This window comes from Convolutriloba macropyga, chromosome 3 (assembly GCF_964194025.1).
Source record: "Convolutriloba macropyga chromosome 3, txConMacr16.3, whole genome shotgun sequence".
Taxonomy (NCBI): domain Eukaryota; kingdom Metazoa; phylum Xenacoelomorpha; order Acoela; family Convolutidae; genus Convolutriloba; species Convolutriloba macropyga.
In genome coordinates this window covers 58,368,363-58,512,541 of record NC_134470.1, presented here as the reverse complement: position 1 = coordinate 58,512,541, position 144,179 = coordinate 58,368,363, and the positions used below count along the sequence as shown (strand labels likewise).

The 144,179-nt window shown below is 35.4% G+C and overlaps 3 protein-coding genes across 4 annotated transcripts in view; 2 read left to right on the top strand and 1 right to left on the bottom strand.

Annotated features, from left to right (window-relative positions):
- The window catches only part of LOC142336317 (uncharacterized), a 22,162-nt gene extending 3,377 nt beyond the window's left edge, over positions 1-18,785 (top strand). The window contains exons 3-7 of the mRNA XM_075385061.1: positions 2,175-2,369; positions 12,735-12,866; positions 15,015-15,234; positions 17,748-18,154; positions 18,390-18,785. Of these exons, the coding sequence (XP_075241176.1) occupies positions 2,175-2,369; positions 12,735-12,866; positions 15,015-15,234; positions 17,748-18,154; positions 18,390-18,699 (1,264 nt within the window). The 3' untranslated portion in view covers positions 18,700-18,785. The remainder of the gene's footprint in view (positions 1-2,174; positions 2,370-12,734; positions 12,867-15,014; positions 15,235-17,747; positions 18,155-18,389) is intronic.
- A 19,721-nt stretch (positions 18,786-38,506) lies between these two features.
- Positions 38,507-139,163, bottom strand: LOC142336315 (folate-biopterin transporter-like). 2 transcript variants are annotated; one of them, XM_075385060.1, is made up of 10 exons: positions 139,021-139,163; positions 103,338-103,794; positions 100,376-100,587; positions 58,244-58,443; positions 54,096-54,226; positions 53,651-53,727; positions 41,640-41,807; positions 40,549-40,784; positions 39,423-39,801; positions 38,507-39,015 (listed from the first exon to the last, which is right to left on the bottom strand). In XM_075385060.1, coding segments are annotated over exons 1-10 (2,211 nt in total). In that variant the 5' UTR covers positions 139,022-139,163; the 3' UTR covers positions 38,507-38,665. The 2 variants fall into 2 exon arrangements, with proteins under 2 accessions (XP_075241175.1, XP_075241174.1); XM_075385059.1 differs by lacking the exon at positions 139,021-139,163 and adding an exon at positions 125,576-126,001.
- On the top strand, positions 61,616-77,236 carry LOC142335816 (cellulase/esterase CelE-like). The gene is made up of 3 exons (XM_075384145.1): positions 61,616-62,475; positions 63,153-63,429; positions 77,093-77,236. Exons 1-3 carry the CDS (start codon positions 62,054-62,056, stop codon positions 77,234-77,236), a joined length of 843 nt encoding a protein of 280 aa, XP_075240260.1. The 5' UTR covers positions 61,616-62,053.
- Positions 139,164-144,179: the final 5,016 nt, after the last annotated feature.

Here is a 144,179-nt window from a genome sequence, read left to right as displayed (position 1 = left end):
TTTAAAAAGGGGATGTAAAAGTCAATGCCGCTTGTGAAAAATGAGTGTTTAATTCAAACGGCTGAACGAAGTGAAGAGAAGAAAGTGGTTAATCTGTTCATGTCATTTTTGCGAGAGAGCGAGAAAAGTATGAAATTTATTTTTCTGATAGAAGTTTTTTGATTGTGCGGTTTTTAGAGCAGTTTTAACTCCCAAATATTCACTCAAAAGTTTTTCTCTCAATTATGGAAAATAGGAAGAGTGTTTTTTGATTTTTTTGAATGAAATAACACTTTAGATCCATTTTCAGCTTTTTGTACATTTTTGCCATGGTTTAAGCTCTTTAGAGAAGGTTTTGTATTCTTGTTCATTTTTATAGCTTTGGGGAGTTTTAATGGTGATCTGTCAGTTTTAGTGGGGACTGAATTGAATTGATTGTTATTTTAACCTGTTTTTATTAAAGAAGAATGTGTAAATTTGAACAAGTTTCTGCCGAATTCTGTCCTTTGTTTACTTCTTTTTTATATTTCTGATTTTATGCTTCTCAATAATTTTTGGTCAATTCTCAATTAAGAACTGTTCTATAGGTATTGCTACTATGAGTGACACCTGTTTTTATTAAAGAAGAATGTTTAAATTTGAACAAGTTTCTGCCGAATTCTGTCCTTTGTTTAGTTCTTTTTTATATTTCTGATTTTATGCTTCTCAATAATTTTTGGTCAATTCTCAATTAAGAACTGTTCTATAGGTATTGCTACTATGAGTGACACTTGAAGGCTCATAACAGATGGAATTGAAAGTTTTTCATCGATAATGGTTAGAAAGTTGCGTTTTGGCATTTTGTAAGAGACGAAAATTTTCGATTTTATCCTTGGCATTTCCTTTCCCTTTCATGAGTTTTCACTTGAATCATTTTGGTAGATTGTATGTCAAATGGTGATTTTTGGTGGGAAACCATTTGTGTTACAAGGTCTTAGCTGTTTTTGTCAACAATTTTTTGGAGTTACAGCTAAAAGTAAATATTGTCTGATGCTGTTTGTTTTTGTCAGTTTGTTTGCTCATGTTATTCTCCTGTTATTGTTTAAAAATTTTGTTTTATTAAAATTCAGGATGTTAATTAGTAGGCCAGAGAGAATGTTCTATTTTCTACTGCGAATCGTTTTCGGAATTTTCCTGGCTATATTTTAAGAACTGTTCACACATTTTCATGATTTTAGAGAAGTGAGTTTGGTCACGCGAAACCGGAAGTGGAGCGAAAAAGCGAGTGATTTGCGGCGTGATTTTTTTACTCCAATCTCAAAGTAAGGTGAGAAATTGGTGTTTGAACACAAATTCGCCTTCTCGATTATGATTTTTTGTTCACATGATTCAATTTGACTTTGATTACTGCTATTTTCATTTTTTTGATCAGATTTTTTTCCTAAGTGGTTTTCCTAATCCCTTTACTGTCCATTATAGGCCTAGTCTTTTTTCAGTCTGTAACAATTCTTTGATTTGTGTCAGGACGTCCTATGCTTTTTTATTTTGTCAAGATTTTGTTACGACCATATGATGTCACTATTTCAAATCTGCTTTTTGGTTCATTCTTTCATGCAATTTCAGCTAAATTGCGTGCGGGACGTCATTTTTTAAATCTTAATGGAGTGATTTTTTTTCGTTCAATCGCTTGATTAAGTTTTGGTCACACGTGATTTCCTCACTCTTAAATTGACTTTCCTGTACTTTTAAATATAAGGTCAAGTGAGTGTGTGTCGTTCTAATTGAATGTTATTTGAAAGCGCCTATAGTAGCAGGAATAGTTTAATCAAAATATAACATCTCAGCATTCAATAAGAAGTTTCTTTTACTATAATTTTGAGAATGGAGATCTACGTCTCTATTGCGGCTATTTTCTGGCAATCTGGCAGATGAGTTATGAACATTTTCTGTGAAAAGAAATGATTCGTGTCGCAATCAGCTTTGAAATCTAATAATTGGAGCTCGAGAAAGTATTCAGCTCAAGTTATTATTTGATGGTATTCTGCGGTACTGGCGTCCATTCATTCGTGCATAAAACGCATTCTTAGAAATGTCCCCTCCTCGCGTGAAAAAAAAAATACGTTTCCATTACTATGAGTGAGCAAAGTTTCTACCACAAATTTTCATGTCATGTCCTACCGGGTTGGAGAAGGGATTAATTCTCTATTGTTTTCTAGAACGGAATGTATGCTCAACCTGTTCTTCAAACACCCTCATCTTGTGAATTTGGCCAGCATTGTTGTGGCTCTCCATCCTCTACTAACTAGGGAATCTCTCTCAACTTTTCACAGCAGAATTATCTCGAGAATTATGTCTCAAAGCCATGTGGGCTTTGATCATCTGAATGCTATTATGGATAAACTATTGAACAGGTCCCCGAATGTGTTGATTAGCATTGAAGACTAAATTGCTGTTGAATTATAGCTCATCTCCAGATTTGACAAGGGACTTCTGAGTCTGTTACCGAAATCGACAAAAATGTTCAGATTTCTTTTTAATCATATAATCTTGAGATTAGTTGAGTTTTTAGGGTCCTAAAATGTTCTCTCATTCACTAATTTAAGCAACTGAGCTTAATCGGCGGTATTTTACGAGTCAAAATCAATTGAAAAGTGCGCCAAATGCCGGAATTGGTTTCGTGCAATTCTGTCCTTGGTTGAGTGGCTTTGAAATACGAATGAAAACTTTTGTCTCAACTAATGCTTTCGCATATTCATTGTAAGGGTCTCTGGTCTCATTCTACCGAATAAGAAGGATGTAAGCTTAAAGACTTTCGCTTTCGTAAACACGAATAATAAAAGCGTACGAAAAAGTATACTTTTTTACTCTAGATATCTTTCGCTTTTTTCATTACCAAAAATCCCAGTTTCATATTTTTTTATTCTAGATACCGTCTCCTTAATTACTGGTAAAAGTTGATCAGAAGAAAATTTTTGTTTGAGAACTGTGTAGAGATGTTTAATGCTTTTGAAGGTAAAACTAGACTGGACAACACAAAGCTGTACAAATTTTCAACCTCTATTTTCAATTTTCTCAATTTTAAACTCAATGGCGCAATAATTTGGAATGTCAAGATGCTAGTGGCGGGGCCTTGCCAAGAGCTGCTGGGGATAATTTTGATAGATTAAAGATACTAAATAGAAACAAGGAGGCTCGGTAATGTGCATTCGCGCATAAAGTTCCGACCCCGCTCATCTACATTTGTCACTTAATTTTCTACCAAATGAGGAAGAGATAAAAAAAGTAACATATCAACATATCGTCCATCAAAATACTAAATGAGCGCAACAACCTACCTTAGAGGGCCGATGAGACCTGCGGCTACCATAATATAACTACCGGAAAAGACGGTGATAAAAATCAATTAATTTGAAATAATCATTACGACCAAAACTCGTCCATTTTTTGAAAAGGATTAATAACCAAATCAAAATGCCATCAGATAAAACTTATACTAAAAAAGGTTATCCTCAACTTCATTAGAGGAAAAAATAAGACTTTTCCTCAATGAGACTTGGTAACAAGTCCACAAAAAATGAACAAAAGGGCTAGGTTTTAAAAAGACGTTCTTTTTTTTAAAAAAAAGAATTAATGTGATTAGAAATATTATGCATCCAATGAAATCATTGAGCGATTCTTTTATACCTCCATAGGGAGCGATTGAGATCCTTCTTTATCCAGGATATGACTACAAAAAGAACGGTAAATACAGGAAAAAAATTTGCACAAAAAAATTGCACAAAAGTTCTGTCCCGGCCAACTAAACATTGAGCTCTTCACTATAAAGATTAAAAATATTTGATTGCGTTTTTGTCAAATGACCAGAGGAGCTCCCATTAGTGATACTGTGAAAAGAAAATATAAACCTTCAAAATTGGTCGACTATGCGAAAATCACGAATGTTTTACGAAAACTGGTTGTACCGAGAACGAAGACCATTTCAGGAGAATTAAACTGCTATAAAGAGCAAAACGTAGGTGATTAGATAAAGGATTTGACTTGTCTAAAGAGTTACTAAGCTACAAGTTAACAGAAATAAGATTGGCAAATCTCAGAAATCCTTTGTCTTCTTTTAAAAAACAAAAATTTTCACAATTCATAGCCAACATAAGCTTTCAACTAAAAGAGTAGAAAGTTTATTTTCCAACTTTTGTGAAAACTATTTGCAGCTGTTATTAGTGAGACTAAGTCTTTAGATTGTAAAATAGCATTAACTACAACCTGAAATAAAAATTTTCAAACAACTTTACGAAACCAGTGTTGAACCCATTAAAATTATAAAATAGTAACCGTGAGAAAATTAGATCTTCCTTTGCGTCTCATTTGAACATACTAAAGTCTTTTTGCAAAACGGCTGTTTCAAAATGAAACCGGGTGCAAAAACCACAAAAATTGAAAAGTATCTTAATTTCACAAAATTCTTCTGAAACAAATTGTTTAAGCCTTGAAGATCTTTAAACAACAGAAAAATCATTGTTTTGTTTCAGCAAAGTATTGAAGACATATCTCAATATTGTGGCTAATCAACGAAAATGATATGACATTATAAAATGCGAAAAAACGCAAACCAGAACAAAAAGGCATATTTGAATATTTTTTTTGAAAAAATTTGATTTGGAAGTCACTTAAACCATTCGCTATATATCGATATCAGTTTTTAAGTTAGTTTACGTATCAATAGTTGGCCACTGGGTACTTTAATTAACCAGAATTTAGCATACGACAACAAAAATTAACTACAAATTCATAGCAAAAATAAAAAAAACTACCAAGATCTGCAAGAGAACGTTGTCGCAGCCCTTAAAATCATATGTTAAGAAAACAATAAAAATGTTTTATTACCATTTTTGTGAAAATTGTTTTTAGATAGATTACTAAGTAATGTTGATGTGACAATTTGCCAAAGAAACAAAAACAATAGCAAAAATGGACGATTATGCAAAAAATCACAAACTTTTGTTTGAAAACTCTGAATATCCAAGCCAAGATACCGTTCTTTTAAAACAATCCGCCACGAAATTAGTTTGTATTCTATAGGAAAGAATGTTTGACCTGTGTTTCCTGAAAATGAGGCAAAAGTTGATAGAAATAATTTTAAAAAATTGACAAGTTCAAAAAATCATCGAAATTTCCTTAAAACAAATTTATTCAATGACATAAGAGGCATTAGGTAATAGCCGAATTCATGGTAAAGGTTCACCTACACACCTTGCAGAAACCTTTTGGACTTTTGAATTGTTAGTCTTGGTAATCAAGATGCAAAAAGAATATGAATTGAAGAAAAAACACAATTCAGTTAAAGTTTACTAAAGATCTTCTTAAGTTTAATAAATTTCTGAATGTAAGAATCCATGATGATATCAAACGTATCCCTAATTTTGCAATGCGCCCAAGGATTTGCCCAAGTGTACCAATGGATTCGGATTTAGAACAATTGTTCAGGAAATACTTCAAATATTTAAAAAATTGATGCAATTTTTATAATTATAGAGTTAAATTTGGAAAAAAACGGCAAAATTTTAATTCCAGAAGACTTTTACAGGGCGTCGAGATTCAAATAGCTCTCTTTTGGAGTTTTGAGAGATTATGTCAGCGGTTTCTAGGTCTCCACTTTCGGCAAATTTAAACAAACTGGACCAAAAATGCATATTTTGTCCAATTTTTGATAAAAAATGTCTGAATTTTGAAAATTGTTAGCAAAGTTTTTAGCCCAAGAAACTCAAATCAAACAATTCATCAACGCTCTTTTGTCTCTAACAGTAACAATAAAACTCTACTTTGAAGTATTTCAACGTATTCTAAAAAAATATTAGCAAAATTGTGCCAAATTTTAGCAAAAATTACTGAAAATGTGAATAAAAACTGTTGAATATTCAAAAACCTTTAAATCTCGATAACTCCCTGTAAAAAACAAAATTAAAAAAAAAATGTTTTTAATTTCATATTCTGGGGTGTACAAGCTTTTTAACGATATTACTCACAACTCTCTACAATGAATAAATCGATCGGCCAAAATTGTCTGAACAAAAAAAACCCATTTGGGTATATAGTTCCTCCCTCCTCACTAAAGTGGGGGTCGGAACAGTTAGCTAGTTGTTGACAACAGTCGATACCGTTTTTTTGTGAAGTTGCACATTTGCACATTTTTCTTTCGTGGAATTTATCAGCTTGGCAATCAGAACTTTCTGTAGCAGATGATTGAGTATATTTGTGTTTTTTCTGTTTAGCCCCTGCCTTACTTAACAGGAATAATATCGTAGTTTCGATTAAAATTCATGTCCAGCAGCGATTGGTTTATCAAATTTGTCAGCACCTTTTTTAATCATACCCTCTATCTAAGGGTTAATGTAATTGTTATAGCAGTTCTATTAGTTGATTTTCGTATTAATTTTGAACCCATATTAAAATTGTTTAGATTATTCAGTGGCGGTTGATGTTCATACGACTCTAAAGTGGCGTATTCTAGACGACTAAATGTTTTTTTTTATCTAGTTTCGGTGCCATGTCAATTTGGTTCTTTTTCTTATGACTGGCAAACTTTCTGATACACTTCAAGATCTTTACAAGCCTGTAAATGAACTCTGAACTGATATCGATATTGCAGTTGTAGAGTTACAGTAATTGGTCTACTGAATTTGAAACTAAGCTTCAAATTTCAAAAATCTGTTAAGTAATTAAAAATTTCATACCAATTTAGTTTTTTAATAGCTTTTGTTTGTGCCTCTTTTATTTCTCCATTGCGTTGCAAATGGTAAATTTGATTGAGTGACGTTACTCAAAAATAACAGTGTTACTCCACCATGAGTTGTAAGTGTGTGTGGTCAACAGACACTAAGCAAAATAAGTTCACAATTGCTTCAAAATTGGAGATATCCGTCACATTTGTCCACGAGAAAGCGTGGTCAACAGTAGCGTGAGTTTGTAGCTCTTATCCACGCTCACCGTCACACGTTCACATCATCATATTTGTCGATAATTACAGTATCTAATTTTGTCGCTAGTTAACGACGTATGAATTTGACAGAAATGAAAGAAGGTGTAATTGGTGATGAATTTCTGAATGTAAAAATCCATGATGATATCAAACCTATCCCTAATTTTGCAATGCGCCCAAGGATTTGCCCAAGTGTACCAATGGATTCGGATTTAGAACAATTGTTCAGGAAATACTTCAAATATTTAAAAAATTGATGCAATTTTTATAATTATAGAGTTAAATTTGGAAAAAAAACGGCAAAATTTTAATTCCAGAAGACTTTTACAGGGCGTCGAGATTCAAATAGCTCTCTTTTGGAGTTTTGAGAGATTATGTCAGCGGTTTCTAGGTCTCCACTTTCGGCAAATTTAAACAAACTGGACCAAAAATGCATATTTTGTCCAATTTTTGATAAAAAATTTCTGAATTTTGAAAATTGTTAGCAAAGTTTTTAGCCCAAGAAACTCAAATCAAACAATTCATCAACGCTCTTTTGTCTCTAACAGTAACAATAAAACTCTACTTCGAAGTATTTCAACGTATTCTAAAAAAATATTAGCAAAATTGTGCCAAATTTTAGCAAAAATTACTGAAAATGTGAATAAAAACTGTTGAATATTCAAAAACCTTTAAATCTCGATAACTCCCTGTAAAAAACAAAATTAAAAAAAAATGTTTTTAATTTCATATTCTGGGGTGTACAAGCTTTTTAACGATATTACTCACAACTCTCTACAATGAATAAATCGATCGGCCAAAATTGTCTGAACAAAAAAAACCCATTTGAGTATATAGTTCCTCCCTCCTCACTAAAGTGGGGGTCGGAACAGTTAGCTAGTTGTTGACAACAGTCGATACCGTTTTTTTGTGAAGTTGCACATTTGCACATTTTTCTTTCGTGGAATTTATCAGCTTGGCAATCAGAACTTTCTGTAGCAGATGATTGAGTATATTTGTGTTTTTTCTGTTTAGCCCCTGCCTTAACAGGAATAATATCGTAGTTTCGATTAAAATTCATGTCCAGCAGCGATTGGTTTATCAAATTTGTCAGCACCTTTTTTAATCATACCCTCTATCTAAGGGTTAATGTAATTGTTATAGCAGTTCTATTAGTTGATTTTCGTATTAATTTTGAACCCATATTAAAATTGTTTAGATTATTCAGTGGCGGTTGATGTTCATACGACTCTAAAGTGGCGTATTCTAGACGACTAAATGTTTTTTTTTATCTAGTTTCGGTGCCATGTCAATTTGGTTCTTTTTCTTATGACTGGCAAACTTTCTGATACACTTCAAGATCTTTACAAGCCTGTAAATGAACTCTGAACTGATATCGATATTGCAGTTGTAGAGTTACAGTAATTGGTCTACTGAATTTGAAACTAAGCTTCAAAATTCAAAAATCAGTTAAGTAATTAAAAATTTCATACCAATTTAGTTTTTTAATAGCTTTTGTTTGTGCCTCTTTTATTTCTCCATTGCGTTGCAAATGGTACATTTGATTGATTGACGTTACTCAAAAATAACAGTGTTACTCCACCATGAGTTGTAAGTGTGTGTGGACAACAGACACTAAGCAAAATAAGTTCACAATTGCTTCAAAATTGGAGATATCCGTCACATTTGTCCACGAGAAAGCGTGGTCAACAGTAGCGTGAGTTTGTAGCTCTTATCCACGCTCACCGTCACACGTTCACATCATCATATTTGTCGATAATTACAGTATCTAATTTTGTCGCTAGTTAACGACGTATGAATTTGACAGAAATGAAAGAAGGTGTAATTGGTGATGAATTTCTGAATGTAAAAATCCATGATGATATCAAACCTATCCCTAATTTTGCAATGCGCCCAAGGATTTGCCCAAGTGTACCAATGGATTCGGATTTAGAACAATTGTTCAGGAAATACTTCAAATATTTAAAAAATTGATGCAATTTGTAAAAAAAAACGGCAAAATTTTAATTCCAGAAGACTTTTACAGGGCGTCGAGATTCAAATAGCTCTTTTGGAGTTTAGAGAGATTATGTCAGCGGTTTCTAGGTCTCCACTTTCGGCAAATTTAAACAAATTGGACCAAAAATGCATATTTTGTCCAATTTTCGATAAAAAATGTCTGAATTTTGAAAATTTTTAGCAAAGTTTTTAGCCCAATAAACTCAAATCAAACAATTCAGCAACGCTCTTTTGTCTCTAACAGTAACAATAAAACTCTACTTTGAAGTACTTCAACGTATTCTAAAAAATATTAGCAAAATTGTGCCACATTTCAGCAAAAATTACTGAAAATGTGAACAAAAACTGTTGAATATTCAAAAAACTTTAAATCTCGATAACTCCCTGTAAAAAACAAAATTCAAAAAAAAATGTTTTTAATTTCATATTCTGGGGTGTACAAGCTTTTTAACGATATTACTCACAACTCTCTACAATGAATAAATCGATCGGCCAAAATTGTCTGAACAAAAAAACCCATTTGAGTATATAGTTCCTCCCTCCTCACTAAAGTGGGGGTCGGAACAGTTAGCTAGTTGTTGACAACAGTCGATACCGTTTTTTTGTGAAGTAGCACATTTGCACATTTTTCTTTCGTGGAATTTATCAGCTTGGCAATCAGAACTTTCTGTAGCAGATGATTGAGTATATTTGCGTTTTTTCTGTTTAGCCCCTGCCTTAACAGGAATAATACCGCAGTTTCGATTAAAATTCATGTCCAGCAGCGATTGGTTTGTCAAATTTGTCATCACCTTTTTTAATCATACCCTCTATCTAAGGGTTAATGTAATTGTTATAGCAGTTCTATTAGTTGATTTTTGTATTAATTTTGAACCCATATTAAAATTGTTTAGATTATTCAGTTGCGGTTGATGTTCATACGACTCTAAAGTGGCGTATTCTAGACGACTAAATATATTTTTTGATCTAGTTTCGGTGCCATGTCAATTTGGTTCTTTTTCTTATGACTGGCAAACTTTCTGATACACTTCAAGATCTTTACAAGCCTGTAAATGAACTCTGAACTGATATCGATATTGCAGTTGTAGAGTTACAGTAATTGGTCTACTGAATTTGAAACTAAGCTTCAAAATTCAAAAATCAGTTAAGTAATTAAAAATTTCATACCAATTTAGTTTTTTAATAGCTTTTGTTTGTGCCTCTTTTATTTCTCCATTGCGTTGCAAATGGTACATTTGATTGAGTGACGTTACTCAAAAATAACAGTGTTACTCCACCATGAGTTGTAAGTGTGTGTGGACAACAGACACTAAGCAAAATAAGTTCACAATTGCTTCAAAATTGGAGATATCCGTCACATTTGTCCACGAGAAAGCGTGGTCAACAGTAGCGTGAGTTTGTAGCTCTTATCCACGCTCACCGTCACACGTTCACATCATCATATTTGTCGATAATTACAGTATCTAATTTTGTCGCTAGTTAACGACATATGAATTTGACAGAAATGAAAGAAGGTGTAATTGGTGATGAATTTCTGAATGTAAAAATCCATGATGATATCAAACCTATACCTAATTTTGCAATGCGCCCAAGGATTTGCCCAAGTGTACCAATGGATTCGGATTTAGAACAATTGTTCAGGAAATACTTCAAATATTTAAAAAATTGATGCAATTTTTATAATTATAGAGTTAAATTTGGAAAAAAAACGGCAAAATTTTAATTCCAGAAGACTTTTACAGGGCGTCGAGATTCAAATAGCTCTCTTTTGGAGTTTAGAGAGATTATGTCAGCGTTTTCTAGGTCTCCACTTTCGGCAAATTTAAACAAATTGGACCAAAAATGCATATTTTGTCCAATTTTTGATAAAAAATGTCTGAATTTTGAAAATTTTTAGCAAAGTTTTTAGCCCAAGAAACTCAAATCAAACAATTCAGCAACGCTCTTTTGTCTCTAACAGTAACAATAAAACTCTACTTTGAAGTATTTCAACGTATTCTAAAAAAATATTAGCAAAATTGTGCCAAATTTTAGCAAAAATTACTGAGAATGTGAATAAAAACTGTTGAATATTCAAAAAACTTTAAATCTCGATAACTCCCTGTAAAAAACAAAATTCAAAAAAAAATGTTTTTAATTTCATATTCTGGGGTGTACAAGCTTTTTAACGATATTACTCACAACTCTCTACAATGAATAAATCGATCGGCCAAAATTGTCTGAACAAAAAAAACCCATTTGAGTATATAGTTCCTCCCTCCTCACTAAAGTGGGGGTCGGAACAGTTAGCTAGTTGTTGACAACAGTCGATACCGTTTTTTTGTGAAGTTGCACATTTGCACATTTTTCTTTCGTGGAATTTAACAGCTTGGCAATCAGAACTTTCTGTAGCAGATGATTGAGTATATTTGCGTTTTTTCTGTTTAGCCCCTGCCTTAACAGGAATAATACCGCAGTTTCGATTAAAATTCATGTCCAGCAGCGATTGGTTTATCAAATTTGTCATCACCTTTTTTAATCATACCCTCTATCTAAGGGTTAATGTAATTGTTATAGCAGTTCTATTAGTTGATTTTCGTATTAATTTTGAACCCATATTAAAATTGTTTAGATTATTCAGTGGCGGTTGATGTTCATACGACTCTAAAGTGGCGTATTCTAGACGACTAAATATATTTTTTGATCTAGTTTCGGTGCCATGTCAATTTGGTTCTTTTTCTTATGACTGGCAAACTTTATGATACACTTCAAGATCTTTACAAGCCTGTAAATGAACTCTGAACTGATATCGATATTGCAGTTGTAGAGTTACAGTAATTGGTCTACTGAATTTGAAACTAAGCTTCAAATTTCAAAAATCTGTTAAGTAATTAAAAATTTCATACCAATTTAGTTTTTTAATAGCTTTTGTTTGTGCCTCTTTTATTTCTCCATTGCGTTGCAAATGGTACATTTGATTGAGTGACGTTACTCAAAAATAACAGTGTTACTCCACCATGAGTTGTAAGTGTGTGTGGACAACAGACACTAAGCAAAATAAGTTCACAATTGCTTCAAAATTGGAGATATCCGTCACATTTGTCCACGAGAAAGCGTGGTCAACAGTAGCGTGAGTTTGTAGCTCTTATCCACGCTCACCGTCACACGTTCACATCATCATATTTGTCGATAATTACAGTATCTAATTTTGTCGCTAGTTAACGACGTATGAATTTGACAGAAATGAAAGAGGGTGTAATTGGTGATGAATTTCGGAGAAGTCCTTCATAACACTATTTGTGGGTTAAGAAAGCAACTAGCAGTTTTGCAACTGTCCACCTCACGGTTGTACGAAACAATGAAGTCTCAGAATTGGGTCTCATAATTACTGAATAACTTTGAGCAATAAAATTTTGGGTAATTGATCTGGTCAAAATCAATGCTTTTTTGTTACTTGTCCGCGGCTAACGTAACAATTTTTGATTGTGGACAAAAATCAAGTAAAGTGAAAATGACCCCAAAAGCCTCATAGTTAAAAATATACCATTTAGAACGTGCTGTCTATCCAAAATATGTCTATCGGTGATCGACTTAAGTAAAGAAAACGATTATTTCAGCATAAAGTTAAACACCCATAAAGTTATTTCAGCATAATGTGGTAGACTAAAATTGGGGATGATATAGTTTCATGCACTATAGCGGGATGCACTTTAGCTGAAAATAACTGGATTTGTCTATTGAAAAAAAAGCTACGAGCGCATTGTAGTTTTGTTTTTCGATTGAAGCAAGTAGTTGCTATAGTATTGCTAATCAACATTGCATGCAGTGTTGAAGCCCTCTTGACTCCAAAAGACGTACCTGTAGACAAATTCCTGCAAGCTCTGAGTGTTCTAAAGCTGAGAAAAAATATCCACCAAATTGTGGGACCCTTCTACAAGTACCCGACAGAGTCTATTGAGTAAGTTGCTGAAAATTTTAAAGTATTGACTTCTATTTCGTTATTTAGATTAATGTTGAATCAGGTTGGTTCGATCGCAGTTTCAAAACTTAAAAAGTTATAACATTTAACTGGGTGCTTTAGAAAAGAAAGAACTATGTAAACTTTTGGCACATATAATTGTTTTTCAATATAAACGAGAGCTAACGTGTCATTTTTTGAACAGATTAATTCAAATATTAAACTCTAAATATAAATTTTGTGTCACTTTTACCGCATTTTTAACGTCTAAGTATCTTTTTAGTAGCCGCACAGCGATATCTGGGGCTATTATTGGCCTTCTCTTGGTTTTTTTTACAATTCAAAGAATTTGAATTGTATTGGGGCGCTGTCTTTTACGATTTTTGTGATTTTTGAAGCTGGAAATGAAACGCGTGAAAAAAATTTGGAGTGATTTTGGGGCTGAACAAAAGTGAAGAGCGGAGTGAAAAGAGAGTGGTTTTTGTTCATACCGCTATTTTTGAGAGAAAGCAGTTTGTTGCAACTTTTATGGTTATGAAGTTTGATTCTGATACTGTATTAGTTTTAGGTTTGTTTTGATAGGAATTGAAGGTTTCAAGTAGTTAAGTTGAGTTTAATGCTAATTTGGAGGTTTTTGATCAGTTTTGCTGATTTTTAAACGAAATTTAATGATTTTTACCTGCTTTTTTGTTTTATTGCTTTAAGTGGGATTTGAATAGAAGCTTGTTAATTAATGAATATTTAGCTACCAATTGACTAAAGTTTTATTGGTATAAATAATCTTTTTCATAGGAAAATTGACAGAAAAATTGAGAAAATTTTAAGCATTTTTCTTATTTTTTTGCAATTCTTGTTTTTTAAATCTTAGAAAATTATCTTAGCCTCTTATGACTTGCCCATTGTTTTGCGAGCTTTTCATTGCTCTAATTGCAAAAAGGAATTTTAGCTGGCTTTAGGTTTCCTTGTACTATTAAAAAAAAACTCAAAAAAAAAGTTTTTTTCAATTTGTTTTTGAATGCCGTTTCTAGTCTTCCTTAAATTTTTTATGGCATTTGTGGAGGTTCAGTGTTCACATTAGTTGTTCTAGGTGTTGAGTCATAAGTATGGGTAATTTTTTTCCTTAGAGTCGTTTCCGGAATTCTTCCGGCTATGTTTTTTTTAAGATCTGTTCTCATTTTCATGATTTTTGAAGTAAATTGGAGTAGTGATTTTGGTCACACCGAAACAGGAAATGGAGCGAAAAAACGAGTGGTTTTAGCGGAGTGAATTTCTTTTGCTCTAATTCTAAAGTAGAGTGAGAAAACGGTGTTTGAACAAAAATTGGGTTTATCGGTAGTGGTTTTCCCATTCAATTCATAGTTCATTCTAGGCCTAGTTTTTTGTTTGAACCAAATTTTCATTTCTCGCTTGTGGCTTTTTGTTCACATATGGCATTTTGACATTGATTTTCTGTTTTTTTTTAATTTTTTTGGTCTGCTTTTTTAGAAATTGTTTTCCCAATTCACCCATAGTTCGTTCTAGGTCTAGTTTTATGTTTAGTCAAGGAAAATTCTTTGAATTGTACGTCAGGACTTGTCCTGCTATGTTTTTTATTTCGTCGTCGAGATTTTTACGACCATATGACGTCACACTCACTTCAAATCTGTTTTTTGTTCATTCGTTCATGCAATTTCAACTGAAGTGCGTGTGCGACGTCATTTTTCGCTCTCAGTGGAGCGAGGTTTTTTGTTCATTAGCGTGATTACATTTTTGGTCACACTTGACTTACCTCACTGTCAAAAATGACTTCCTCACTTTGAAATTGACTTTTGTTTACTTTAATTCAAAGAGATAAGGTCAAATTGGTGTGTGTCACTCTAAATGAAGGTTATTTGAGAGCAGCTAATAGAGGCAGCAAAAACTTTTAATCAAAATATAACATATCAGCCTTCAATGAAAAGACCAATTTTTTTGGTCTGTCTTTTACTGCTTTTTTTGAGATTGCAGATCTGCGAAGCTATTGCGGCTATTTTCTGGCAGTCTGCCAGCTATTTTATGGATATTGTAAATCGATTATATGATTTAAGTGGCCTTAGAGTTGATACTAACCATTACAATTAAACTATTTAGGGTTTTAAAAAATTCAAATGTAATGATGGCTCATTTCAGCGTGAGTCTCCAAAATGCGCATTTTGAATCAAGATCATTCAGTTTACATTCAACGGATGCCCACTGTCCTGTATGTACAACTGAGTTAACGAAGAGCACCGAATTCTCTTCTGACCAAATCCATCAATTACAATCAATATTCACGGCCTATTTGAGCAAGAAAGCGAGCGAATTTGGTAATTTGGCCATTTTGGAGGAACAAGTACATTTATTACACCAGGTACGATGTATTTAGGAAAATAATGGCAAATTGCGGCATGGTCAAAATCAGCACGATTGAAAATCAGTAATCTTAAATACTTCTAGACGGAATTTTAAAATTTTGGCCGAGCAGAAAGTGGAACATTTTAGGACGTTCAAATGCTCTCAAACGTAGTTTGAAATTATTCTGGTTTTGCTGGTTTTCTCATGCGATTTTTGTACTTTTGATTTTTCGTTTGACTTTTTTCCGTCTGACCAGCAAATTTCGACTTATTGTCTGACGAAACCCCGAGGGCATTATTAAGTTGCCCCTTGGTAAACCCCTAGGACACTAAGTTGCTGAGATTTTCTCCAGGAGTCTTACTATTCTCTATGTGCGATTCGTTAAAACTGGTGAATGTGTAAATTAGTTCTTGTTCTTCGGAGTTTTGTAGCAATTATTTTGGTGCTGTCGATATCGATTTTTTTTAGCTGGATCGATTTTTATCTTATCCCATATTGTACGCGTTTTTCTACTTCCTTATGCCCCATTCTCAGTTAAGCTGAAGGTTATGGAATGATTTTTACCTCGTGTCTTTAGTGATAAAATGCATTATTCATAAAATGCCTAGAGCCATAATAACGGATGGTTAGTTGTGTTAGTATGTTTTGAACATTTTTTGTTTATTCAAAAAATTGTATATGGATGAGTTTCCTTTGCCACATATGTTCGAGCAAATGTCGGGTACTTCAAGCAGTTTCGTAACCTGCAGACAATGAATTTGTAATTCAAAATAGTTCCTTCAAAATAGTTCCGCCCTTACATTTCTGTTCCGCCCTTATTTCTGAAGCAAACACCTTCGGGGTTGTCATTATTCGTTCATTATCGTCCAGGGTTTTGATTGGCTGCCGTAAGTGCTGTTAATATAAGAATTATTCAGACGACTTTCCAAGATGTGGTAAACCCTTTAAAGTATTTTTAACAGTTCTTTGAAGCATTTAGGTCATCAGCTCTTTGAGGCCGCTCACTGTTTTCATAGATTACACGTTCCAAACAGCATTTTGTGACCATAAAGATGTGCTGATCATATCTAAATAAATTGCAGATTTCGGAATTTTCTATGTTATCAATTTCAGAGGGAAAGGATGGAAAATATTTTTCCCGTGCTAACATGGAAAACACTGGAGAGAGGTCTTTCAGGACCTCGTCACACTCATAACGAATTTTCAAGTTCTTATGATCCTTTTTAACATCTCAGTAATTTCGTGAAAATGAAAAGCTGCATATTGATAGCTTCGAACACTCTCCTCTTGGATTTCATCCCTTAAGCTCCTAGCCTTGAGCAAATGGATCGACTCTTCGGACCTCCGCAGTTCTCGTTTGCGTCTCAATTTTTCATCCGCCTTCTAATTGTGACGTCACTTGATCTCAATTTGCACAAAACTGTTCTGAGCAGTGGATACGAATATATAATCTGTTTGGATCCCCAACGTTTTGGTTAAATAGAAAAGGCAATAACAATGTATCTTTGAAAGATTTGAGATTGAAACTTTTCCATATCTTGACTTGATTCCTCTTCGTTATACGAGTCAGATTTGTGATATTTCGGTTGCACTTAATGAGTTTGTGGTAAAAAAAGAACTGACAGTCTAGCCGAATGAGGTCGTCAGTTGTTAACTTTTCCTGGGCGCTAATTATTCAGATACAGGATGAGTCGGTATATTGATGCAGTTATACATTCTGGCTTTACATTGAGCTTAAGGGTTTCTTCTTTAGAGGAAGCATAAATTTCCGCAATACTCCACTCAATGCAGGCCCACCCAATACTCTACCTTAGCAAACCGCGATTCGGGTTGTATTTTTTCTTTTTTTTTTGTTGCGACTGCTTTGCTGCTATCGCTAAACAGTAGCTCTGATTGTCTAGCGATGTCCTTAATTTTGATCTCCGCCTCTCATCGGGTAAGTCAAAGTTTATTGAGTCATTGGGTAATGAGGACTGTTTGAGATCTTGTTAATTGTCCGGAGCAATTGTTTTAAATGTCTTTTTTTCCGATTGTGCCCCCCAGTACGTTATGCGCCCCCAGTGACAGAGCACGTGCCATTACATAGTAAATCATTATGTAAAAATATGGCACGTGCGTCTGAGGGAAGCAAATAATATGCGCCCACTAAGCTGGGGGGCACAAATGGAAAAAATCCCTTTTTTATACAAAATTTTTGCCTAACTTTAGAAGATTATCGATTTCACTTCGTGAGTGATTTTTCTCGCTTGACTTACTGATTTTTTGCGTAATTTGAAATGGGCGCTTTCAGAAATTAAGCGTGTTGCTAATCAAAAACGGATTACGAGAGATGATCGTAAATAACCAATGTAGCATAGTGGGTAATGTCCCCAACTCTCATCGGAGTGGTTGTGGGTTCGAAACGTTCCCTATTCAAAGGTTTTTGCGATATAAAATTTTCTCTAGCGTATGCCCCTTCTAAATTTTGCACGGCAGTCGTTCGAGAGCAATTTGTCCGACGACTTTAGTCGATTTATGTTTCTATTTTAGGTCTTCCGGAAGCTGGACAATTCCATTGACGTTGTAATAGATGGTCTCAATGCAGCGCATATGAATGTCACGACTAACCTGAAATTTGAACTATCTCAAGTAGTTCTCACAAAACTGCATCAACTTGTCGAGTTTCACAATCTTCGGAAAATTCTCATTTTGGTTCCCGATTCGGATTTTCTGTTGCGAAAACGCATGTATAGATTTGACGTCATGGAACGAGAGATTAAAAGTCTTTATGGTTCTGACGTCATTCTGCATAAAGTGAATCGGAAGTTTTTAGATGATATTTTTGTGATTTATGCGGCCTTGAAGAGCAATGCGTATATTCTGACAAATGATTACTATCGTGATCACCTAAATGACATCGCAAAATTGTACCCGCAAGAGTCTTCTCTCCTTCCAAGGTTCGGATACATTTTTACAGCTGAGTTGAAATGGATTATGATTGGTGGTAATATATTCGACTAAATCCGCTTAAAGTAGGCTATGAACATTTGAGTTATATTATAAAACTAAATGTTTAAATGCATTACACAAAATAGTTCGTTTTTGCAATTGGGAAACAAATTTAGTGAAGTCATACCAATTCTAATGTGTTTTGATGACAAAATATGGTTTATTTCGGTATATCTGTTATAGTTGGATCAGCAGTAGGCGGATAACAACAGCTGGTCGTGTTACAATGGCAAACTTGAGCAATAGATCCACTCTCCGACTCTTCAAACCTCCTCATTTCTTGTTTGCGTCTCAATTTAACATTCGGCATCTCAACGAGACGTCACTTGATCTCCATTTGCACGAACCTGTTCTGAGCAGTGGAGAAAAGAGGGCAAAAGGGTGGAATTTAGGTTCCTCCTTCAACTGGCTCTGTGCAAAAAGGAAATTTGATTTCAGTGAAACTGATATTTTAAAAATTCAGAAATGGATTCGCAATAATATTGAATGCTAATGTTCCCATTTTTTCTTGAGTGGTAGTTGACCGAAAAATATGACATCGCAGAGATTTCTGACCCACAATTTGCTATACTAGCATATTTTTGTTCAGTTTTTAGCTGATTGATGTAATTATTTCAAAAGTTGAATTGTATTAGTCAGTCAGCCCTTCAATCGCAGAATGTTTTTTGGAGTGTTCCCATAATTTCTTAAATTTGAGTTCGATTTTAAAAATTTGAAAATCTTAGTCGACCCGTTTAGCCATAACGTTGCGCACTTTTTGTCATTTTCATTTTAAAATTTCGCCGCACTATTACAAACGCCCCTACTTTTCACGATCTGTAATGGTTGTTAAACTTTTTTACATCCCCGCTTTTATCATACTTTCCTAATATTGCGGTAATTAAGCCTAAATCTAAATCAATTGACGCTAAATCCGCCAATTTTTACCACTTTTTTAACTACCCTCAGAAACTGCTGAAATTCAAGCTACATCGACCATCTCTTCAGAAGTTTTATCTTTACTTTTGATATTTTAATATCTGGCGAGTTATGCCCCATTTGTAGCTTTTCTTCTCTTTTTTTGTAAAACTTTCAGGATTGTAAAATATTCTGATTTTTTTTTCATCTGCCATGAGATATTCGTCACCTGTTGAAAAATTGCTTTGAATGAGATAAATAGACAACTATCTATAAGAAGATTGAAAAATGTAAAGCTTTGTATAAGCTTGGGCTATGTTCGCTTTAATACGGCCAATTTAATTTTGAGCATAATATGAAGTGAATTGTCGCCAACATTTACGCATGAATAGATGGATTATTAGGACAGTGTATGTTCTTCACAGTACCGGGGGCTCTCTCCAAAGTTTTTCATGTTTGCGTCGATTTTGTAAAACTTCATTTGAGAAGTGTTAGCACTAGTATTGCGATCAAATTTTGAAGCTCTGGGTTCTGAAGTCTATTTTCTGCCAATAAAATGGTTCAAAAGTAGTAAAAGCGTTCGCTGTCGCATTTTTGTGGGATTGTTTTGTGTTGCTTCTTTTTGATGACAATGATTGATTGCTCTCAAACGAAATTTGTAGCATATTAGTCCTGTCGGCCTTTTTATGCAATTTTTCGTTTGATCGATTTGTTGTCGGACGCTTTTGACTTTTCGTCCTCAAAAACGGAATAAACAGGTAGCGCCCAGCGGGCATTAAGTGCTCTTAGAGCCATTCAGCTGTTTCAGCTCAAACTCTTTTGGAGACTTATTTTTATGGTGTGAAGGGCGGTTCTTAGAGGTTGAAGACACCCCCACTGTTGACCCCCTGCCACTATTACTCCCCACGGCGCTGTTGCCCAGCCCCCCATTTATTTTTCAATTTTCACGTCTTTCCAGACGCAGGCGCAAGGAAATGTCCTTATGGGTTTGATAAAAATTACTGAAAAAATATTTGTTTGCCATGGAATAGCTTTCAATTTTTTAATATGACAAATTTTAGCAATTTTTTTGATAAAGCTTGCTTTTTCAAGTTTTTTTAAAACTTTTTGTCGGTTTTTAGGTTTCTTCAACCACAAGATCCAAGGAACCTCCTCTAGGGTATGATTATATGGGTTAATGCATATCTTCTAGATGTAATGTAATGGTTTTTAAGATTTTAATATCGGCAATTTTTTAAAAATACTTTGAATTTCGAGTTTTTTGAATCTGATTTTTTTAATCATTTTTCCGGCACCAGTGTCCTAGGAACCTCCGAGGTTTGTTGATAAGCTGTCGCATAGTTTCTAGAGTTAACGGAATGGTTATAAATATTTTAATGACTCCGGCTTAAGCAATTTTTTGATGAAATTTAATTTCAAATTATTATCTTGTTCAAAGTTTATGGATATTTGAGCCAAAGAATTTTTAAAGCTTGAAATAGGGATACTGGATAGTCTCTTGAAACAATGAAATGGTTTTGAAGATTTTATTATCTTGAATTTTAGCGAAGTTTTGTAAAAATTTGCGATTGTTTTCAAAATTTTTAATTATTTTTGTCCTCTTCTGGTTTTAACGATCATTACTGGCCAACGAAGCTTTTCAGGTCTTGCAGCTGTGTTACTTGACATAGCTGCAGAGCAAAAAATAGCTTTGAACATTTTCACTGCGAAATGTCAAAGTTTTTAATTTTGCAATATTTTGCAAATTTTAAAAATATCAGTTTTCTATTTGGTTTATTTACTAACAAAGCTAGAAAACTGAGTTGCATTGTTGAAACAAGCTAAAGCTAGTCTCACTAAAGCGTGGAGAAGCTACTGAAGAAGCCGACCGCTCGCCTGTTGTTTGTGGGCAATTCTCCCGATGTTAGTCGGTTGTTTCTTTGTTTGGTCGTAGTTGAAGCGACAATCTGGAAGAAAAACTGTTTCTAATCGCTGAAAACTTTTTTCATTTACGCAAAAAGAACGCCAGCTTTGTTGTGTATTTTCCGAAACAATTTTTAAGCAACAGTCATACAAAAAAATCTTCGGAAAGGTTTAAAAGCAGTCACACAAGTTTTAACTATCAGACCAAGATAATCCACAAAAATTTATGGACAAAATGCTCAGTTTGCCGTGGTTAGTTTGCTTGGAATGTTTCAAAAGCAGTCATGCACTTTTTTATACTCCAGTAAAATTTATGGACAAAGCGGTTTTGAAAAAATGCACACTGCGTTGTTATTACCATTAAATGGGTCTTTCGGGAATTTTTGTTTCGGTTCGCAATACTGTTACCAAAGATCTGTCAAACAAGTGGGTCAAAGATTTGAAACCTTCGCTACAAAAGTAGTTTTGATTGTGGAGGTGCTAAAATCCTTAATTGGTTTAAAATGCGAAGTTACAATTTAACAAGAAGGCCCGATCTGTTATGTGCATTCTCACAATGTTGCGACCAGGCACATTTTATTTGTCTACCAATTAAGGAAGTGATAGGAAACTCAAAATTTTTCATTGTGTTCGAAGTCAAGCATCTTAGTGATGAAATAATGCCGCATTATAGAAAATGAATCAGATAAAAACAAACTAACTAAACAATTAACTTGTACTTCTCTACAAAGCAGATGGGGTCTCTCCTTAATTATGTTAGGACGTACCATCTAGTCATCGAGTCATGAAAACCATCAACTGACAGATTAATGTTTGATATTTTAACATGTTTTTCTTTGAGAAGCCAAGGTGACCTGGCGTTAGTGCGGCTCCTAGAAGTACTAAGTAACAAATAAAGGCAAGACTCAAAAATTACAAATAGTTCACGATATCAGTGTAAAGCCCTTGAAATCAATAGCTATTCAGTGATAAGATATTTTGACTTGAGCTTCATTTGAACATCACTAGGGCTTGTTTTTTAAAAAAAGTTACGTGAAAAGACAGGGATCGTGTTTCTCAAAAACTCATTTTAAACTCAGGATCAAAAATTAAAAGCATTTTAAACTAAAATTAAAATTTAAAATTAAAAGAATTTTCATTTTAAACTAGAAGGATCAAAACAGAAAATATTAATTCCTGATGCACACGAAAGTGACTTGACATGTGAATAATGAGGGAATTTCAAGTTGACAACAGTAAAAGGGCTGAGCTCAAACTTCCATCGATATTTTTGAAAACAAATACTTTTGAAACCATTAGCTACCAACTGGAGAAGGTAAGTTGAGTTATACAATTTGAAGACGTTGAGACCTCTCCTTGTTCAGAATCGGTCATACGACTACAAAATAACATCAAATACTGGCAGAAAATGAAAAATCAAATAGAATCTAAGAGGAAAGTTTTAATACTTTTAAAAGCGTCAGATATTCACCTTTGAATCTACTAAAACTTTCATAGTTTCTATTGATCTTCCTTTCAAAACTGACGAGTCTTTTCGTTGATGTCAGAAAACTTTCATAGTTTTATATGGCCAACTTGTTTGAGCATGTTAAGAACCGAATTTTCGCTGTTATATGCGCATGAATAGATGGGTTATTGGGACAGTTTATGTGCATCGCAGTACCGGGCGTCCTCTCAGAAATTTTCGATGATTGCGTCGATTTTTCGAAGCTTTGTTTGAGAGGAAAGTTTTAATACCTTTAAAAGCGTCAGATATTCACCTCTGATTCTACTAAAACTTTCATAGTTTCTTTTGATCTTCCTTTCAAAACTGACGAGTCTTTTCGTTGATGTCATAATGCAATAAAACAAACTAGAAACAACCATGAAAACGGTTATTTTTCGAAATCAACAATTCTTGTAAAAACGTCCATTATGGAAGCCATAAAACCATTAGTAAAGACAAATAAAAACTCTAATCCGTTTTTTTACTTCACTCAAAAGGCGAAAGGACAAGTCATTCAGAAAATAAGCTTCAAGTTGTCAGAAAAAAGATTGAAAATGTTTTATAGTCGGTGATATATCACGTAGTTTTTTAGAACGGTTACATCCAAAGTAATCAAAATCAGGAGTTGTCAGCTGAAAGTTTGATGCCAACTGCAACACTGATTATGGAGACAAAGCTCCGAGATATCAAAAATGGAGACGAAATTGAAGGTTTCAATGAAATTTGACTTTGTCGGAGCCATGGAAACTTTGTCGGAGCAGCCGCTGTAACTGACCATTGACCGAAATATTAAAACATTTACTGAGATAATAGAAACAAAATTTTTTATTGTACTCCTTCTTGTAAAATTTTTACGATTGTAAGATTTGCTGTGATTTTTTAAATTGTGCCATGAGATTACGTCATCTGTTGAAAAATTACTGAGAATGAGATCGATAGAAAGCCATTCACAAGAAGATTGAAAATTTGAAAAGTTTTCTTTAAGCTTGTGCTATGTTTGCGATAATACGGGCAACTTGTTTGAGCATATTAAGCAGTGAATTGTCCCTGATATTTGCTTATGAAAAGATGGGTTATTGGGACAGTTTATGTGCTTCGCAGTACCGGGCGTCCTCTCAAAAATTTTTGATGATTGCGACGATTTTGAAAACTTCGTTTGAGAAGTTTTAGCTCTGGTTTTGCAATTGGCATTTTTTGGAGCTCCCGGCTTTTTCGAATTGGCGAAAACAACGGCGTCTATTTTCTGCAATTGAAATTGGTTCAAAAATAGTACAAAGCGTTCCTTATCTCTTTTTTTAGGAATGTTCTGTGTTTATTCTTTTTGATAGCAATGATTGTTCGTTTGGTCGTAGTTGAAGCGACAATCTGGAAGAAAAACTGTTTCTAACTGCTGATAACTTTTCACTTAAGGAAAAAGAACGTCTGCTTCGTTATGTTTTTTAACAATTCGTGAGCAACGGTCATACACATAGTCATTTCGTATTTTAAACTAAAAGAATTTTCGTTTTAAGAGGATCCAAACAGAAAATAATAATTCCTGGACACAAAAGTGACTTGACGTGTCATTAATGAGTGAATTTCAAGTTGACAACAGTAAAAGGGCTGAGCTCAAACTTCATCAATATTTTTGAAAACAAATACTTTTGAAACCATTAGCTACCAACTGAAGAAGGTAAGTTGAGTTATACCATTTGAAGAAATTGAGACCTCTCCTTGTTGAGAATATGTCATACGACTACAAGAATAACATTAAAAACTGACAGAAAATGAATAATCAAACAGAATTTAAGAGGAAAGTTTACATACTTTTAAAAGCGTCAGATATTCACCTTTGAATCTACTAAAACTTTCATAGTTTTATATGGCCAACTTGTTTGAGCATATTAAGAAGTGAATTCTTGCTGATATTTGCGCATGAATAGATGGGTTATTGGGACAGTTTATGTGCTTCGCAGTACCGGGCGTCCTCTCAGAAATTTTTGATGATTGCGTCGATTTTGGAAACTACGTTTGAGAAGTGTTAGCTCTGGTTTTGCAATCTTTTTTTGGAGCTCCGTGCATTTTCGAATTAACAAAAAACAACGGCGTCTTTTTTCTGCAAATGAAATTGGTTCAAAAATAGTACAAAGCGTTCCTTGTCTCTTTTTTTAGGAATGCTCTGTGTTTCTTCTTTCTGATAGCAATGATTGTTTGTATGGTCGTAGTTGAACCGACAATCTGGAAGAAAAGCTGTTTCTAACTGCTGATAACTTTTCACTGAAGGAAAAAGAACGTCAGCTTCGTTATGTTTTTTTAACACTTCTCGAGCAACGGTCATACACATAGTCATTTTCGGATTTTAAACTAAAAGAATTTTCGTTTCAAGAGGATCAAAACAGAAAATAATAATTCCTGCTGCACACGAAAATGACTTGACGTGTCAAAAATGAATGAATATCAAGTTGACAACAGTAAAAGGGCTGAGCTCAAACATCATCAATATTTTTGAAAACAAATATTTTTGAAACCATTAGCTACCGACTGAAGAAGGTAAGTTGAGTTATACCAATTGAAGAAATTGAGACCTCTCCTTGTTGAGAATATGTTATACGACTACAAGAATAACAATAAATACTGGCAGAAAATGAAAGATCAAACAGAATTTAAGAGGAAAGTTTTAATACTTTTAAAAGCGTCAGATATTCATCTTTGAATCTACTAAAACTTTCATAGTTTTATATGGCCAACTTGTTTGAGCATATTAAGAAGTGAATTCTCTCTGATATTTGCACATGAATAGATGGGTTATTGGGACAGTTTATGTGTTTCGCAGTACCGGGCGTCCTCTCAGAAATTTTTGATGATTGCGTCGATTTTGGAAACTTCGTTTGAGAAGTGTTAGCTCTGGTTTGCAATTCGCATTTTTTGGAGCTCCGGGCATTTTCGAATTGGCAAAAACAACGGCGTCTATTTTCTGCGATTTAAATTGGTTCAAAATTAGTACAAAGCGTTCACTGTCTCTTTTTTTAGGAAAGTTCAGTGTTTCTTCTTTTTGATATGATTGTTTGTTTGGTCGTAGTTGAAGTGACAATCTGGAAAAAAACTGTTTCTTATTGCTGATAACTTTTCGTTAAAGGCAAGAGAACGTCAGCTTCGTTATGTTTTTTTAACAATTCTCGAGCAACGGTCATACACATAGTCTTTTTCGGATTTTAAACTAAAAGAATTTTCGTTTTAAGAGGATCAAAACAGAAAATAATAATTCCTGCTGCACACGAAAGTGACTTGACGTGTCATTAATGAGTGAATTTCAAGTTGACAACAGTAAAAGGGCTGAGCTCAAACATCATCAATATTTTTGAAAACAAATACTTTTGAAACCATTAGCTACCAACTGAAGAAGGTAAGTTGAGTTATACCAATTGAAGAAATTGAGACCTCTCCTTGTTGAGAATATGTTATACGACTACAAGAATAACAATAAATACTGGCAGAAAATGAAAGATCAAACAGAATTTAAGAGGAAAGTTTTAATACTTTTAAAAGCGTCAGATATTCATCTTTGAATCTACTAAAACTTTCATAGTTTTATATGGCCAACTTGTTTGAGCATATTAAGAAGTGAATTCTCTCTGATATTTGCACATGAATAGATGGGTTATTGGGACAGTTTATGTGTTTCGCAGTACCGGGCGTCCTCTCAGAAATTTTTGATGATTGCGTCGATTTTGGAAACTTCGTTTGAGAAGTGTTAGCTCTGGTTTGCAATTCGCATTTTTTGGAGCTCCGGGCATTTTCGAATTGGCAAAAACAACGGCGTCTATTTTCTGCAATTTAAATTGGTTCAAAATTAGTACAAAGCGTTCACTGTCTCTTTTTTAGGAATGTTCTGTGTTTCTTCTTTTTGATATAATTGTTTGTTTTTTCGTAGTTGAAGTGACAATCTGGAAGAAAAACTGTTTCTTATTGCTGATAACTTTTCATTAAAGGCAAGAGAACGTCAGCTTCGTTATGTTTTTTTAACAATTCTTGAACAACGGTCATACAAATAGTCATAAACTTCTCAAACTTCATCAATATTTTTAAAAACAAATACTTTTGAAACCATTAGCTACCAACTGAAGAAGGTAAGTTGAGTTATACAATTTGAAGAATTTGAGACCTCTCCTTGTTGAGAATATGTCATACGACTACAAGAATAACATTAAATACTGGCAGAAAATGAAAAATCAAACAGAATCTAAGAGGAAAGTTTTAATACTTTTAAAAGCGTCAGATATTCACCTTTGAATCTACTAAAACTTTCTTAGTTTTATATGGCCAACTTGTTTTAGCGTATTAAGAAGTGAATTCTCGCTGATATTTGCGCATGAATAGATGGATTATTGGGACAGTTTATGTGCTTCGCATTACTGGGCGTGCCCTCAGAAATTTTTGATTGCGTCGATTTTGGAAAGTTCGTTTGAGAAGTGTTAGCTCTGGTTTTGCAATCATTTTTTGGAGCTCCGTGCATTTTCGAATTCGCAAAAACAACGGCGTCTTTTTTCTGCAAATGAAATTGGTTCAAAAATAGTACAAAGCGTTGCTTGTCTCTTTTTTTAGGAATGTTCTGTGTTTCTTCTTTCTGATAGCAATGATTGTTTGTATGGTCGTAGTTGAACCGACAATCTGGAAGAAAAACTGTTTCTAACTGCTGATAACTTTTCATTGAAAGAAAAAGAACGGCTGCTTCGTTATGTTTTTTAACAATTCGTGAGCAACGGTCATACACATAGTCATTTCGGATTTTAAACTAAAAGAATTTTCGTTTTAAGAGGATCAAAACAGAAAATAATAATTCCTGCTGCACACGAATGTGACTTGACGTGTCAATAATGAGTGAATATCAAGTTGACTACAGTAAAAGGGCTGAGCTCAAACATCATCAATATTTTTGAAAACAAATACTTTTGAAACCATTAGCTACCAACTGAAGAAGGTAAGTTGAGTTATACCAATTGAAGAAATTGAGACCTCTCCTTGTTGAGAATATGTTATACGACTACAAAAATGACATTAAAATACTGGCAGAAAATGAAAAATCAAACAGAATTTAAGAGGAAAATTTTCATACTTTTAAAAGCGTCAGATATTCACTTTTGAATCTACTAGAACTTTCATAGTTTTATATGGCCAACATGTTTGAGCATATTAAGAAGTGAATTCTCTCTGATATTTGCACATGAATAGATGGGTTATTGGGACAGTTTATGTGCTTCGCAGTACCGGGCGTCCTCCCAGAAATTTTTGATGATTGCGTCGATTTTGGAAACTTCGTTTGAGAAGTGTTAGCTCTGGTTTGCAATTGGCATTTTTTGGAGCTACGGGCATTTTCGAATTGGCAAAAACAGCGGCGTCTATTTTCTGCAATTTAAATTGGTTCAAAATTAGTACAAAGCGTTCACGGTCTCTTTTTTTAGGAATGTTCTGTGTTTCTTCTTTTTGATATGATTGTTTGTTTGGTCGTAGTTGAAGTGACAATCTGGAAGAAAAATTGTTTCTTATTGCTGATAACTTTTCATTAAAGGCAAGAGAACGTCAGCTTCGTTATGATTGTTTAACAATTCTTGAGCAACGGTCATACACATAGTCATTTTCGGATTTTAAACTAAAAGAATTTTCGTTTTAGGAGGATCAAAACAGAAAATAATAATTCCAGCTGCACACGAAAGTGACTTGAGGTGTCAATAATGAGTGAATATCAAGTTGACAACAGTAAAAGGGCTGAGCTCAAACATCATCAATATTTTTGAAAACATACTTTTGAAACCATTAGCTACCAACTGAAGAAGGTAAGTTGAGTTATGCCATTTAAAGAAATTGAGACCTCTCCTTGTTGAGAATATGTCATACGACTACAAGAATAACATCAAATACTGGCAGAAAATGAAAAATCAAACAGAATCTCAGAGGAAAGTTTTAATACTTTTAAAAGCGTCAGATATTCACCTTTGAATCTACTAAAACCTTCTTAGTTTTATATGGCCAACTTGTTTGAGCATATTAAGAAGTGAATTCTCGCTGATATTTGCGCATGAATAGATGGATTATTGGGACAGTTTATGGTCTTCGCATTACCGGGCGTGCTCTCAGAAATTTTTGATTGCGTCAATTTTGGAAACTTCGTTTGAGAAGTGTTAGCTCTGGTTTTGCAATCATTTTTTGGAGCTCCGTGCATTTTCGAATTGGCAAAAACAACGGCGTCTTTTTTTCTGCAATTGAAATTGGTTCAAAAATACTGCAAAGCGTTCCTTGTCTCTTTTTTTAGGAATGTTCTGTGTTTCTTCTTTTTGATATGATTGTTTGTTTTTTCGTAGTTGAAGTGACAATCTGGAAGAAAAACTGTTTCTTATTGCTGATAACTTTTCATTAAAGGCAAGAGAACGTCAGCTTCGTTATGTTTTTTTAACAATTCTTGAGCAACGGTCATACAAATAGTCATAAACTTCTCAAACTTCATCAATATTTTTGAAAACAAATACTTTTGAAACCATTAGCTACCAACTGAAGAAGGTAAGTTGAGTTATACAATTTGAAGAATTTGAGACCTCTCCTTGTTGAGAATATGTCATACGACTACAAGAATAACATTAAATACTGGCAGAAAATGAAAAATCAAACAGAATCTAAGAGGAAAGTTTTAATACTTTTAAAAGCGTCAGATATTCACCTTTGAATCTACTAAAACTTTCTTAGTTTTATATGGCCAACTTGTTTGAGCATTTTAAGAAGTGAATTCTCGCAGATATTTGCGCATGAATAGATGGGTTATTGGGACAGTTTATGTACTTCGCAGTACCGGGCGTCCTCTCCGAAATTTTTGATGATTGCATCGATTTTGGAAACTTCGTTTGAGAAGTGTTAGCTCTGGTTTTGCAATCATTTTTGGAGCTCCGTGCATTTTCGAATCGGCAAAAACAACGGCGTCTTTTTTCTGCAAATGAAATTGGTTCAAAAATAGTACAAAGCGTTCCTTGTCTCTTTTTTAGGACTATTCTGTGTTTCTTCTTTTTGATAGCAATGATTGTTTGTTTGGTCGTAGTTGAAGCGACACTCTGGAAGAAAAACTGTTTCTAACTGCTGATAACTTTTCACTGAAGGAAAAAGAACATCTGCTTCGTTATCTTTTTTTAACAATTCGTGAACAACGGTCATACACATAGTCATTTCGGATTTTAAACTAAAAGAATTTTCGTTTTAAGAGGATCAAAACCGAAAAAATTATCTCCTGCTGCACACGAAAGTGACTTGACGTGTCATTAATGAGTGAATTTCAAGTTGACAACAGTAAAAGGGCTGAGCTCAAACTTCATCAATATTTTTGAAAACAAATACTTTTGAAACCATTAGCTACCAACTGAAGAAGGTAAGTTGAGTTATACCATTTGAAGAAATTGAGAGCTCTCCTTGTTGAGAATATGTCATACGACTACAAGAATAACATTAAATACTAACAGAAAATGAAAAATCAAACAGAATATAAGAGGAAAGTTTTAATACTTTTAAAAGCGTCAGATATTCACCTTTGAATCTACTAAAATTTTCATAGTTTTATATGGCCAACTTGTTTGAGCATTTTAAGAAGTGAATTCTCGCAGATATTTGCGCATGAATAGATGGGTTATTGGGACAGTTTATGTACTTCGCAGTACCGGGCGTCCTCTCCGAAATTTTTGATGATTGCATCGATTTTGGAAACTTCGTTTGAGAAGTGTTAGCTCTGGTTTTGCAATCATTTTTGGAGCTCCGTGCATTTTCGAATCGGCAAAAACAACGGCGTCTTTTTTCTGCAAATGAAATTGGTTCAAAAATAGTACAAAGCGTTCCTTGTCTCTTTTTTAGGACTATTCTGTGTTTCTTCTTTTTGATAGCAATGATTGTTTGTTTGGTCGTAGTTGAAGCGACACTCTGGAAGAAAAACTGTTTCTAACTGCTGATAACTTTTCACTGAAGGAAAAAGAACATCTGCTTCGTTATCTTTTTTTAACAATTCGTGAACAACGGTCATACACATAGTCATTTCGGATTTTAAACTAAAAGAATTTTCGTTTTAAGAGGATCAAAACCGAAAAAATTATCTCCTGCTGCACACGAAAGTGACTTGACGTGTCATTAATGAGTGAATTTCAAGTTGACAACAGTAAAAGGGCTGAGCTCAAACTTCATCAATATTTTTGAAAACAAATACTTTTGAAACCATTAGCTACCAACTGAAGAAGGTAAGTTGAGTTATACCATTTGAAGAAATTGAGAGCTCTCCTTGTTGAGAATATGTCATACGACTACAAGAATAACATTAAATACTAACAGAAAATGAAAAATCAAACAGAATATAAGAGGAAAGTTTTAATACTTTTAAAAGCGTCAGATATTCACCTTTGAATCTACTAAAATTTTCATAGTTTTATATGGCCAACTTGTTTGAGCATTTTAAGAAGTGAATTCTCGCAGATATTTGCGCATGAATAGATGGGTTATTGGGACAGTTTATGTACTTCGCAGTACCGGGCGTCCTCTCCGGAATTTTTGATGATTGCATCGATTTTGGAAACTTCGTTTGAGAAGTGTTAGCTCTGGTTTTGCAATCATTTTTGGAGCTCCGTGCATTTTCGAATCGGCAAAAACAACGGCGTCTTTTTTCTGCAAATGAAATTGGTTCAAAAATAGTACAAAGCGTTCCTTGTCTCTTTTTTAGGACTATTCTGTGTTTCTTCTTTTTGATAGCAATGATTGTTTGTTTGGTCGTAGTTGAAGCGACACTCGGGAAGAAAAACTGTTTCTAACTGCTGATAAGTTTTCACTGAAGGAAAAAGAACGTCAGCTTTGTTATGTTATGTTTTTTTAACAATTCTTGAGCAACGGTCATACACGTAGTAATTTCGGATTTTAAACTAAAAGAATTTTCGTTTTAAGAGGATCAAAACAGAAAATAATAATTCTTGCTGCACACGAAAATGACTTGACGTGTCACTAGTGAGTGAATTTCAAGTTGACAACAGTAAAAGGGCTGAGCTCAAACATCATCAATATTTTTGAAAACAAATACTTTTGAAACCATTAGCTACCAACTGAAGAAATTGAGACCTCTCCTTGTTGAGAATATGTCATACGACTACAAAAATAACATTAAATACTGGCAGAAAATGAAAACTCAAACAGAATTTAAGAGGAAAGTTTTAATACTTTTAAAAGCGACAGATATTCACCTTTGAATCTACTAAAACTTTCATAGTTTTATATGGCCAACTTGTCTGAGCATATTAAGAAGTGAATTCTCGCTGATATTTGCGCATGAATAGATGGGTTATTGGGACAGTTTATGTGCTTCGCAGTACCGGGCGTCCTCTCAGAAATTTTTGATGATTGCGTCGATTTTGAAAACTTCGTTTGAGAAGTGTTAGCTCTGGTTTTGCAATCATTTTTGGAGCTCCGTGCATTTTCGAATCGGCTAAAACAACGGCGTCTTTTTTCTGCAAATGAAATTGGTTCAAAAATAGTACAAAGCGTTCCTTGTCTCTTTTTTAGGACTATTCTGTGTTTCTTCTTTTTGATAGCAATGATTGTTTGTTTGGTCGTAGTTGAAGCGACACTCTGGAAGAAAAACTGTTTCTAACTGCTAATAAATTTTCACTGAAGGAAAAAGAACGTCAGCTTTGTTATGTTATGTTTTTTTAACAATTCTTGAGCAACGGTCATACACGTAGTAATTTCGGATTTTAAACTAAAAGAATTTTCGTTTTAAGAGGATCAAAGCAGAAAATAATAATTCTTGCTGCACACGAAAATGACTTGACGTGTCATTAGTGAGTGAATTTCAAGTTGACAACAGTAAAAGGGCTGAGCTCAAACATCATCAATATTTTTGAAAACAAATACTTTTGAAACCATTAGCTACCAACTGAAGAAATTGAGACCTCTCCTTGTTGAGAATATGTCATACGACTACAAAAATAACATTAAATACTGGCAGAAAATGAAAAATCAAACAGAATTTAAGAGGAAAGTTTTAATACCTTTGAAAGCGACAGATATTCACCTTTGAATCTACTAAAACTTTCATAGTTTTATATGGCCAACTTGTCTGAGCATATTAAGAAGTGAAATCTCGCTGATATTTGCGCATGAATAGATGGGTTATTGGGACAGTTTATGTGCTTCGCAGTACCGGGCGTCCTCTCAGAAATTTTTGATGATTGCGTCGATTTTGAAAACTTCGTTTGAGAAGTGTTAGCTCTGGTTTTGCAATCATTTTTGGAGCTCCGTGCATTTTCGAATCGGCAAAAACAACGGCGTCTTTTTTCTGCAAATGAAATTGGTTCAAAAATAGTACAAAGCGTTCCTTGTCTCTTTTTTAGGACTATTCTGTGTTTCTTCTTTTTGATAGCAATGATTGTTTGTTTGGTCGTAGTTGAAGCGACACTCTGGAAGAAAAACTGTTTCTAACTGCTAATAAATTTTCACTGAAGGAAAAAGAACGTCAGCTTTGTTATGTTATGTTTTTTTAACAATTCTTGAGCAACGGTCATACACGTAGTAATTTCGGATTTTAAACTAAAAGAATTTTCGTTTTAAGAGGATCAAAACAGAAAATAATAATTCTTGCTGCACACGAAAATGACTTGACGTGTCATTAGTGAGTGAATTTCAAGTTGACAACAGTAAAAGGGCTGAGCTCAAACATCATCAATATTTTTGAAAACAAATACTTTTGAAACCATTAGCTACCAACTGAAGAAATTGAGACCTCTCCTTGTTGAGAATATGTCATACGACTACAAAAATAACATTAAATACTGGCAGAAAATGTAAAATCAAACAGAATTTAAGAGGAAAGTTTTAATACTTTTAAAAGCGACAGATATTCACCTTTGAATCTACTAAAACTTTCATAGTTTTATATGGCCAACTTGTCTGAGCATATTAAGAAGTGAATTCTCGCTGATATTTGCGCATGAATAGATGGGTTATTGGGACAGTTTATGTGCTTCGCAGTACCGGGCGTCCTCTCAGAAATTTTTGATGATTGCGTCGATTTTGAAAACTTCGTTTGAGAAGTGTTAGCTCTGGTTTTGCAATCATTTTTGGAGCTCCGTGCATTTTCGAATCGGCAAAAACAATAAGCAATTAGAATCGGCATTTTTCTGCAAATGAAATTGGTTCAAAAATAGTACAAAGCGTTCCTTGTCTCTTTTTTTTTGGAATGTTCTGTGTTTCTTCTTTTTGATAGCAATGATTGTTTGTTTGGTCGTATTTGAAGCGACAATGTAAAAGAAAAACTGTTTCTAACTGCTGATAACTTTTCACTGAAGGAAAAAGAACGTCAGCTTCGTTATGTTTTTTTAACAATTCTTGAGCAACGGTCATACACGTAGTCATTTTCGGAAGTTTCAAAAGCAGTCTTGCACTTTTTTGTTTTATCATGGCAAAATAATTCACAAAAATTGATGGACAAAACTTTTTTTGGCAAAATGCACACATTGCGTCGTTATTACCATTAAATGAAGGATCTTTAGGGAATTTTTGTTTCCGTTCGAAATAATGTAACAAAAGATCTGTGAAACAAGTTGGTCGAAGATGTGAACCTTTGCTAAAAATGAAGTATTGAGATTGTCCAGGTGCTAAAATCCTTAATTTGTTTAAACTGCGAAGTTACAATTTAACAACAGGGTGCGGTCGGTTATGTGCATTCTCACAATGTTGAGACCAGGCACATTTTATTTGTCTACCAATTAAGAAAGTGATAGGAAACTCAAAAATTCCCTTTGTGTTCGAAAACAAGTCAAGCAATTTAATGATTAAATAATGCCGCATTATAGAAAATGAATCAAATAAAACAAACTAAACAATTAAATTGTACTTTACAAAGCAGATGGGACTTATCCTTAATAAGGTTAGAACGTACCATCAAGAGTCATCAGAACCATCAACTGACAGCTTAGTATTTGATATTTTAACATATTTTTCCTTAGGAAGCCAAGGTGACCTGTCGTTAGTGCGACTCCTAGAAGTACTAAGTAACAAATAAAGCCAAGAGTCAGAAAGTACAAATACTTTACGAAAACGATGTGAAGCCGTTAAAATCACTAGCTATTCATTGAAAAGATTTTGACTTGAGCTTCATTTAAACATCACTAGGGCCTGTTACTTTTTTTTAAAAAATGCTACTAGAAAAGACTGGGATCACCACAGTGAACTAAACTTACTTCATGAAAACCCATTTTAGTCTCATAAATGGATTAAAACAGACAATTTTAATGCCTGCACGCGAAAGTGACGTGACATGTCATTAATGAGAGTGAGTTCAAGTTGAAAACAGAAAAAGGGGCTGAGCTCAAATTTCCATCGACAATTTTGACAACAAATGTAATGAAATCCTTAGCTACGAACTGGAGAAGGTAAGTTTAAATATACCAATTGAAATTATTGAGACTTTTCCTTGTTCAGAATATGTCATACGACTAGAAAAATAACATCAAATACTGGCAGAAATTGAAAAATCAAATGAAGTTTAAGAAGAAACTGTCCATAAATTTAAAAGCGTAAGGTAGTCACCGCAGTGTATTCTAAAACGCTCACACATTTTCATTTGTGCTTCCTTTCAAAGCTGAAGAGACTTTTCATTGATGTCATAAGTCAACAAAATACTAGAAACCACCATAAAAAAGGCCATTTTTCGAAATCATAATCTTTTGCGAAAACGTCTAGTATGGATGCCATAACGCCGCTGTAACTGACAACTGACCGAAATATTAAAACATTTTACTGAGACAAAAAAACAAATTTTTTTATTTTACTCTTTTTTGTAAAACTTTCAGGATTAAGATATTTTCGTCATCTTTGGAAAAACTGCTGAGAATGAGATCTATTGAAAACCATTTACAAGAAGATTGAAAATATCAAAACTTTTGTATAAGCTTTGGCTATGTTTGCTTTATTGTGACAAACTTATTTTTGAGCATAATTAGAAGTCAATTGTCCCTGATATTTACGCATGAACAGATGGGTTATGTGGTTGGACAGTTTATGTGCTTCACAGTACCGGGCATTCTTTCAGAAATTTTTGATGATTGCGTCGATTTTGTAAACTTCGTTTGAGAAGTGTTAGCTCTGGTTTTGCAATCATTTTTGGAGCTCCGTGCATTTTCGAATCTGCAAAAACAACGGCGTCTTTTTTCTGCAAATGAAATTGGTTCAAAAATAGTACAAAGCGTTCACGGTCTCTTTTTTTAAGAATGTTCTGTGTTTTTTCTGATAACAATGATTCGTTGTTTGGTTGTAGTTGACGCGACCATCTGGAAGAAGAACCTCTTCTAATTGATGAAAACTTTTCGTTGAAGGAAAAAGCACGTCAGCTTCTTTTTTTTTCAACAATTCTTAAGCAACGGTCATACAAAAAATCAATATGTGATAACGTCTAGTATGGATGCCATAAAACCATTAGTTAAGACCGCTAAACCAGTTTTTTCTATCACTACAAAAAAGACGGGACTTGTCACTCAAAAAATAAGCTTCAAGTTGCCAGAGAAATATTGAAAATGTTCTGTTTTTTGGTCAATGATATATCAGGTATTTTTTAAAAACGGATATATCTAAAGTAATCAGAACCCGGAGTTTTCAACTGAAACCATTATACTAACTGCAACACTGATTACGGAGACAAAGCCTCGAGAGCAAAAATGGAGACAAAACTGAAGAACTGAATAAAAGTTTGCTTATATGCTTTGCGAGCTGAAGCTATGAAATGGATATTTGCATTTCGCCACTGAATTAAGAATGGGTGCCATTTCGAGTCACCTTCTGAAAAAGTTTCTAGTACCCAATCACGCTTTTTTCTCAGAAATTAAATTATAGATCAAGCTTTTGCTGTGGTTTCGCGAATTTGAAAAATTAAAACATTACAAACTAACGTCAGGAGTATTGCTCTCAAACGAACAGCGAGCGGATGGCGGTGTCAGTAGCTAGCCACTGTTTAGGCTAGCTTTAGCATAATTGAAGGGGCGTGAGGTGAGATGAGTGCAGCAGGGGGACGGTGGGAGTGGGTCTTTGGCTGCACAGGGCCTTTACGGCTTGAACGATGTGCAGGGTGTGGATGTGCAGGGTGCAAGCTTGAACGATGGCAGGGTGAAGAACAGCCCTTCAAAACATAAGTATAAGTCTCCAAAACAGTTTCTGTGAATTAGATACTTGGAGACTAGTGAGCTGAAATGCCCTAAGAGAACTTAATGCCCGCAGGGTGCTACCTATTTATCCAGTTTTTGAGGACGAAAAATTAAATGGTCCAGACAAATCGGTCAAACGAAAAATGAAAAATTGCATAAAAGTGACCAATGGGACTCCTAGAATTTCGTTTGAGAGCAATTAGTAATTAAATCATTTCTAATTGCATAGCAAACATTTAGTATCCCTTGCCAAATAAATAATTTTATTATTCTACAGCTAGAGCATGAGGTCTCTGAAACGTAAACATTTTTAGAGTAGGAGACTTCCGGTGTGAGCGGATATTTCGAATTCGCATGTAACAACGAAGCGTAGCCGGCAGGATACGCGCTTGATCCACATTGGGGTTGAAACAGAAAAAAATGAGATAAATTGACCAAACTTTTGCGTATTTTTTAGTGTCAAAAAATGTTCTCAGTCGGCGTGCAGTTTTGGTGGGATTCCAAAACTATACTTAATTCAAATTTCATTCACTTAATCCAGGTTTCATCAGTTTATCCCGTCTCTTGATTTTTTCTCTTTTGACCTTGACTGTGTTCCTTATCTTGTAGTTTATTGAGTGAATGGATTTAATAGTCAGAATACATTATCAGATCGAAAAAAAAGAAAATCAATGTCGAAATGCCGCCTGTGAACAAAAAGCCACTAGCGTGAAATGGAATATTGTTTTAAACAAAAAACTAGACCTAGAATTAACTATGAATGGTTTGATAAATAGCTTTAGAAAAAAACCCGATCCAAAAAAAATCGAGAAAACAGTAAAAATCAAAGTGAAACTGCCGCATATAAACAAAAAATTTTTTTGTTCAGACACCGTTTTCTCAATCTGCTTTAAAATTAGATCAAAAATTTTTACGTCGCAAAACCACTCGCTTTGTCGCTCCCTTTCTTGTTTCGTCGTGACCAAAATCACTACTCCAATTTTACTTCAAAAATCATTAAAATGTGTGAACAAATCTAAACCAAAAACAGCGCCCCAATACAATTCATTTTTAGAATTGTAAAAAAAGGAGAGCGCCTAAATAGTAGCGTTTTGAGTTGCTGACGGCGGCTATCAGCAAAAACATAACCGACTAACGTCGGGTGAATTGCTCTCAGTGGAACGGCGAGCGGTTGGCTTTGTCAGTAGCTAGCTACGGTTTAGTAAGGCTAGCATTAGCTTAACTAGGGGCGTGATGTGTGAGCTGTGGGGGTGGGCAATGGTGGGAGGGCGGTTTTTTATGCACGGCGCCCTTATGACGTGAACGATGGCAGGCGTGGGACGGGGGGTCTGCAGTGAGGGGGTGGACTGATGTGGGGGTATTGTTGTTGGGGGGAGGGGGTTGGTGAGGGGTCAATTTCTAAGAACCGCCCTTCACATCATAACTGCCCTTCACAGTTTTTGTGAATCCCATACTTGGAGACTAGTTAGCTGAAAGGCTCTAAGAGAACTTCAACGCCCGCTGGGTGCTACCTGTTTAACCCAGTTTTCGAGGACGAAAAGTGAGTCAGACGAATAATCGGTCAAGCGATAAATCGCATCAAAAAACCAACGGGTAATTGCCAAAAACTTCGTTTGAGAGCAATTAATTAACTTAAAGTACTCCTGTTATTAAGTCGAGTTAATAACAGGAGTAGTATAAGCTAATTGTGTTTGTTGTTACATAAGAATTCAAAATATCCCCTCACAGCTTTCAGCTTTAATTTCAATTTTTTGCTCGAGAGATTTCTCGTAATACATTGAGCTATTCAGTTGAACTTGAACTTAATACTATTCTCGAGAATCCTGTATCCTGAAAGGTTTTTATGAATAATTAATTACAGAAATCTACAGAAAACCAACAAAATGTTCTTTCAAAATCTGATCTAAATTACGAGATATTGGCTCAAAATAATAGCTCATGATAGCTCAAATCACAATATTGGTGATAAATTCAACTGAGTGATGAATTTGATATGCTTATTCAAATAAACGGTAGAACACAAAACTGTAGAGCACTGAAAATGTCATGAAGAATGATACAGATACAATCAGTGCAATTCCACCTGGCTTGGATGCTTTGGCTTTCCCTTTGAGATCCTGCGTCTCCCTTTTTCCTCTCGGCAGCAAAGGGAGGAGGAAAAAGATTCCCATGTTGACAAGGTATATGATAGCGTAGTTTGCAGCCACTATGTTTTTGTCTCTTTTTGTGTCATTGATGTACTTCTCGTGTTCACTGACGTGGAAAAAATAGACGACAAAATTGCCCAGTAACACTCCGAGAGTCATGCTGGCGTTTGTGGTTGTCGTCATCAGAGCGTACGAGATACCTGAAAACGAAATATCTCTTGCGTTATACCTCAAATATACCTAAAACAGCCATTGAAACCAGGATTTTGTCCTCTCAGAAGCTTTGGTCAATTGCTCACTGGTAGACTAATACAGCTCTAAGAGAGCTGCTCAGCGACTTAATGTCCTCCGGACTTAACTGTTTATTCCGCTTTTGAGGACGAAAATCCAAAATCATCAGACGAAAAATAGATCAAGCAAAAATCGTATTAAAAAGACTCCAGGACTAATATGATTGATACAAACTTCATTTAGAGCAATCAAACAATTTTCGTTCGTATCAATGATTATATAGTTATGTTACAAACACTTAATTTGTCAAAATTGGTCAGAATTGAATTCTTCTGAATTTATCCTGAATTACCGTGATTATCAACCTCCTCCTTACCTTCTGTGTCAGATTCAGACAACTCAATAAACAACACCAGACCACAAATGTAGTTCACACCAACGAAGAACTCCTGCGTTAACTCATCAGACAGATAGAAGTACTGGTTACGAATGACGTCATAAATCACAATATACGTTAAGGAGGCATTCATCACCACCATAATCACGGCGGTTGCTCCATAAATCTTCTTCCAACTGAAGTCTATCAGGTATTTTGCGAAGATGGCGGATCCCAGGGAGAAAGTCAACTGGCCCAGGACTCCCACCAGGACGTTTTTGGTCAGGTTGTCCACTCCCACCCAGTGTAGTTGGATCATGGAATCGGCTGGAGACGAGACTGCCATCAGAATTGCAGTTCCCATTTGGAATACCAGCACCTACAGGAACAAAGTCAACAAGTTACTCGTAAATGAGAAAAAAAACATAAACCGACTAACGTCGGAAAAATTGCTCTCGAATGACAGGCGCCGCAATTTAATTCATAGGCTGTAGCCTAGATATATTTTTCAACGGAGGTGTTTTACCACTCGGCTATCAGGGCCTTGTTTTCGACTCTCTAACAATCGGTTTTGTTTGAACAACAAACTTTATTGCGGATTGAGAGCAATTGAAATCACTCAAAAATCAAGAAGATGTGCGTGAAAAAGTCACTTGAGAAGCCAAAGATTATTCTAGAAGAAAAACTCAAAACTGCCAAGCAAAAAATTTGCACAAAGACACGTTTACAATAATTGCTTCTCATTTGAGAGCAAATGAAAATTGAAAGTTTCTCTATTGACGAAAAATCGAAATTTTGAAAAATCGAAAAACCCTGAATACGTTTTTACGTGACTATAGCGACAAAATGTGGTCGCAATGTATGTTAAGTGAACTATCGCCAAGTAATTTAATTTTCTTCTTAATTTAATATTTATTTAATTCATTATGCAATGATTTAATGATCTACCAACATAATTTTCTGATATTAATTATTTTTATCAACTCTTTATTTTTTATTTTAAATTTAAGTTTTTTAAAAATTCATTTATTAGCTGAATCAAACAGAATTTTAAGTTTGTGTGACTATCTTATAGGCTAAATTAGGTAAATAGCGTCCCCGAAGCCAACAAAGAATGAACACTGACTTGTTGTACAGCTGTGTTTTGAAGCAGAACCCACATTTTCCCCACTACATGTTCAACACTCTTGGCTTCAGACACTTTGTCCTCTGTGGTCATGAAGAGACAAGCTGGGATGGCGAGACATGACGTCACAGTTAGCATGATGAATATGTCTGAGATATCTATGCCTCTGCACCATGGCCCACTGTACTCGTACCAGTTCAGACCAAAACCCTTCATAATAGCTCCACAAGCCATACCTACGTGCAATTAACATCAACGTTTACGTTTTAATTCGAGATCGTTTAGCTCGGCAACCATTTTCGGAGCTGAGCAATAATTTGAGAAAATGTTAAGAAAGAAATATTCAATTTTATTCAAATGTATTCTTTGCTGCATAGCATAATCCAGGTCCACGTTTTCCATCACTTTTTAACTTAAAGGATTAAATTAAGAAAGTTTGAAAATGACAAGTAATTTAAAAATCACATTTATTCAAGACCAAATTAAATCAAATCAGAAGCTAAACGGCTAGTGTTCCGAAAGAACATATCAAGTGGGACAGAAAACCCAGAGAAGCTGTTCGTGCTACTACATTTGTCTTGATATTTGCCTAGCTGCCGCGCCCTGTTGTTAATAAAACTGAGATCAATGGTGTCAAGCGCTGACTGAAATTATTATTTCCTCGGAGGTTGGAATTCGTTCACCGGTCAAAAGTTAACTTGTTTTAAGGTCTTACAAATGGTCCAAGATAATTTCATCTCAGGGTTTAGCAGATAGGAGGACGAAATTTACTCATCCATTTCTCTCAAATCAGAGTTGGTTTCATGGTTAGCGCAAATTTTCCTTTGTTCCTTATGATTTGACATAACCCACTTATGACTCAAACTTGTGGGCGCATGATTCGAGTTTGCGCGATTTATTATGACGTATCGGGACTATGTTTATCATACCGTCGTTCGATTCGAGAATGCGCCCCTATAATTCGAAATAGCTCGACAAAAGTAAGGTCCAGACTGTATAATTAACGTCTGCGAGGGTACCTCCCCCAGACATTTATTGTCGAATCGTATTTGTACCACCTCGCCGCGGGATCCCTATTTGATGAGACTAACCGATAGATCTGGTGACGTATATCATGGTCTGAGCTCTGCCTCTTCTCTTGAGAGATTCCTTCCTGGCATACTGGACCATGAGACCATCCATGGCCACATCAGTCAACACCAGGAACACATTGAACAGTGCCAACATCATCATGAATTTCAACGACTCCCTCTGGTACTCTACACATTCAAAGCAGCATATCCATACATTTTAATTGTTCCGACCCTCTTGAGGGGGAGGAACTATATACTCAAATGGGTTTTTTTTGTTCCGTGAATTTTCGCCGCTCGATATATTCATCGTAGAGAGTTGAGACTGGTATCATTAGAAAGCTCGTCCAGCGTAGAATATGGAATTAAAAAGATTTTTTAATCTTCGTTTTCTAGAGGGAGTTATCGAGGTTTAAGATTCTGAGAAAAGAAGAGTGAATTCACGTTGTTTTTATTCTCCGGAATTTTTGCCTAAATTTTCGTTAATTTTGCTAAAATTTGTTATAATTTTTAAGAATAGTGTCGTTGATTTTATTTTTGAAGACGAACAAGCATTGTTGATTGTTTTGAATTAATTTTTTTGGTCAAAAAATCTGGATAAACTTTTCAAAATTTAGCCTTTTTCATCAAAAACAGCACGAAAAAAGCTATTTTAGTCCACTTTGATTAAATTTGCCGACAGTACACACCCAAACAACACTCATACAATCTTTGTAGACTCAGAGGGGGGCTATTTCTACTTCAGAGTCCGCTGAGAGTGCACTGTATTTAAAAAATTTTGCCGTTTTTTGCTAACTTTGTTCGTTGATTATCAAAACTGCAGAATTTATTTAATTTATTTTGAGTTTTCAACTAACAAATTATCTATATCTATAACATTCGAAAAATCAATTGTACTTAACGGACAATAAGTATTATCAGGGCTAGTTTTGGGCCATTCTTGGACTGTTACAATCCAAAAAATATCGGGTCGTAATCAGCCGGTCTTTTTTTTTAAAAAAAAGGACTTTTTTTTAATAATAAAGAACATGACATATCAAATCAAAGCTCAGGAGTGATAGGTCCAACCAATTCGCTTGTTAAGCAGCTCCAAGCTAATGCATTTAGTTTTTTTTAATTGAAAGTTTATGGTCGTTTCTTTTTTTAAACGTTATATATCGAAAGCTTGCTTAACCATAGAAAGCTTATCTAAATACGAAGCAAACATGGTTCTGGAAAATTTGGTTTTATTTTAAGTAAACGCATCAAGAAAAAGCTGCCAAAACGAAACAACGGGCTTCATTAGAACTCAATATATATAATTCTCCCTTACACCAGCGGTTATGCATTTGTTGTTCCGACCCACTTGAGGGGGGAGGAACTATATACTCAAATGGGTTTTTTTGTTCCGTGAATTTTCGCCGCTCGATATATTCATCGTAGAGAGTTGAGACTGGTATCATTAGAAAGCTCGTCCAGCGTAGAATATGGAATTAAAAAGATTTTTCAAATTTTCGTTTTCTACAGGGAGTTATTTGGGTTTAAACTTCTGAGAAAAGAAGGGTGAATTCACGTTGTTTTTATTCACATTTTCCGGAATTTTTGCCTAAATTTTCGTCAATTTTGCTAAAATTTGTTACAATTTTTAAGAATAGTGTCGTTGATTTTATTTTTGAAGACGAACAAGCATTGTTGATTGTTTTGATTTAATTTTTTGGTCAAAAAATCTGGATAAACATTTCAAAATTTAGCCTTTTTCATCAAAAACAGCACGAAATAAGCTACTTTAGCCCACTTTGATTAAATTTGCCGACAGTACACCCCCAAACAACACCCATACAATCTTTGTAGACTCAGAGGGGAGCTTTTTCTACTTCAGAGTCCGCTGAGAGTGCACTGTAGTTAAAACAGTGCCGTTTTTTGCTAACTTTACTCGTTGATTATCAAAAATGCAGAATTTATTTTGAGTTTTCAACTAACAAATTACATATATATCTACAACATTCGAAAAATCAATTGTTCCTAATGGACAATAAGTATTAGCAGGGCTAGTTTTGGGCCATTCTTGGACTGTTACAATCCAAAAAAAATCGGTTTGTAATCTGTCGGTCTTTTTTTTTTTAAAAAAAAAGACTTTTTTTTAATAATAAAGAACAGAACATATCAAATCAAAGCTCAGGAGTGATAGGTCCAACCACTTCGCTTGCTAAGCAGCTCCAAGCTAATGCATTTAGTTTTTCAATTGAAAGTTTATGGTCGTTTCGATTTTTAAAAATAATTGACCTTTGAATAAATAATGGCTTAATTAAACCTTCCTCTTTTTTTTTTCTTAATTTGTTCAATTTCCAGCTCAGTATCAGCAAAGAAAGACTGCTTCTTCTTTCTACTGATTTAGCATTTTTTCTCGGTTGCAGTTTTAAGCCTGAAGTTATTGTTTTCTGGCTTTGATACTACAAGATTTCAGATTTTTTTTTTGTTTTGATATTTGCCAGTTTTTCACGTTTTCTAATTATGTCACATTATCACATTATTGAAAGTTCTCATGTCACCTTATTAGCATTCAGAATAAGGCACAATTGAACATAATAAAATCCTGAAAGATATACATCATCGTTTTAGCGGCCTCGACGCCTCTTTCTTGAAGAAATCAATTGAATTCTTTAATTTTGTCTCTAACTGTCATTTCCACTTTGTCGTTTCGATCGTATCAAATTTCCTGTATGGTGATAGCTTTCATTGGCTTTTCATGGAAGAATAGAAGAACCGATACTCTGAAATTAGTAGATAGCTGATGGCTTCCATGACTTTGAAAACAATCGTTTTCCAAAATTAAAAAAAAAAATTTTAACTTCGCAATTTTGTTCTTTTTATGTTTCTTTTTGTTACCTAATCTCGTTAGTTAATTACAGGTCAAATATGACATTATGGTTGTCAAGGGGTTAAAAGGGATTGGTGTCCCAAAATCTTTTTTTTAAAGAATTTTTTATGACCTTACTGGCTTCGACACCGGTTTTTCACAAAAAAAAAGTAAATTAATTTGATTTTTGTCATATTTGACGTTCTTTTTGTAGATGCAAAAAATATTCTGGATAATTACAGGTCTCGAGGGCTTCTTTTTTATGAATAAACGACCCTACCTAAATAGCTCTTTTTGTAATTAATGCCTTTCATGACATTGAATGTAATTTTGTTTCGAAAAAAAAAATTAAAAGTATTACATACTTTAGCACTTCGCTTCTTTGTCTACTTGTTACCTACTCTTACTAATGAATGGCCACGTACTACATTATAGCTGTTTGAAGAAGGCGCAATCAAATATACTTTGAGTACCAAAATTTGGCTTAACGGTTTTGACAGCGTTTTCTGGCAAGTTTCAATTGAAATTTTGTTTGTTCTTTGTTCTTTTTAGCCGCTTCAAAAAATGAATAAGGACAGGTCCTAATGCCCTTCTATAGAAGCAGGGGTAATCGTAAATTTGTGGTCCGTTTTCCGCAGGTTATCTGGTTTCATTTTTCCGTTTCCGTCCCTTTTTGTTTCCGTGTCACCTTGTTTCTTTCTATCTCCCGTTTATCTGTTGTATGATGTAGTATGTTGAATTTTGCTGTAGTAAAATTTCTTTCTGCTAGTATGCTGGTTTGTTGTTTAGTCTCGTTCCTTGCTAGGGTGTGACTTAAGTTCATTCTGGAGTTACGGCTGATTTGTTTCGTGACTTTCACCACACTTGTATGCTAGCAATTTGTTGTAGCTTTATTAATTTTTGTAGTATGCACTTTTGTTGTCTGGGTATGGTGGTTTGCTAGGGTGTGACTTAAGTTTGTTCTGGAGTTACGGGTAGTAAATTTCCTGACTTTTGCGACTTTTGGTTATACTACATCGTTGCCGTAAATTGTTTCCTGTTTGATGTTTTGATGCCGTTTATAAAGCCCCATAATGTTTTGTGCTAGTTTACCTGGCAGCGGCTCCTCTCCTTCTTTCTAGGGTGTGACTTAAGTTTATTGACTTGAGTTACGGCTAGCTTGTTTGGTTGAGTTTGTTGCTGTGGTCTGCTAACATTGATCTTCCCGCCTCCTCGCTTGTGGTTTATCGTCTCCCTCCCGTGCTATCCCGGCTTCCCGTCACGTCGCGCGCTACCCGCTCGACGTTCCCTTCTCCTCCGTACGGTTTTCCCGTTTCGTCGCGCGCCATCCGCCCGACGTTTCCGCCCCACCCATGCCGTTTTCCCGTTTCGTCGCGAGCCATCCGCCCGACGTTTCCGCCCCACCCGTGCCATTTTCCCGCTTCGTCGCGCGCTTTTCGCCCGACGCTCCCGTTTGTCCGTCCGGTTGCCCGTTGCGTCGTGCGTTACTCGTTCGGCGTCTCTTCCCGTCCGTCCCGTCTCCCGTTCTTCCACTTTTCCGGCTTCCTGTGCACCGTTCTTTTTTTCGCCGGGTACTATTGTACTCGACGAACATCTTTGCTCTTTGGCGGTTTGCTAGGCAAACCGTCACACTAGGGTTCGGTATAACCCATTTGTGTTGTGTTGTTGCATGTGTGTGTACATTATATTAGTACCAATTTAAACTTGTGGATCCCGTTTTTCTTAAGATCATGACAACTTTGCAGGACAAATTTAACAAACTTTATAGTGCGAGGACAAAATTAGAGGCTGAACTAAATAACATTTATGGTGAAATTAACAATGCTGTGGATAAGCAAGACAGGAAAGTTAAGAATGAACGTCTGATTGTGAATTGCAAAGATGCTTTTACTAGAGTAGTTGATAAAAATGAAGAGCTCTTTGATCTGGCACAAAAGACTGAAAATCCAGATGCTGCCTGTAAGAACCATGAAAAATGGTTAGAGACTGTAACAAAGAAAACTGATGATTTCATTGCTGCTGCTCGAGGGTATATCAATTCGGTCCATGACAAAGAGACAGCAGAGCTGTATACCTCTCACCATTCAAGATCAGGTTCACAAATGACTTCCTCAAAACGATCAAGTCACCGTCAACGAGACTTAGAACTATCAAGACTCAAAAGGGAGGAACTTGAAACAACATGAGGCAAAGCTTCGCATTGCTAGACAGCGTCTTGAAATTAAAAAAACAAACAAAATTGCGGGAATTGGAAATTGAGCAGCTTGAGGAGGATCATCGTAAGGAAGTAGCTGCTGCAGCCCTTGAAATTGAGTTGATGACAAAATCATCAGCAGACGGGTCTGGTACAGGCAAAATGAGTGGGCTCTTTACGGAAAGAAGTTCAGTCAAGAGCAAGAAACTTGTTCAAGATTGGGTTAATTCGTCACCGCCCGAGAACATGGCAGATGTTGCAAACGAACCGAGTTTGCACTTTTCTGGTTTCATCGCCCAATCTAACCAAGCAATTGTCCAACGACCTTCTTCAACTCTAACTTCCAAACTCACACTCCAATTTCAATACACATGGTCAAGTTGAGGCCAACATCAACCTCCCTCTCCATGAGCCGCAAGAACCAAGTAGTAGAACCAATGTAACCAATAATGCAAACAACATCATGCAAGAGCAGCAACAGCCTCAATATACGCCTCCATCACCCCCAGTAAACTTTGGTATCCAAATTCAACTAAACGCACCAAACACAGCCAGACAACTGTCTCAGGCAACAATGCACTTCGATGGTTTACAATTAGATCATCAATTCCCGCGCAGGTCGAGCATGCCGGGAAAGTTGAATTTAGTCCGCCCTCCGCGTTCACCACCTTTAAATACACTCGTTAATGCTCCGCTAGCACTTAATCCGCAACAAGCACACATAAATGTACCAGCCCCCCATCCCCCGTTCTAAACCCCGCACCACCGCATTTCCCGTTAATCCCACCAGCATTCCGCTTTCCTCCTTCGCCGCCACAAGCACTCACACTACACGGCACTAACCCCGTGGCGAATAATGTCAATCTGTTACCCCGTTCTCCGCCTGCACCAATCATTTCCTCCGCAAACGTTTTTGTACCTCAATTAATTCATCCACCACCCCGACAAAAGAGTTTTCAACCCAAAAATTTTGTCCCTATAACCCATGCACCTCCTGCTCCTCCGGATCCAAATGTCTGGCGTTTTCCGGCAGCAGTTCCATCTAATGCAGTACCACTTGTACGTACATCTGCAAACTTATACACCGCACAACCGGCCCCGTTAATCAACCCTCATATCACAACATCGCTCCACTCCTCTCATTTACAAGCAGCAGCAGGCGCTCAAAATTACGTAACATCAGACTTCATGCAAGCGAATCCACTTAGTTCTTCCACAGGTACCGCCCCCACCTTTGTCACTCCGATCAATCCGCCAACGTATGGAGCTACCGTTCCGAACCCGTTGTGTTGGGGTGGCCCGCCGCATCCCACACCTTCGGCTCCTTCTTTGGACTCTGCGGATTTGATAAAGCAGTTGGCGGAGGCAATTACTTGTAAGAAGAACGATACACTGCCCGAGTGGAAGTTGTCACAGTACAATGGTGATCCCCTGCAGTGGCACGAATGGTTCGGACAATTTAAAAGCGCCATAGACTCACAGTCCTTGACTGATGATGTCAAGTTAACAACTTAAAAACGCTTGTAACTGGAAAAGCTAAAACCGCCATCGCTGAGTTCGCATACTGTGGTAATGTATAAGGACGCACTTAAGACACTAGAACGTAAATTTGGCCAATCACAGGCAGTAGTCAGTGCACACTTAGACAAACGCAGCTCTTTTCCTCCACTTAAGATGCACAATAGTTATAACATCATAAACTATTCTGCAACAATTTCAAGTCTTGTTGTGGTCTTTAAATCACTTTCATATGACTCAGACCTCAAGAGCGCCTCACTTCTCAACACGGCTGTGAAAAAATTGCCTCCCAATCTGAAAGTCTTGGTCACTTTTCACAGTGAAGAAACATTGGGTAAAGCCAACACTCCTCGACCTCAACGATTGGTTGAAGGAGAAGGCCGAGGCAAATGATTTAATGAAACAAACTTCATCGAAGGCAAAAACTGAGGATAACACCAACTCAGTAGTGAAGACCAAAGTTGCCTCAAGAACTTTTGCTGCTAATACACAAACTAAGGGCACTCAGAGACCAGCCTCAACATCGGCAACGCCTGCAACCCCTCACTGCATTGTGTGTAAAGGTAACCATCGCATCTGGGAGTATTTAAAGAAAAGTCTCCCACTCAGCGAGCAAGGGTAGTGGCGGAAGCAAAACTGTGTTTCTCATGTTTGAGAGAAAAACATATGTTCAGGCAATTCCCAAATCCTAGGAAATGCAGAAAGGACGGTTGCAACAGCTCCCATAATACACTACTCCATGGAGCTGAGAGGGTTTATCCATAAAAATCCCCTTCAAACAACAACAACAGTAATTCTAATGCTGGCGCTAATCAAAGTAAACTTCCTTCTGTCCAATCATCGAGTAAGACCACCACTTTGTCATCTGTGAATAATGTGAAAGGCCTCCTTCAGGTGACTGAATTAGAGTTGAAGAGCTCTTCTGGTAAAGATACCACGGCTTTAGTTTTGTGCGATACCGCTTGCAGTAACTCTTGGGTGTCCAATGATTTTGCAAATAGACTTGGTTTGCACGGTACAGCACTGAAACTAACAGTCAAGGGTATAAATACCGAGGAGGTTGTAGACACTAAGTTAGTTGAACTAATTGTAACACCACGCGACAACCAAGCATTTGAACAAATTAAAGTCAGCCATTACGTAAAAGAAGATTTAAATGTAGGCGCCGATGTCATTAACATTAAAGCACTTCAGGAAACATACCCGCACCTAGCAGTTCTAGACCCAGTTACATATTGCTACGGAAACAACGAGATGATACTTGGACAGGATGTGTATCATGCCATCCGCCCGTTAGAGTACTTCGCTGCCGACGAGAAGTCCTCGCCCTTCGCTGTTCGCTTGCCCATAGGTTGGGTTCTAAGCGGCCCTCTATCGTCGTCTTCAGGTTTAGTCTCGACTTGTTTCAATGCTAATATGGAGCAAGATTTTGAACTCGCTAGTCAGGTAAAATTTTGGTACGACATGGAGTCGTACGGCATACTTAAGCAAGTAGACCCACGATCCTCCTCGGATGCATGTGCGCATGAAATTCTTGAAAACACCACCGTGCATAATGGAAAAAGGTACAATGTCGGAATGCTATTGGCTGAAGATAACATCGAACTGCCCAACAATTATTTCTCAGCGCTTGTTCAATTAAAACCGTTGGAAAAGCGGCTTGCGAAAGACCTGACTTTAAGGGAAAAGTACTCGAATACCATCAAAGAGGACTTAGGCAAAGGCTACGTAGTAAGGGTCAAAGATGCTCATAAGGTGGAAAGTCGCTCGGAAAGAGAGTGGTACCTACCACACCACCCGGTTGTTAACCCGAACAAGCCGGGCAAGGTCCGTAGGGTACTAAACGGAGCAGCTAAATTCCATGGCGCATCTCTTAATAAGTCATTACTCACCGGAACTGACTTACTGCAAAACCTAATCTATGTACTCCTACGGTTCAGACAACATCCATTTGCCGTATCCGCCGACATCGAGGGAATGTTCCTCCAGGTTGGAGTGTTACCATGTGATCAGCCATCATTGCGCTTTTTGTGGCGGGAGGACCCCACATCAAATGTTGTGGTACACCAGTATACGCGCCACATCTTTGGGGCAAAAGATTCGCCCACCTGTGCCAACTACGCACTTCAGCGCACGGCACGCGATAATGCTAAGGAGTACCCAGAAGCTGCGAAAGCCGTCCTTGAGAACTCCACATGGACGATTACTTGGACTCAGTGGAATCCCCCGAGAGGGCCCTCATTAGGTCGAAGGAATTGGTACATCTTCTCCATCTAGGTGGGTTCAAGCTTACTAAGTTTGTAAGCAATGTACCAGATCTGGCTGGCCGAATTGATGGGTCTGCTCAATCCACTGAACCGAAGGTCATCGTCTCATCAAAGGAGGAATCAATGCACGTGCTTGGGCTTAAGTGGGATCACAACAACGATACTCTGGTTGTGAGCAGGGGTACTAATAACACCATCACGAAAAGCTTAACACAGCGCTTGGTCCTAAGTCTTGTGTCAAAGGTCTACGACCCAATTGGTCTTGTTGCACCGTTCACTGTTGGTGCTCGGTTAATCTTGAAAGACATTTGGCGTGTCAATGGACAAAGTTGGGATGACGAGTTACCTAAAGACATAGTTGACAGATTCCTCGCCTGGGGTGTGTTGAGTTGCCGCGGTTAGCTGAGATCACTATACCGAGAAGTTACTTTTCAGGACCATCCCAACATCTTGAACTCCACATGTTTGGTGATAGCTCGCAAGACGTATTCAGTGCAGTAGGATTTCTTAGGGCTCAAGTAACTTGCACCTCCGGGGAGATTATAACAGAGCTGGCGTTTGTCTTGGGCAAGGCCCGTGTTGCACCTATGAAGGTAATGACAGTTCCTAAGTTGGAATTACAAGGCGCTCTCCTCGCTGCCCGTTTAAAAAGGGAAATCTGTCGAGCATTAACGGTTACTGTGTACAAAGTCTATGTGGACAGATAGTACAATCGTCTTGCAGTGGATAAACTCAACAAACAAACACCCCATCTTCATTGCAAATCGGGTTAGTGAAATCCTGGAGAACACCAACGTTGACCAATGGAACCACGTCGCCACTTGTGATAATCCGGCAGATGCTGGCACGCGTGGTATGTCCGCTGAAGTTTTGCAATCAAGTAGCTGGGTGAGGGGTCCTGACTTCTTGAGAACTAAGCAATTCCCTTTTGTACCAAATACTGACGTCGTTGATAACATCAAGCTCGGCGTTGTAACCAAGGAACAAGATGATGACTCCATCTCATCTTTAGCCGCATCTGTAATCAATTCCCCAAAGGAACAAAGCATTAATCTGATCACGTCTGATAAGTTCAGTTCTTATCAAAAATTACTTCGTATCACCGCATATGTGCTCCGTCTTTTACCATCTCATGAAAGTTATCGTACCGTAGACGGCAGCATAGCCGGCCCTGTTGAGCTTGAAGAACCCGAGCGTCATCTCCAGTACTTGGTTCAAGGAGAGTCCTTTAATACTGAAAGAAAGGATCTTCTTGACAACAAATCCGGTAATAAGAGCAGCCGCATTGCTCAGTTTACTCCGTTTATTGGACCTCATGGTCTTATCCGTTCCTCTGGTCGACTCCGACGGCTAGTGGAAATTGACTTTGACACAAAGCATCCTATCGTGCTGGATGCGCGTCATACTTTTGTTAAACTGTTTCTGCGGCACACTCATTTAAAGAACCATCATCAGGGCATCGATTACTTAAGGTCAAAGGTACAAGAACGTCATGCCATCCTAAAACTACGTTCCACACTGCGTTCCATCAAATCAAACTGCGTCTTGTGTAGAAAGTTCCGTGCAGCAACCATTCAACCTATCATGGCAGACCTCCCAGAGACTCGCATACCAGTCTCCTCCCTTAACCAACACCGGGGTTGATTACTTCGGCCCATTCTACGTCACAGTTCGTCGGACTACCGAGAAGAGGTGGGGATTTCTCTTCACTTGTCTCACTACTCGTGCTGTCCATGTTGAAGTTGTCCCGTCCATGGACACTAGTTCCTGTGTAATGGGAGTGGAGCGGTTCGTCTCCCGTCGGGGTACTCCTGCTATGATTTGGTCAGATAATGGTACGAACTTCGTTGGAGCGGAGAAAGAGTTCCGTGAATGTGTGGAAAATTGGAATACGCTCAACATTGCTGCCGAACTTGCACATAAGGGCATTAAGTGGAGGTTCAATCCACCCAGTGTGCCACTCCAAGGTGGCATCTGGGAGAGGTTAGTTCGAAGTTCTAAAGAGTACTGTACATTATCCTCGGTACGCGTCGCCTCACAGATGAGGTGTTGAACACTACTTTTTGTCTGGTCGAATACGCACTAAACTCACGTCCCTTAACGCCCGTAAGCGCCGACCCGTCCGACCTAGGCGCAATAACACCTAAAAATTTTCTACTTGGTAACCAAGCAACCAGAATTCCGTCTATCGTTGGCGTCGACGAATTTGATCATCGTAAGTGGTACGCCCGTGCACAGTCATACGCCAATGCAATTTGGGCACGTTGGCTCAAGGAGTATGTACCTGCGCTGAACCGTAGATCTAAGTGGCAGACGCCTGCCGAGCAGCACCTCAAGTTCGGTGATTTAGTTTGGATCGTTGAAGAAAGCAACCCTAGGGGTTACTATCCAACTGCTCGGATTGAAGAACTTCGGTACGGCTCCGACAGCGTCGCCCGCTCCGCCGTCTTACGCACGTCATCCGGATCGCTCGTCCGCCCACTCGTTTAGCTTGTACCAATCCTCTCAACATTTTCTTCCGGTCCGGAGGATGTTACCCAGTAAATTGAATTGAATAAATTATATCATTAGATAGAGAATGTTTGTGCGTATTATATCAAAACTTTCGCTTAGATTTTCCGTTCTAAATGCAACATACGTATTATTTCTGAGAAATACCAAAGCCGATTTCCCACTAAGAATAACTTCCAAAATGGCTCAAAACTTTTCGCTTAGCCTAACAAATTCGGTTTTTTGAACGGATTCGTTTAAATTGGTGACCTAGTCTAAGACCTGCTAAAAAAGATCAAGCTAGATTTGCCTCCAAGTAAACGATGCTTATTGCCTTAACACGTTGTTGAATACAGTTGACGATCACGATGAATTTAAAACTGACGAAAGACTGTTTTATCAGCTTTAGAATACCCAAAAGGGGGAAATAGATTCCATTATTTTGACATTTACACGAAGCCCATTTTTTGTGTAAAAAGATGTGTCTGATATCTATAATGGTGCTTTTCTAATATGCTTTTTGTGTTTATTGTTGGTGATCATACCACAAAACTTGATTGGAAACTTTGCGAGTATTTTTTGGAAATAAGCATGACAGATTGATTGGAAAATTGGATCTGTAAAAATGGCCAAAGGTTTTGCATGCTTTTCCGTTGGCCTTCGTTCAGATTGAATGGATGGAACTGACAGTGGGTGATGGAACAGAATTGTGGAGTGTTAAGCTCACCCTCCTCACTGTTGGGTTTGATCACTCCGTGTGCACTACAGTTGCCACTATCTATCGCCTCTTGGTCATGCACAAACCTACAACAACAAAACAAATAATCAAACCACCTATCGGATTATAGATCTCAAAATGGAGTCAACACATCAGTCCTGCTTTTGGTCATATAACGTACAGACACCCCTACCGTGAATATACCATGATGTGAGGCTGCAACTTCGTGCGAGAGTTGGGGAGGGGGGGGGCTATAATGAGAAAAATAAAACCCCTTTTTAAAATATAAAGCGTCTTTGAGTGTCTCTGCTAACTGGTCATTTAGAAAAATTGTCTTTTAAAAAAACCGGATCTGAAGATTCTTCATATTTAGGAGCTCGTTTTGAGCGTTTCGACGTTCGCAACAAAACAACTAATCGTCTCAATAATTGCTGCGTGTTATGTTGTGAATAACCTGCTTCCTGGCAGTGGTTGGACAGCTAGAGCCAGTCCCACAATGGCACATCCGATCCACCCTATCACCATGTATGGCTTCCTTCTGTATCCCTTCAGGGGAAGACAGTCGTTCACTGCCCCGTACACTATCTACACACAAAACACAAAGAACAACTTACGAGCATCTAACTGTGCCAAAGTTTTGAGCAAATATAAATTTTTGATGCTGGTTTGCCCCTTTTTTGGTTTGGTACATTTATTGTCAATTAGTGCTTTAGATTTGTCTTTTCGAGCTCTGGAATTGTAAACTCAATATATCGTGCTCTCGTTCCTCTTGCTCTCCTGAATCAGGGTAGCTGGGGGAATGGTCAGGTGGGATCGAGGGGTGAGGTGGGGGTTGAGGTCGTGGGGGAGGGAGGGGTGAGCGGGAGGGATATTGGGACTGAGGTTTCGATAGGGAGAAGGGACTGTTGTGCAAGAAAACTGCTTCTGTTAGAGTCCAATGTTCCGAAACAGAAATTAATCTTCTAAAACGGAAGTCAATATTCGGAAACAAAAGTCAAAAGTTCAAGTCATGAACAAACTTGCTTGTTTCTGCCAGAAAAATAGCCGGAATCGAATCGAAGTGGACATTCATTTAGGCCCTATCCAAATAATCACAAATAAAATGTGCCTCTACTCATTTATGATTTCTATTTTGAAACAATAACAGTAAAGATAACATGAGAAAAACCGTGAAAAAAATGCCACCCGGTGCATTATTTCTCATTTAAAAAACGACTACCAATGGAAATATGGAAATAACATTTTAAGCAACAAACTACTCAATTATAATGCACTGATAATAGATCGTTTAGACTGATAAGAAATTGATTTTTGAAGCCAACAACTGAGGGGTTTGCTTCCGTAGCAGGTAAAAACTCCGCCAAAGGTTTCGAATCACTGACCTCGAGGATGTCAGAACGAAATTTTAATCCCTAAGCTAGACTGGCTTTGATTTTTTCGCTCATAGTTGCTTGTATATTGTCAACAAACTATATTCTCATAAAAAATAAACTAACACTGAACAAGGAAAAAACAAAAAGCATGCTTTTTGTAAAGAAAAATCAAAAAAATGTTGTGTCAAGAACATTTATAAAAAACACTAAAATTGAAGAAAAACAAAGTTTCAAATACCTGGGCATCACGATAGATAATGATCTACGTTTCACAAAGCACTCAAAGCATGTGGTCACAAAATTTTTGTCGAATTGTTCTATCTTTTATAAACTAAGAAATGTTTTGAGAGAATCACAGATGATAAAAGCGTTTAAAACATACATACAGCCAATAGTACAATACGGAGTCCTGATATACGGGTCAACAACAATCACAACTATTAGGGAAATAGACAAAGTTATCAAACATATCGTGCGGCTAATTTTTCATCGAAAAAAGTTTGAAAGCACTTACGAAGAAAGAGTAAAACATAGGATCTATTTAGCCTCGGAGTTACATGCCTATGAGGTTCTTAAGCAGACACTAAAAAACATTAGGGGACAATGTAATATTTCACCTATTTCAAAGGGTTTCTCAATGCAAAATTGCCTTAAAAAAAGCAAGCGGTTGATTAAAAACAAAATAACTCAAGGTAAAAATCTATTTCACAGTTTTTCAATAATAGTTAGGATAAGGCGAGTCTTAAGAATGCTTCTAGGTTACGATGATGAAATAATAGAAAAGATTGAAAACATGTCTACTGCCGAAACAAAAAATTTCTGTCATCAATTTCTAGATAATTATATTTTGGGTAATGAGGACATAGTCAGACTGTTGTATGAGTTTTAATATCACAACTCAAAGGCGTTCCATAACCAGAATAATGTTTTCACTAGGTTTAATGCTACCTTCAAAAATAGTGCTTCCTCTTTTTTTTTCTTTCTTCATTTTGAATCACTTTCATCCAGATAAACTGAACGAGACACTTGAGAACGGGCCATTGGCCCAATAGTGCTCTCCCACAGTCAAATATGTGATTGTATTTGTACAAGTAATTGTGAAAAGCTACTTATTGACTGATGGAAACAATTTATTATTATTATTAAACGTCATTTAAAATTGCATCACTCAAACAAGAACTCAATCGTGAAAAAGTCAATCAAGAATGTTAAAGAATGTTCTAGAACAAAAATGGTCGAGCAGAAACCTTGCTCTAAAAAATGCACAAACGTTCACAATAATTGCTTCAAATAAAGTTCTTGAGCAAATAAACAACTAGCGTTGACCAATGAGAGACAACAAGTGTTAAAAAAACGGAAGAAGATTGCTGAAAATTAATCCAAAGGTGTATTATTCTCTCAGATTGTCAAAGTCAGTTCCAGGCTTCCAACTTTTAGCCAAGAGAAACACATATTCAGAGAAGCATTTTCGGCCAAAAGCTTAGGGATTTTTTAAAAAAAATATATCACCATTTCTCCTGTGCGAGTCATAAAAATCTGAGGAATACCAATACTCTTCGAGTCGTCAAAATTTAAAGAATACCAATACTCCTCTTTGAGTGGTTCAAAAATTAGGCGCACAATAACAACCGCCTGAGAAAATAGAACACAAATACAAAACAACTGAGAAGTTGACGTTGGTTATTGAAAAGCGATAATGAAGAACATGTTCTGTTAAAAAAATAAATGGCAAAAGTTTTGAGAAAGGAGCCATTTGTCTAAATCTCTTTCAAAAATCTGATCTTTGATAGCTGTGCAAGCTAAAGGGTAAGTAATAGATAGCTTTCTGACATCTAAACACATGCTTTTCGGGGGATGAGATGAGGGAGGTGTCTGTGGTTTGGATAGGGAGGAGTGTTGCGGAAAAAAAGTGCTCAAAATGAGTTTTCGACCTTGATTAATACCAGCAGTATATAATAAGGATGTATATGTAAATAGCTTAATTTTAAGTTATAATGTCGAAAGCAAAAGTCAACGTTCTAAAACAGCAGTCGAAGTTTGCTAACAAAACTAAAAAGGTCAGGTCTTAACAAATTGTTTCAGCCAAAAAAAATGTATACGGAAACATCCTAAACCGACTCAAAGTAGACATTCACTCAGGCCTGGCTAAGTGCTCACCAAATGAAATGTGCCTCTACTCGTTTATGTTTGTTTTTTCATACAATAACAGTTTAGAAAAGATGAGAAAAACAAGTCTGGTAAAACTTGAAAAAAATCAACAAAATCTCAGCGATCCTGAAACAACTATTGGCTGGAAAACTGGCAAAAACATTTCTCATTAAATAAATGACCACGATCTGAGAAAAACTACAGAAAACAAACTCATCAATGATGTTATACTGATAGCAATTCGTGTAGACTGAAAAGAAGTCGGTTTTGGTGGCGAAAACGGTTGAGGGGGTTTGTTTTGGTAGTAGGCAGCTTTGGCGAGGCCAGTCAACCGAACAGGGTTAGAGGTGAATTGAGGCGGTCTAGCCCGGTTCAAAAAGCCATTTGCACCTTAATTTTGTTCTCAACCGCTTTGGTGAATTGTGCACTTAGAGTAGTAAAGTATTACTCAGCAATTTAATACCCGTGTTGTACGTGTTCATCTGGTTTTTGAGGAGAAAAAGTCAAAAGTTCGGACAAAAGAAACTATCAGACGCAAATTTGGTACTACGAAACATCACAGAAGAATAGACCAACAGGACTAATATTGTTCTTACAAACTTTGATTGAGAGCAATGGATAAACATAACCGACTATGATCAGAAGAATTGCTCTCGAACGACTGGTGGGAGCTCAAATTTTTTGCAGCCTGTTTCAGTTAGGGGTGACTAAATTCACTTAGGGGTTTATAATGACGTCATCATTGGTTATTGTATTCCACTATAACCACTAATATGGCCTAAAGTAAAAAAAAATTACACTAATTTTGGCGCATTTTTCATTTGATTTTTAGTAGTGAACTGTCACCACATGAGTTCAGCTGCTGACACTTGTGAATGAGAGAGAAATTTAGATTACTTAAATCCAAAAATTCAAGTGCGTAGAAGTCACTCGAAAAGTCAAAATGGTCAAGCAAAAATTTTGCATAAAAATAGCAACACGTTTACAATAATTGCTTCAAACTTGATCGAGAGCAACTAATTATATTCTAGCGGGTACAGAAAACAGTACGAAAAGTTAGTCAGTTTAAGGCATTGAGTACCTTGAAGCTCCATGGAAGGGCGATGGCTGACTTGGCAACATTGAAGAAGTCTCCACTCTGTCCCATGTAAGATGTGAAGAATTCGTAGTTGACACTGATGGAGCAGCTGTAGCATATTCCCACGCAGAAGTACTGCAGAAACAGACCAATGTGGTGGAAGCTCAGGTAGTTGATCTGCTCGGCAACGTCTCCTGTCAGGGCTATAACAGAATGATTTCGATTATAACACGTAACTGACCAACTGCGATTCCTACCCCAATATACACGAGTAGATATAATTTCCCGGATGAAATTTTGTCCCTAAAAATATCTGTGGTTTTTGGGATACAGGTCAGAGCCTTGACAATTCATGGCCATTATGATTGCGTTTGATCGTCGCTTAAACGTGAGAAATGGTCGCTTTTGGTTAGCATTCTCCATTCTATAAAAAGCTACTCCTTGAGCGTTTTTAAGACTTAAAAAGCTCCTTTTTTGCATATAACAAATGTCTATATAACAAAACAGAGACTAAAGTTGCCGTCTAATAGTGCTTTTACAAAAAGGAACCTTAAGTTTTGTTCTTGTAGCAATTTACCAATTTTGGACAAAAAAAAACGAAACAGCAATAATCAAATTGGGGTAATCACACTAAAACAATTTCGATGTTCAGTATTTGACGGCATGAATGGCTGAGATTAAATTCCCAAATTCCTAGAATACTGACAAAACAGTTCCGCAACAGAATATACCTTACTTTAATTTAAAAAATGTTGTGGATTTTTACAATTATCCCTAAACGGAAGCTTTAAACTAACTACATTTGGAAGGAAAATTGAAGTATCGTAACTTGATGGGAGTAGGTGAAAGTACCAATATGCGAGAAGGTGTGCTAAAGATAGGTGGCTGGAGGACTGTATTTGTTTTGGCAGTTGGGGTTGAGACCGGGCGGGGGGTTAGCTGTCGGAGTACAAGGTTCGCTTTAGGTGCAGGGCTCGAATCGTGCAGTATAAGAATACAATTATGTAGAGCTGACAAAAATAAGCGTGAGGTAGTGTTTAGGAGTGGAGTACATGGATGTGGAGAGGGTCAGCCGGTACTGTTATGAGAATAAAATTTTTCAAACTTACCTCTTTATTAAATGAAAAATACTAGCAAAAACTGATTAATGTACACATGAAACAAAGCTAAGGGTTAAATAATTGTTAATTTCAACGCTCAAAAACACCGGAATTCGAAATTTGATGCCGAGAACAAATGTCATGCAATTGAGAAAATCTACATCAAGCCAGTACTTCTCTAAAGTATACAAAGTTTGCAACAAAATTGATCCATAAGATTGGGCAATTTAAAGCTACGATATTCCACAGTTTGTGATATTCAACTTCCACAAGCTACGTCCCCTTGAATCCACAATAAGCGCAAGTAATTAACACTCGGTAGCTACCAATCCGACTTCAAACTACATGAATATTCAAATTACATAGAGCATATAGAGCATAATAAACAAACTACATTGTGAACTAAATTTTGTACATTATACATTTGATTATACAAATATATTCATGTAATTTTTTTATAACAGCGACTGTTACAATTGTTTTTACGTTTCTTATAAATATACAGGAGAAATTCAAATTCAAATTCTTGGGGGCAATAAAAGGGAAATAATTTAAAATTCGATTGCTGCCAACAACTTAATTTGCTGTATCGTTCGTAAAATTTTAATGAGATCTATGGATGTTATGACGAAAAATGGCATAACCACGGATTCGAAATATTGATTCAATCTTTGTCTGAGAGCATTTATCAAAACCATGAGCACCCAATCTGTCTTAAATTAAAAGTATAAACAATTTCTCTTTTAACCTTCATAAATCTATCAATCTTTAAAAATCAGATTATAATGCTTTCCAAAATATAAAACTCTTTTTATTCTTTCATCAAAAGTTATCAGTTTTCCATTTTTTGACATTCCCTCTCGTTTTGGTCTCATAATATCCCCTACGTTTTGGTCTCATGCCCTTTGGTTACCGTTCTCGAGTCGAATGTGAGTGTTACCAACAAGATCGTGCCTTTAAAAACACCCACCGCAAAATTGAAAATGATGAAAATGGAAATAAACACACGTGATACCCAGGCCTAGGCCTCAACTTATGAAAAGACTTTAAAAGTCTAGTAGGGGGGGGCAATATTGACTATAGTTACACGGTCGAGCTTCCTAGTTAAAGTCGAGCTAATGTCTTTTCATGGGTCGAGCTTAAGTCTTTTCATAACGAAGAAAGTCCAGATAATGTTTTTTCATGGTTCCACCATTAGTCATTTTACAACCAACAAAGTTGAGTGAAGGTCTTTTCATGAGTCCACCATTAGTCTTTTCATGAGTCTGTTTTTTTTCAAAATCCGAATTTTTCATTTTTTTCTGCTTCTGTACATACAGAAGCAGAGCCTGAGCAAGACTAAATAGCTTTGCACCAGAGCAGTCCAACTTAAGAAACAGTTGTAAAACTGCCAAAAGAATTACGATTTTCGTCAAATCTTAAGATAAAGAGCTATGGCAGCTCCAGTATATTACCACACTACGTGGTTCAATGAAAACAGATAGCTTAAGTGTATTTGGTCCTAGTTTCATTAGCCATGACAAAATTTCGGCTCTATTCAGGTTGTTTTCCCTTCCAAAATTATGACTACCTTTTTTCAATATTGCACGAACAATTTTAATGGCAAAAAAGCAGACTTATGAAAAGACCACTGATGACTCGACTTTGTTTGCAAACATTGTGTTGAGCTTAAGTCAGCCAAAATATTGGGTCCAGCTAAAGTCTTTGTAAAATTTTGGGTCCAGCTAAAGTCTTTTGCGAATAATCTGAGTCGAGCTAAAGTTCAGAATGTTTTGAAGTCCAGCTAAAATCTTTTTATAGCTCAAATGAGTCGAGTATGGTCTTTTCATAGTACATTTGGGTCGAGCATTGTCTTTTCAGAAGTGTGTACCTAGACCTGGGATATTATCACGCTTTTGTTCAAGGTTCTTTCTACAGCAAAAAGCGATCTGCTAAATTGGCATTTTAAACATTAATCAAACCAATTAGTCATGAACTATTTGTAGAAAACCATTTCTGACATTACCAACATTGCAACGGAGCCAATTTTCAAGTCCTTTTTAAAAGTTTTCAATAAAAAACGAAAATGACTCGCCTTGTATTAGTTTAATTTCAGTAGACCGCCTTTTTTGATTAATTGAAACCTTTGTTCTTTTAACCTAAGTGATGATCCTAAATAAATTAGATGGTTAAGAGAACAGCTGACTGAAGCTACTAGATATCTAGAAAGTGTCTATATTTCAAAGTGACATAGCATGTGGCATTGTTACGACAATCCAACACAAGCCCCATTACAAAGAGCAATTTCGATTAAAACTGAATTACTTCAGGAAAAATAAGCTTTTGATCAACGATTGAAATTGTATATATAGAACGCATAAGTTAAATTTTCATTGTTTTGCTGAAATATATTGAGCGTAGCTTTATTTGCTCAACTATAAATATTCAATTTGTGGGAACCAATTGGCAAAACTCATCAAAATTAGCCAAATTAAATTTTCTCAATTCTGAGGTTTTGATCTTTTTAACAGCTCTACTCTAGTATTTGGCGATTCTCTTGATAACGAAGACTTTGGAGACTCTGAGGAGGATTCAACTTAACTAATTAAACATCATATTTAAGTGTGTTATTATTATTTTAAACTTTGCTGATAACAGTAGATAACTTTGTCAACCTTATGTGCCAGAAATTGAGCTCATACAATATAATTTCTAGCATAAAAAGTCACTGAAAATGCGAGAACCGATTGCAACCATTTTGATGCTCTTCCTGTTCTCAACTTTATGTTGGGCCAGAAAATACAGCAAACCAATCGCACCTGTTGACTATCAAAAGGTAATAGGAACCGGTTTCTCAACCAGCTATTTCAAAACCCTGGATTTCTCAAAGTACCATAAAAAGAACGTCATCGATGTCTACGATCGCGGGTTTCGCAACCTTCGACTGCGAAGTGGTGCGAACCTTGATGGTCTGAACATGACTGTTTATTTGACCAACTTGGAGACAGTGGTTGATGACTGTTTGTCTGTTGGAGTGACTCCTATCATTTCGTGGATAAATCATCAGGATGAGGCTAACGCAACAGAGGAAGCGAGGCAGAGATACTTGAAGTGGTGGGATCAAGTAGCTACAAGGTTGAAGAACAAAGATTACAGGTCTGTTCTACATCCTCGCCCTCCTTTTTCAATTTACGGCAAATATTGGCATTAATATGAGATTTGCCGCTGCTACAATCATTATAGTTCGATTTACAACTCTCTTGAATAATAAGTATTTTTTGGACAGAGACAATAACGACTGTAAACCAGACTGCCATATTGCTAAGTTTCAGGTCCAAAGAAGTTTAATTAAAACCCAGCTCATCTCAATCACCTGCTTGTGCTCTTGTTTATCTGGTAACCACTTATAAAATACCCATTGCAGAATACTAACTAGAATGCTCGAATCATAACAAAAACTGTTAAGGACCTTTCATATGATCAGTTTCAGACGTGAGGAAAGTTTGGCTTCTACATTCAGTTTTCTATAAAAGCTTCGCCATATCCGTTTTAAGAAATCGAAGATACCGAAGTTTTGCTATAACAAATAAACAATTAAACAAAAGTATCACATCAAAACTACGAATTTGGTATTCGTCATTTGTCTAAAAAAGTCAACGAATCTAAAGAACATGAAAACTTGCTTACGTTTAAAGCCAAAACTTCTCGACTTGTGCATTAATCGTTCAACACCTCACGGTGCATTTACCAGAAATAGTTAATTGGATTAGTAAATAGTTAACACATTCAACAGTGCAATCCTAACGAGAACAGATAGCATTTATTGTTTTCAGGCTTTCCTTCAATCTGTTTACGGAGCTAGGAGTTGACAAGTGTGGCAAGAACTGCGAGAACAGTTTGAGAGAGAACACTGCCAAGTACAACAACTGGACTGCATCTGTAGTCAAGGTCATACGACACTCTGGAGGCAACAACGACAAGAGAATCATCATACTCGGGTCTCCCAAGAAAACAGGCAAGGGTTTGAAGTACATCGACCCTTCGATCTACTCCAACGATGACTATATGCTTGCAGAGTGGCATATTTACGCTTCGGGAGCAAACAAAAAGGTCAGATTTGTTTAATTCAAATAGGATAAATCATTCAAAAATTGATAAATTGCACGTACGGACGATTTGAGCTCAAAGGACTGACTAGAAGTTGGCTTTGGTCGTAGCTGGATCAATATTATTGTAGGGAGGCAAGCCTCCATCGTTAAAGGGGAAATTTGAGGAGCTCCAAGCTGCCTCGAATGATGAAATTATCCCTCCTCAGTGGTTTCCATGAACTGAACCGAACAAAATCAATAAAAAATCAGCAGGACTAAAATAATAGTTAACAATTTTGTTCAAGAGCAATAAACAGCAATCGGAAGTTGACGGTTTAAAACATTTCTAGCTATTTAAGCAGAAACAATTGACGTTGCAATTAATAGCACTCAAGTAAGAAATACAGAACAAAGAAAACACGGCTGTATTTATGAAGAACGGGCCGCCGAAGTAAAATGTCTTCAACCTTCATGAATTAAAGAAAAAATTGTGATTTTTCTCAAAACTTACAAAAAATAGTTCCATTTATAAAGTTGCAATGTTTCCATTTTTAATACGGAAAAGGCGGATACTTATTTTGAAATAGTCAGCAAAATACCTTCAATAGTACCTAGAAGCCAAATGCTAATTTATTAAGAAGAATAGAATTAAGACAACTTAAAACATTTGTTGCTGCTGTTTTTAGCACTTTTATTAGTTTTCAGCACTTTTTGCAGTTAAAAGCACATCAGATCAGTAATTTATAAAGAAAACTGAAAGCTGTTTGTTTTAATTGACATCCGTGAAAATAGTTGCATTTTATAAATATTTATATTCTTTTTTTTTTTTGAAAAAAGAATAGTAAATATCAATACTTTTGGAAACTGATTTCTTTTTGTATGCTGTGTTAGCCTTGAGAAAATATTTGGCGTAATATTTAAGAATAATGGTTAAGATTTAAGCACTTTTACCAACCCAAGATCCAGGTGAGTCATACAATTGCTTAATTTCTTCCTTTTACTTTTTATGCTTCATTGCTTTTGGTAGTTAAAAGTTCGTTGGTCGTTCTTATTAGTTCAATGCCTTCATTCAAGTCAAAAAGTGAAAAACGTTTTAGCAACATATTGCGAAAATCTTTTGAGGCGGAAACTCTCAAACTGAACTGTACGTAAAATTAGTATCATTGTTCTGATTTCTGAGCTTTTTAAGCCCTCACTTTAAAAATCAATTATTCAAACCACGATCCTCTTCAACTTAAAAAAAAGTACGTTTGGCAGAACAACTTTGTCTTCATGATGCCAATCATTGGTTAAATTTTTAAATTGTTTGCTCATCTCTTTCCATACTGGTACGGTGACCCAACAATTTAGAGCGTATTCTTGAAATACTTTTCAGATGACAAAATAAATTAATTTCCCGAGTTTTTAAATATTCGAAGGAAATCTAACTGTAATCATATTGGTGGCATTTGAGATATGGAGGAGTTGGGTTACTTTTAGAACAGCCATTTTTTTCTATTCCACAAGTCCATAAACACAGTTTTTAAACACTTTTGAGAAAAAGGAAAAACAGCGTATAACAGGGAACCGAGTAAAGGAAGTTAGTTGCTACCATGGTTAGCTGATTATTTCTTTCAAAAAAGTGAGTCAAAGTAAGCGTTGGAATGGGGTTTTTAACTTGGAGTTTGCCTTCTAGAAGTGTTGGGCCCCTAGAGAAGTACAATGAATCCCTAATTTTTGAAATTCAAAAAAATGATTACGAGATAGCATTAATTAGGGAAAAATGAAACTTGCTTTCAAAATAATTTTTGCGAAGGAAAGTTCGGTCGGCAACCATTGGGTTTTAAAATTTTTGTATAAAGCCGACTGATTAGACGTGATACTGCAATAGAAGGTGTCTTAGTGGGCACGTAACGGGGTGGGGCATTTGGGTGTTACTGCTTTTGCAACGAGGGGTGGCACAAGCTTTTTTCGAGTTTTTTTATTTTGGCGTTTTGGCAAGCCACACTCCAGAAATCTACAAAATTCGCAAAAAAATCGTTGCCCTCGCGTTGCAAGTCCCGAAGCACCCAAATCTCCTCCCCCCTCCATAGCGTGTCCAGTAGGACACTTTTCTGACCTAATTTGTCAATTTTCTGACGTTTTTGGTGGGATTGGTTTGTTTTGGATATTAGTTGGGAAGTAGCACTGCTGTTTTAGTGGTTGTCATCTTGTCATCAACCCAGTTGATCCTCATCAATGGAAAAACTCAAAAATTTTAAAATATAAAATAAATAAATATTGCTTGAGTTAAAAATTGCATGAAAATCATTTTGCGCCGGGTTTCAGATCTCAAATAGGATATCTTGCTGATATCATCTCACCAGGTGGTCCTTATCATCGAAAAAACTTTAATTTCGGGAAAATTTAAAATTTTCGAAGTTTTTAAATTGTGAAATGCCTTTTTCAATGGGTTTCAGGTCTCAAAGATGATTTTTGTTAACCTCGTCTTACCTGGTGAGCCTCATATCATCCTCAAAAAACGGATAAATTTCGGTAAATTTAAAAAATTTTTGAAGTACTAAAATTGTGTGAAATGTTTTTTGTACCGGCTTTCTGGTCCGGAAAGTATCTTTTTATGGACCTCAGCTTACCCGATGAACCTCGTCATCGGAAAGAAAAACTTGGAAAAACTTTGGGAAAGTTCAAAGATTTAAGAGTAATCCAAACGTTAATATTGTGAATTCCTCAGTTTATAAAAATTATATCAATTCATATAATAAAACCTGGTCATCAATTACGGTTAACTAACTGGTTGAGAAAAAAATGTTGTTTGGTTCTTGCATTTGTTGTCTGTTGCCTTCAGTCAGTTGCTCAAATCTTCGTTTCACTATATAATTGATCAAGCACGAGAAGATATAGTAAAAATAAGGAGATGAGTGGTTGATGTTGTTGTTGTTGTTCAAACTATCTGAGCCATCAATCTATTTTTAGAATTAACTGTATACTATGACTAACTACTATAGTCATTGCCGAAAATCACTTCATACCAGTAATCAACGCATTCGATTGTGATTGGACGACCGATCAACCGACAATGTCAATGAATTATTTCTGAATAAGTTTACATGTTCAACTCTCTGCATTGGGTCGTGTTGCTATTATGGTTTAACACAGTACTTGTATAGCAATAGACCAGACACATTAGAAATTGTTTGAGATTCAGTTGAGTTTAATAGGTAAAGAACCTATGTCAGTAATTAACGATTGCTCCTCCTTCAATTTTTCTCAAAATTTGACCTGCACAGAAAAACGTCATGTAGTCGCTTGTGTAAAAACTTACGACCCTACTGGATCAAATCTAATTTTAATACTCTTCAAAAACTATAACTTCCGTGATCCAATCTAGGAATATAAAAACAATTGAAATAACGAAAAAAGTGGTTTCAATCAACCAGAGAGTAACACTATCTTTAGCTGAGTTTGAACATTTAACTCAAAGCTACAATTCACTCTGTGAAAAGCTGAAGACCGAACAATCTGAATAATTTGAGGAAAAAATTGAAAAAGCCAACGGGAAGAAAACAACGTTATCGTCTTGCTTTCTTGTCGAGTATGAATAGAATTACATCAACACAAGGTGTTGATCGTGTTGATGAAGAAAAGGAAGAGAAGGAAGAAAAGGAGGAAAAGGAAGAAACGATCTGAGAGCGACCCACAGTTTTATTATTGGTTGAGGCTATGTTTGGACGAACACCTGAAATTTTGGCAGTTTCAGGAGAAATTTTACTATTGTTTCCGCAGCACTGAGCCAATATTTGATACTAAAGAAATCAACAACATGTTTGCATACTGTTCGCATAAAAGTAACAACTTTTGTACAATAAAAGAACAACATTATCAAGTTATTGCAGCATTTGATCAGGTTAGAGAGACTTTCAAAAAAAGTTGTTTCAAAACACAAACACTGTTTAATTCTTTGCCTACACGCATACTCCAGACCTCTACTGCACAAATCACAATCTGTTAACGTCTCTACTCGGAAAATTTTTTGAGAAGTTGGAGCAAGCCGTCATTTATTATTACCAACCGATATAAGCTGGATTGATATAGCTCTCACCGAAAGCTTCCAAAGGTTTTGGAACTGGAGACTCTCAAAGGGAATATTTGTGTCTAAACTGATTTCCTACAAACTTGTACCTTTAACCAAGTTTTCAGAACATACTTATGTAGAACTTTCAAAAACTATTGATATTATTATTAGTAGATTTATCAGAACATACTTATGTAGAACTTTCAAAAACTATTGACAATATTATTAGTAGATATTGCTCCCTGAATGTTGATAATGCTGGTGTAAAATAAAATTTCGATTTGAATTAGAAAATTATTATAACTTTTCAGCCAAAAACCGAGCCATCTAGCTTCAAAGGAAAAAATTGCAACTAAATTATAAACTCAAATAATACCTAATTAGTTATTTTGTATTATATCATATGTTTAGCAAATTGGAATAAGTCATCATCATTCATGTAGTGTATGTATGGATAGCTGCAATTAAAAATAAAATGAGCAAAATAAATACAAAAATTTCCACAAAGTTTTGAGTTAGGATTCTGAATTGGCTGTTATCTGAGGAATTGTACAACTTCTTCTTCCAAGTAGAACATAACAGTTATGTAAACAAAAAGGTAGAAATGCAGTGTTTGCCCAAGTGGATCAGTAAAATATATTGTACCTCTATGATTAGAAATCAGTGGCCGATGATGTTGATATTGAGGCATTAACCACAGCAAAGCAATTGTCTGACAGTCTGGGAAAATAAACAGCTGCAAAAACTCCGCACAGCCTGTGCTTCAGATGAAAACATTTACATATCAGGTATCTTATCCCAAAACAATCCATCAACTGGATTTGCAATAACCGAGTCTTTTAACTTTTTCTTCAGAGTTGACGTAAAAAGTTGATCATCGTTCCCCTGGGAACAAAATTTTAACGTTGTCAAACCAAGGTGTTCCAAATGGGAGGTCATCTGATTTTGATCAATTTGTTACTTCAGGATAAATGAAGTCAAGTGAACCCTCTCTTGAAGTAAAGTCGAAGGCTAAAATAAAGTGTTTTTGATAATTGGTTAGGGGAAATGCCATGACCAATCAAGAAAAAGTGTGTTGAAAAAGACGCGTTGATCTGAGGTTGTTGAAATAGGTGCTCCAAAAACCGATAGTCTTTTTGGATAAATCATTATTTCATTCAAATTGAACTTTTGGCAAAGGAAAGGGTGGTCCGTTCTTTTAGTTCCTACCTATGATTTGATTTGTTGATATTGCTATAATCATTCTTCGAACAGGTTCTTTGAAGTTGATGTCTTCTTGACTTCAAATGCGAATGCCAGCAGTGGCAAGAAAATTTCTTGGCAACATCTCCATGTATCGATAGACAGCAGGTAATTTAGGCAAACTTTTCAATCGCAGACAACACATGATCAGCCACGGTCATTTTGCGCACGTAAAGTTTTGCTTCAACTAACTTACACTGTAGTGTTTATTATATTTGAATATTACAGTAAAATTGCCTGGAGACCTTCCGAAGGCGATGCGTAGGATACCACCACTGAGAAGATATTTGTCACAAGTCAACATATCACCGGCCGATTTTCCATAGAGAAAACATTCCAGTCAGCAACTGAAGCTTTTCGTGCAGTAACATCCATAGCTCTGTTGTCATATCCATCATCTTTAGCCGGTTCATTTTCATAAGAATAGCCTTGACATTTTAACCAAAACTCCCGGCTGTTCTTCCCGATAAAAACTCTGTTACAAAAATCCTTGTGTTTGTAGTTTCCGTGTGTATTTGACTATTTAAAACCATTTGCTGACACTGTACACCCTGAAAACAGACAATTCAGAGCGTTTTTGCTTAAATACGTCCAATCTGTGTTTGCTACGTCACTACCAGTTCACACATCAGCGTCATTATTTCTCGTTATGTTGCCATTTATTTAAAGTAGAAACGTTTGCAAATCAATAAAGTTGTTGCTGTCGCCAACAGCTTCGAATTCCAGCATTGGACCATCTGGTGAAACTGTTGGAACAACAATTTGTGAAAAATACATTGTCAAAGGTGACAAGGAGGGGCTGTTTTTCAAACAAGTTTAGAGTTGTGTGTGCCTTCTGCTGGCAGTAAATTAGTATTCTTTTCTCACTTTGGAAAAGAGTTCTGACCAACTTCTCAGTAACGGTTGATTTGACATGACTACTTTTTTCGTTTTTTATGATTGTTGCCACCACAAACACCTCTCATTCGGGCTCGTGGGCCACTGACTTGTTTCCTTACAATTTTTCGAAGAGTTGATTTGAGTGCTTTGTAGGACTCTTGTTTCTGGCGACAGAGTGAACAACCTCTCACGCTGCCTGTAAAAACATTTCTCTTCTAATGCTTTTGGAAACAGGCCACAAAAACCTTTAACAATCAATATGGCCACTCTACCAATTCCAGCTGCTAAAAACCCGAGCCCAGTACCTCGTTGACGACAGTGACTCGCATAGTATGGTGAACTTGAATGTTGTTGATAGTATGCTTCCACTTATTTAAACTTTAAAGGTTCAATTCAGAATAACTTTTCCGTTTCCCGTAAACGGGAATGGTTTGTGAGTTTCGATTCTCATTTGAACTTTTTCTATGGGTTGGTTCAATTTCACAAAGGCAACCGTTTATTAGGCGATGTTTTGTACCAAGGACGCAAATCAGCGGAGTTTGTCTACAATGTGCTGATACTCAATTAGGTTGCTGTTTACAAATATCAGATGTTTTCCTGCAAACGGATCAAAAAGGTAATCGGCGACAGAAGCTTTCGCTTCTCCGTAACGATTGCAAAACTGTAAAATGTGTTCCTGAGCCATCTTCGAGTCCACTAAAGCCCAAAAAGTTCGATATTTCTGTCAGGAAAAATAATTGCTTCCTTTTTGCCCAAAACCAAAAACAAGACCAAAACGCCTGTGACTTTATTAAACTGATGACTGAATTCAGTTAGACCAGTCGCTACTTTGATGGCTTTTATAGGGTGTTCCAAGTTCTCATAGTCAGCATTGATTAAAACTGCCTCTATTTTGTATCCTTTTGAGATAGCACCAGATGAAATACTCCTGTGATGGTTTTTGTTACCTTCAGAGGAAAATTTTATGATTCGAGTGCTATCAACCTGGTTGATTCCGGATGAGAACATAATCTCACTCGAAGCAACTCTCAAATCATCTATCAGGCTGATTTCTCCAACAAAATTTTTTTAAATTTGACCAAAATATTCTCTGGTAGAATGCTCATGCATGGAAGCTGTTGAAATTAAATGTATGGTGAACTCAACCATACTTATTGTCAGCCAGCAACTTTCACTAATTCCAACTGATAGACCTTACCACTGCTTGTATCCTGATTTGAAACAATTAGATTGCAGATTGGACCGTTTATCGTTGGAAGGTCTTAAACTTCAAACACTTCGATAGTAAGTGTCTGTTTAATAAGTATCCTGAACGGTAAATCAACTTCTGATATTCTAAAAAAATCACCAATTCAAAGTTTTGGTCGGCTAACTATTTTCTCGGACGCAATTGTTTTGAATGATAACAGATAGGGAACGTCTTTTTTGGTGAATTTGTTCGGAGCAAATTTGGTTACACGGTTGATGAGTTTATTGTTTGTACAAAATTTTTCAACAGATGTACAAATATGTCCATATTTCTTCCAGATACTTGTAAATAACGCTCTTAAAAGAGCCAGTGTTTCTTCCACCAAAAGCAGACTTTTTTTGCGGAATGTTCGATAAATTTCAATGTTTCTCTTCTGACCAAATAATCTCAATCGCTGATCCAGCACCCACTCCACATTTTTTTGGCTGTGTGTGCTTAATCAATTGTTTGATGGCTTCAGCTGTTGTCGTTGCATATATTGATTTGAGTGGTTCAAGACGTAGATATTGTGAAACACAGTCAAGAGCAATCAATAAGTAATTAACAACTGTTTCACTTGGCGAGGCTGCAAATTTGTGCTTTTTTGTAGATTCCGAACGCTTCCAAAAGCAGCTGGTCCTTTTGTGTACATCGACTGCAGCAATTTTTCTTCACTCATCGTAAGCTCCCCTTGTTTTTCCTGGGTGTACACTTTTTTCGTACGGAGTTTCGACACCTTCCTCTTTTTTCCGTAAGTTTAACTGCTGCTTCGGTCTTCAGTAAGTAGTGTACTGCTGAAATGTTGCTGCTTCTAGTAGTCGTGTTCTTGTGGCGTTTGGAACTTTGAACGCTTTTGTTTCTGTAATAGCTTGCTGATTTTTTCTTCTTTTTATTGCGCTTCTGTCGAATTTTTCCTGATCGCAGTTTTAGCATAGCTGTTTATTACTTCTTCCTTTTTTATTGGTAACACTTTCAACAACAAAATCATCGGGACTGTCTTATTTGTTGGTTGCTGCAAAATCATCGAGAATGTCTTATTTGTTGGTTGCTGTAAATTGTACAAGAAAGAAAATCCGTTTATGCCATTGGACTGTTGTCAATGAGTATCTTCTCGTCTTTAACAAGGATCACACGATTACATTTTTCGATTAGATGTACATTATGTTCATACTCTGAGTATTATGAATGAGGCAAAAGAGGTGATAATGTTTTTGGGAGTTGAACTGCCCGTTTGTTTGAATTTTCGACCCGATTTTGGTCAACAACATCAACGCCGATTTTCGTCAGCAACACCAGCATCGGAGTCCTGTTCCGACAGTTTATCATTGATCTGCGCTTCATTGTGCTTTTTGATTAAATTCTGTTTATAATGACAGCTGTGTCGATTTGTATTTGATGTCAAGATGTTGCGTTTGTTTTGGGTTATTTTGCATAGACTATTTGGAGGTTTGGTCTGGTTGAAGTTGAATTTTCATATAGAAATTTTTAGGAACTAAAATAAACTTCTCGGCTAGTTGACAATTTTTTCCTCTTCTATGATTGACTAAAATTTTGGTAGTAAAGTTGAATAAGGAGCCGAACCAAATGAAAACCTGTTTTTGTTAGTAAAATCACTTCTTTTTTATCAATCGAAACTATTTTTACAAAGAAAAGTCTAGAACGCATTCTCATATTGGTCCAAAAAATTGATCTGAACTCTCAGATGTCCTCTGATGACGATGTAAAGACTTTCACACAGTACTAAGTACCATTTACTTCATTGTTAAAATTTTTTTCTTTCATTTGATAAGAGTTTTTATCGGCTTGGTCTGAAGGTGTTTAGAACACTTAATGCCCAGGCTCTGTAATCCTTGGGCAAAATCGTAAATAGAAGTGTTTAGATCGAGATCAATCAATAAGTGTCTAAATGTTCTTCCGGTTGCTATTCCAAAACAATTTTTCAAAAAATGAGTAATGTTCAGTTGCTAACCCGGAAACTCGACTTGCTGAACGTCACATGATGATTTGAACCAATTCATATGAGTTGTGTTCACATCTGTTACTCGTGACCATTTTCTTTGCTTGTAAAGATAGTGTTTCACAATAACATTTATGTTCTTGTGTCGACCGGTGGTAGCTAGCTTGACAAACTTTTTGTCATTAAAAATTTCCTCGCAAGAATCTCAAAGGTAATCAAACAATTTTCAGTATTTTGCAAGAACTTGAATTTTGTGAATTTTTTGAAAACAATGTTTGAATGCTGGTCAACTTGTGAGTATATTGTTTGCATTTCGTGGAAGAGAAAATAGTTATTGCACTTTTGATAAAATGGTGTGCTGCTTTTATTCTGAGAATTAAGTTGGTTATACCACAAACCGATGGCCCCGCCACGGCAATGAAATTTCTGTCACCTGTACAGATAATTTTATTAATAATCAAGGGTTTGGTAAGATATAAACAACTAAACACGATAGAATTGAAATCCGAACTGACATTTTCTCACAAGTTAGTTTAAGCACAGTCCATTTAACAGAGCAAAGAAACATTAGCATCATAACGTTATCTGGTTACTGAATTTCCAAGTAGATTTGCCAGTATTTAATCTTTCGAAAAGATTTTCTTGCACAACTTGGAGGAATTGAAAACCGAACTGACATTTTCTCACAAGTTAGCTTAAGCACAGTCCATTTAACAAAGCAAAGAAACATTAGCATCATAACGTTATCTGGTTACTGAATTTCCAAGTAGATTTGCCAGTATTTAATCTTTCGAAAAAATTCTCTTGCACAACTTGGGGGAATTGAAATCCGAACTGACATTTTCTCACAAGTTAGATTAAGCACAGTCCATTTAACAGAGCAAAGAAACATTAGCGTCATAATGTTATCTGGTTACTGAATTTCCAAGTAGTTTTGCCAGTATTTAATCTTTCGAAAAGATTCTCTGGCACAACTTGATCAATTGTTGCTTGTTCCATTGCAGAGAAAAGGAGGATAAACTAATAATTCATTGAATTTTTTTCTTACATATATCCATAACAATTATAATCACTCAAAAATTCCTTCTTGTGCAACATGAAACACGCAGGTAATCTCGTATTTTTTTTTCAGAATTTTATAGTTTTTTTGACCTTGTTGGTGTTTACGTGTTCTCGAAGCTCTTCAGGCAGGATTCTATCATTTTTCACTACTTCTTTACCACTTGCATGGTTCGATATCAGTAGAAATTGCGGAGGCAAGGGCTGACGTTGACAATCCGACATTTAATTTTCTCCACTGAATAAAAGGTTCGATGTAGAAAACCAAATGTGTAACCGGACGAATTTCCTCTTCTGTCAATAACGCCCTAACTTATCTCGGACAAATTTGAGTAACATTTTCAGTCGTTTCTCCTTTGCAAATCGAAAACTTCAGTGTCCCTTGTTCAGTGTTTCCTCAATAGTCAACTTCGGTGAAAAGGGTGCTTCCACTTTCGTCAACTCCTCTCTTATTACTTCACCAGTCAAAAAAGAAAAAAAGTTTTCTCTCGCGCACAATGCTTTTTGAAGTTGCGAAGTTGTGTTGAGCTATGAATCACACAGTTTACTGTAAAAAAAACAAGGTGTTTTAGGACAATCAAGAGCAATCGAGTCGATAACTGGACAATCGACTAAGGTTGAGTCTTTTACAAACCTTAAGCTTAATAACCCGCTAAGGTGTTTCTCATGCGAATGATTTGGACCATTTGTGTCAGATAAATGTAAGGATAGTTTTTAGAGTTCCAGTCTAAGCCAAGAAAAATTTAAGATAACCAAATAATTGAACTTTTCTGCGGATTTCTCAAATCAGAATATAATGATGCTGGAGAAAACAAAACACGATTGTTGTTATAATCGGTGCATACACCCAACTATTATATAAAAAAGTTTTGTGATGGAAAACTTCAATGTCCAACAAAACTGTTTTGCTGCGTAACATTCTAACAAGTGATATATTTTTGAGTGAAAAATTTTAATATAAAAAAGTTTTTTATTGAAAGTCATACAAAAACAATTCCTGTCAGATGACCAGTGAACCACCTAATAAGCTTCCAGGGAAGCATTTATGGGTAGCCGGGTCCTTCAGTGCTAAGCTCCTGGATGAAACAAGCAGCGTCATGCAAAATTCCATGTAATTGTAGAAATTTTGACTTTAGGTAAGAATCTAAGTGATCTTTTCCAAAAGTCCTCCATAAAGTCGACGTTTCAAAGCATTATCACTAAAATCATTGGTTAAGTAATCGCTAAAAATAAAGCCTTTTCGTACAATTTATTCAAACAGTATCTACAAACTATAGGTTGATCAAGATCAATTCTGAGTTAGATTCAAGCAGACCAAAACTGAAAAAAATAGACAAAGTTATAAATTACTCTCTCTATGAAAAAATCAAAATAATCTAAATAATAGGTGATCAGATGACAAATTTTTTTGTCTGTGGAGTTGAAGGCATGCGTTTAAAGTAATTTTTAAGTTTTTCATGTTTATTCTAGATCAATCATAAAACGGTAGCAGATTTATACAACCTCTCATTCAATAGAAATTGAATCACACAAGGAATGAACTGATCTATTTTTCCGTTTCATTCCACCAGTGAGAACTAAAATTACTCAATGAACAAAAATAGCCAAATTCGAAGCTTCCTTTTTGATGCTATAAAATAGCTCTCCGGAAAGATAAGAGCTGGTGTTGATTACATTAATACTTTTAAATGTGTATTTTAGATATTGAAATAACATGTAGCATGAGAACTACAGACACTTAGGAACATTTCTCCTGGTCCAAATACTATGATCTTACATAAACTTTTCTAAGTATAGTAGCACAACCCCTACAAAAGAGTATACAATTTAACGCTCAAACCACATTTTTTTAAATCCTTATTATTTAAGTAAAATTTTTTTACTCTGTCTCATATATTAACAATAGTAATAAAATATTCTTGCGCTCTAATAATTTTTTTGAATCAGAACTGTTCAGATTACATTGACTGTAATATTCTCAAACATCTCTTACAATAATCTTTTTGTAATTTTTCTAACGATATCTTCAACTAAATATTCAAGTCAATTTTATATACTGTGGAAACTGAAGTAGTTGTACACTGTCTTCCTAAAGTGTTTCCGATTGCAATCATACTGAACGAAAAACCATCTACGAGTACTCAAACAATTGCATACGAGGTTTTGAAAAAAAAAGAATATTGTTATTGTCCAGCGATAGTACCACAAGGAAGCATAAAAAACTGAAACACTTGGCATTACCTGTTGTTACATTCGAACTTCCTCAATCTTTTAGATTTGAAAAAACTCCACTCAATGGAGCTCGATGTACTCTAGGTTTTGTAGCTGGTTATCCTCGTGAGTTTATATTTGACTCGAACGTTCTGGGAGATGGCATTAGAAAAATGCGTTATGATTACGATGTTCAAGGGATACCTATCTACGAAAATCACGAGTATTGGCAGGACTTGGAACTCATTGAAAACTTTTGGAAAGTTCCAGCTTTTATTGGAAGTCTAGATTCAGCAACCATCAACTTAGAGTCTTCAATACCCTCTGCAGCGAAAACATCAAGTGTAATCAAAACACCCGAAAGTATTAAGCATGTGGCCTGTCAGTTCTAGTTTTGTTCCAAAAAATTGTAAACTTTACATGAGTCTTTAAAAAAGCTCCAGCAGTTCTAATCCTGTGTATTGCATTAGCTCATCCTGAAAATACTTTTAATGTTGCAAAATGAAACATTTGAAAATTCATCTTGACTTTCCGTTGGTCTCTCTAGATTTCTATTTTTGATTAATGAAAGTATCCTCAGAGAACAAAATTTAACATTCACGGTGACAGAAGTTCATCATGTTCTTCTGGTAGTACTGAAGTTTTTATCCAAAAAATGTGTATCTGTTAGGTCAATCACAAGTCTTAAACAGATGATATATTGCCTTAATGTCTGAGTCCTTACTCTAGTAGAGTAGCAAATGTTTACACAGGCAAATACAAAATTTATGAATTTTCGCCAAAGTTTTCCAAGTTTTCTTTCCGATGACGAGGAGGTTCATCACGTCCACAAAACGTTTTCTGTCGGACGTGAAAGCTGGCACAAAATGCATTTCACACAATTTTAATACTTCAAAGTTTTTTTCAATGATGAGGCTCGCCTGGTAAGATGATGTCAACAAAAAATCGTCTTTAAGACCTGAGGACATAAGGTCTCGACCTCTCAACTCGTGTCGCACTTAACATTTTTTATACCAAGTGGGTTGCCGTGGTTGTTAATCCTATGTGTGTGCACACAGATAAAGGGGAACGGGAAGAAAGGTCAGAAGTACTGGTCAGGTGACGGGAGTGACGGAGGCAAGGCCAACGTGGACAAGGCTTTCTCCTACGCTCACGATTTCACAGCAAAGAGAGTGCAACTAATTGTTTCATTGCTTAATTAACAATTAATATAATAAGTCACACTTAAAAACGTTTCAAGCAGAATAATGAACAGAAACAATGATTAATTGCGCTCAACAATAAGGAATAATCACTGTTGCATGTCGAAAGCCGTATTGATTATGCCCAACAACAACACAACGTAACCGGTATGCTCGAGCCAACCAACCAAAAGTCCTCATTTTTCTTCTTCCGACTATTTTACTTTTGAATGGTTTGTTGGCATAATAAGACGAAGTTAGGAGAAAAAGCGCAAAAATTGCAAAAATATCAACAAAAGTACCTCAAAGAAACGATTCTACTCCTGGAACAGAACCAACCTGCACACCTACTTTGGCGCCTGGATGGCCAGTGGGTCTGGACTGAACCAATCAGAGGTTATATACTTCGCACAATACCTGGTGGAACAAATCAAACCCATCCCCTGGTCTCTGAATTCTCTGGACGACTACTACGTCACCAAAGACTGCCACTGGATAACTGGTGGCAAAAATCTCAACAAAACACTTATATTGTCAAAAATCATAGACGTAATGTAGAACAATGGTGAATTTACAAGAATACAAGTAAATTTGGTTGTGGTTCATAACATCCACCTCAATCGGGACTTGATCCACCCCCCAAAGATCAATGAATTCAGAATATGCCACGAATCGCACCAATTACTAGCCTGAATCCCAAGGCTTTGGAATCAACTTGCGACATAGTTTTGAAAGACAAAAATTGGCCATTTGTAGGTAGAATTCTAAAATATATTGACTGCTTTAAAAGATCTTAACGAAATATTTGATTTCCATGTCTGCTTGAGAAAAATTTCAAATTTTGTGCGAATCTTGGCTCTTTCTTGTCCAGATGTTTATCATAATTTCGATTGAACAACCATCATATATTTGAAAAATCAGTGAAATCAAAGTTCATCAATACAATTAGTTCTTAAACATGCTAATCTCACAAATTGTGTATTTATTGCATTCAAAAAGTTTTTTTATAGATTTTAAAGTGGTTACTCATTTTAGCGCTAAGAATATTGTCCAGTTGGCTCAACTCAGACAATAGTTGAGACCAAAAACCGCATTGTCCTAAATTTTTCCTCAGGAGCCATGATATTAACAATGCATCAATATAATTATCCACTAGTTTCCCTAAAAAGCCATACGCGTGATGAACATAAACTGACTAAATCTCTCAAACAAAAAGTGGGGCAATTGAATTCAGAGGGGGTTGTAGCCTAGAGAACCTTTTAGCTTTATTGGGGCAAAATACCCGACCATGGAGGAATTAAAACCAGCTACCACCTCTTAAAATCGCTTTGTTTTTAGATCACACAAAAGTCGAGAAATCAGTAGAAGTGAAATCGAAAGTATGTTCTAGAAGACAACGATTAAGTAAATATTTTCTTAATAAAGACACGTTCATGATAATTTATTTGAATTTTGTTAGACTGCAACAAAAATGCAAAAATAGTGTAGATTCAAGAGAAGATTCGAGTCTCAGCATTTTACTTTTTTTCAAGCAGTTAGCACAGGAAAAAAAAATTTTGACATAAATTGCTATTGAAAGCAATTGGCGAACATATGAAAAATGAAACTGATAAATTTTTGAAAACCAATTGTCAGCAATTTCTTAAAAAAGCGTATGTTACCTGAAAAATCGGAAAACAAAACTTACAAAAAGTTTTCCATTTCTTCTCTGCTATTTGGTTTTTCAAGCTTTTCTTTCGGCAGAAACTGAATATTGCGAGTAAAACGCTTGTAACTGGGCCTCCCTTTTTGATGGAAGTAAAGAACAACCTTATGATAAAAAACTTTTGAGTAACTCTTGTACAGACGGACATTGTTTATATTAAACTTTTGTATTGAAGGCAAATAGTTTCATCAATCAAGATAGGCAAAATAAAGAAATTAAGCGCAAAAACTGCGAAAAAGATCAGTAAAAGTACAGCAAAGAAACAATCATTCTCCTGGAACAGAACCAACCTGCAAACATACTTTGGAGCCTGGGCCATGGGGTCTCAACTGAACCAATCCGAGGTTATATACTTCGCACAATACCTTGTTGAACAAATCAAACCTATCCCTTGGTCTTTGAATTCTTTGGACCATTACTACGTCACCAAAGATTGTCACTGGATAACAGGTGGGAAAACTTTCAACAAGTCCCTTGTCTTGGAAAGAATTATGGACGTAATGTAGAACAATGGTGAAATTACGTTAATATAAGCTAAATTGGTTGTGGTTCATAACATCCCACTGAATTGAGACCTAATACAACCCTAAAATTTTAATGAATTCAAAATTACAAGATCGTATCATCTTTTAAACATGAATCGCAAGATTTGGTCGTATAAATAATCGTAACGAAAAAATTGTTTCCATTTCTGCTTGAGAAAAATGAACGGTTTCCTGCAAATCTTGGCACCTTGTCCAAATATTTCAAAATGTATCATGATTTTTAAAGAACAGCTATCATATATTTAAAAAATCAGATAAAATTTAATCAATGCAATTTTTTCTTAAAACTTCTGAAAAATATCAGAGTATTTTTTGCTTTTAAAAATTTTAATGGATTTTCAACTGGTTACCTATTTTAGCACCAGGAATATTGGCCAGTTGGCTAAATTCAGAGCATAGTTGTGACCGAAAGCAGCAATTGTCCTAAGTTTTTCGACTAGAGCCATGGAAACAGCAATGCATTAATATAACTATCCACTGTTTTCATTTAAAAATGTCAAACGCGTGATTATCATAAATCTATTAACTCTCTCCCTCAAAAAAGTGGGGCAATTCGATTCAGAAGATGTTACAACCCAGAGAACCTTTTCTTTAATAGGACAGAAAATCCGGCCTGGATTCGAAATCGCTAAAACCTCCTAAAACCGCTATTGTTTTCGGATCACGCAAAAATCGAGAAGTCAAGCGTGAAAATTTATTCGAGAAGTGAAATCAAAAGAGTTTTCTTGAAAACAATGATCCATCAAATATTTTCATAATATAGATACATGTTCAAAATAATTGCTTCAAACTTCGTTCGAGGGCAATTAAAAATGCAAATATAGTGTAGATTTAGGACTGGATAAGACTTGAATATAAGCATTTTACTTAGGAATAAAAATTTTTATACAAATTGTGAATGCGGGCGACTTGCAAACTTATGAATCATGAAACTGAGAAATTTTGGAAAAACCAATTGTTAATAATTTCTCCAAGAAAGCGTATGTTACCTGAAAAAAACTGGAAAAACAATGCTTACGAAAAATTTTATCATATAAAATTTTTTTAATTCTTCTCTGCTTGGTTATTTTTTTAAGCAGTCCTTTTGGGAGATTTTTTGCGGCTCAAGTGCTTTTATTGTGCCTCCTTCGTTGATGAAAGTAAAACTACAATTTTATGAGCAGAAACGTTTGAGTAATTCTTGCACAAACGGACATTGTTTATGGTTAATGTTTGTATTGAAGAGAAATACTACTCCATCAATCAAGATAGGCAATGCAAAGTCAAGGAAAAGATCACGCCTTTGGACAATAACGCCCTTAGACCCCTGGACAATAATCTTAATTTTTCCAAAATCACTATGTTCGGATTGCAAACAAACCATACAATTTAACGAATAAGAACAATTGAAACTTTTCAACCACATTAGATACAATTAATATCCGGATAGTTTTGAATAAACTCATTAGATCAAAAACATCAAACTGAAATTGCATTGAAAAAAAGTTGAGCAGTATTTCAATAATTAAAGCAATAAGCATATTTGACTAATACTATAAGCTTTAAAATTTGGAGACACGGTCACGCGAGGCTTAGTTTTATCTGGTTAGACTGAAATTCTTTTCTCAACTTGGTTTAGCTTTTGTAAGGACTTTTGTTTCGGGGGCAATGCGACGGCCAAAATTTTGGAATTCAACGTCTTTCTATTTAGAGGAAAATTAAAACAGTGAAATAATTTGAATGGAAAATATCAAATCTCCATCATGCTTCTTTTGATAAAATAAGGATACCTCACAGCTTTTGTCTAAAAATTCTTGCCTCTGCGATGAGAATCATTCGTAACAGATGCGTTTCATCAATTTTTCTTTCTTTTTTTCATTGACCATTCGGCTGAAAAAAGTTCGGGCATTGCTAACAATATACAAACTTTGTAAAAATCAGTTTTTATAAACGAAGCTGATAATCAATTTTACATAGCTTTTTTGGTTCAAAATTCTAGTGGTGTGTTCTGTGCTTGAAAATATTATCTGAGTAAACAATGTATGTTTGGACCACCATCAGTAGTGCTCTTAAATTGAGTTCAGCTAATTTGAAGCCGATTACTAAATTGATGCTCCGATTCAATTTTTTCAGCAATAATTGTTCATTTGATTGAACTGCGTTTACTTTAAAGTCTGCGTTTACAAACTTTTGAACACACACGCCAAAAATAAGAACCGAATAAAAACTTGAAGAAAATTGGGTTGTATATATTTTTTACTAAATCATGAATTGTTCAATATTCTCGTTGCTAATGTATAAATCAAATTACACTAGCTAAAATCTACGCTCGAAATTCGCAAATGTCATCACGCATGTTGTTTGAAATAACGTGCACAAAATTACCGCTTTGTGCTCAGATACATGATCAAAACATTGCCGGCGGATTGCTGGAAAATAGCCGCCGTTGACGCGCTTGATGCACAAAGATTGAAACAGAAAAAGAAAAAAAAGGAGATAAATTGACCAAATTTTTTTCTATTTTTTAATATCCAAAAGTGCTTTAATTCGACGTGCAGTTTCGGCGTGCAGTTAGTATTATGCTAATAAGCATAACACTGACGCCATCTATCAATTGCTCTAATGAACTTTGATAACCTAATGCATTATGACTTAATGACAGCGCCTTATGTTTATCCCGTTTCCTGTGATTTTGCTCTTTTGATTTTGACCTTATTCAATTAACTACGTAACTCAATGCGTGAAAGAAATTAGAATCCATTCAGTTGAAACAGTGAGAGAGGTAATTCAGAAGTCAAACGTGAAAGCCGTGACTTATGTAAAACGAAAACGTGATCAAAAGGTAAAGCGAATTAAAAACATAGCAGGACAAGGCCTGACGTACAATTCAAAGAAATTTCATTGACTAAACAGAAAATTAGACCTAAGAGGGACTATGAATGGATTGAGAACACTATTTTGAACACAAACCAATACAAAAAATAAAAAAGACAGTAAATATCAAACGAACTACATGTGAACAAAAAACCACAAGCAATAAAACATTTTTTGTTCAAACACCGTTTTCTCACTCTACTTCAAAATTAGAGTCAAGAATTTCACGCCACAAAATCACTCGCTTTTTCGCTCCACTTCCTGTTTCGGCGTGACCAAAATCACTCTCCAATTTGACTTCAAAAATCATGAAATTGTGTGAACAGATCTTAAAAAAAAGAAAGCGCCCCAATACAATTCAAGTTCTTTGAATTGTAAAAAAAAAGGAGAGCACCTAATAAACAGCCGTTCGAGAGGCTGACAGTGGCTATTAACAAATGACTCCAGGCAGACAACGAACTACATTATAGCCGGAGAATTCGCAGAACAACTTGACGCTTCGATACCTCACCATCAACAACACCATGTCACTTATGCGAATAGGACAAAACATCAAAAAATTGAGTGCTTACATCGCTAGATTTACAGACATTAAACCTTGAAAAAAATTGATAAATTTTGGTTAATTGCTCCCGGATAACTAGTTCGATACTGTTGTAGTTGTAGTCTTTTTAGTCCGGGATGTGGGAGGTGGGCAGGAGGGATGCGAAGTGGCAAATTGCGGTTGAGGGCCCAAAAAATAACTACGGGACTTTAAACCACTTTATTATAGGTCCCTATAGAACAAAAAACATACCCAAAAGATCACCGGAAAATAGCCACCATTCATTCTTTTACATCCCATTGGGACTGAAAGAACAGAAACAAAAGAAAAAAATGTACAAAAAATATTTTTTAAGCTCGAACTATTTTGATACGATTCCGTAGTTGTTCCGGTACTATTTTGATATATTCATCTTATAAAGTTGTGAGTTATATTATTAGAAAGCCCGTTCAGTGTAGAATGTAGAAGTAAAAAGATTTTCCTGAAATTTGTTTCTTCCACGGACTGGAAAAATTTTCGTTTTTTCACAAAATTTTATTGAACATTTGACTGACTTTCGTTGTTTTTGTTCACATTTTCCGTATTTTTCCGCATTGTTTTTTTGCCAAATTTGCTGAAAATTTGTTCAAATTGACAGCGATAGTGTTGTTTATTTAGCCTCTAAAGATAAAAAAGTGTTATTCAACTTCTTGATGCAACTCTTTTGCCCAAAATTTTGTGTCAATTTTTTCACAATTCAGTCTTTTTTCTTCAAAAATGGCACAAAATTAGCTTCTTTAAACCACCTTGTTGACAACTGCCAGACTAAAACCTTTAAAAATTGCTGGCAAAATTTTCGTTGACTCCAAAGAAGTCCAGTTCTTCTTGCGCTTCCTTAGTATTCTTGAATTCAGTATTTTGCTAATTTAACTCGGTATTTATCCAAAACGATCATTTATTTTTAATGTATTAACTTCTCTTGTCAAATTATCCATACTTGTAATATTTGGAAAGTTTTGAAAATTGCAAGGCTACTTTTTTTCTGATTGTTGTTTTTGCGGTACAAAAATAATTCGGATTGTAAACATTCGCCGTCTTTCATAAAAACATTTTTGCAATTTTTTTGCTTTGGTTCATGTTACTTACATAACAGCGCAATTCAAATGAAAACCAACTTGTGGCAGGTCCAATTGCCTTCCTTGGGAGTTTCACGGAAACATATCTAGTTTTTTAGTCGAACGCTTATGGTAGTTTTGATTTTCAAAATACTTTATTTCAAAATGAACAATTGATTATTGAGCCTTTTCTGTTTTTTGGTCAGATTTTAGCTTCAGGTTAGCAAAGACAGATTGCATCCTCTTTCAAATTGAATAAAAATGGACATATACTGAAGCTCAAGTTATATGTAATGGTTCTTCGACTATGATATTACGAGTTTCCATTTTTTTTTTAATTTTTGGACATATCCAACTCGAGGTTCTTTATCTTGTCTTGTTACATTTTTGCAGGTCAGATATCACAATTTTGACGTATAAAAAGACGGCGCAATTGAAAATCTCAATGTTTTTTTTGAATATATTATGCTTTTAACAGCTTCGACACCGTCTTCTAGCAGAATAGTATTTTTTAATTTTGTCTTTATTTGCCGTTCTTTTCGTAACAAGTCTTAGCGGCTTCCTATGGATGAACAAAGGAATCAATATACTAATTTAAGTTAATAGCTAAATTTTTTCAAGACTTTGAAATCATGTGCTCTTATAAAAAATAATATAGACGTATACTTTAGCTTTGCACTTGGCTGTTCTTTTTTATCTAGCTGCGACCTGGTCTCATTATTTACAGATTGCATATCACATAAGTGTTGATGAAATGCCCAATGAAATTTATCTAATGTTTTTAGTGCATTGATTTTTGTTTTAACGCAAAATTAATTGCAAAATTTTTGCAATAAACCAGTCAAGCGGTTTATTGCAAAAATTTTTATTCTTATTCTGTCTGTATTGGTCATTCATTTTGTAGACGCATGTTTTATTCTGAATAATGACAGATCACAATTCTTTTCTTTAGAAAAAAAATGGTTTGTTAAGTGATTTCAATTGATAGCTAAAGTATTGAAGACTGAAATTGATTGTTTTCGAAAAATAACAATAGAATTTTTCAACTTTTTCCTTTTGTTGATTTTGTTTACTCGTGACCCAGTCTCATTATTCAAAGCCCGCACATCAAATTGTTTATGTTCAATTTAAAAAAATCTTACTACATACTTTAAAATTTTATGTTTTTAGCGGCTTCGACAATATTTCCTCGCAAAATTCATTTTTTGTTTTTGTTTTTTGTTTTTGTTTTTGGTCTGTATGTGATCGTTTTTGTAGCTGTACATGTTCTGAATAATGATGGGTCGCAATGCATTCATATGGAGGTTCATGTGTAGCAACATTAATCCTAATTAAAAATTTTAGTTGATATCTAATGGTTTTTATTATTTGAAATTGTTTCAAAAAAAAGTTTTAACTTTGCTGTTTCTGTTCTTTTTTTATCTACCTGCTACTGGTTGTCATTAAAAACTCGCCCCATGTTTTTTTCCCAAAAATTCGTTATTTTTAGATATTTGACATTTATTGTCACCCTATTATTTGCCAATTTTTTAAAGTGGTTTGAGTTGGGAAGCAATTTTTTGTCCACCAACTTTTTTGAACTAAATTTGAAAATTTTTGATCTGTTCCTCAATTGGTAGAAAATAAAGCAAACTCTGGATGAGCGAGGTCGAAATATTATGTACAAACGCACAATACTGAGCCTTCTTGTTAGATTGTTAGACAAACTTTTGCTTCTTAATGAGGGATATAGGGGGTAAGTATCACTACCAATAAGCATTAGTGATGGTTAACTAAGAATTATAAGAACGAAGTTCACTTAGCAGAGTTCACTCATCTAAGATAAAGCTTTATGTGCTAATAACGTTTCTACTTTTGATTTAATTTTTCGATACACTGTTGATTCTGGTTCATTGTGCTGAGCAATTTGCTTAAAGGATCTTAAAGAATGAGAGAAAGTAGAAACTAGCCAAGAGGTCAAAAACACTTCCTGCGAACTTTTGAACACGCTGTTGGTTATGTCAAAGCTAAACGAATTTATATATTCGACGAAGTAGAGAAAACTTACAGGGACAATCCTTGAGTTACAATTTGAAGCATTTTCGTTTACAAAACAAAAAACTAGGCTTAGAATGACAAAAAACTGATTGGGAAAACGCACCAAAAATCAGATCAAACAATTGAAAAATTAAAAATGAGTCAAATGACAGCAAATAAACAAAAAATCACAATCGAGAAAATGAAAATTTGTTCAAACAATCTTTTCTCACTACTTTAAAATTAGAGTGATAAAAAAATCACGCTGCAAAATCACTCGCTTGTTCGCTCAACCTGTCTCGGCGTGACCAAAATCACTTTTCCAATTCATATCAAAATCATAAAAATGTGTGAACAGATCTCTCCCGTGTGAACAGAAAACAACGCGTCCCAATTCAATTCAATTTCTTTGAATTTTAAGAAAAGGCCCGCAATAATTGGCTGAGAAGGTGAGGGCGTCTATTGACAGAATTTATCACTTAAAGTTCGTTCGACAGTTTAAAAATACAAACAAATGTCTTTTTTTACAGCATCAATTTTATTTCTGTTTTACAGCACCAAACGATCGTACAAAATTGCTAGCCAAAATCTCAAAAAGACTTGCAAAGAATTTTAATTTCTGCAAAAGTAGCGGCAAAACTTTATAACGAACACAAACAACCCATTAAAGTCGGGCAAACCGCTGTCAAACAAACAGCGAATGGTTGGCTACGGTTGTAGCCAGCTGGTGCTTATGTATACTAGAAGTAGGGTGTGCTTGGAGGGGGTGAGCGGAGTGGGGCGTTTCGTGAATTCTTCTTTATTAAAAAACTTTCGTATGACGAAACAAGTTTCCATCTTTCTCCTTTTAAGCCTTGACGTTTTGGGTGAGTGACTTTTTCTTCACAAATTTTCAAGACAGCCTTTTTCATCAACAACAAATTTTGACAAAGAATTACGAAAAACAATGTTTTTTTTCGACCATAAACCCTCTTTGTCTTGGCACAATTTTGACCATTTACATTTTCAGTATCAAAATCTTTTCCGCCGCAGACCATTTTCTGAAGAATTTTTTAGTCACGGACCCTTTTCTGAAGAACTAATTGGCCAATGATTTTTTCGACACTATTAATTTTGTTTATTGAAAGACCGATTATTGTTTTTTCTTTAACAAAGAAATTTCGGCAACAAGCTTTTCGTAAAAAATTTTTCGGGGAATGAAACGACCTTTTAGCAACATTTTGAGTCAATGACCTTTTGGCAAAACTTTTGGTCTATGACTTTTTGTAACATTTTTTTGGTAAATGACCTCTTAGAAACATTAATCGGCCAATGATATTAAAGCACTTTTTTGATGAATAAACCCCATTAAGCAACCACTCAACAGTGCTTTTTGGCAGTACTCTATTTGTATATAGATGAAAAAGCAGCGATGAAAACCTTTAAGTTAAAATCTGAATTTTCCGCTTTTTAAATAACTGACGTCTGTAACATTCTGTCTGATACATTGCGATCAAGTCAAAGCATTGTCATTCAACGAGTTGTGATTATATAAATCACCCGCCCTAAAGGCCATCTTTAAAATTTGCTCTGTTATATAGCGAACAAATTGCAAGCAAGGCTCATTTGCAAAAGGAAGCGAACAGATTGTTGAAAAATAAAAGCCGTGAAACAGTCTGATCTAAGTTGTTATAGAGACAAGTTAAACCCAAAAAAGTCAATGAGAGTTCTAATTCAGTCTAAAATTTCAACAAATTAGATAAACATGCTGAACTTGGTGCTAGGACAATAGATCGAAAGACAACAGATCGAAAGCGAAAATTGGGACAATAGATCAAAAATTAAATTATTCAAGTTGCGTATTGGCCAATCACATTTAAGCTCTCATTTATTACACACCATATAACAAGTTCTGATGTGATATTTTGTTCGGCTTTAATAGATTCATATCAAGTCCCACGGACCGCTAAGTCATGGCCATGGCTCGCGAGGCATGGCCAAAATGTGGTAATTATATTGCAATTCGCAAATAATGCTTAATTTTAACCAATAAGAATGCAGATTAATTTTCGATCTATTGTCCCAATTTTGCTGTTTTTATCTGTTGTCCTTTTGCTCTATTGCCCAGTTACCGCTAAACTCAGCCTCGCAGGTAGAGGACGAAAAACCTACTGCTATAAACAGATTAACGCCGGACAAATTACTCTCGAACGACAAGCGGCACAACTTATTTCACAGGGGGCATTAAAATAGATAATTTTTTGTGGTTGTAAAACAAGTGCAATCAAGTAATTAGTTTTTGCGCAAAAAGCACTCTATATTGCACCACAAGTTTTCTATTGTACTAGAGATCTTACCTAAAATAAAGCAAAAAACAGTAAAATAAAGCTTAGACTTTATACCGGTCTGCTCAACTCAGAGCACGTCTGGAATCTAATCATAATTTTTGGTAGCAAAGGCCTCAAATGTCTTGAGTTGTCAAATTTTACGGTTATTGCAGGGTATCTATATAACCATCTAATGATTTCCTCAGTTTCCGCTGTTATTAGCAGTAGTATTAGTAGTAATAGTAATAATTTCACTTATATAGCACGATGATCTCCAGCTATAAGATGGTCCACTATAATTACTCAACAACATTGGTGGATCACTAGTGTTTCATTACCATTTTATAGTGCGCAATAGAGGACCACTAGTGGAATTATTCTGGGACACCAGTGTAACATTAGTGGGATACTATCGGGGACATTAGTGGGACACTAGTGGTGCATCTAAAGATTCATGAGTACTTTTAACACGAATTTTGCGTACTCGCATGTTCAAAGAAGAAACCAATTGCACCATGTTTTTAAATGATTATGAATGTTTTTGAAGCAAAATAAAAACACTTTGATGTATTCTAGTAGTCAAAAAATTTAATTTTTAGCATTATATAGCAAGTCTAAGTTGAGAAATTTGCTTTAAAAATCTTTTTGCATTTAGAAGCAAACAATTTTTATAAAGCCGTTTCTGTTACAGTATTACGTGCAAAAAATTCTAAAATCAAACGTCAGAAATGCTTCCTCTTACTTTTCCAGCAGATGAAGGCCAGACAAAAGATAGGCAAATTATTCACTTGTGAAAACATGTTCGAAAAAGATCCAAAAGTGCGGAAGAGTGAGAAAAACTGATTTGAAAAGTTTCAAAACGTGTTCTAAATTGAAGAACAGTTTCAATTACGCAATCATACAGAACGTTCAACTTCAAAGCTGATATTAGTTGAGTATAATATTGTTGAAAATTATCGATTGACAATTGAGCTAATGCCATTTAATAACCAAATTTATTGATCTCCCGCAATACTTTGGTGAACGGGGTTTAAAATTGCAAAAGGGCTCGAACATTTTTAAACTCCTTAATAAACAAAAAAATTCTTAGTTTCTTTTTTATTGAAGTTCCGAATTCGCGTAATTTAACGAATTCATATAAACTAGCGTTGTCATTGCAAGCCGCCTAAATGGTATGTAATGAACTTTAAGTGAAGATTAAAATCTGAAACTGAAAATGAAAATGAACCGACAAGACAACTCCAAAAGTGACCATTTCACTTTATAATTGTCTTCCCGGGAGATTAAGCGCACCTGCAACCTATATAACAACTGATGTCATCTTAGGGAGTCTATTGAAACCCAAAACCTTCAGGCGTTATCTTTTTATACTGTTTCAAAAGCTAAAAAACTCAAATCAAAGTTGTCGAAATGCGTGAATACTAATCAAAAAAGTGCACAACCATAAGAATCAAGAATCGACCCGAATGAAACTCATTTAATTTAGATACTTATTCAAGAAACTATTCATAATTCTCAATTGAATATTTCGGCACCAGGGAAACCCAAAAATATTGTTTCCAAAATGTATTTTTTCCACAGAATGAATATCACTTCCGAAAAATTTCTACGTTCTCGAACTGTCAAAAACAGGTAAAAAAAATCCACTGTCAACAAAAACAAGTAAAAATTTCTGTTACAAAATCCGATAATGCATCATATCGTAGCAAAAGGAAATGAAAACATAGCAAGCCCGCAAGTTAAGGCTATTTATTCGTTCACTTACACTAGCAACAGTGGTACTATTAGGAGTGAACAGAAAAACAACACTGATTTGACGTGATCGTGACATCATTTAGTACAAAAGAGAAAATCGTCAACAAGAAAGCAACCAATAGAAAGTCACAAATAGCACCCCTCAGCTATTAATAAACGTTAGACAAAAGGAAAAAAGAACGGTCAACGCCCTGTATCTACTATCAGCTGAAAACATTGCAACAGTTATAAATAACAGCTGGAAAATAGTCAGAAAATAGCGGCAACCGCGTAGATCTGCAGTCTTGAGAAGATAAAAAAATTTTCGTCTAGTTACGTATTGAATTTCTTGAATTTGGATTCAGATTCTGTACAACTTTTTGCTGGTTCTTTAGCTGCACTCAAAAAAAATTTAATAAGAGTGGCACACACTCAGTTGATCTTTGTCTTTAAATTAAGGTAAGAAAGTCCTTCTGAAAGCAAGGAAAGTTATTTTTGAGAGTGATTAAGTAACCTGTGAACAAAACCTGATCATGAAAATGAACAAAAAATGGCTCCACTAAGATCGAAAAATTACGTTACGCACGCAAATCAGTTGAAATTGCATAAAAGGATGATCAAAAAGCAGATTTGAAGTAATTATGAAGTCATACGGTCTTAACAACAATCTCGGCTGCGAAATAAAAAAAACGTAGCAGGACAAATCCTGACGTACAATTAAAAGAATTTTCATTGACTAAAAAATCAACTATACCTAGAACGGACTATGAGTGAATTGGGAAAACCATTTATAAAAATCAGATCAAAAAATGAAAGAAAAAAGAATATCAAAATGCCGCATGTGAACAAAAAACCACAAGCGAGAAATGAAAATTTGGTTCAAACAAAAAACTAGGCCTAGAATGAACTATGAATGCCTTGGGAAAACCATTTCAAAATATCCCATCCAAAAAAACGATGAAACCGTAAAAATCAAAGTGGAATTGCCGCATGTGGACTAAACCGCTAGCGAGAAAACGAATTTTTGTTCAAACACCGTTTTCTCACTCTACTTCAAAATTAGAGCGAAAATTTTCACGCCGCAAAGCCACTCGCTTTTTCGTTCCTCTTCCTGTTTCGGCGTGACCAAAATCACTTCTCCAATTTGACTTCAAAAATTATGAAAATGTGCGAACAGATCTTAAAAAAAAGACAGCGCCTCAATACATTTCAAAATCTTTGAACTGTCATAAAAATTTTTTGAATTTTAAAAAAGGAGAGCGCCTAATTATAGCCATTTGAGAGGCTGACGGCGGCTATTAAACAAAAAATGTTACCGCTTTTCAAGACTTCGGGAATAAAAGTGAAAGATAAAAAAGTGGAAACTGGTTGTAATTTTGTGAGCTTAAATTTTTTTTTATTACGGATTCTAAACAAAGTAAAAAGGCAAAGCTACTGAATGCATTCTTGCTTTCCATGATTGGGGATTCACACAATTAACGTATTCAAGTTATTAAACAAGAAAAGCTTAAACATTGCCAGAGATCAGCTGCGATAGTTTGAGACATTTAGTATTAACAAAATGCAAGCAACAGCCAAGAGTTCGCTACCACCTTTTAAACCGAATTACCAATTCAGTAGAAAGGCAATGCAAACATTTGATAAAGAACAAAATCAGAACGAACCAGATTAATAAGCATAAAAATGAACCCAAATAGCCTCAAGGCAAACAGTACTATCTCTTTTACTGTGACGGCCATTGTTAGGAACACGATTATTTTATATTGTAGAGTTGATTTTGGCAAAAGTTACCAGGAATTTTTTCACATAATGGTCACAGAGATTTCAATTATCTCCACCGCGATTCCACCTCTCTTCACACCGACTGATATAGCTCTACATAACTCCTATACATAATTTAATTCCGCAAGCATTAGCCCCCAAAAATCCTTTACGCAAACACTTTGCATCACTAATTTTGGACATTCTCGAACAACCCTAATTTCCGGGTTACCCAAAATAACTATCTTACCAGAAAAACTTACCCTAATTTTGGACATTAACCCAAACCCTACGTATCTCTAATTTGGAATAATGATCAATTTAAAAATCAAACAGCAACTATATAAAAAAGGACACTCGGTGCGACAACACGTAATTCTCCAATCCTTATCCTCATTTTAGACTTAATAGTCTACCAAATGGAGAAGAGATAAACTTTCAAAAATTCACATGTTCAAAACTAATTGCTCTATGGCTCACAATCTCAAAACACTGAATCAAATTGAAAAATGCTTTATTAGATGACCAATGAGACCTGTCATTACTTAAACTACACGACAAAAAAAGCAACAGAACCAAGGTAGGTGGCAGACTGCCAGAAAATAGCCGCAATAGCTTTGTAGATATGCAGACTCAAAAAGATAGTGCTGATATGCTATATTTTGATTAGGAATCTGTCAAACTTATTGCTGCTTCTATTAGCTGTTCTCAATTAACCAGAAATTAGTGACACACTCTCACTTGACAGTATCTCTTCGAATTGTCAAGAAAAGTCAAATTGAACGAGGAAGTTATTTTTAGGAATGAGGTAGGTCACGTGTGATCAAAAACTTAATCACACGAAAGAACAAAAACTCGCTCCACTAAGAGTGAGGAATGACTTCAGGCACACAATTCAGTTCAAATTTCATGAATGAACGAACAAAAGTAGATTTTAAGTGTTTGTGATTTCATATGGTCGTAACAAAAATTCTGACGACGACAAAACAAGACATGGCCAATTATAGCCCGAACTAACGCTGTGCAGTTAATAACCAAGTTTTCGATATCTATATCGAGTAATAACACTCAGTAATAAATTCAAATTAGCATCAGATAAAACTTCTACTAAATAAATTGACTTATCCTTCAGTAGAAAGCAGATGGAACTGTCCTAAAGGACGCTGGCTACCAACTCCACAAAAAACAGGCACAAAGTACAAAAATACAGTTTCTTGGAAAACAACTAAACACAAAGTGAATAAGATCATTAGCTATGAAATGAAAACATCGTTTTCTCACTCTAGTTCATAATCAGAGCAAAAAATTTTCACGCCGCAAAACCACTCGCTTTTTTGCTCCACTTCCTGTTTCGGCGTGACCAAAATCACAACTCTAATTTGACATTCTTACATCATGAAAATGTGTGAACAGATTTTAACAAAAGTCAGCGCCCAAATACAATTCAAATTCTTTGAATTGTAAAGAACATAGCAGGGCAATTTCTGAAAATCAATCAAACGGAAAGAATGAAAAACGTTAAAAAGTAAAATGAATAAAAATGTTGTACCTGACCAGCAGGGAAATTAATCAATGAAAGCCAAACAGAAAAAAATAGTTTTCAAATCTTAGAGAAAAAAAATTAAAAAGATATCAAGGTGCAAAAACTTCAATGATCATTGTGTCGAATAGCAGTGTCGTAGTTAAAAGATGTAAAAAAGATAATATAAAAGAGGCTATCAGAGACAGACAAAACAACAAATAGAACTAAAAAATTCAGTTTTCATTTTTAAGCATACACATAGTACTGTGCTTGTCGGAGATCTTTTGGTGACTTGAGCTCAGCAGAAAAATTTAAAATTACCCAAGAGGTTTCAAAAAACTTAAAATGACACAAAACTTTCATCACTAATTTGTCTAACTCTGCATACTTTTGTCCTTGAAGGTTGAAGGTTGAACAAAAGTATGCTCTCTGCATACTTTTGTTCAGGTTGAAGTCTACAAAACAGCTAAATTGCAGGTTATTAGAAATCAGGCCGCTCATTTAAACGACAAAGAGAAGCAAGACTAAAAAAATTTAAAATTTGGAAAAATTATCAAAATCTAAAAAGTTGCTCAAATGCTTGACGCTATTGTTCTCAAAACCCAATTTTTGCAAATTAAAACTGAGAACATGACCCTTGCATTATATTTCAAAAATGCTACATTGGCCTCTAGAGATCAAAAGCTTCGAAAATCGACGAAAAATTATGCAAATTTTATGAAAAAGTGGTTGAAGATTTTAATTTTAAAACCTTGATGACCATTTTGTTAAGGTTAAAACTAACCAGAAAGTTGTCGTCATAGCATTGGAAATTTCATCAGTCTCTAAAGATTGATTACTGCAACAAATGATCATAACTTTCAGGAAAAATTTTGAAAAAAATTGCTAAAAAAATCGGTCAACCTTGTCGAGATATTAATATTTTGAAATTCGTCTAATTAATAGATAACGAATGAAATTGCTTTAAAAGATAAAATAATTTAAACCGTAGAGGAGTTTGACTGTCCCCTGACGGTCTAGAAGCTCGGAAAAATACAAATAACTTTCAAAACTTTGAGAAAAAATTTTTTAATTTATTGAAAAACTCTGAGAGATGGTTATATTAATATGAACGAAACTACCACCTCTTCTCTAGCTAACAACCCATATTTTTGTCATCTACAGGTTTCATCTGCCCCTTAAGTTCAAAAAATCAATAAAAAACAAATTCTCAAAAGCTTGAAAAAAATTGTAAAAATCAGTTTCATGTTGCGTCTGAAAGTTTGCATTACCAATACACACAGCTTACCAATTGGACACAAGAAACTATGTGTCTCAAAAACCTTGATAATTTTGACAAACAACATTTTAAGACTAATTAAACAAAACTCAGAGAATGACAGACAAAAACGTGAAAAATATTAGGTCTCGAGAACAACAAAGAACGATCATTCTACATTTAGTTTGGGCATTCTCATTATATTCAGCAATTAAAGCCAGCTGAGCATTACTGGTTCATCTTGTTTCGAAAGATCAAAATGATGGAAAATGTGTCAAAATATCATACAAAAAACATAGCAGGAAGGTCAAGAGAGAACAATGCCCATGAACCCTATGTGCGCAAAAATGAACAAAAAATCTTAAAGCAATTAGAAAAGTTCCATAAAACTAAATAGGGTCATTATAAGACTTCAAAACTACATAACCTCCTTAACACAGCACATCGTGACATTTAAGAAGTCAAGTGCGACTTATATTTGAAATAATAGATAGATAGATGAAAGGGAGAGATTGAAATGCAGAACGGAAGAGTGAATATAGAATGAAAGGAAGATATAGAAAACGATTAAAATGAAAGAGATGAAGAACAGAAGAAAAAGATATCGTAATCCCAAACCTTTACCCCAGTACACTAAACATCCATTTCCGCCCCTACTCGGGCTTGATCCCATGCCCATCGATTCACAGTCATAATTCTAATCCCTTGCGCTACCGATGCCTGTTGCTTTTGTCTATTCAACTGACTACATACTCAACTTTTGGTCGTTGCCTTTTTGTCTCGCTTGTTTTTGTAAGCTGCATTCTTAATCAGCAAAAAAACTTGTTCAGATAGGAGTTTAAGCATGGTGGAGTAGGCAGCATGTTTAAGCATCGTTAAAGCATGTGAAGATAGGAGCGCTGTTAACCATTGCGCTCAAGTGCGACTTACATTTAAAATAATAGATGGATAGATGAGAAGGAGACAATTCAGAAAGAATGAGTGAATAAAGAACGAAGGGAAGGATATAGAAAACGATTAAAAGGAAAGAGATGAAGAACGAAAGAAAAAGATATCTAAATCCCGAATTTTTACCCCAGTAAACTATGCATCCGTTTTCGCCCCTACTTGGGCTTGAGCTCATGCCCATCGCTTCACAGTCATAAGTCTGATTTCTTGCGTTACCGACGCCTGTTGCTTTTGTCTATTGAACTGACTACATACGCTAATTTCGGGTCATTGGTTATCTTAATGAGCAAAAAAACATGTGCTGATCGGGAGCTTCAGCCATGGTGGAGTAGGCTGAATGTTTAAGAATCGTTAAAGCATGTGAAGATAGGAGCGCTGTTATCCATTGCGCTCAAGTGCGACTTACATTTAATATAATAGAGATGAGAGGGCGAGAATGAAATGCAGAAAGAATGAGGTAACAAAGAAAGAACAAAAGGAAGATAATAAAGTAATAAAAGGAAAGAAAAGAACGGACGAGAAAGACAACCAAATCCTAAATTTTTAACTAGGTACACTGTGAATTTTTTTCCGCCCCTACCTGGGTTTGAACCCATGGCCATCGCTTCACAGTCATTGGTCTAATCACTTGCGCTACCGACGCCTGTTGCCTTTGTCTATTGAACTGACTACCTACGCTAATTTTTGGTCATTGGCTATCTTAATGAGGAAAAAACATGTGCAGATCGGGAGCTTAAGCATGGTGAAGTAGGCTAAACGTTTAGGAATCGTTAAAGCATGTGAATATAGGAGCACTGTTAACTATTGCGCTCAAATGCGACTTATATTTAATATAATAGAGATTAGCTCAACTAGGAAAGAAAAATTACATCACCTACACAGCTCAATGCAGATTTCAGGAAGGAAAAAGAATTTGAAGCTAGCGTGTCGTTATACAGTCGTAACAAGAATCTTGACATAATAACAAAAAATAGCAGGACATGTCCTCACCGACGATTTTAAGATTCTTATTGACTAAATAAAAAATAGACCTATAAATTTCTAGGAATTGATTAGAGAATCATTTAGAAGTACAAAAAGTTAAATACACACAGTAAACCCATCTTTCTTGCTGCACTTACTTTTTGGCGTAACAAAATCAAGATACTGACTTCCAAGAATCATAAAAAATTGTAAACAGATGAATAAAAAGATAGAGCACCAACACAGTTTAATGATTTTGAATTTTAAAACCAAAGGACAGCTGTTGCTTCGCGGTCAAAAGAAAACATAGTTGAGAGACTTCCAGTATAAATCCACGATAGCTTCTTAGTCCTGAAGTTTCAAAAAGATAAGTAAAAACAGGCAAAAAAGAACATTTTTTCTTCCTAATATTGACTGTTGAGATGTTGTTTTGATTAACGATCTGTTTAATTTGTTTCTGTCTCTATTAACTGTTCTTCAATTAGTTTTGTGAACAAAAACCATTACACAGTTGACCTCTTTGCGTTTAAAAGTAAGAAAAGTCATTTTTCAGACTGATGTTTGCCTAAAAATTAATCACGCGATTGAATAAAAGTTCGCTCCACGGACACTTAAAAAATGACATTACGCACGCAAAAAATGACACCACGCACATTTGGAGAAGTTTTATTGACTAATTGAAAAACTAGATCTATAATTGGCTCAAGATCTGTATATCTTTTTGCCACAACAATTATTTCCTCACAAAACACTTTCGTATTATATGTTGACACTCGCATTATTGATCTTGTTTCCCTCAATTGAAGTAAAAAAAACTGAGTAATTTTTACTGATTGCGCAAAAACGGACAGCATTAGAATAGAAATTAAACAAATACATACCGTAAAAAACTGGAAACGAAAATTAAAATCAAATTAAAGTCAAATTGCCGCACGTAATCAAAACGTTAAATTCGAGAAACTGAATTTTTCTCCAAACAATCTTTTTCTCTACTTTCAAACACGAGTGAAAATTTCACGCTGCAAAACTATTTATTTTTTTGTTCCTCTTCGTATTGCGGTGTGACTAAAAATGATTTCATCAGTTTGACTTCGAGAATCAATAGTATATGCAAACAGATCTTAAAAAGAAAGCGCACCAGGATAAAGAAAATTATTGTAGAAACCAAGAAAATTCCAAAAAATTCTTTAGCTACCACTGGGCGGCATTTAAAATCAAAGCAAAAAAATCCTCGTAAAATAGATTATCCTCAACATAAACAAATCCAAATTCACAAAGAATTATCAAATCCCAATTCCTAACGGGAGTCATAAAGTTACCAATACATTGTCACAATTAAAATCCAAAAACAACCAGTGTGATGAAATAGGTAGACAAAGAGTAAAAAATCACTTAGCAGTGTTTCAAACAGCGTCACGGCGAAGGAGGCTCTAAACTGCTTTTTAAAGTCTGACAAATACATAAAAATGTCAAAAATCCTTGCAAACGCACAACTACTATTATTTGTTGCCATGTCTGAGAAAATCTTTTTGTTTGAGAAAAACAGACAGAAAAAGAGCATTTTCCCTTCTTCTCAGTAACTGCTGAGATGTTCAATTACTTTCGCAAAAAAAGGCCAATACTCAGTTCACCTCTATTCGTTTAATTGAAGGACAGAAGTCATTTTGTAAGAAAAAAGTAACATTTCAGAGCAATTTGTGCCCTAAAAATTAATCAAGCGAATGGTGAACAATTTGCTCAATGAAGAGTAAAAAACTGATATCAGACACGCATTTCAGTCCAAATTGCATGAATGTGGCACAAAAAAGCAAATTTGAAGTGATCATCAAGCGTTAATGTGGTCGTAACAAAAAACAACGACAAAAAAGATATCAGGACAATTCCTGAACTAAAAATCAACCAAAGATTTGTTTCAATTAAGTGATAAACTATGCCTACTATTGACTCTAATTGAATTTAGAGGACACGATGAAAAATCCTATCGAAATATTGAAAAGACAATAAAAATGAAAATCAATTTCCCGCACGAACAGAAAACCATTATTGCGAAATGAATTTTTAATCAAACGCCATTTTCCCCCTCTACTTTAAAAGTAGAGCAAAAATTTGCCGCAAAAGCACTCGCACTCGATACATTACAAATAGTGAAATTTTGAAAAACAATTGCTAAAAATTCTGAGCTTTTGTTTTGCGGCAATTTGAACATAGTTTGCAGACTTTGAGAAAAAAGCAGCAAAGTGTAGATGATTTGCAGTTTCAAAAAGTTACAGAAACATCTCAAAGGATTTTTCATTCTTTCTTTACAAGCTGAGATATTATATTTGGATTATTTATCTGTATACATTTTTATAACTTCAATTAGCTGCTCTCAAAAGATTTTTGTTTATGTTGACACTCGCTCCTTTGATCTTGCGTTCCTCAATTAAAGAAAAAACAGTCATTTTTTATTGGTTAAGCTAAAATTAGACCTATAACTGAATCGGATTGCATTAGAAAAGAATTTGAACAAAGTGCTCCCATCAAAAAACTGAAAAAAAAACAATAAAAAACAATAGTCAAATCGCTCCACATGAACCAAAGAGATCGTAAACTCTGCACAAATCGTAAACTTTTGCCCAAACGCTGCTTTTTTTTCCACTTTCAAAAAAGAGGGTAAACTTCACGCCGCAGAACCTATTCATTTTTTGCTCCTGTTCTTGTTTCGATGTGTATTAACAATCATTTCACCAATTTTATTTCAATATTCACAAAAAATGTGTAAACTGATCTTACAAAAAGAAAGCGCACAAAAATAAGAAAAATCGTTTGCAGAAACCAAGAGCAGTCCAATAATAACCTCATCTACCGCTTTTCGTCATTTGTTTTCAAAATGATTAAAATCTTAGTAAAATCAGCATAAACAAATCCAAATTCAATGGAATTATTGAATCCGATTTCCAAAAAGGTGTCATAAGTTACGAAAAAATTAGCAAAATTTTATTAAAATCCGAAAACATTCACTATGATGTAACAGGTAGACAAAAAGCAAAAACCGCATAGTAGCGTTTAAAACAGCATTACGGCAAAAGAGGCACTAAAGTCCTTTTTAATGTCTGACAATTATACGAAAGTGTCAAAAGTCCTTCCTTGCAAACGCACAACTACAATAATTTGTTGCCATGTCTGAGAAAAACACTTTGCTTGAGAAAAAACAGACAGAAATAGAGCATTTTTTTCTTCCTCTCTGTAACTGCTGAGAAATTGTTTTGATTGGCGATCTCTATAAATTGTTTCTGTCTCTATTAACTACTCTTCAATTACTTTAGTAAAAAAACCAATACTCAGTTCACCTCTATTCGTTTAATTAAAGAACAAAGAAAAGTCATATTTCAGAGTGATGTGTGCCCTAAAAACTAACGCGCGAATGATTAAAAATTCGCTCCACGAAGGGCGAAAAAATGATATTATACAACTAAGTAAAAAAATTACGACTATTGACTTCGATTGAATTTAGACGACACGTTGGGAACAAATCCGATCAAAAAATTTGAAAAATCTTTTTGCCGCACGAACAGAAACCCATAATCGAGAAAGTGAATTTTTAATTAAACACCCTTTACCCTCTCTGCTTTAAAATTTCGCTTTCGATTTTTGTCCGACAGAATGACCTAAGCTGTCCTATAACATGCGGCATCAATTTCTACATTTTGTTTCACTGATTCTCCCTAAAAAAGTAAAGATCAGATCGCCATTACTTGTCTCCAAAACAGACCACGATGAGACCAATAATAGCCTCGCTATCAAATACCGGCTATTAATAAAAACTGTCTTACCTGATAAACGGTGTCCGAAAATTTGGTGGAAACCAAGCTCAAGTTTTTTCTTAATTTAAACATTTTTTGTTATGGTAATCTATAAAAAGAAATTGTAACCCGCTTCGTCCGACATGGACATCTGTCTGTCGTCGGTCCCGTTCTTCTCGCCCTCTCCCAGTTTCATTCCCTCTAAACTGTTGTACATTCCTTTGTGACCTCCTCCACTCCCACCCACAGGCCCATTGGGAGGAGAAGGTGTTTCGATTGCCCCGGAGCCTCCTCTCTTCACTAGTGGTAATTTCTCTCTGTTGCCATCGCCGCTCAAGAATCTGAATAATTTTAACTCGGTATTTTAATTTAGTATTCAACTGTTCTTGTATTCACATAACAAAACTACTAAGCTGTCTCAAAAAAATTCAATTTCATCTCATTCTATGTTATTCTGCCTCTCCTTCTGTCGGATGGAGGGTGTGTAGAGAGAGGGCGGGAGGAGTGCCCAAAACTCCCACCCAAGAAAAATCACACACATTTTTGTTCTAATCGGCAGTTTGGGTGAATCGCGTACTTAAAAAGTAATAGCGTTTATTGACAATTTACAATCACACACAAAAACGCTGTCAACGCCCTTGACGTGTATCGGGACTGAAACAGCAGAAAAAAAGTACGAGGTGGAAATTGACAGAACTTGGTTTGGTGTGAACTTTAATTTAGGTTGCAAAACTAAAAAAAACTTAAAGACTTAAAGTTAAGGCTGTAAGTTGAAATTTTTTTGCCTGCTAGCAATTGCTCACAAACCGCCATCACCAATTGTAGTAAGACTTAATGAGCGGGCTCTATTGTTTAATCCCAGCTTTTGATTTTGATCTTATTGACCTTGACTTTATTCACTATATTAGCAACAATTTTTGATTACTTTGAAACACCATGCAGTACCGTCTCTACCCCTATGAATTGTATTAACGAGAAACGAAAGATAATCCTTTTTGTAAACGTTTGCAATTAAATATGAGGTTGAAAACGACGCAGAAGACGACGGTGAACATTTCCCTTCACTGGGACCATTTGATTTAGCCAGCTCCGATTAGCAATGCAACAATGAATCACTTTGCTGAAAATTGCGGGGGAAAAAGCCACCGTTCACCCACTTGAGGCATCAGGATTGAAATAGCAAGAGAAAATAGATAGATCTTGACGATTTTTTCTGCGATTTAAAATTACTTGTTTTAGCTGAAATCTATTAAGCTGAATACTAATACCAGCTACCAATCGGTCTACTGCACTCTGACCTAATGACCGGTCTTTATCGGTCTATCCGTATGTAAAAGCACATCAGGGAAAATTTGGAACTGAAATCCAACAAATTGAGTTAACGAAGGTTCCGACAGTCAATATTCTTCCAGCAACATGAAACTTCGACAATCAACATAACAAGGGATCTTTGCCTTTGTGCAGAAACAAGGAAATATTTAAAAACAATTGAAGTTTTTATCTCCAAAATGAGAATTTTAAAAAACTAATTAAAAAAGCTCATCATATTTTTTTAAAAAAAATGACACTAAGCGTTTTGTAGAATGAGCACACAAAACAGAATTCCAGAAACAATCAAAAATGAACCGCAAATTTGATTATGCTTTTTTAGAATACACGTATGACCTTTTGAATCACTTAGGAACAACATCAGGCGAATAACAGCTAAAATTAAGCTGAATTCGCCCCCACTTTAAAAAAACTTAAAAAATGAAAATTGATCAAACGTCATTTTTTCAAACATTTTAAAATTAACTTGGGAAAAAATTACCCTTAAAACTTTCGTGTTTTCTTTACCATTACTCCAGCTTAAAAAAATCGCAACTCTATTTTGTCTTCTCATTAACGTTAAATAATCGAAAAAAGAGTGAAAAGATTTTAAAAAAATGGTTCGCCAATTTAATCCAAATCCTTTTATGCAAGAAAAATCAAAAGAAGTCAATGAACATACCAAATTACCGCTTGCAGCCATTATTAGTACATAGCCGGCAGGTTGCTGCAAAAACAGCGAATGTTGACCGCTGACACACATTGGGATTGAACTGGAAAAAAAGGAGAAAATTAGAGAACAAGAGAACAAAAAAAGAAACAACATAATTTTCTTAAGTGTCAAAAAATGTTTTGATTTGGTGTGAATTTTCTGTTAGATTCTTAAATTATACTTAATTCAGCTTATAAACTGAATTATTTTAATCTTAATACGAATGTCAGCTGGCAACCGCTCCAATGAGCTTTGACAACGTTGTGCACTATGACCTGATGACCAAGCATTATCGTTTTTACCGTTTCTTTTCATTTTAATGCTTTTACTTTGACCCCTTTTAGCTAAGTTGCGTAATTTGATGAGTAAACGAATTTAAAGTACTTTCAGTTGAAACAGTACGTGGGAAGTCAAAAGTCAAACGTGAAAGTCGTGATTTATGTAAAACAGAAAACGCGTACGAAAGGTAGAGCCAATTAAAAAAAGGAGGGAACCTAAGTAATAGCCATAGAGAGGCTGACATTCGCATTAAGATTAAAAACATCAATATTGGCTTCAATCATCAAAACAATCCTAATATTTTTTATTGTAGTCTTAATATTTTTCAAACAAGGAACTTTTATTTGAATTATCAAAAAACTGACTGCTTGAAAAAGACTGCTTGAAAACGAAAAGTGCTGGATAAAGCACATGAAAAAAAGTTTTTGGTTGCTCAGAGAAAATTTGTCGCACCTCAAAAACTAATCTCTTCTCGCTAAACTCTTCCATTTTGTTTTTCACTATTCAAATCACAAATTTTTTTGCATGGGTTTCATTTCCTGGTTAAAATTCACTCCAGTAAAATTTATTAAAGAAGACACTTCTCCAATATTCCTCTTCCAGGCGGAAGATAATGCACCAGTACAATGGTAAAGAAAAGGAGAGTGCCTAAACTATGGCCGTTGAGAGGCTGTTGAGAACCTTGAGAGCGGCTGTCAACAAATGTGACAAACATAATTGCTACAAACTTTATTTGAGAGCACTTAAAAACATTTTGGTCATTTTTTTGGTCTCTTCAAGGAGGGGGTTGACCTGTTGTAGTCAGACGAATCTCCGGAATCCTCCGATGCCCCGTACGAAGCGTTGGCATTATCACTCGACCTCAAGCCCAAATTCAAAGGCATGTCAGCGGTACCCGCTGATGAAGACTGTTGCAAAGAGCTGCCGGATTTGTTCAATCTCTGACTTCCTGGCTTGTAACCTAATTCTGAATACAGATTTCTGGATCCTCGATTCTGGCCAGAGATTAGACCTCTTGGGGATTTTTGTTTGAGGAAGGGACGGTCTGAATCTTGTTCCGGATATTCTGTGTTTAATAATGGGGAGTTTTGTTCGGGGTCGCTGTCTGGGAGTAGCTCGAACTGAGCCTGGTTGTCAAATCCAGGCTTCGCTTGTTCGTTACCAATGGTGCCGTCAGCTCCTGCAGCTCTTCCGGGAAACCGGAATGTCACTTGCTGTCCGTATTTGAAAAAATCTACTCTGTCATCCACTGAAAAGAAAAAACTTTCAATTTGGTACAATTGACACACAATCAATCAAAACAAACCAAGCTTATATCGAATGATTTGAAAACAATAAAGAACTGCTGCATATATTTTAAACAATTAAATGGAAACTACGAAAAAAAATAACGGAATAAGTCGAGACCAGTGGAACTGCTCAGATTGATCGAAAATTTGAGGCCAGTTAAGACAACTGACCAAAATACTTCAAAGTAGTACTTTAAATTGTTCAAACTAGTCTAATGATTGCAATCAATTTTAGTATAAATCTAAAATTCGAAGAAGCAAATTTTTCATAGTTGATCATTTTTAAGTTACATATGATTTTGGCGGACATGATTGTCTCTTGAAAAACATTGGGTAGCACTCCAAAAAAGCCATTTAAAAATAAATAGAGAGAAGAGAAAATTCTTCAAAAATTCTAACAATTTTTAATTCGCAGAATCAGCGACGTTTATGAACTTGGAAGGCCGATCATTACTCTTCGTCATAATTCTTTTAAACTGTCTGCACAATTTTATCAAACAAAAATAAAAAAACATCTTTGACAAATTCTAACAATTTTTCCCATAAAAAGCCAGAAAATATTGTTGTTCTTTTCTTAAATAACAACCGCGGCTCAAAACGTAGTGCCCCACCATAATAGTATTCTTATAGTAATTGGCGGATCTATCAATTTTTGCACCACAAATGAATGAAAAGAGCCTGTCTCTTTGCACATGTTGACCTTTCAACCAATAGATGTACCAAAATATCAAATTTGCAACGAATCTGATAGGTTGAGAAATTTAAAACAATAACTTTATGCGTTCAATAAACCTAAACTTGACATAACCTAAATCTAGATAAAATATGCCTCGTGGGCCGTGGTCAGCCTTCCGTGGCCCGTGGGACTTTTTTTCTCCTTCGGTTTAAAACAAAATATGAACGATTCTACTTTAACACTCAAATTTTAAAGCTTGAAGGATTTGTTAATATCAGAAAATCAGAGAAAAAGTATTAAAATTTTCTGAAAAATGATTGGCCAGCATTACAATCTCTATATTTTTGCAGTTCTGTCATTTTCATTAGCGCACTTGCACATAGGTTTTCAAATAATCTGTTCTCCTTAAACAAACTTTTATCGAAAGTTGTTGTTTGTGTGCAGCGGGGCTTTAAAAAGCTATAAAGGGGTCAATAATTTGTTGAATGGAGTGTTCAAAAAATATTATTTGCTGCTCCCATCAAATCTTCAAAAAATCCAATACTTTTTTAGCACATCGGCTAATCATAATTGAAAGCATTTTTTTATGGCCATTTAACAAAAAAAATTACTCAAAAACAACATTATCTTCAAGTTGAGAATTAAACTTTTGTTTAATTTGAGTCTCAAAAACTGCTAGTTTAGAAAAAATTTATCTTCGAATTGGGACTTTCAATCTCAGATATCTCAATTGCTCTCGATTTTCTGTCAAATGCTGCTTTCCAAATAAAAGAAAAACGGTGATTAAATCAAATTAAAAACAAAACCACGACGTTTGGGCAAAAGGTCTCCGAGGACGGTGAGTGGTTGGCTTCAGTAGTACTAGTTGCAGCTCAGAGATGAAAACATTGTGTGGACAGGTGGCGTGGACGGGGAGGGAGGGCTGGACAAGAAGGGGTTCAAACCGTAAAGGGAGGGGGTGATGAAGAGGGCGGTGTTGAGTGGGTGGGAGGGGGAGAATGGGTGGGTGCGGATAGGGTCAGTTTTACAGACGCTGAAAGATTAAGAACCACCCTTCGCGACGTGAAATTGTCTCACCAAAATAGTTTTCGTGAATCGTATTCTTAGAAACTGATAAAATCGTACGGCTCTAAGAACCCTTATAGCCGTCCGTGCTTCTCTGTTTATTTAGTTTTTGACGGCAAAAACTCAAATGGCTCAGACAAAAAAAATCGGTCAAGGCGAAAAATCGCATAGAAAACATAGCCGGTAGAACAACCGAAATTACCGAAATTTTGATTTAAGTGTTTGAGTTGGTGATGGTGTCGGGGAGAGGGAATTGCTAGATGAAGGGGAACAACTAGGTAGTGAGGGCGTATGTATGTGTGGGGAAGGGTAGGTATTTTTGGTGGGATGTCGGTAGCTGTGGGGGCAGGAGGTTGGTGCTGAAGGGTACGTAATAAAGGTGTAATTATGTTTGCAGAGGGTAGGTATATGAGGGGGAGGGTACGTGTAGGTTGATGTTTGTTGTAATTTGGATAGGTGAAGAGACTGTTATGGAACAAAACTTCCGAAATTGACCTTTCGACAATGAACTTTATCAGCAGCGCCTAATTATTGTGTATTCGTAATCGAGCTACTCTTAAAGTCTAATGTTTGCAAACTTTACTGAACGTTCAAAAACAAAAGTCAAAGTTCAGGTCATGAACAAACTTGCTTCAGCTAAAACAAACAATAGAATACCAATAATCCTCTTTCAGTCGCAAAGAAACCACAGGACTATTATAACTGCTACAAACTTTGTTTGAAAGCTATTAAAAAAGATCAATCAAGTAGAACGTCTAAAGTTTTAGTCAAATTACTTTATCCCGACGTTTCTATTTTTGATTGTTTCTGGTGATTAAATCGAAAACACGCATTTTTATTAAATCGGACTACTCTATTTTTAGAGGTTTAAGATTTGCTCATGAGGTTTCGATATTTTCTGTCGTATGCTTTTTAAAAAATTCAGTTTAAACAAAACTAAACCTACGAAAAATAGAGTTAGTTCCAAAAGTTAAATTTGCCCTGACAACAGTCACATACGACAACAATAACGAACATTGAATAATTCACGCGGTTTTTTAAAAAGCATTTTTCCCTTTCATTCATTGATAGAATTCAACTTTTTCAGAAAATTGAAAATCTATTTTTTGGAGTTTCTGCTAGTTCCATCTCGACCTAGGCTTCAAATGAAATATTTGGTCTCTGGATTCTACCTTGTGTTTTGCCAAACCAGGAACACCTCGCTTCATTGTCTCAGATTTCGATACCAGTAGTTAATTTGATACTCTTCAAGCAAATGCTAACAGCGGAATCGGCGTATTGGGTCACATAACAATTTAAAAACTGGTTTCAGTTTAGCACATTTTTGGTTTTGTTTGAAGAAACCGGAATCTAGGACAGGAAAAAATTGTATGGCTTTCATCAATTTTGTTATTATGAAGAAACAACGAAATGCTTTAAAATTATTTCAGTTAAAGATTTATTGAAAACTCGATATATATCTCAGCTGGTTTATGATAGAATAACAACTTGATGCAGTTTTTCTCAAAACAACAAGATTGCTAGAGTGACACGAAAGCAAAGACACTTCAGGCAATTTTGTTACTTAGCCACCGAAAAACGTAACATCTAACAATTCTACAGCCAGGATGACTCGAGTGTTTTTGAACAAGCCATAGATTAGTGGAATAGAAGCAAAATGGCGGTCGGTGGCTAATGTCTACAAATATTTCTCAATTTTTCCCGCAAAACCGTTGGTTTATTTCAAAACATACGGTCTGAGGGCAAAAATCATAAAATCATGGATTTGATTGAAGTGTTTACCGAGGGTTATTTTCAAACTACTAATATGAAAAAATAACTTTTTATTTTAAAAAGATGTCTAAAAATTTAACAACCTGGTTTATCTGCTTTTAGCTTAGTTTTTTCCCTGGGTTCTCTTTACGTAATTTTATAGTACGGACACACTACAAACAAACATAACCGACTAAACGTCGGAAGAATTGCTCTCGAACGACTAGTGGGAGCTCTAATCAATTGCAGCCTGCTTCAATCGAGGGGGGGACGGGAGGGGAGGGGAGGGCGAGCCTAAATAGGACTAAGAAGTTCAATAGTGGGCTTCAAATAACGACATTAGAGGTTAATATATACCACTAAGATTTAAAGTAAAAAATTACCCCAGTTTCGGCGCTTTTACCATTTGACTTTTCGTATTAAATTGCCGCCAATTGAGTTCAGCTGCTTGAAATTGTGATTGAGAGAGAATTTTAGATCACGCAAAACGCAAAAAGTCAAGGGCGTAAAAGTCACTCGAGAAGTCAATATTGTCAAGCAAAAATTTTGCATAAAAACATTTATGCATGGGGTTAGGGGTAGGTGGGGGTAAGAGTTGGGGCGGGGGAGGCGGGGTAGGTAGGTAGGTGGTGGTGGTGGGGGGGGGGGGGTGGGGGGTAGTTAGGTGGGTAGATAGGTTGGGGAGTTGGGTAGTGCTGGGGTAGTTGGGGGGGGGGGGGGGGTGGGGGGTAGTTGGGGGAAGCTAGGTGAAGGGAGGGGCTAGGGGTACGTTGCGGGTAAGTTGGGGGGGTGGGGGTTTGCAGGAGCGGTGGGGGGAGGTAGGTGGTGGGGGGTTGCGGGGGCGGGGGGGGGGGTAGGTAGGTGTTGGGGGGGGGTAGATAGGTGGTGGTGGTGGGGGGGATTTGTGCGGTGTAGTTTAGATAATTAGGGGTGACTTATATAGGAACAAAAATCTCAAAATGACTTCTTCACCTTGAACATTACCAGCAGTTCCTAATTACTATACATTACAAACAAAACTACTGTCAAAGTCCAATGTTCGAAAACAGAAGTCAACAAACAAAACGGAGTTAAAATGCTCGAACAGAAAGAAGTCAAAAAGTAAATCATGAACAAACTTGCTTTCTGCTAAAAAAACCATCTAGAATCTCAATACTCCTCTTCGAATCGTAAAAAAAACCTGTAGAATCTCAATACTCCTCTTCGAGTCGTAAAAAGACACACGTTTACAATAATTTTATGAACTTCGTTCAAGAGCAATTAATAATTGTTGAATGCTAACCAAGTAACACAGTGAACACAATTTTAACAAATGTAGCATTATTATTTACTCAAATATGCTCAAAAATTGAGCGCAAAAACTAGCTCTAAATTGATCTTGATCGAAGCTGACTGTAGTCTGCGAATCCCGTAAATTTTAGTGAAAAAATCTTCTTTGCAAAAGTTTTTGTATCGAACATAACAGTTGAGTAGATGGTATAGTAGATTGCTTTAAAAATGCAATAGAATGCAGATCAAGTGTTTTATAGATTAGTTTCACAGTTGACATTTTCCGTGACTAAGAGTTCAAAAGTTTAAAATTGTGATGTTTTATAACCTGATATTTATTCAGTGAATTTTTTAGATGCATTAATAAGAACATTCATCAGTTTCCACTAATTTGCTCCAAAATGTTTCAAATAGTTGTGAATACGCTTATCCGAAATTATTTAAAAAAAACTACATCATAATATATTGCGAAAAACTCCTCCGAAGGTGGAACGGTAACTTTTTTTCTGTTTTTGCTTCAATTCCAGATTACTCATCCTTGAGCGAGAATTGTGGTATAATAGTACATTTTTAGTTTGGGGCTATTGTTTGTTGTAGCTAGTGTGGTACAATAGTACAATTTTAGTTTAAGTTAACTATTTGGTGTTGCTAATTTGGTTCATTTTCTGTTTAACTTAATTTAGTTCATTTATCTACATTTAGTTTGTTCATTCATTTAATTTAATTTTGAAGATCGAACCTTATGATTTCATATTTGTAAATTTGATTACATCCTGTGTATGATCTGTTGTCTGATCACGTTGTCTGATGATTGTAAGTTGCCGCATTTAGTAACGTTAACGTATGAACAAACTGTTAAGCAGTTTTTGTTAATTTGTCTAATTTCATTCTTCTCAATTTCGTAATTCAAAATAGTTGACTCTCTCTCTTAACTAGAATCTGATTCGCCAAAGTCTAAATTCAGACGCATCAAAATTTTGGTATCTTTCGCTGAGCGAAATACTCTACAAGTAATTGAACGCGATTTCGCTCCGCCGACTCGACTTAAATTCTGTAACACAAATAGTTAAATCTAAAGCAACAAATAAAAGTATTAAAATGCTCCGCCAATTCACCCCTAAATTGGCCACTGTAGAGAAAGCTAATTGGCACCACGAATCACTCATTCCTACAGATTGTAAATCTGTACGACATGGCGCAGTCAGCTCGAGAATCGAGAAAAACACCGTTGTCGATAGAGCCATTTTGGGAACGACCAAATTCAGACCCACCAATCAGATGGGAGAAATGGAGAATTAGTAAAACTAGCGATTCTCGCTCGCGAGAATATCACTATCGACACATTGCTACAACCCAAACCATCGACTGTTCGTTTGCCAGCGGAACCGAAGTACGAGATGCCAATTGACGACACAACCGAGGAAGCAGAGAGAGAGCGTAGAATAAGAAACAACCAGTTGAAATTGCAATGGGAACTAAAATGTCAAAAAATAACAGAAGCGGGAATACTATGCGGGGAGTATCTCTATTGTGTGTATCTCTATTGTACCTAAGTATTGGTACTGAAGGAAGACGATTACTAACACAAAAATTCCCGCACGACAATATTTACGATTTGACTACACTCAAACTCTGGGAAATGATGGAGATTGCCTTTATCCGCCCAAGAAACATCACAATTGATCGATATGTGTTCTTCTCTCGGAAGCAAAAGAAGGGCGAAACTGTAGAGCAATTCTACAGCATCTTGAAAGAATTGGCTGAAAATTGCGACTTTGAAAACCGAGAAGAAGCCATCATCAGGGACATTTTCATCACTAACATGTTGGATGATGACATTCAGCGAGAGCTTCTACGGGATACAGTTGAAGCAGAGAGAGCACTCAGCATTGCAGTCAACATGGAAATGGGAAATCAGAATCAGCAAAGAATTTCATCTAATAACGGAGCAACTGGAAGTACGGTAAATGCAATACAACAATACAATCGATTTCGCGGCGCGGTTGTACGTGTAACTCAACCAAGCAGAGCAGTCACCAACAGTGCATCCGTTGGACAATATCGTGGTTGTGGTCAAATCTGGTCACCTACACATCGTCAGGTTTGCCCCGCAATGGGTAAGAAATGTAACCACTGTGGTTTGCAAAACCATTTCGCTAAGGTATGTCGTCGAAGACTAAATAATACAAGAAACACTCAACAAACCAATCGTATTAACACTGTAGAGATGGCTGAAACATCTAATCAAAACTCTAGTCAGGAAAGTCAAAACGTCAATTATATCAATTATAATGAGCAAATCAACTCAGACTATGACTCTTCGGATGATAATTACGTTGCAACAGTTGAAAATATGAGTTCACCAAATTTAGCACTGAAAAATTTGTCATTAACAATCGGAAACACAAACTGTGATTTACTTCTCGACTCTGGTAGTGGCTGTGCCATTATTAATATGTCACTGGCAAGAGAAATAATGTTCAATTGTGCCCAATCACAATGGTCGGATAAAAGACCATTGGAATTGAAGTCATTTTCTAACGATATCGTTCATCCCCTTGGCACTTTGAAAACGCCGATAAAATGTAATGATTGGAGTATTCAGAAAGCAAAAATAACAGTTGTAGCCGATGGGTTTCGACCAATATTAGGACGAGACCTTTTTGATCAGTTAGGCATCACAATTTCTCAGAAGCCTTGTCCACAAACAGAAGTTAACAATATAGATCCACCTTGTGCAATTAAGAAATCACTGGCAAAAGAGTTTCCTGATTTGATATCCCGAATTGGAAAATCAAAAAATCACACGCTCAATTCAAAATTTCACAAAAATTATCGAGTAATACATCAAAAAGGACGAAAAGTGCCCATACACCTCCAACCGAAAGTGAAAATTGAATTAGAAAAACTGTTAAATGAAGGACATATCAAAAAGTTAAACAACTGTTCTGATCAATTTTTCATATCTCCGGTTGTTATTACGGTAAAAAAGGACAAATCAATCAAAATAGCACTCGATTCAAAAATCCTAAATAAAGCAATTCATAAAAACAAGTATCAAATGCCCAATATAGATTCGCTAATTCAAACAATTTCGCAAACACTGTCAACGGCACCGCAGGAGACGGCTTATTTCACAACCCTTGATTTTCAATACGCTTATAGTCAACTAAAGGTACACAGTGATACGGCCCGCCATTGTAACTTTAATATTGTTAGTGGAGATATGACCGGTACATATCGATTTAAAACTGGATTTTACGGTTTAACGGACATGCCAGCTGAATACCAAAAAGCTATTGATTGTACCCTTGCCGGTTTGGAAAATACATTCTGTTTCTTGGATGATATTTTGATCGTAAGCAGAGGTGGAATCGAAAAACATCTGGATTTGGTACGAAAATGCCTAATAAAACTGGATCAAGAAAACTTACGTATAAATCTTGCAAAATGTCATTTTGCGAAAGAAACGATTGAATGGCTCGGTCATAATATTACACAATCAGGTGTAACCCCACTTTCAAGTAAAACGGATGCAATTGGAAAATTATCGGCACCCACTAATCTTAAAAAACTTCGCTCTTTTATGGGTTCTGTGCACCATAAATAGGTAAATTTATCCCGAATTTGTCACAATTATGTTACCCTCTACGACCATTGCTTTAAAAAAATTCAAAATTTCTTCGGACGGAAGAGCACGATAAACAATTTTCTTTGATAAAAGAACAAATTACGGAAACCACAGAAAATAAACATTTAGACCCGGAATTAGAAACACGAATTAAATGCGACGCCTCGCGTAAAGGATTGGGATGTGCATTGGAACAACGAACACCTAATGGGTGGCATACAGTAGCATTCGCGTCACGATTTTTGAATTCTGTTGAAGACAGATATAGCATAAATGAGCTCGAACTTCTGGGTGTTGTTTGGTCCGTGGAACATTTTAAGTATTATTTATACGGCAAACATTTTACTGTGATAACTGATCACAGAGCACTTCTCTCAATTATGAGAGAAAATAGATCTAACAAATCATATAATAGTAGACTGACACGTTGGGTAGATCGTTTACTACCATTTGACTTCTCGATTGATCATCTTCCGGGCACAAAAATGGGATTAGTGGATTATATATCTCGCGACCCGTATCAACAAGCTGCTATATTCGCATATGACGAGCAATTTATTGTAGCTAAATTGGATGTAATTAAACGTAGTGCGAAACGCTTCTTATTGAATGCCGAAAATTAAGTCGATTTCGCAGCGCGAAATCAATCCACAAAATGCGTCGTAAATAATCCAAATTCCACTAATAACTTATGTAGTGAATTTGCACCGCGAAATCCAGAACATTCTACAAGCACGCAAATTGACGACTCAATTAGCGAATTAACAATCAATAATTTAAATTCCATCCCCAAAATCGAGACAACTAACATTCCTAACTCGCTTTTTGCCGTCAACCGACCCACCGAACAATCACTCTCTAATTTAAATCACTTTCAACGAATCGCAACGAAATTCAAGTACGTTTACATGATGTCACAATCAACTTCCGACGATGAAACGCTGATGACTGTTAAACAATCGACCCCATCGAGAGTACGTTTCGCAGAAGAGGGACCTTCTACGGTCCAAGCAGCACCCGTGACTCCAATAACATCAACAACTGATACAACAGCCACTTCGCCGTCAGTAGACGATTTGTACCTGGACTCATTCAACTTCGCGCTTTCCAAGATTTTCTCCAGCTCTCTAATGGCCAGCCTAACAACCAAGGACGCAATCTTGAAAGAGATTCGCGACTGCATTTTGACGGACAATGCAGATAGATGTAGACAAATATCACCTTACATTCATTCCTTCTGGAAAGACTTGCATGTGAAGAACGGGTGTGTCTGCATAGATGACAGAATTGCTCTTCCCCATGCAATCAAAGACGCTTATGTAGACGCAATCCACGCAACTCTTCCTGGCACATGGGGAATGACAGATATGGCAACACACGCGTGGTGGCCATATATACACAGGGACATATTAACCAAAACATCAAAGTGCAACCCCTGTGTCAAGATTGGTAAAAACTAAAAACCTATTATACCAGCAAATAAATGGGCACCATTAAAGTTATGTAAAGTTCCTAATGAAGAAATTCAAATTGATTTTGGAGGACCCATCTATAATGAAAAAAAATCAAGAGATTTATTTTCTTGCATGTATTGATCGACTTTCGAAATTTCCAACAGCAGAAGTATTTGATAGAGCTAATGCAGATAATATTTTAAAGTTTCTTCAAGAATGTGTTTTGCTACACGGTATACCCTGCGCAATTAGATTGGATCAAGCTAGATGTCAAACGGGGCAACAAATTAAAACATTTTGTAGTCAAAATAACATACAGCTAATCGAGGCGCCAATACACGACCACAGAGCAATTGGTTTGGTTGAAAGACTCATTCAAACAATCAAGAAACGCCTAGCCTGTATTAAAACGGCGGCGCAAAATCAATTTAATGTGAAAGCGTCAATAAATTCAATAATTTCTCAGTTAAGAATATGTCGTCAAAAGACTATTAACATATCACCATTTGAGGCACATTTTGGCAGAAAAGCGATTACACCATTAAGCAAAATAACGACTAAACCAGATCCAAAAAGTTTAACTTACAAAAACATTCTAAACAAATATTTAGATTTGGAGACTGTCAGATGGGACCAGCTTATCACAGATGAAAACTGGGACAATGATGAGCGAAGTGACATTGAAATAGAAGTGAACAAGGACAAACTGGGCAAAGAGGCGATGAAAAAACAAAAGGAGGACCCAAACAAGGAATCGAGATTAATTTCTCATCCAGATGTTGGCCAATCAATACCCAGAACAGAAACATCACTGGAGGTAAAATTGGCTAAAAAGAGACCACGAACAAAAAGATCAAAGAAAAGTCTCGACGGCTTATATGACATCCTAGCACCAGGATCGTCAGTAATTAAAACAAACGAACACACTTCAGTAATTAAAGAACCGGGCAAGAGAGAGGTAACAATCAGGAACCCTGATCTAGCAAAGTTTGGTACGAAGGCGAAACGAGACAGAGAACTGCAGGTATATGCTAACCGTCGACCAAAACTTCCCACGGGCAAAACAACTGAGGAACTCATAAACCACCATGCAAAGGAATCCAGAAAAAAGTTAGAAGGTGGAAAACGAATGAAACATAGAAAAGTGGCAGATGACGTCAGTACAGTGTCATCAATTCACTCCAATGTTACACGCGCCCTCCGAGTAAGAATGCCAACAAAGCCTAAGAAAAAACAGACAACGGCGCCACCAAATCAGCCAACAAATTCGAGTAACGATCTCGCGGTGCCAATGGGTTTACCAACTTCAAGTATTGTTATCGCGGAGCCACCAAGCAGACCAAAGAGGAAAGCAGTTACAAAAGCATCAGTAGCGTTACTTCCCTCAAAGAAAACGTTCTGCAATATCGATCACAGAATCGGACGAATTTGTGACTTCAATTCAAATGTGCCCTCCTACAACCCCAAGTACTGCAGCAATTGGAAAACAGAGACGAAGACAAAACATTAAGAAACAACTTGAAAATAAATCAATAATCTCGGCCATACAAACTGCTGCAGCACAGTCCAATCAAGAGGAGTCTAACTTTACAGTCGGCCCATGCTCTCCAACAACCTCATATCCAACTCAATTCTACGTCTCTCCAAATTACGAGGAACCAGAGCTGTCTATGACAGTTGGCGAAGCGGAGAGATATTATGAAAGTGAAAGTGATTAATGTAAATTTAAGTAAAAACTGTTGCATTCAAAACTCTGATTAAAACATTACAGTATTAAATATTTTAACAAGTAGATATGACTATTAATTTTCTGATAAATAACATGTTATTTATTTTCGCCAAGGGGGAAATGTGGTACAATAGTACATTTTTAGTTTAAGTTTAATATTTGGTGTTGCTAATTTGGTTCATTTTCTGTTTAATTTCATTTAGTTCATTTATCTACATTTAGTTTGTTCATTCATTTCATTTAATTTTGAAGATCGAACCTTATGATTTCATACTTGTAAATTTGTTTACATCCTGTGTATGATCTTTTGTCTGATCACGTTGTCTGATGATTGTAAGTTGCCGCATTTAGTAACGTTAACGTATGAACAAATTGTTAAGCAGTTTTTGTTAATTTGTCTAATTCCATTCCTCTCAATTTCGTAATTCAAAATAGTTGACTCTCTCTCTTAACTAGAATCTGATTCGCCAAAGTCTAAATTCAGACGCATCAAAATTTTGGTATCTTTCGCTGAGCGAAATACTCTACAAATAATTGAACGCGATTTCGCTCCGCCGATTCGACTTAAATTCTGTAACACAAATAGTTAAATCTAAAGCAACAAATAAAAGTATTAAAACGCTCCACCAATTCACCCCTAAATTGGCAACTGTAGAGAAAGCTAATTGGCACCACGAATCACTCATTCCTACAGATTGTAAATCTGTACGACAGCTACATTTGTCCATTTTATGTTTAAATTAATTTAGTTCATTTCATCTACCTTTATTTTGTTCATTCATTTAGTTCTAGTTTTGAAGATCGAATCTTATGTTTTCATAAATGTAAATTTGTTTACATCCTGTGCATGATCTTTTGTCTGTTCACATTGTCTCGTGATTGTAAGTTGCCGAATTTAGAAATGTAATCTTATGAACAAATTGTTAATCAGTTTGTTAATTTTGTCTAAATTCATTCTCTTCATCTTCGCAATTCAAATTAGTTGACTCTCTCTTTAACTAGAATCCGATCCGCCAAAGTCTTAATTTAGACGTGTCAAAATTTTAGTATCTTTCGCTAAGCGAAATACCCTATAAATAATTGAAAGCGATTTCACTACTCCAAATCGGCCTAAAATTTGTAACCAGAATATTCAATCCACAAGCAACAAATAATAGCGTTGAATCGCACCACAAAATCACCACTAAATAGCCGCTGTAGAATAAGCTAATCGGTGCCGCGAATCAACTCATTCCTACAGATTGTAAATCTGTACGACATGGCGCAGCCAGCTCGAGAATCGAGAAAAACACCGTTGTCGATAGAGCCATTTTGGGAACGACCAACTTCAGACCCACCAATCATATGGGAGAAATGGAGAATTCAAGTAAAACTAGCGATTCTCGCTCGAGAGAATATCACTATAGACACACCGCTACAAATGATGGAGATAGCATTTATCCGCCCAAGAAATATCACATTTGATCGATACGTGTTCTTCTCTCGGAAGCAGAAAAAAGGTGAAATCGTAGAACAATTCTACAGCATCTTGAAAGAATTGGCTGAAAATTGCGACTCTGAAAACCGTGAAGAAGCAAAAATCAGGGATATTTTCATCACGAACATGTTGGATGATGACATTCAGCGGGAGCTTCTACGTGATACAGTTGAACCAGAGAGGGCACTCAGCATTGCAGTCAACATGGAAATGGGTAATCAGAATCAGCAGAGAATTTCATCTAATAACGGTGCAACTGGCAGTACAGTGAACGCAATACAACAATTCAATCGATTTCGCGGCGAGGGTGTACGTGTAACTCAACCAAGCAGAGCAGTCACCAACCGTGCATCCGTTGGACAATGTCGTGGTTGTGGTCAAATCTGGTCACCTACACATCGTCAGGTTTGCCCCGCAATGGGTAAGAAATGTAACCACTGTGGTTTGCAAAACCATTTTGCTAAGGTATGTCGTCGAAGACTTAACAATTCAAGAACTACTCAACAAACCAATCGCATTAACACTGTAGAAACTGCTGAAACATCTAATCAAATTTCTTGTCAGGAAAACCAGAACGTCAATTATATCAATTATAATGAACAAATCAACTCAGACTATGATTCTTCGGATGATAATTACGTTGCAACAGTTGAAAATATGAGTTCACCAAATTTAGCACTGAAAAATTTGTCATTAACAATCGGAAACACAAACTGTGATTTACTTCTCGACTCTTGTAGTGGATGTACCATTATTAATATGTCACTTGCAAGAGAAATAATGCTCAATTGTGCGCAATCACAATGGTCTGAGAACAAACCATTGGAATTGAAGTCTTTTTCTAACGATATCGTTCAACCTCTCGGCACTTTAAAAACGCCGGTAAAATGTAATGATTACAACATTCAGAAAGCAAAAATAACAGTCGTAGCTGATGGGTTTCGACCAATATTAGGACGAGATCTTTTTGATCAGTTAGGCATCACAATTTCTCAGAAGCCTTGTCCGAAAACAGAGGTTAATAACATAGATCAACCTTGTGCAATAAAGAAATCACTTGCAAAGGAGTTTCCCGATTTGATATCCCGAATTGGAAAATCAAAAAATCATACGGTCAATTCAAAATTCCACAAAAATTATCGAGTAATACATCAGAAAGGAAGAAAAGTGCCAATACATCTTCAACCGAAAGTGAAAATTGAATTAGAAAAACTATTAAATGAGGGACATATCGAAAAATTAAACAACTGTTCTGATCAATTTTTCATATCTCCGATTGTCATTACTCTAAAAAAGGACAAATCAATCAAAATAGCACTTGATTCAAAAATTCTAAATAAAGCTATTGATAAAAACAAGTATCAAATGCCCAATAAAGATTCGCTAATTCAAACAGTTTCGCAAACACTGTCAACGGCGCCGCAGGAGACTGCTTATTTTACTACTCTTGATTTGCAATGCGCTTATAGTCAACTTAAGTTACACAGTGATACGGCCCGCCATTGTAACTTTAATATTGTTAGCGGAGATATGACTGGCACATATCGATTTAAAACAGGATTTTACGGTTTAACGGATATGCCAGCTGAATTCCAAAAAGCTATTGATTGTACCCTTGCCGGTTTGGAAAATACTTTCTGTTTCTTGGATGATATTTTGATCGTAAGCAGAGGTGGAATCGAAAAACATCTGGATTTGGTACAAAAATGCCTAATAAAACTAGATCAAGAAAATTTACGCATAAATCTTGCAAAATGTCATTTCGCAAAAGAAACTATTGAATGGCTTGGACATAATATTTCACAATCAGGTGTAACTCCGCTTTCAAGTAAAACGGATGCAATTGGAAAATTATCAGCACCTACTAATCTTAAAAAACTTCGATCGTTTATGGGTTCAGTACACCATCTAGGAAAATTTATCCCGAATTTGTCACAATTATGTTACCCTCTACGACCATTGCTTAAAAAAATTCAAAATTTCTTTGGACGATAAACAGTTTTCCCTAATAAAAGAACAAGTTACGGAAACCACTGAAAATAAACATTTCAAACCGGAATTAGAAACACGAATTAAATGCGATGCCTCACGTAAAGGATTGGGATGCGCATTGGAACAACGAACACCTAATGGATGGCATACAGTAGCATTTGCGTCACGACTTTTGAATTCTGTTGAAGACAGATAGAGTATAAATGAACTAGAACCTGTGGGTGTTGTTTGGTCCGTGGAACATTTCAAGTATTACTTATACGGCAAGCCTTTTACTGTGATAACTGATCATAGAGCTCTTCTCTCAATCATGAGAGAAAACAGGTCTAACAAATCATATAATAGTAGACTAACACGTTGGGTAGATCGTTTACTACCATTTGATTTCTCAATTGATCACCTTCCTGGCACAAAAATGGGATTAGTGGATTATATCTCTCGCGACCCGCACCAACAAGCTGTTAATATATCTGCATATGACGAGCAATTTATTGTAGCTAAATTGGATGTAATTAAACGCAGTGCGAAACGCTTGTTATTAAATGCCGAAAATTACGTCGATTTCGCAGCGCGAAATCCACCTACAAAAAGCGTAATAAATAATCCAAATTCCATTAATAACTTATGCAGTGAATTAGCACCGCGAAATCCAGAACATTCTACAAGTACGCAAATTGATAACCCAATTAGCGAATTAACAATAAATAATTTAAATTCCAACCCCAAAATCGAGACAACTAACATTCCTCACTCGCTTTTTGCCTTGAACCGACCCACTGAACAGTCGCTCTCTAATTTAAACAATTTCCAACGAATCGCCACAAAATTCAAAAACATACATGATGTCCCAATCAACTTCCGATGATGAAACGCTGATGACAGTCAAACAATCGACTCCATCGAGAGTACGATTTGCAGAAGAGGGACCTTCAACAGCTCAAGCAGCACCCGCAACTCCAATAACGCCCACAACCGATACAACAGCCACTTCGCCGTCAGTAGACGACCTCTACCGGGATTCTTTCAATTTCGCGCTCTCCACAATCTTCTCCAGCTCCCTAATGGCCAGCTTGACAAACAAGGACGCGATTTTGAAAGAGATTCGCGACTGCATTCTTACGGACAACGAAGATAGATGTAAACAAATATCTCCTTAAATCCATTCCTTCTGGAAAGACTTGCATGTAAAGAACGGGTGTGTCCGCATAGATGACAGGATTGCTCTTCCCCATGCGATCAAAGATGCCTATGTAGACGCCATCCATGCAACTCATCCTGGCACATGTGGGATGACCGATATGGCAACACACGCGTGGTGGCCATATATGCACAGGGACATAGCTACGAAAACTGCAAAGTGCAACCCCTTTGTCAAGATTGGTAAAAATTTAAAACCTATTATACCTGCAAAAAAATGGGCACCATTAAAGTTATGTAAAGTTTCAAATGAAGAAATTCAAATTGATTTTGGAGGACCCATCTATATTGAAAAAAATCAAGCGACTTATTTTCTTGCATGTATTGCTCGATTTTCGAAATTCCCAACAGCAGAATAATTTGATAGAGCTAATGCAGATAATATTTTAAAATTCCTTCAAAAGTATGTTTTGCTAAAAGGTATACCCCGTGCAATTAGATTGGATCAAGCTCGATGCCATACGGGGCAACAATTTAAAGCACTTTGTAGTCAAAGTAACATACAGCTAATCGAAGCGCCAATACACGATCACAGAGCAATACACCAGACCCAAAAAGTTTAACTTAAAACATTTTATACAAATATTTAGATTTGGAGACTGTCAGAAGGGACGAGCTCATTACAGACGATAACTGGAACAACGATGAGCGTAGCAACATTTAAATAGAGGTGAATAAGAACAAACTGGGCAAAGAGGCGATGAAACGGCAAAAGGAGGACCCGAATAAGGAATCAAGATTGATTTCTCATCCAGATGTCGGACAATCTATACCCAGAACGGAAGCATCACTGGAGGTAAAGCTGGCGAAAAAGAGACCTCGCACGAAAAGATCAAAGAAATGTCTCGATGGCTTATATGACGTCTTAGCACCAGGATCTTCAGTAATCAAAACAAATGAACATACTTCAGTCATTAAAGAATCTGGAAAGAGAGACGTGACAATCAGGAACTCGAATTTAGCAAAGTTTGGGACGAAGGCGGAACGTGACACAGAATTACAGGTGTACGCTAACCGACGCCCAAAATTACCAACGGGCAAAACAACTGAGGAGCTCATAAACCATCACACAAAAGAATCCAGAAAGAAGTTAGAAGGAGGAAAACGAATGAAGCATAGGAAAGTGGCAGATGACGTTAGTAGTGTCGTCAATTCATTCTAATGTTACACGCGCCCTCCGTGTAAGAATGCCAACAAAGCCCAAAAGACAACTGTCAACACGGCTGCCAAATCAACCTACCGAATCAAGTAACAATCTCGCGGTGCCAATGGAATTACCCACCACAAGCATTGTTATCGCGGAGCCACCTAGTAGGCCAAAGCGAAAAGCAGCTACAAAAGCATCTGTAGCATTAATTCCATCAAAACGAAAGCGCTCCATAGTATCGGTCACAGAATCGGATGAATCTGCGACTTCAGTTCAAACTTGCCCTCCTACAACTTCAAGTACTGGAGCAATTGGGAAATATAAAAGACGACAAAATATCAAGAAACAACAAATTGAGAATAAATCAATAATTTCTGCCATACAAACTGCTGCAGCACAGTCCAATCAAGAGGAGTCTAACTTTACAGTCGGCCCATGCTCTCCAACAACCTCATATCCAACTCAATTCTACGTCTCTCCAAATTACGAGGAACCAGAGCTGTCTATGACAGTTGGCGAAGCGGAGAGATATTATGAAAGTGAAAGTGATTAATGTAAATTTAAGTAAAAACTGTTGCATTCAAAACTCTGATTAAAACATTACAGTATTAAATATTTTAACAAGTACATATGATTATTAATTTTCTGATAAACAACTTTGTTATTTTTTTCGCCAAGGTGGAAATGTGGTATAATAGTACATTTTTAGTTTGGGGCTATTGTTTGGTGTAGCTAAATTGGTCCATTTTATGTTTAAATTAATTTAGTTCATTTCATCTACCTTTATTTTGTTCATTCATTTAGTTCTAGTTTTGAAGATCGAATCTTATGTTTTCATAATTGTAAATTTGTTTACATCCTGTGCATGATCTTTTGTCTGTTCACATTGTCTCGTGATTGTAAGTTGCCGCATTTAGAAATGTAATCTTATGAACAAATTGTTAATCAGTTTGTTAATTTTGTCTAAATTCATTCTCTTCATCTTCGCAATTCAAATTAGTTGACTCTCTCTTTAACTAGAATCCGATCCGCCAAAGTATTAATTTAGACGTGTCAAAAGTTTAGTATCTTTCGCTAAGCGAAATACCCTATAAATAATTGAAAGCGATTTCGCTACGCCAAATCGGCCTAAATTCTGTAACCAGAATATTCAATCCACAAGCAACAAATAATAGCGTTGAATCGCACCACAAAATCACCACTAAATAGCCGCTGTAGAATAAGCTAATCGGTGCCGCGAATCTACTCATTCCTACAGATTTGTTTTTCTCTGTTTTTGCTTCAATTCCAGATTACTCATCCTTGAGCGAGAATTATAAGCTCAGCGTAATGTATGTTTCAGTATGAATAGACCCTTTCACTGATAATTTATCAGTATTGAGCGCAGTTAATATAGTGACTTTCGCTCCCGATGGGCGAAGCAAAATTTGATAAAAACAGTGAGCGGATGAGTTTGGGCAAATAGCTTAAATATGTTTTCTGACCATCTGTTATTACGTCAAACGTTTCTGCGACACAAGCTATTTGATTAAATTACAACCCCTAAAACTTCATAATTTTGATGAGCAATTTCTACTTTTGTTGCTTTAAAGAAGCGTTCTAATAAATTGATTTAGTCATATTATTAAGGAGAGTATTTACCATATGTTTTGAACCCAAACTTCAGTGAATCCGTTACTTATTAGTTTTTAGTTCATAATCTTACGCATTTCCTTACAGAAGGCAAGTAATATGCTAGAACATGTGCATCTTGGAGAAGGATGTGCAAATGGACGTACTGTAGAAAAAATGAATCAATAGCGGCATGCACCAAGAATCACATGCACGCACCTTAATCTACTTCTTCGCCGATAAAAGATGTAAGAATTAAAAATTAAACAGGTGAAATTAAATGATAACGCCTGCAAATTACTAAGCTCACATACACACGTAAAGTCTCAAACTGCAAAATTGCACAGTAAATAGACAATTTAAAAGAGCTTTTTCACTAATATTCTGATTTCAGTTTTCCAATTTTAAAATGCGTCGATTAAAAGTCGTTAGCATTTTAAATGCTCTGAATTCTGAAAAAACACGAGAATAATTACTGAGAAAGTACATATTGGACGTTAAACTTTGCTAGTTTTCTGTTAGCGGTAAAAAGGTCGAGTTTTGTATAAAATCTGTTTAATCCACAAATAAAATTCTTGAATTCAAAATGCAATTGACTGCTCCCAATAGAGGCATGATCGAGTCAAAAAAGATTTTCTCTGATGCTCAAATTAGTGCAGATTACTGGATAACTAACATTACGATGCAGAGGTATACCCCAAAGTTTCCGCCTGAGTAAAATTGGCTCGAAAATTATTTACATACAATGAACGAAATTAGGTGACATCCTTTGTATCTTACTTTTCGCAAAAGGGGTTCCGCCAATTTTGCGAAATAAAAAAACAATCGGTGCGAAAATTAGGTACCAAATCTTGTAGCACGTTTCCGCTCAATTTAGGTATCTATTATTCGCGCGCATTTTGAGCATGCAATAAGCACTTTAATAAAGATTTAATTGAAGCCTTCAAAGCTTTAAAGTGCTTTAAATACATGCTACCACAAAAACTGATTTTTTTTCCGAAAAATCCCTCGCACATCAAAGATTTTGTATATCTATGTGGGATTGGCCAATTTTAATTAGTAATAAGTTCTAATAAGTAGAAATAAGTAGTAATAAAGTACTATAAGTCGTAATAAAGTAGTAATAAAGTACTACTAGTAGTAATAAGTTAGGCTTAATTAAATAAGTATTAATTAAGTTAGGCTTAATTGCAGATTATATGCGAAATCGAGCTACATTGCGTGCGAAAAATCAATACATAAATGGAGCGGATGCGTAATACAACTCGCGCGAAAAATAGGTTATTAAAGTTGTACTTGTATTCCGCGGCTAAATTTAGGACACTTTTGAGAACACGGGAGACGATATTCCCATCCATTTTGCCAGTTTCTGCTAAAGTAGCTATTTTCCGCAACATTGTACCACTTTCAATGTATTAACTTAGTAAAAACGAACACGAGATACACATATCGGGCATATCTGCCCGTGACGATTTGGGTATACCTCTGCACTGTAATGAAAATCTGCTGCTTAGATTATTTTGGTAAGTATTTGGCTCACTAAACGAAATAATAAACTCTTCTACAAGCCAATTAAAAGGCCAGGAAAACACTAATTTTATTGATTTTTGTGATTCTTTATTTCGTTAATACAGCACTACTACGAGAAAGATGGTCATTAACATTGAATTTTACATCTACAGTTGAATAATACTGCTCACTGTTTTGTCAACTGTCAAATGATATTGGCTTTTGCATAAAGTTATCCAACAATAGGTAGTATTATAAAACAGTTTTATCAGTAGTATTAAAATCTTTAGAATCAACGAACATTTATTTTTGTGGAAGAGCCACATTAGCTCATGCAAAAAACATGGGCACTTGTAAATTAAGCACGTTAGACTACTATATCGACCGTCAAAAGTAAGTTAGCACCCCTTTGTTTTAAAAAGTAAAAACTTAATTGTTGACGCAATATTTCTCTAGCTTCTGAGGGAATAATTTGAATTTATTTTGGACTATTAATCCCATTGGCTATTGGTCTTGCCTACTTACGAAGTTCAGATGATACGGAACGGTAGCTTACCAGACGCGCTCCATCCAAGTCTCACAAGAAAAACGAATGATCATTAAATCACACTATTTTCACTTTTTTTCTCTCTCAAATGTTTAACGCAAATGCAAACTCAATGATAGTTGAACAAACGTGAAAACATCTCACCGTTTGAAACGACTTTCTCTTAACAATGAAACTTGAATGGAGGTTGTCAGCTTTACATTGCAGTATCTGGTTACTTACTAATGCGTATTATCTGATTTTTATAGGTAAGTAAACCCACTAGCGTGTAGACTTACTGTCCAATAACAAATTAGAAATGAAATCGGGCACCAAAAAACGCGTACGTCTAGTAAGTCTCTTTATAAGGCATATTGCACAGTTTGAAACCATTAATCACTCTATACGTCGAAAACGGGTAGTCTCATATTGACTTAAGTTTATGTAAAAATGCTATTTGAACAAATATGGCTTCTATTATCAAAAGAAATACATCTTGAGGCGATGCATTTTCGTATCGTTACAACAAAGTTAAGGTAAAATTGCAACGAGAGTTGATTAATGAACATTGCCACGCTGCTGCTTTTGCCTTCTAGAGAGAACTCAACACCAAGCTCGATAATTTCTTGTTGATTATCATTCCGCGTGGTGTTGACCATTAAGGCAGGCACGGATATTCAATTACTCAAATAGAAACTTTACTAACTTTTAGGGTCTTTCAGTAGTGCAGAATAACAGCTAGATCACACGCCGTCTTGGTCTATTCTTAAGTTGTATAAGTAGTTAAGGAAAAATGATTGTTTTCGGATTGATAATTCGCCCTAGGGTTGTGTTACGTAAATTATTAATAAAGTGCAGACGAGAATTAAAAGACGTACAATAAACAAAGTGTTCGAAGTATAAAGCGTCTAATGTTTGTTAATACTGATACAATTTGATCAGTTGTAAGAATATTAAAGTGTTAATGGCTAACACATAGCGGTTTTTCTCAAACGAAAAAATAAAGTAATTAAAATTGAGTTTACATAATGCATTTTGTAATTAAAAAATCATTCTTTAAATCGGAGAACGTTTAGTGCCGCGCATTTTTAGCAGTAACATTTTCAGCACATTTCACGAAGATCTTTTTAAAGCTGATCAAAACCTGCAAGTCGTGAAATAACCTTCAAAACGTGCAATTTTTTTAACGGTGCACTAAAAAGAGCAAATACGGCCAATTTCAGTGTTCCAGTAGTTGATAGCCTCAATGGGAAAATAAATTCGAGCGCTTCCCTTTATATTTTGTGTAAATTTGAACTTAATTTTTGCCCATTTGAAATGTGAGCTAAATTGTTCACACCTAGTTCAATAATTTTCGCTTCATTTCCCTTTAAACATGACTGACCGTGGATATGAGGATAGGAAAATAAGGGCGGCTAAGTTCAGGGAAGGGAATTTGAGCAACCCGTTTGTCCAGAAACTTTGTAATAATTAGCTCATCATGTCATTTAGCCGATTAATTTGAACTGTTTCACAGTCCCACAAATCAACAAACTCATTTTGTAAACAAACTGCTTCTGTTAGAAAAATCAATGCTAATGAAGTCAGTTTTTTATTCAACTTTAAATTTCAATTTCATCTCAGGCACTTGCGATCAGATAATTGACTATAAGTTGAAAAATGAAATGTATGATCAAAAAAGAAAGCAGCAAAACGCTGAACAAGATCTGAATTGTGAATACAAAGACACTAATCGACGAATTATGTGTTTATTCCCTCCAATTCATTTTAGCACACTATGTTTAACATCATCTTTTCACCCTTATATCATTTCACCCCAAACATCTTTTCCCATAACTTACGAATATCCAGTCCTGATTGTTAATCCCTAAACTGTGAACCAAAACCCTACGTATCCCTGATTTTGAATACTAATTCTACCAATTATATTAGGGAATTAAAATCGGATTTAAATGATCGATGAGTGAACTAATCGAGTGTTAAATGATAGGGGTGTGAACTAATTGGGGTTAAATGATCAGGGTTAACTGACAGGGGTGGAAAAAGCGGGATATCAAATTCATGTTAGGTGGCGCAGTTTCTTTTTTAAAGTGCTATTGCTGAGGATCGTTTCGGAGGGTACTCAACAAATGGTAGTAAAATCAACTTATGCTCCTTGTTGGGACAATATTGTCAATAATATCAGAGAACAAAGAATTCGATAAATACAACCAGGCTTAATGTTTATTGGATCACAATCAGGTAATTATTTCCTATCCTCCGCGGTAGAAAATGACCAAGTATACATTTTTCAAAACCGATAAAACATGGGGGTGGAAATTTTTATCGCATTTTTATGATAAAAGCAAATTAGATTTTTTGGATTCATGGTCAGATTATTTATTTGACTGTTCATTGAAGATCATAGTTTTTTTTTCAATGCTTAGGTAAACACTGGGATAGAAATTTCGCAGGTATCTTTTTTGTAATCGTAGTCCAACTTTCAAAAATGATGGTTATTAATAGCCGCACAGCGATAGCTGGGGATATTATTGGCCTTCTCTTGGTTTTTACAATTCAAAGAAATTGAATTGTATTGGGGCGCTGCCTTTTTTCACGACTCGAAAGAAGAGCATTGGACAGGACCTTATTTAATCACTTTTTTGGAGTGAATTTCGAAACAGGAAAAGGAACACGTGAAAAAATTTGGAGTGGTTTGGGCGCTGAACAAAATTGAAGAGTGGAGCAAAAAGAGAGTTTAAGCGAGCTTACAGAAAAATCTGTAAGCGAGCGAAAATTTGTGTTCACGAGCGGCTTTTTAGAACCGTTTTTTTTTTTAATAATTTGTGGTTTCACAGCTTGATTATGATATTGTAATATTTTTAGGGATGTGTTGATATTGTTTTGCAGGTTTCTGGTCAATAATATGAATTTTATACCATTTTGCAGGTTTTCCGGCTATTTTGCTGAATTTAAGGTGAATTTTGGCAAATTTTTGCATTTTGTTTTGTTATACTGATTTGTATTGGCTTTGAATAGACGCATATTAGTCATGGATACCAATTTTGTATACAATTAATTACAGTTTTTTTGGTATTAAACAATTTTTTCATTAAAAAAATTGACAATTAACTGAGAAATTTCAAGTTATTTTTCTTAATTTTTTTGCTGATATTCGAGTTTTTATCTAATTGTAGAAAAAATCTCAGTACAATTTACCTGCCTAATGTTTTGCAAGCTTTTCAATACTCTATTTGCTCCAATGAACGGTTTTTGGCTCTATGTGCTCTCGTAAAATCAAAAATGCATTTATTTTAAAGATTTTGTTTCAAGTTGTTTTTAAGTTTCCTTTGTTTTCTTCAAAGTTTTATAGCTTTGGGGATGCTTATTGTCTGAAATAGTTGTTTTTCGATTTTAAGAAGTCTGCGAGTTTTTTTGCTGAAATTTGCAGAAATCTTCTCATTGTGTGCTTTTTGCTACATTTTACTGTTCCAGCTTTTGATAGAAATTTTTCAAGGGGTGTTGTTGGAATTTAGTTAGTGCAGTTTTTAACGACAGATTTCTACTTTTTTCGTTTTTTTCGTTCTTCGTTTTCACTTTTATAAATCGACAAGGTTTTACATTGGTAAGCGCTTGATCAGAAGCACTATTGAAAAGTTTTCTAAAACAATGATTTGGATTCAGCATAATGGCAATTGATCCATAAATTCTGACTAATTTTTAAAGCGAATATATTTGGTTTTCTTCTTCATTTCCTCCGTTTTCTCCCATTGAAAAATGTGTGTTTTGTTTTTTTCTCTCAGTTTGCAGTGGTCCAAAGAATTAAAACTAAACGTATCGCATGGGTTTTGCCAAAAATTGTTCTTTAAAACTTTCAACTTAACGTGAAAGTTTTATCACATGCTTCATCGTCTTTTCTGGTCAGATACTTCTTCATTGCTCTTTTTCATTTTCTTGATATAAAGTGATTAGTGTAATTCAGTTGGATAAACATATTAGTTATTTTGGTCACTCAGTAGAATAAGTTTTATGTTAGTTTGGGGGCGTTAGTTTTTTTCCTTGGAGTCGTTTCCGCAATTCTTCCGGCTATGTTTAAGATCTATTCGCATCATGTTCTCATGATTTGTGAAGTCTAATTGGAGTAGTGATTTTGGTAATGCCGAAACAGGAAGTAAAGCGACAAAGCGCATGGCTGTGCGGCACGATCTTTTTCACTCTAATTTTAAAGTAGAGCGAGAAAACGTTGTTTGAACCAAATTGCTTTTTCTCGCTATTGATATTTTGTTCACATGCGGGGATTTGACTTTGAATTTTCTTTTTTTAAAAAACTTTTTGATCTGATTTTTTTCCGGAAATGCTTTTCCCAATTCATTCATAGTCCGTTCCAGGTCTAGTTTTTGTTTAGTCATTGAACATTCTTTGAATTGTCTGAGGCCTTATCCCGCCATGTTATTTTGTCGTAAAGCTTTTTGGTACATGTGATGTCACAACCACTTAAAATCTGTTTTTTCTTCCTTCATTCATGCAATTTCAACAGAAGTCCGTGCGTGACGTCATTTTTCACTCTTAGTGGAGCGAGGTCTTTTTTGTTCATTCGCGTGATTAAGTTTATTGTCACGCGTGACTTATCCCGCTCTCACAAATGACTTCTTGACTCTGGCCCTGTCTTTTCTATACTTTAATTCAAAGAAATAAGGTCAAGTGATTGCGTATCACTCTAATTGGAGGTCATTTGAGACTGCAAATTTTTTATGACTGCAGATCTATGAAGCTATTGCGGCTGTTTTCTGGCAATCTGCCAGCTATGTATCCATATTTTTTACATAAAACAAAGAAAAAATTATATCAGAAAGAAAAAAAAGTTTCACATCATCATTATTGAGCATTTGTTGACGGCATGAGGTCTATATCAAAACTCAAGTAACTAATGAAATCACTAATAAAATCTTAAGCCTAACCAACTAGAGTCGGAGGAATTATTCTCGAACGACTGGAAAGTTCTGAATTCTACTTAAACTTCTTCAGTAGTCGAAGAATGGACGTGCAAGGGGGCAAACGAGGGTTTTCAGATGTCACTATTAGAAGGTATTATAGCAATATAGCAAATTATTCGGATTTAGAAAAGATTAAAGAAAACAAATTATTTTTGAAAGAAATCCATGTATACACACTAAACAAAGTTCAGGTAAATTTACCTGAACCAAGTTCAGGTAACTAGAAGTTCAGGTGAAGTTCAGGTGTAAAAGCACCTGAAATACACCTGAACTGTATTTCAGGTAAATTTTCATCTGAACAAGTTCAGGTGTGGTTACCTGAAAATACCTTTTTTTCATTCAGCAGTGAAACAAAAATTTAGCAGTAAACTAAAACACAATACAAATAGAAACTTTAAAAGAAACATCAACACATTTATTAGGCAGTGTCCAGCTTTTTTTAAATTTTGCAAAGTTACGGATAAATTTATCATAAAATTTTCCCACTCTTTAGCTCCACTGATGTTTCTAGTTCAAAGCAGTATTTTTGGAACCATTAGGGGTTTCTGAAATGAACAACCACAGCGAAGTTTTAAACTAACGGTTTAAAGAAACTTTAAAATTTTTGAAATCATAACAACAGGAAACGCAGTGGTTTTAAAGTGGATCAACTTGAATCCAATCTCTCTTCCTTATAAATTAAATCAAAAACTAGTTTTCCTGCGTATAATAAACCTCTGGAAAACTGGATTACACAAATATAGAAATGGTAACGTATGGTCCTCATTTAGCTTCCATTTCTTTAAAGTCTTTCAGAATCAGATTGATATTCTTTTTAATTATAACTAATTCTATTTTCCTACATAAGCACTGCTTCAAAACCCCGGTCCTTCAAAAACTGAAATCTATTTGTTAGTTTTAGGTACAGGATTCCGAAACAGGGCTCTCTACAACTTATAGGGGGCGAAACAAACATTTATGTAACTATTTCTTGCTGTTTTTTAAGTTTCGCAAAGTTACGGTTAAGTTTGAAATAAAGGTTTGCCACTCTTCAGCCCTACTGATGCTTCTAGGTCGATCAAATAATTTAAGAGCCATTCGGGGTATATTAAGCGGATATCAATACTGAAATTTTAGAAAAACGGTTTAAAGAGACTTTAATTTCTTTAAATCATAACAACATGAAATGCAGTGGTTTTAAAGTGGATCAACCTGAATCCAATCTCTCGTCCTTATGTTTTAGAACAAAAACTAATATTCCTGCACAAAATAGATCTCTGGAAAATGGGATTACACTAATATAGAAGCGGTAACTTCATATGGTCCTCATTTAGCTTCCATTTTTTATAGTCTGTCAGGTTCAGATTGATTTTTGTTTTAATTGGAACTGATTCCATTCTCCAACATAAGCACTGCTTCATAACCCTGTCCGTCGAATTCAAACTTGTTTGTTATATCTAGGTAAATTTTTCCGAATTTGGGTTCTCTGTTTTATTAAGGGGACAAAACAAACATTTATGGAACAGTTTCCAGCCGTTTGTTGAGTTTCGCAAAGTTACTGTTAAGTTTAATATAAGATTTTCCCTCTCTTCAGCCCTACTGATGTTTCTAGATTGAACAAGTATTTTTGGAACCAGAAAGGGTTTTTGAGGTGAACACCGACAGTTAAGTTTCAAAATAACGGTTTTCAGCAACAATGAAATTTTTAAAATCATAGCAACCTGAAACGCAGTGGTTTTAAAGTGCATCAAATTGAATTGAAGAATTCTCCCATATATTTCCAATCAAAAACAATAACTCCTGCATAAAGTCCTCATTTAGCTTCCATTTCTTTACTGCCTTTTTGAATCAGATTGATATACTTTTTAAATCGAACTTATTCGAGTTTCCATTATAAGCACTGCTTCGAAACCCTGTACGTCGAACTGAAGTTTGTCTTCTGATTTTAGGTACATGTTTCCTGAATTGGGCTCTGTACAATTTTTAGAGGACAAAATAAGTTCAGGTGTTTTTTTCAGGTAAATTTCAGGTAAGTTCAGGTAAAATTTCAGGCAGTGATACCTGAAGTTTTTAGGTAAATTTCAGGTATTTTCAGGTGTGTTCAGGTATGGTTCAGGTGACTTTTTTTGGTGTGTATTGATTTCCCCATAGTTATTGTCGGCAAATGAGTAAAGCTGCCTAAAATTGTGAATGAGATATACCGTGAGATACTTTGCGATATAATTTTTTTGGATTTAGCGCTGCGAAATCGCTCCTAGTTTAGCTTGACGGAAAGGCTTTAATTTGGCTAAACTAAATGCGGATTTCTGGATCCAAAAATTCTTGTGATGGATATTGGTGAATTAGCGGAGCGAAATTTCTTTAAATTTGACTATATTTCTGACAACCGTATTTGCAAAACGAAAATGATTTTAAAAGAGATACAACTGAAATTTAAATCGAAAATGAGGTGGATCCAGGACGTAACAGTTAATGGAAAATTTTAAACAGACAGCCTAATATGTCTAAAACAATTTGAATAAGAATTGTGAACCGGGAATATTCTAAAAATATATTTATCGTTGCTTTCATCCCACACTTGTGCTTTTTTCTACTTTAGATTATATTTGTATTTAATCAACAGGGAAAGGTAAAAACAAATCCATAGTTGTTCAATTTTTTAATAACCATCAGCGAGATTTAGTATGGTATAATCGTAATTCGTTTCTTGATCTGGTTTCTGGGGCAAAAATTCACATAAACGAGCGTCTAGCAAAAAGTGATAGAGACTTGTGCAGCAATTGCAGAAAGGAAAAAAATCTCAAAACCATGAACAACAACCAACAACGGTTTAAGTTCTCAGAAAACGATACAACTTGGTATCCAGTTAACAGTGGACATCAGGTTGTTTTCCTTGTGGAAACTAATGATAATACTAAAACAGAATGAAGTATGGAAACAGTGGAGACGTTGGCAATGGGTCCTTATGTAAATAAGAAAACACCTTTGAAAAGAAGTCGGCAGGCGGCTTTTCAATCACCTCAAGGAAGTTTTCAAAGGCATTGTGGTACAAAATAAATCGACAAGCTTGACAAGTTATGCTGCCTGACTGAAAAAGAATTCAATTTTTTGGCTAAAAAAGAGTCTCCACCATTAAACAAAAGTAAAAACTTGAACGATGAATGCATCAACTTCTCGAATAATCTGAGCAGTGAAGAGAATTCCTTGTAGCCTTTATACATAAATGATTCCAAGAAAAAAAGCCATTGATACTAAGAACAAAAGCGAAACTTTTTTGGGTTTAAACATTCAGTCTTTTAAACTCCATCAAGTTGAATTAATAGTTTTCCTTGGTACATTAGAAAAAAATTCTGATGTTAATGCTTTAACTGAGACATGGTGAAAAGATATTGATAAACCTGACAATTATGATCTACCAGGTTGTCAGATAATAGTGTCAAAACCAAGAAAAAGCGCTAGGCGAAAATCGGGAGGAGTAGCATTTTACATTAGAGATAATCGTCAATATACGATACAGGACACTAACACAGAAATTGAATGCTCTATAGTACAAGTGAAATATAAAGAAAAATGTTTGCACAATCTTTGTGTCATTTATAAACCTCCGTCTTTGAGCTTAACTGGTTTTGGACCAAAGCTGGGAAACGTTTTACACATTTTCAAAATTTCAAAAGAAGAAAATTTGATTTTTGCTGATTTCAGCATAAATATTTCAAAGTGAGAAAAAATCACAAAAGAGTAGGAGAATCAGTTCAGATTATTTAATTTCCAAGAACAAAATTCATTCCTACAAGCGTTATCAAAAAATCAAAGATTTGAATTGATCATATAATCACAGATACAAACACAATACGCTATCGATGGCAATAAGCGATCATTTTTTTATTAACTCTTGAAATTTTTGTATCAAGTTTAAAAATGAAGAGCGTTCAATCATCAGTACTCATACGAAATTTGAAAACAAGACCAAGCACTGATTTGTTTATTGTCTGAGATCAGAATATCAAAATAATTCCTGAAAATTTGATTGCTAATGATAAAATAAGTACAATAATCAAGAAAATTAATGAAATTTTGAAAAATATGCCCCTGAAAATACTTGCGAAACAATTGATGTTCCTATATCTGCAAGCTGGATTATAGTTGAAATCAAAAACGCCATTGTAACGAAAGAAAAATAGTTTCAAAAAAAGATAGCAGAGCCTATATTGAAATCCAATTCAGATATAAATAAATACCGAACAAGTTTACTAGCTTGATAAGAAATGGAAAATAAGATGATAGTTTAAAAAACTAGGCAAAAATCCGAGCCCAAAATTGATTTATAGGACACTAAAAGTTCCAAAAGTTCCAAAGTCATCTGCAAAATTTATAACAAGAAAAGCAGCTATAATATCCGCTATAATGAGAAAAACGATGGTATTCATCAAACAAATGAGTTAGCGGCTACAAAAGTTTTGCAGAAACTGAAAATCAAGAAAAGTACTGATCATGATGAAATCTCAAACAAAATTTTGAAGTGTTGTTCTCCCAATATTGAATGTCATCTTGCAAGAGCCATTATTTAATGTTTGCGAGAGCGTTTTTTCCAAGATTCATCAAAAATAGCCAAAATATTACCCTTATAAAAAGAAGAGAGAAAACTGACCATGGTAATTGCAGACCTATCAGCTTACAGTAAGTAAAGTTCTGGAGAAGATCTTACAGAAGAATTTGATAAAATTTTTTATAAAAATTTTTTGCTAGCGAACAAACAGTTTAGCATTAGATCTAAAATGCCATGTGTGCATGAAGTTACCACCATAACGGAGTATATTCAGAACCGTAATTAATAACAAATCAACAGGGCAAGCTTGTTTTATTGACTTAAGCAAACCTTTCGAATGATATGTTGTTACTGAAACTAATAAGATATGGATTTATAGGTCCAGTTATGGAGCTATTAGAAGTTATTTAACTGGTCGCACTCAGTTTGTCAGATCAAAAAAAGACAGAAAAGCAAATAGTTTGTAGCGTACCACCGAGCTCTGTTCTTGGCCCTTTTTTCAATTTGTGTATGAATAATCTCTCCGCAGTTTGTAAAGAGTGCACTTTAGTAATGTTCGCAGATGATAATAGCGTTGTTTTTGCGAGTAGTGACAATAATTCACCTCTACAATTGGACGTTGAAATATTTTGCAACTGGTTTATCACTAACAAATTAACTATTAATTTTGACAAAAGTGAAGCTACAGATTTCGGGAAACCCAAAAGAGAAAAACTGAAACCCAAAGTAAGCTCTAGATTACAAAACATCTTGTAAGTATTTAGGAATCTACATGGATAAAAAATTTAACGTTCCGTGATCACGTCGATTTTGTTGTTACGAAAATGAACAATTTCTGCGGACTAATGAATCGGGTACGAAATTTTTATCAAAGAAAGTGTTTTCCAATGTTTGATAACTCTTCTACCAAGTCGGGTCTATTAGTCTATAAAAACACAAGCGAAAAGAACAATGAAAAAATTGATAGAGTTCAACGAAAAATCATTCGAGCATTTTTTTTCAGGAAAAATATGAATGCTTAGTTTTTACACTAATTGATAACAAGATACATACTGTATACGAACTTTATGTGATAGAAACTGTAAAAAATTTTTCAAACAATTGAGATCCGAATCTCCGCTACAATATATAATTCCGCAAAGTCTAGCAGTCATTAAAAAACAAATGAGTTGGAATTTAAGAGACCTATTTTCCAAACTACTTCCGAAAACCACAAAAAACAAAAAACGATTAGCTAACTCGTTGAAATTGACATATAATAGGCTAAAACAGCTGATTTTAATACCTGAAAATATTCATTGCTTTAGTTTTCAACAAGTAAAGGCACATATATCAAAAAGGAATGAGCTTTACATAAAAGATAATACGGATATTTTTTTCTGTATTAATAACTTTTAATACACTTCAGCAAGACGACATCATTTTAATTTGGGATTGTGACATTTTGTGCAAATATGGGCACAGACTTGATGATCAATTATGCTCATTTTGGGTCCTAATTGGATTGTAATTGGAGATGATTATTTGAATTGTTCTCCAATACTCTCCAATTGAATTAACTATTCTTTTTATATGTTCCGTTGGTCAAAGCTAACATCTCATTATTACTGCTTTCTTTCGCTTTGCCTTTTCGTGACAAGTTGCGCAAATAAAATTTTGAACTTGTCTTTTTGATTTCTGAAAATTAAAATGAGCATTTCTCTAAGCGATTCAGATAAAATATTTCAATTTTGCTGCCCATCTAAAATTATTTTTCTGAACTTTTGCTCAGCATTTGCTTTGCGAGTACAATCTTGTTTCTCACCCTCACCACGAGTTCATTAAAAATTAATTTTTCTTTCTTATCTTTATTGAAACCAAATTTACATTCACAGATTGGCCGTGCACCCAGAGGTGCATTTCATGTAACTGATTAATTTTTAAGAAGTTGGGCCTCTTTTTTTAAACTTGAGACGATAAACCGGCTGATTCGTTCAAACAATGCACACCAAATTGAATTTTTTCAACAAAACTTGATTGAACAGTTTTATCGAGAAAAAATGCCGCAACGGATCTAATTTGAGTTGGCTCAAATATTCCCCCAGAAAACAAATTTTCGACAGTTTATATCAAATTGTTACTTTAATGACCCTAAATTTAGTCCTGTTAATAGTCAAATGTGTTAGCTTCGCCGATTTACTAAATTCCATAAAGGATGTGAATACACGAAAAAACTCAAATTATCCACCTGGCAACAAATCATTATTTTTCTCTTCTCTAATCCAAAACTTGGTTCATATAATTTAGTTACCAAATTTAATAATTCAAAAACTCCATTTAAAAAGAAATTCATAAAATGAAATCAAACAAAATCCGCTTTTTCGACCAAGATTGCAAATACCAAAATCAAGTGAAACTTATCTAACACAAAAACCAAAGCACTGAACACATACATGCATCTTCAAAAAAGCATAGCTATAACAACCATAACTTAAATAAAATGCAACAGAAACATTGCTCAGTTGATAAGACGTTGCTTTCACCAACAATTTTCAATTTTTGTTTCTACTAGGACCTTTTCTATAAACAATATGCAAACAAAACGACGCCAAGGAAAGAACTCAAAAAATTTTCCGTCACACAATTAAAATTTCTTTCGAAATTGCGAAATCAATATTTTGATAGGAACAATGTTTTTTGAACAATATGAATTATATTAAGCACGATGAACATACTTGGCGTCCTCTGGTTTCACTGAATACTTTATACAGGAGCTACAGTTAAAAACATTTTGATATTGAAAAAAAATCATGTTTTCGAACACTTTTGTCGCTAACAAAATGGCAACGATTATCATCATTATTACATAACACTAACTTTTTTTTACATTGCTGTAGATCATATAAGCAATGTGGTATACTATTTTATCATATAGGTTTGCTTGCAAAAAATTATAATGAACTTTACTTAAACAGCTTTACTTCACTTATGATTGAGTTCAAGGTTGTTCGAATTGTTTTCCGGTGACAATGAAGAGGGGTTCAATATGCCTACTTCTACGCTAGAGAAGAATTATTAAAACTTTTTATGACCAATACAAAGACTGACATAGGAAATTCGAAAACAATGCTGGAGCAGTTTTGAATCAAATTTCACCAGCGAAAAGCCACGATTTAAATTAATTTCAAAACAGTCTCATCCGCAGATTTTTATTCATATTTTTGTTTTGTGATTATTTGGTTCTTGCAAAACCACAATTAGAAAATAAGTTGAAACTTTTATTGAAGCAGCCCCTTTAACATTTATTAGATTTTAAAAAAAATGATAACTCTCATTTCCTTCTCGATATTAAGCATAACCATTAGACTAGAATGATCGCATAATCTTTTCACAGATGTCGTAAAATGTTCTCTATTGGATTATTCAGTGTCTTTATTCAGGAAGTTAATCAACTGAAATTGTGATTATACAAATATGCAGTCAACATGGCTGAGACTGAAAAGCTTATAAAAACATAAACCGACTAATGTCGGAAGAAATATTCTCGAACGACAGGCGGGTGAGAAAACAGTTAACCATGCCGGGATTCGAACCATGGAGCTCACGATTGCTGACTAGAAGCACTGTCCACTCGGCTATCAGTCCCTTCTTTTTCCTAGGCTGCAACCGATTTTATTTTAGCAACAAGCTTTACTTCGGAGTGAGAGCAATAGAGATCGCTCAAAGATGAAGAACAGAATTGTGAAAGTCACCTGAGAATACAAAGAATATTCTAGAAGAAACAGCCAAATATAGACCGAAACGTTAACAATAATTGCTATGAACTTCGTTTAAGAGCAATTAAACAGTGTATAACATTGAGGTATCGTACATTTCATTTCAAAACCCTTGGATTTTGTAAATAGTTCAATTAAATTTTCATGTTTCTAATAAGACAGATCTTATACACAGTTCCTATGAGCCTTTCAGTCTCAGACAAGTTGACTTTATATTTATATAATCAGAGTCTCAGTTTATTAACTTCCTGAATAAAGATACTGAAGGATCTAATAGAGATCATTTTACGATAGCAGTGAAAAAATTACGCGACCAATCGAATGGTTTTGCTGAATATTGAGAAGGAAAGTTCTCTGGAATTGAGTTGCCAATTTTTTATATAATAAGTGTTGATTGTGCTGCTTCAGTAGAAATTTCATTTTATATTCTGGGCGTTATTTTGTAACAACACAATATTTACAAAAAGAAAATAAGGAAAAGAGACTTTTGAAATAAATTTTTACCTCTCGTTTCAACAAATCAAACTAGCCTATAAACAGATTGACAGTACATATCTTAAAATCTCTTAGAAGAAAACTCTTATATGTAGTTCCTATCTTGTGAAGTCTTTTACGACAGATCAAATCTTTCTGTATCATAAAATTTAAGATTTTATTGGACGGACTTTACCCCTTATAGGTCTTGATCTGTCTCATAAGACATTCTTTTTCCTAAAATAAATTTTAAGATTTGTTTTGATTTATAAGATTTTTAAAAAGTATGGGTAAACATAGGAAGAAACGATAACTTAAACTGTAGGCAAGAGTCGTTGCATTGATGACAGCCTCGGGAAGGCGACGTTGTTTGGCTTAAATTCTTTCGATACTAAGATGGAAATAATGGAAAAAATAAACTAACTTAATTGATGCAAAATGAAAGGATAGTTGGACTGCGCTTGCTGCAACTACATACGAATTTTCTTTCAGCCTTACGTAATTCTTTTTGTAAAACCAAATAATTTAACGGCCTGAATAAAAGTCCAAGAGGTAAATATTGAATGGCTTCAATTGTGCTAAAGATAAATTGAGACTTCACAACATAATAGTTAAATTTATTAAGTTATAAATTATAACTAGCCGCACCAGTTTGGTCAACAGGTCTCGCTTTTGTATTTCTCTCAATTTCTTGATATTTGATCGTGAACTAGATACCGTTTGTGAAATAGTTTCCGCCAGTTTGAACAAACCTAAATTTATGTCAAGCTTTGCGGCGAAATTAGTGTCCAAAATAGAATATATTACCAATATGAGAGAAACTCAATCGTTATTTATTGGTCATACGGTTCAAATAATGCACGGCCCAATTTTCAATTGAGCTCAAAGTAATATTAAGCTTGGTTTGAAAGGGTAAAATTAGTTCAAGTATAACTTTTAGTTCACGCCACACTTGATCCGTAATTCTACGACGCGTGAGCCAAAGATCCTACCCCTGGCCGAGAGTGCACGATTGTGTCAGGGAGTTGAGACCCCGCTCATCCACATTCTTGACTTAATCGGCTACCAAATGATAAATAGATAGAAAATTTTCTAAAGTATACATATGGTTCGATAAACAACTATTGGAATAAAATAATGTCACGTTGGAGGGCAGATGAAACTTGTTATTAGGACTACTAGAAAAGACAGTAAAAATCAAGTAACGAACATTAATTACCACCAAAACTCGATGTCTATTCTGAAAAAAAATTATAACAAAATTAACTCACATCAGATAAAACTCGAACAAAATAAATATAATTCATTAGAAAAGGTATGAGACTTGTCCTCGATCGAGTGGGTAACAGGTAGAAAAAAAAGAGCAAAAGGTGCGAAGATCAAAAAAACGTTTCTAAATTTGAAAACAATTAATTGCAAAGTGGTTATTATCATTGGTAATTAACTGAAGTCAATAAATGTTCATTTAAATTTCGATAGGAAGCAATTGAGAGAACCCAATCATTATTTTTTGGTCATACGTTTCAAATAATGCACGGCCCAATTTTCAGTTGAGCTCAAAGTAATTCAAGTACAATTTTAGTTCACACACGTGATCCGTAATTTTATGACGCGTGAGCCAAGCATCCTACCCCTAGTCGAGGGTGCACGATGGTGTTAAGAAGTTGAGTTCCAACAAATAGGCTCGGTTATGTGTTTACGCACATAAAGTTCCGACCCTGCTCATCCACATTCTTGACTTAATCGGCTTCAATTAATGAAAAATCATATATATGAGATACAAAACTTTCGAAATCATATATATGCTTCAAAGAAGAACTAATGAAATAAAATTTTGACAAGTTGAGGGCCAAACAATTGTTGTTAATAGGACTACCAGAAAGGACAGTCGAAAAATCAAATGACAATCATTAATTACAATCAAAACTCGATGTCTAATTTAAGAAACTGAAAACAATATCAAACTCGTATCAGATAAAATCCGAACAAAATAATTTACCATATAACTTATTTGGAAAAAAAATTGAGGACTTGGTGCAATCGACTAGGTAACAGGTCGACAAAAAAGAGCAAAAAAAGTGCGAAGTTTAAAAACACGTTTCTTGTTTTGAAAACAATTACTTTCTACATATTAATTTTTTGCAGCCCTGATATTGATGCGCGCTTAAAAAACTATCAATTATTCAAAATGTTCCAAAATTGATCAATCTTGAAAAAAATTGTTATATCATAAATGAAGAATGCTCTTTGTATATTAATCGAGTTTAAATTTGCAAAAAAACGGCCTAAACTATATTTCCAGAAGACTCATAAAGAATGCGGGGATAAAAGTAGCTCTTTTTTATGCTCACAAAGAATATGACCGCAGTCCTAAGGTGTCTACTTCCAGAAAATTGGAAGATAGTTGAAAAAAATTTATATTTTGTCCCGTTTTTGACATAAAAGGTAAGAATTTTGAAATTTACCAAAAATTCTTGCCTAAAAACTTGGACGGAACAATTCGGCAACACTAAAGATAAAGTGTTAAAGATAAAATCAATAATACTACTAATAACAATTTTTAAAAATGTTAACAAAGGTGACAGAAATTCGATCAAAGATACGGAAAATGTGAATAAAAACAACAAAATATTGTCTACTATTCACAAACTTTAAAGCCTTGATAATTCTAAGTAATCAGGCAGAATCAACAAAATATTCATTTTCGTATTTTATGTAAAACGGACTTTCAATAATACCACTCAAAACTCTCTGCGATTATTATATTGACTGGCCAAAAATGACTGAAAAAAAGCCATTTGAGTATACAGTTGCTACTCCCACTAAGTTGTGTCAGAACAACAAGCCATTAGGTATGTGTACTTAAAAACACGACATCAGACCTATGTCAGAACCGATGGATGCCATTAACTATCATCCAATTTTGATTAATTTTTATCAACAAACAACAGGTCACGTAACAAATTCAAACTTTTAATCTATTTCAATCTGATTTTTGAGATAGCGTTTCCACAACCGATGCCTTTTTTCATAGAATCAGTTTACAAAAACATTGACTGAGGCAACATAGTCCAAATCACATTTTTAGATATCTCCAAATCGTTTAACTCAATATATCATAATAACCTGATAGATAAACAAAAACGGAAAATAAACGGCTCCCTTCTGGCCGAAAACTCTTGTCAGATCTGTACCCTTAATGAACCGTATTGTGACCTCAATTTATATAGAAAACAATCTTTGTACAGCTATTATTGTTGTAACGCTGAAAAGTGTGCTAGTGACACCTAATCGGTGCTTCTAGTAAAGTTAAAAAGATAAAATCTCTGGAATAAAACACATATCAGTTAGCCAACTACTTCGAAAAACAGAAATTCATTTTGACTTCTTTAAAAACAGAGTTAGAATGTTTCAGCAAATGAAATGATCAAAGAAACATGTCTCATGGCAAAATATTTTTACATGACAAAGTAATCAAAAAGTCTGATTAGGGTTATTACTTAGAAATTTTGATATCAGTTTTCTGAGTCAATAATAATAAGAATTAGGAAGCTAAGAAATGTAAGATCTGCGGTAGATGCGGTGATTGGATGTGAAATGTGCAGTTTTCAGTTTTTACACTCATGACACCAATAAAAGTTGCATCTTACAAAAGTTCGCCAAAACAAATTACCGCAAACCTTACAAAAATGCACAGCGATTCGACGCTAATGATGTGAGAACTTTTTGTGAAAAATAATTTCATTACACTATTTTTCTAAAAAAACTCGACCAACGCTCGAAAAACTAATACTTAGGGCGAGGAAGTTTTACAAATATCTTCTCTGTCAGAATCAACTTAATAAAAAATCAGCTATAAACAGGAATCCAAATTAGTTCCAGCGCTCATTTAGATGGACGTATGCTCCGATAGAGAAATAGAGTACAGAAGATTCCTGCACATTATGAGGTGTGCAACCCAAGATACCGCTGATCAGAAGAACCGCGGGGGATAGGACTGCCTACGGTCTGGAGAGTCTGACAGTAGCCCACTCAAGAGCTGCGTGGCCTGATTAGCCCACTGCCTGCGGTCTGAAAGTTCTGATCAGAGCTCCAACCAAACAAATGTCCTGAAAGTCTGACCATAGCGTGGTCTAAAGTCTGGGTTGTTGATGCGGACAGTCTGAACACAGTCCTTTCTAGAGTCTGTACGAATTTTCGGAAAGCTGACCAGAATCTTGAAAGTGTGCTCAAGACGAAGTAGTCCAGTCGAAAAACCAGCGAGTCTCCCCGAAAAAAATACGAAATAATTAAACCGCGATGTGTCTGTTTTTCTTTCAAGAGCGGTTCTCATATATATATATATATATATATATATATATATATATATATATATATATATATATATGTATATATATATATATATATATATATATATATATATATACATATATATATATATATATATATATATATATATATTATATATACATATATATATATATATATATATATATATATATATATATAATATATGTATATATATATATATATATATATATATATATATATATATATATATATATATATATATATATATATATATATATATATATATATCGTATTCCAATGGAGAACATTTATATAGATTTCAACAGACAGTTTAGCATCAATATTATTTTCCTAATTTTAGCGGGTCTGACCAGTAAGATAACGTAACTTTTGAATAAGATTTCAACTTTTTAACTGTTTCAGAAAAATTGTCATCACACAATTTACAACACTTACAAATGATAATAGTACGGTACTCAAATAGGCCAACATAATGAGTTTTTAACATAAAGAAACAAACTGAGGAGCACCATAATTGTCAGGGAAGTTTGCTGAGAAAAGGGGGACAATTTTGGCAACTGCTATGTGTCTGTCAGAAATTGAATTTAAAAACTGTTGACACCAAAAACTGAAAACATTCTTTTTTAAAGAAAATGATTGCTACAAGAGTTCAAAGGAGTTGCAAGATCTAAAAGACGACTGCATTGTTTTTCTCAATTTCTAAAATCTCACCTACTGTTTTTGTGAGATAAAACAAAGCGTGCGCTGACTTATTTTTGTTTTGAGCTCCAAACTGTGTTCGCTTTAGCCAACACTCTCGGCTGAAATATTCCATCAAGTGGAAGCATTTTCTCAAAATGTTTTTCAATTGTAGGTACAGCAGCAATAAGGTGATAATTTGTGAAATCGATTAGTATTCGGCTTTTGATGTAGATTGGTGGTGTCATATGTGCAAGTTTGTTTGAAATCAGTGGAATAAACGTTTTTATGAATGCAGTGATATTTTTTAAAAAAAACGTTGCAAATCGTTCCCACTGCGTCTCTTCTGATTTTCCCATCCTAAGCCCTGTAATTTATTTTGGACTAATTTACTGATAGATTGGCAAATTATCAATTTAACAGCACAAAAAAATGAATGATACAAAACTGAGCTTAATTTCATTATTGTTCATAAGAATTGTTTCTCCTTCGCATTTGGCTGAAAATTTGTTGAAGGTTTTCTGAAAGGTAAAGATCTCTGAGATCTTGTACCCAAGAGCTCCTATACTCGAT

Coding starts and splice junctions, on each gene's coding strand:
- LOC142335816 (XM_075384145.1), top strand. CDS start 62,054: ATGCGAGAACCGATTGCAACCATTTTGATGCTCTTCCTGTTCTCAACT. Junction 62,476..63,152: donor TTGAAGAACAAAGATTACAG/GTCTGTTCTACA, acceptor TATTGTTTTCAG/GCTTTCCTTCAATCTGTTTA. Junction 63,430..77,092: donor CTTCGGGAGCAAACAAAAAG/GTCAGATTTGTT, acceptor GTGTGCACACAG/ATAAAGGGGAACGGGAAGAA.
- LOC142336315 (XM_075385060.1), bottom strand. Junction 41,808..53,650: donor CAAACCCAACAGTGAGGAGG/GTGAGCTTAACA, acceptor TTGAATGTGTAG/AGTACCAGAGGGAGTCGTTG. Junction 40,785..41,639: donor ATACGTCACCAGATCTATCG/GTTAGTCTCATC, acceptor AATTGCACGTAG/GTATGGCTTGTGGAGCTATT.